The following is a 144179-nucleotide window of genomic DNA, read 5'->3' on the forward strand; positions in this document are numbered from 1 at the left end:
TATATTTTTGTTGTTTCAAAGGTAAAAGGATAGTTTAGGGGGTTGGGAGTTTGTTTTAAAAACAACAGTATTGAATGTGAAAGGGTTAGGGGTTAGGTTTTTTCAAGTTATATTCAACTAGCCATCAGACTCGCTTCGCTCGCCATATCCATCTAGCCAGGGGGCTCTGCCCCCTGGACCCCCGACTGGATCGTCCAGGAATGAGATCAGCAGGCTCGCTTCGCTCGCCTGCATTTTTTATTTGAGAATTTTTATCATATGTTAGGAGAATCCAGTCGGGGGTCCAGACTAAACGTCTGGCTAAACAGATATGGCGAGCGAAGCAAGCCTGATGGCTAGTAATATGATATTCCCAGGATTGAAGTAGCAGTGCCCAATCAATTTTTCCGTGATAAATGCATTTAAATCTTCAACTTGATGTCAACCTAAAAAAGTCAACTCAACTTAATGCCAACCTGACAAAATTATCTATTCAGTTGCCAGTTAAAAACTGTTTCAAAGAGGTACTCTATCTAGATTATAGTTCTATAGTAGCATATGATATGGAAATTTCAATTATAATTAAGAGATTGGGAAAAGAAGAATATACATGCTAAAAGACGAACTTTAAACCCTTAAAAACAACCCTTAGAGTTGAAATATTGCCAAAAAATTTCTCAGTGCGCCTCTAAAGGGCCAACTGATCATACCTACCAAATTTGAACGTTTTTGGTTTGGTAGATTTTTAGTTCTGTGAGTGAGTGAGTGAGTCAGTCAGTCAGTCAGTGAGTGAGTGCCATTTCGTTTTTTCACATGTATATATATATATATATATATATATGTATATATATAGATAATGTTTCATGAGGCTAGGTTAGGTTTTTGCTTTCAAATTGCCATATGCTAGAAGGGGCTAGGGTCCAGGTAGAGTTATGTTTTTTGTTGTTTCAAAGGTGAAAGGATAGGTTAGGGGGTTGGGAGTTTGTTTTGAAATCCAAAGTATTGAATGTGAAAGGGTTAGGGGTTGGGTTTTTTTAAAGTTATATTTAATAATGTTTCATGAGGATAGGTTGGGTTTTTGCTTTAAAATTGCAATATGCTACAAAGGGCTCGGGTACAGGTAGAATTATGATTTTGGATATTTCAAAGGTGAAAAGATAGGTTAGGGGGTTAGGATTTTTCTTTGAAATTTCAATATGCTGGAAGGGATTACGGGTTTTATCAAGATTTATGTTTATTAATGTTTTAAATATGAAAGAGGAGGTTAGGGGGTTAGGTTTTGGCTTTGAAATGACAATATTCTGACTTAGTTGTAGTGTTTTTTGACATTAGTTGTATAACAACCGTTATATTTCATTAATTATATTATTGAAAAGTACTCTCTCTTTTATTCAATTAAATGATGATAATATGTTGAATATTAAATCGAATTTAATGATAAATCATCATTGGATAATAATATCCTCATCGAAATGGAATGACGGCTCCAGTTACTGTGCTCGGTAACCATCATCACAAAGAACGTTACATTCAAAGATCTGACTGAATGGAACGGGAAAAACCGTTACTAACGCATGCGGGATACGGTGCTGTCTGAGACCGAGAGTGGTTTGTGGTTCCCTGACTGGCAAAGGCAATGCTATTGTTCTGCTTGCTAGGGCAAATAAAACAAAATGCTAGTTTTTTAAACGAAATACGATTGCATCCATCGTCAGTTTGTAACATCCTCTCGCGCAACGTTGCACGCAAGGTCAACGTCACTTTGTTACTTCTCTCTTTTATTATGAATGTAGTCTGCATTCAATTCAACTTTCGTCTTCGTACTCACGAACAACCGGCTAAAGTGATGTGAACATTTTGTTTACTATAACCTCATTTCATAATAAATTATACAGTTAGCTCAACATAATCAGTAATAATTCATCTTTTATAATAGTTTACTGATATAATATAAATATCTTGACTGTTTTTTATCGTAATTAGTGCGGTGCTTCTTTTGTTATTTAGTTTCAAATCTTTCTTCCACAAACAATTTGATTTATCAGAATAACAGCAATGAATAATCTTATGATGAGTAAGTACAGTAGTATAAACTTCTTTGAATCTTTATCAATTTTTTAGATTTAAATGTATTTAAGATGTTTCTGTATTTAGATATGTATTTAGATCCTGAGATTGTATTTAGTACCTGAGATCTGTAAAAATGAGGGTGATGTGAGCAATTTGTTTACTACAACCTCATTTCATATTCATAATTTTATTATACAGTTAGCTCAACATCATCAGTAATAATTCATCTTCTATACTAGTTTATAGTTTCTATTATGATATAATAGAAATATCACATAAGCACCAGGCTTGTGCCAGGGTGATGAGAGATGAGGCACAAGAATTCCTAGACAGATCATATTGCCTTTTATATTTCAACCCTTATAAAAGGTATTGTATTTTTTCCAGCTTTGACAAAAATTTCTCTCCCTCCTGTTGAACCCCGGTTGAGAATGCTATTGAAGCCACCCAAAAGAACGACCAAGTTATGGATGATTTTTCTTTTATTTCCCGGTTGCTTACTTGTAGAAACTACTGTTTAAAAATAACAATATAAGATTATTTTTAAGATAGCTTAGATCCATTCTAATATGACATTAAATTCATTTAATAATAACTTGCGAAATAAAAGTGAAAGGAATGGAAAGCAATACGTTTTTCATATTATCTCTAATTCCTGATTCCGGCTATATTATCCTCTCGGGTACCATAGGGGAAAATCTATTGTAATAGGTAATAGTACAGCCACAGAGAAGTTCAATAATTTCAATTTCTCAGCTTCATATTGTCTTCAGTGCGGTATATGGCTTGATTATACTCATAAACAAGGCCGGTTTTATTTCTCAGAAATTTTATAGGTAGCTGTAGTAAAGTTGTATAGCTATAGTTTTCACTTTGGTAAGATAGCCTATAAACATTAAGCTATGGTTCATCTTCCCATTTTGATTTAAAAAGTAAAAACTGCACGATATCATTTTTTTTTTAGAGGAGAGGGAAGGTGATGTACTCCTGAACTCCAGACTTGTGCATTGGTACGGTAATGAGATGTATTATGATTAAGAAAGATCAGTGAATTAGGTTCACTGTTAGGTTGGTTCCAAACCAACTGTTTAGGTTGATACCAAACCCAATTTTCAGATTTTCCGCGCGACAACGGTGCCATTCGCTCCCCAAATTTAATATAAAATCAAAATTTATTACATCATCCACTTATGAACGAAAATAATACCTTATAGGCTAGGTCTATTTCGCTTAAGATAATTCATTGCAAGTACACTGGGCAATAAATTTCCACATTTCTCCATCGAATTCAACTTATGATACATGATTTTGAACCGCCTTGACGAGCCGAGAAGAATGAGCTGTAGTAGGTGGAGATCCGATCATTTAGTCAAAAGTTATCACATGAAATTTTGATCCTTGAGGTTTCCTAACTAGGAAATACTGAAATAATGTATCTAACGGGTGATTCGCATAGAACATGATCTTATGAACTTATATCATGCGAAATCTCAATGTGAGTACAATAAAATTAATGATGATTGTTGAAGCTAACCCAGGTCAAGATGGATGGATGTGGTTGACCAGGATGCGGCAATTGGATGTTTTCGAAAATACAAGGAGCATTGTTATCAAATGAACCTGGAAATCTATATGAGATAGACTTCCTAGTCTTAGGTTGTAGAGCACAAAATTACGCACAGAGGGATTTTGAATATCATACATTTAAATGGTGACAATCGGAAGATATTGTTCATTAAAATTCATCAAAATTTTACTCTTTTTTCGAAAAATTGTAACTCAGTACTCATTGAAGATAGGGAGCTCGAATGATTTCTTTTTATTCAAAATCTTATGATTTAAAAAAACACGAAAGTAATTTTCTGTCCGATGACTGGATTTGACGGTAATAGCTAAAAACTGGAAAATTAACTGAAAGTATAAGATTTTTGAGCCACACTGTATTTAGTACAATGAAATTATGCATGAAAAAAATAGTTTTTGGACTTCTCTTATGTATCCAAAAAATAGGCTATATTAAAAATCAGAACCAAAATAATATTGCAAGCCCTTTTTCATGTACTAAGTCTATATTCCACTAATAACAGTACCGGACATATTATTGTTCAACAAATTATATTATAGTACTAGCTTCGCTACGGGAATTTAAAGATACGATTATTTTTGTGAAACATTTATAATCTAAATTCTACCAAAATTGTTATAATCGTTTTTGAGATTAGGCCACAACTTGACATGAAAATTATTGAGTCAAATCATTTGAATAATTAATTGATGTGTTGGAACTGCTCTGTAGATTAGTAGTCCAATTGCAGAGAATTTTGTAGAATATTGGGCGCTTAAGAGTCGACCTCGAATTTATTCATTGTGATGTGCTACCAATTTATCCTAATAGGTTGGATAGCATTCACCTATAACCTAAGGAAAGTCATCGGTTCCTAATAAGCTAATATCTTAATATATCATGAATGGATCTAATGCTTATGAATAAGAGATTCAGTTCAGAGCAAATCAACTTATAATTTTCATAATACTTGTGCAATTTACAACAAAATTTACTGAACAAAACCATATGACACTTAAACATAGAATCTTACAATCTAAAATACTTATCTATGCATATTTGAATTCATTTGTTTGGCTACAGACTTCAAAATTATATGATACATTCAACACACATTGAGAAAATGATAAAATTATTCAGATCTCAAATAAAACATTTTAAACTTCACTTAAACAGAAAATTTTCAACAGGACAAAAACGATTCTATTTCAGCCAGCAGCCATTTTTTCTGAGGCAAACAATGACTTGCTTTCTCAAAGGACACACCTTAAAAACGTCATCAATGCCAACCTCCAAAATTATAAATTTGCAACTATTACAATTTATTATTCTCAATAAAACTTTATTTTTAAAGTTATTTGAAATTTAATTAACCTTTATATTGTTTAGAATTATCTGTTTATTCAGAAATATAACTTTGTTACAGTGATTCAGTGGAATGTTCAACACTAGTATATATGATAAATTCCCTATGAAAAGTTTAGTCCGTATATCAATTACACCAATATTTGCTATCAAGTTTTATTAATATTTTGAATATCAAATTGAAGATTCAATTCTAATTGAGAAAAAATGTATTATCGAGAAAAAATGTAATATTACAATTGGCAATTAATATTTCCCGTTGACAGTTATCAAATTAGCAGTGATCATGTTATTTCTGCTTTTGCTTGATGCAATTGAAGATTAAATTCCAAATTGAGTTAATTCGAAATTTTATGACTCCATGGATCTCTTGCTTATTCCAAATTAAGTTAATTTGGAATTTTATGACTCCATGGATCTCTTGTTTATTCTGAAAATTTTGGCATAGCATGACGCTCAATTTTCATTTCACTTATTCAAAAGTGTGGAAGCAGCCAATCCACTGATTCTGTCTTTCATGGAAGTCCATTCATACAAAAAAGTCTATTCATAATAGTTAGTATAACATTTATTGTGGCTGATTCCTCATGTCCTAAACTCTATTATCATAAATATTAAAGTGGGATGAATTTGCATAAATCTGAATAGAGTTTATTCAATCACTTTGATTATTGACTACCATTATATGCTTTCTATCTTTGATCTCAGCTTGAAACCAAAAGCTTAGGGATGAAAATTTGGATGTAAACTAACATATGACTCAATTTAATTTCTATCTAAAATATCAGGGCACTGAGCTTCGCTTGTTGTTTATTTATCAATAAACAGAACACAATTATTTAAAATGATTGGGGAAGGACTAACAGGCACAGCCCAAAACTGTTTCTTACCCGAATTTTGATTTATACACTATAGTCCAAAAAGTAGGTTATGTTCCATACACTTGAATTCAGATCCAATTTTAATCCAATCATTTGAAAACAGAAAAGTTCTGATTTAGATTGTTTACAAACCAAATTGAATAACTAAAAACACTCACTAATCACTTAAAACTGTAAAATAATGATTTACTTTGAAAATTATGATATACTCTACTTTAGAATGATATACCATGTCATGTCAACAAATCAGATTATTTTGATCAAGTCGATTAAAATTTCTAGATTCAACAGCTGGACATAATTCTATCTCTCTCCTACACAGGCACTCGCATCTTCTGTTATCGACAGACAATGAAATTATCATCTGTTTTTCCAAGAATGAATAATTATTATCCTTTTCATGTCCTTCAGCGAGTTTCCCAGGGATGAGACCTTGTGCAATGTATCATAAACCTACTATATTCCAAATTTCGTGAAAATCGTTAGAGCTGTTTTCGAGATCCATTGGACATACATAACCATATAAGCATATACAGAAATTGCTCGCTTAATATAATAGGATTGACAACTTCAGTATTGTGATCTATCAATATCAATAGGTTTTGTCTTGTGTCATTTAATGACATCATGAAAGGAAATAGGAGCAGCTGATGGAATATTATGTTTTTTTTTCGATTTAGTTTTTAGCTGATATTGAAACATGAAAATATCAGGCCCAGTAGCACAAAAGCCTGTTCAATTTCAATCGGGATTGAATTTCATGAGAATTAATCAGAGCAGGGTTTTTTTCAATAGGAGGCTTCTCTCATTGGTTCTAGTGGTATTTAGTCCAGATAATGAATTAACAGACAGTGCAACTGGCTCTCTCAAGGCCATGGCTGCATACAAACATAGAGCAACAGAGGAAGCAATAGGCCTACAACAGAAGCTGAAGAAATGTGTCGCATTTCTATTACCTCACAATAAACATCACATTCAACTACCATATGTTTGGAGAGATCGATTTTAAATTTCTTTTTCTATAATCCGGTCACTTTCTAAATCTATTCTTCCAGATGTTTCATGAATACTGTAATGTTTTAAATTAATTAGGTCGCCAAATTTGTTGACTCAACTACAGCTATTGTAATATTTTTCATTTGCACACACTCTCTTACGTTTTCAACAGATTATGGAAACTTTTTTCTGATCAGCTGCTACTTGAGGGACCAAAAATCCTCTCTCAAGGAACTTCAGCGAATTTTCCCAGAGTTGAGACCTGTTCCAAAATAATGTTTTTTGTCGCAAACCCACTATATTCCTGATTTAATAAGAATCGTTAGAGCCGTTTCGAGATCCATCTGACATACATATATATCCACAAACACACATATACAAACAGAAATTGCTTTCTTAGTATAAATGACTTTAATGATTATGATTTCATTCAATGAGAGCTTATTTCACATAATAATAACATCTGGCATCAAAAGCAAAAATGTCAAACATGATTGGAATTGAAATACCGGGTGATTACAAATGAAATAGACAACTTCAATAGCTGGTACAAAATTAAACTGGTGTATTTCAACATAGTAAGTGATATAGGTTTGTAGGGAATTTCTTAAAGTTTATGTTGGTAGAATTGTTTCTGGCTATTGTTGGCTGCTCCGTGTTACAACAGTCAGTTTAGTTTAGCAATATGGCCGCTACTCAAGTGGAGAAAGCTTATTGTGTTCTTGAATTAGCCTAAACAAACTCTGTTACTGTTGTGCAGCGTCATTTCAGAACAAAATACGGTAAACCACCACCAACAAGGCAATCAATTTATGACTGGTATGAACGTTTTGAAAGCAGTGGATGTGTGTTAAGAAGAAGAGTACTGGAAGACCTTCTGTTACAGAAGGAAAATTGATAGTGTTCGTGATGTTTTTGTACGAAGTCCAGGAAAATCGACTATATCAGCGAGTTTAGAATTGCATATTTCTCAACCTACTGTGTGGAAAATTCTGCGGAAACGTTTGAAAATGACACCTTATAAATTGCAGTTAGTACAAAGTTTAAATGACAATGATAAAGTTGTACGTAAAAATTTTTGTCAAGAGATGCAACATTGTTTTGAAAATGACGACACATTGTTTAATCGCCTAATTTTCAGTGATGAATGCACTTTTCACATTAGTGGAAAAGTTAACAGACATAATGTACGAGTATGGGGAACAGAAAACCCAAGAGAGACTGTACAGCATATACGCGATTCTCCTAAAGTGAACGTGTTTTTTTGCTTTATCTTGTGAAAAGGTTTACGGGCGTTTCTTCTTCCAAGAACCATCAGTAACCGGAAGAATTTATCTGGACATGTTAACCGAATGGTTAATGCCTCAACTCCATGAAGATAGTTGTAACTTCATTTTTGTACAAGATGGAGCTCCGCCTCACTGGTACTCAGACGTCAGAGGGTATCTGGATGAACATCTTCCTAGACGATGGATCGGCCGTGCAAGTGAGGAAAACGTTGTGTTTCAGCCGTGGCCACCTCGTAGTCCGGACCTAACGCCCTGCGACTTTTTCTTGTGGGGCTATGTAAAAGACAGAGTTTTCGTACCACCGCTTCCTGTTGATATCGATTATCTTAAACAAAGAATCACAAATGCTCTTGCTACAGTTAACCGTGAGATGCTTAGTCGTGTGTGGTCAGAATTTGACTACCGTGTTGATATCTGTCGTGTTGCAAATGGTGCACACATTGAACATCTGTAAATTTTCAATAAAAACTTCAAGAATTCTTCTATGTAATCATGTAAGTAATGATCTAGACTTTTAAATAATATTGAATGAAAAAGACTAAGAAATTGTCAAAAAACCACTGATTTATTGATAATTAGAAAGACCGGTTTCGGTTATTACACCATTGTCAATCTCTGATAAACTAAAACTAAATACAAGAGCAGCAGAATTTATACTAGTAGGCGAGTACTGCTATTGGTCGAGGGCATGAACGCCTGCCATTGGCCTAGCTAGACAGTCTCCTCCCCCTCAACGGTGTGACAAAATGGCGGCTTAAGCAACAGAATCGCCATGATAATAAAAATTACTTTATAGTACAAAATAAGAACCAACAACATCAAGATCTCAACAACACAAAAAGTTTTAAATAATAAATTCTCTACAAGCTATTCAAACTGTCTATTTCATTTGTAATCACCCGGTAGTAGCGATCATCAACATTATTATCTTCATCTGATCTAAAGTAACCAAATTATAGTAAGATTCACATCAATGTGTCAGCATTGTTTGAATGGGGAGCATTGATGCTATTAATGAGGAATGCTGACAGTCAACGAACTATTATGCATATTCTCTTATATTTCTAGAACAAACAATCAATGTTTGGGAATAATTGATTCATGGGTAAAGCGCCTTACTTCTGTGGAAGATATCTTTACATTGGGAAAAGCAACAACAGCTATTTGGCCGTACTAATAAATAACCCCTTTCTTTCGCCCAAGTAATATCTTGGCCGAATTTCCTCATTCTTTGCAAATAGATTCCACAACAGACACTTTTGAAGTTTCAAAAATACCCTCCATATATCATACTGAATTATTAAAATTTAATCGAAACTGTTTAAGCAGTTTTCGTGATGTCGGATATACAAACAAAATTAGTCTTGATAGAATAGGATGAATTGATTGAAGCAACTCCAGTCATAAAAGTTTGTTTTATGAAATATAAAAATTATCTATACTCCAAGGTATAGCTCCAATTGAAGCAGTAGTGCCCAATCAATTTGTTCTCGATAAATCCATTTTAATTAGTTCTTCAACTTGGTGCCAACCTAATGAAGTCATCTCAACTTAATGCTAACCTGACAAAATTATTAATTTAGTTGCCAGTAGTCAACAATTGTTTTGAAGAGGTACTCTCTCTAGATTATAGTTCTATAGTAATTATAATTGGGAGAGAAGATTAATTATAAGAGATTGGGAGAAGAAGAATATACATGCTAAGAGACGAACTTTACACCCTTAAAAATCACCCTTAGAGTTGAAATATCGCCAAAAGATTTCTTAGTGAGCACCTAGGACGTATGAGGAAGCTATATTCCAAGTTTTGTTGCAGTTCATCCTGTAGTTTTCCAGAAATCGTGATCAGTGAGATAAGAATTTTATAAGTATAGATAACGTTAGTAATAATTCGCCCTTCACTTTCCACAAGTCTGTTATATTATATTATTCTTATTCTTAAGTATCAAATTTTGAGAGTTTCATCATAGACTTCATAAAGTAACTATATTGAATAGTTAATCTAATAATAGTGTAAACTCGAATATCTAAATATTGCTCAGTAACTATTTTGTTTAAAATTCTTAATAAATTACATTCTTGAATCGAATTATAATGCATTGAAAAAAATTAGAGAAATGAGCTATTTTAGATATTTTAATTCGTCAAGCTAGGTTTACACTATGTAGCAGAGCTACATGTAGCTCAGCTACATAGCTCTGCTACAAGTTCAAAAAGTGACACTGGAGATCTGCTATAATATAGCCCGACTATATAGCAGAAAATGAGCTATCCAAAATTTTTGGTAAACATCAAAGAGAATCTGAGCTATATGTAGCTCTGCTACATGTCAATTTTTGTTTATAGCAGAGCTAGATGTAGCTGCTCTGTCCTTGAAGGAAGGCTGCCGCAGCTGTTTACTGCTGATTGCAGTTGTTTAGTGCCTAGTCTGGGAAGAAGAAAAATAAGATATTAGACAATTTTGTCTCTATTCCAGTCAAATTCACTCTCCATCATTGCACAATAATATATAAAACAAAAATAAATGCTCGCAATGCACAGTAACCTACTAGCACTCTGACAACAAATGAGTACAGTATACCTGGTGTAAACCCAGCAGCCACTAAACAGCTGCGGCAGCCTTCCTTCAAGGACAAAGCAGCTACATCTAGCTCTACTATAAACAAGAATTTACATGTAGGCCTATGGTTAGGTCCACGTTATAATGACAGTATTTGATCAACTTTGGTTTTGCTATCCTTGTCTATTATTCGACAAAGCCGGTGGTACTATCCTTTTCTAGGTCCACAACGATGCCAATTATGTTTTTTACAGTGTAGAAATATAATTATTTAATGCAGAGAATCGGCATCGCTATTCTTCTATATTTATTCACTGCCATTATAACGTGGACCTCACTATAGCAGAGCTTACATCTAGCAGAGCTATATAGCTCTCCAGCTACATATACATACGTAGAGTAAACGTAGCTTTACAACTCGCATTTGTCACGTTCCAATTCAGAGTCACGAATCTCACTTTAACCCATTCAACTTATTATATTTATATTTTAATAATAGAAATAGCCTACTCCATTATATCTGAACTACTATTTTATGTTGTAGGCTTCTTAGGTCTACATATTTTCATAGGTTTTTATTCTGCTATTTGATATTATCTGTTATCCCAGGCAATATTTTTGTACAGGAAACAGTTTTCGGCTATCATGCCTGTTGCTTCGAAAGTTGTATTGCTTTTTTCAAAAATTAAAATAAATAGATGAACCTATCATTGATCAATTTTCGTATTTGTAAAAAGTTGAAGAGAGAGTGATCCAAACAATTTAGTATGAGATGTTTATTTCGACTATGAAACAACTGTACAAATACACTTACAACAATGTTTTATATACTAGCATTGTGTATGTCATAAATAATAATATTATAGGGAACTACTCCATTACGAACTGTGAAGATCTTTTTTTAGTTTTATTGACTTCTAGCCATTATCAACTGTTTTTTTTTCGAGTGAATATGCATCAAATATCCATAATTCCATTGCTTGTCTGTTATGATTTTATATCAAACTGAAAATTGAAACTCCATCCAATTTATTTAATTGACAGTCACCGAATTGGAAGGGGGCGTTGAATTGCAATTTTGGTTGGGCTACAAAGTTATAATGAATTAAATGAGGGGAACTAATGTAATTAAACTACTGTGGCTGATATGAGTTTCACTATTCTTTTCAAAATCTCTCCGCAAAATTAGACCTAGACTCGCGAGACAATCAAATCAAGGCCGACAAAAATGCTATTTTATTAACATCTCAAAAAAGGCTGTTTTCAAGGTTCCTACTCTGATCATTTTCATCTCATATCCTCTGTATGTTTTAATTATTGAGATTTTCTTTTTAGGTATTTTACTGTTGTAACTGATATAGTTGAGCCTAGTAGTAAATGATCTATACTTGTTCCTGATACTGATGAATATAGTTACTCGTAAATTAAGTGCAGATATTGTAGCCTATTATTATGCTTGACAAAAAGGAATTTCAAAGAAACTTTCAAATTAGTATTAGGTAGTTCATTTCTACTAACATTCTGTCGATTCGACCATTTTTTACTTATTTAAACTGAGGTACTGTACAAGAAGGTATATTATTATTAAAGAAACCTTCAAGTGTCACTATCCTCAACTAGACAAAAATCCAATGTCATTAGTCATTACTGTATTCTGTTTTTAGCCATTCACAGTCACGGATCTCTCTCAATATCATCATTAGTCTACCTCATTAAAACTCATTTATTCTTCTCAATTGATGTAATTACAGTAATATATTTTCACATAACAATGTGTTGTTTTAAAAAGGTCCAAATAACTTTAATTGAAATATCTAGATAGTTCTCATTTTCTCAAACCAATAAAAAGGTGAATTTATTGCATAATAGAGTTCTGACTTTATTGTTAAATACCTATTTATGAATACGCGCTAATGTCAGTAACAGACCTTCAATATGGAAGTACAATGCAGAATTGAAACAATAAACACAATGGGCCATATGAATAAAGTTGAGCATTTGCTTATACTTCTAAAATATGGAGCATATGCTTCATTCTCTATGAATAAGCGTGAACAAAACCTTTTGTTGATCATTTGCTCAAAATTAAAATAAAACCTCATGCTCAAAATACATTAGAATTGATTTTTTTATTGAATCTTACTCATTTTTGAAAAATCATAACTCATTACTCATCGGAGATAGAGAGTTTCGAATGATATAATTCTATTCAGAATTTTATAATCTAAAAGAAAGGCGAGAACAAATATTTCTGTCCGATCGCTGGATTTGGCGAAAATATCTGAAAACTGGAAAATTAACAAAAAATATGAGGTTTTTGGGTCACCCTGCACAAGGAAATTTTGCATGAATAATTTGGTTCTGGACTTCTCTCATGTATCCAAATGATACATAAAAAAATTAGAACAATATAAATTGCAAGCACACCCCCTTTTTTATGTCTATATTGACTGGACTACTGGTATAGTTTCCTCTTACACGAATTAATTGAGCAATTTTACTATGAGCAAAAGGTGAAAAGCTGCTCCAGACTAGACTCACCTTTTTTTTAAGCATTTGCTTCAAAAGTTGAGCAAATTGTTTATTCACACAATTTTGAACATGAGGTTTTATTTTAATTTTGAGCAAATGATCAACAAAAGGTTTTGTTCACGCTTATTCATAGAGAATGAAGCATATGCTCCATATTTTAGAAGTATAAGCAAATGCTCAACTTTATTCATATGGCCCATTGTGTTTATTGTTTCAATTCTGCATTGTACTTCCATATTGAAGGTCTGTTACTGACATTAGCGCGTATTCATAAATAGGTATTTAACAATAAAGTCAGAACTCTATTATGCAATAAATTCACCTTTTTATTGGTTTGAGAAAATGAGAACTATCTAGATATTTCAATTAAAGTTATTTGGACCTTTTTAAAACAACACATTGTTATGTGAAAATATATTACTGTAATTACATCAATTGAGAAGAATAAATGAGTTTTAATGAGGTAGACTAATGATGATATTGAGAGAGATCCGTGACTGTGAATGGCTAAAAACAGAATACAGTAATGACTAATGACATTGGATTTTTGTCTAGTTGAGGATAGTGACACTTGAAGGTTTCTTTAATAATAAATTGTTATACCCAATTGTCATGCTCAAAATTGTGTGAATAAACAATTTGCTCAACTTTTGAAGCAAATGCTTAAAAAAAATGTGAGTCTAGTCTGGAGCAGCTTTTCACCTTTTGCTCATAGTAAAATTGCTCAATTAATTCGTGTAAGAGGAAACTATACCAGTAGTCCAGTCAATATAGACATAAAAAAGGGGGTGTGCTTGCAATTTATATTGTTCTAATTTTTTTATGTATCATTTGGATACATGAGAGAAGTCCAGAACCAAATTATTCATGCAAAATTTCCTTGTGCAGGGTGACCCAAAAACCTCATAATTTTTGTTAATTTTCCAGTTTTCAGATATTTTCGCCAAATCCAGCGATCGGACAGAAATATTTGTTCTTGCCTTTCTTTTAGATTATAAAATTCTGAATAGAATTATATCATTCGAAACTCTCTATCTCCGATGAGTAATGAGTTATGATTTTTCAAAAATGAGTAAGATTCAATAAAAAAATCAATTCTAATGTATTTTACTTTTTGTGTAGTTGAGAAGTTGATATTGTGGTAATTATTCATATTGAATGAAAAAGACTAAGAAATTGTCAAAAACCACAGATTTATTGATACTTAGAAAGACCGGTTTCGGTTATTACACCATTGTCAATCTCTGATAAACTAAAACTAAATACAAGAGCAGCAGAATTTATACTAGTAGGCGAGTACTGCTATTGGTCAAGGGCATGAACGCCTGCCATTGGCCCAGCTAGACAGTCTCCTCCCACTCAACGGTGTGACAAAATGGTGGCCTAAGCAACAGAATTGCCACAACAAGTGTGAAAGATAATAAAACAAATAGGTAAATGGAAAAACTATTGACTAATGCATGCTTACAATTTTATGATAAAACTAAATTTGTAGTGTTGTATTGGTTGAAATGAATCTGGTAATTTAAACTATACTGGGAATTTTCCTTAGTTACTCTTGTTATTTCTAAAGCCTCTAGAATATTCAAAGATCTGCCTTTGTTATTAACATGCAGAAACTCAACATTCTCCTTATCTGTGAACTTGTGATTATTTGTTATCAAATGTTTTGCAAAGTTAGATTCCCCATTTTGTTTATTCCAATCTCTGATGTGTTCTTTAATTATACTTTTAAAACTTTTACCAGTTTGACCCACATAACAAGCATTACAATCACCACATTTAAGTTTGTACACCCCACTTTCATCCCAAATATCAATTTTGTATTTACTCCAGCTAAATAGACTATTTAAAATCGGTTTGGTCATGAAATCCATTTCTCTTCAATTTCCTACCTATCTTATCAGATACAAGGCCTAAATATGGGATTGTTATCCAAGTCTTCTCCTCACAGTTTGAGCCTACAAAGCTAGACTTGATTAAAATTTGTCTATTAATTTTACTCAATAATCTGTCCACCATACTTTCTTCATACCCATTTGTGACAGCTATCTGTTTAATTTTAGTGATCTCAATATCAAAATCATGATGCATGGCGAAATTGGTTCTGGACTTCTCTTATGTATCCAAATAAAATATTAAAAAATCAAAAGTACAATATAAATTGCAAACACCAATGTATATTATAGTGACTGGACTACAGATACGATCACAACCAATAGTTGAGAACTATAAAACTCTTTTTAGATTCAACCATGATAATATCACCATTATTCATACAAAAGAATAAATACAAAAGATACCTATCCGATATAAAGATAGACATCACAGAATAGGAAATAGGCATTTAAGAAGATGAGAGTGTAGTGGAGACGATTATAAGAAGGCTATTGAGATTACAAGATGATTGACCGAGTGAAGTGAGGTCTAAGATTCAAGTCGACGGTTTTGCATTTTTCTTTATGTTTATATGTTTTTGGGTCGCCGCCAACCTGTCTCCCCTACAACTAGTCTCCTCGCTATTTTGATCACAGGCGTCAGTAAATCCCTGGCAAAATGATTGATTGATTACCGAATTTGAACGTATTATGTCAATTTGATTTAAAAATAAATTTTTTTTAATTTAGTCACCAGAACAACTGTTTCGAAGAGGTACTCTCTCTAGATTATAGTTCTATATTAACATATGGTATGGACATTTTTCAATTATAATTTTAAGATATTGGAATAAGAAGAATATACATGCTAAAAGACGAACTTTAAACCCTTAAAAACCACCCTTAGATTTAAAATATCGCCAAAAGATTTCTTAGTGCGCCTCTAAAGAGCCAACTGAACATACTTACCAAATTTGAACGTTTTTGGTCCGATAGATTTTTAGTTCTGCGAGTGAGTGAGTGAGTGCCATCTCGCTTTTATAGATACACAAAAGTCGGCATTTGCTGAACACTTGATAGATTCAGGCCATAATTATACAGATATAAATTCCAAAATGAAAATACTATATTATGGTAATAAAAGTGGAAAACTGAATGTTTAAAGAAGAATTTCATATTTATAAAGCGGCAAAATTAAACAGATATAATAATAAACTTAATCCAATTAGACACCAATAACCCCATTTTTGGTAGAATCATGCGAATTTAAATCCACAATATTATTTATATTTCTAGTTCATAAAATCATATGAATAAACTAACATATGATCAAAATAAGAATTTTCCAGTAGTATTATTCATTTACTTCATATCACTTAAAAATGGCATCAATGTCCGAAACATGTTGTGTTTAAATAATTCATAAAGGGTACTGAGATTTTTATTTTTCTTTCTATTCTCCTTATGACAGTTTTCCTCATATAATATTTTATTCTAATTCAAATTACTAGGATATTATTGAATTGATTTGTATAAGAAGTATTCATCCAGTTAGGTGTATACTCATTGACAAAAATATACAAGAATATACAAAACTAGCCGTCAGGCTCGCTTCGCTCGCCATATCCGTCTAGCCAGGGGGCTCCGCCCCCTGGACCCCCGACTGGATCGTCCAAGAATGAGATCAGCAGGCTCGCTTCGCTCGCCTGCATTTTTCATTTGAACATTTTTATCATATGTTAGGACGATTCAGTCGGGGGTCCAGACTAAACGTCTGGCTAAACGTATATGGCGAGCGAAGCGAGCCTGACTGCTAGTAATATAATATTCCCAGGATTGAAGTAGCAGTGCCCAATCAATTTTTCCGCGATAAATGCATTTAAATCTTCAACTTGGTGCCAACCTAACAAAGTCAACTCAACTTAATGCCAACCTGACAAAATTATTAATTTAGTTGCCAGTTAACAACTGTTTCGAAGAGGTACTCTATCTAGATTATAGTTCTATAGTAACATATGATATGGAAATTTCAATTTTAATTAAGAGATTGGGAGAAGAAGAATATACATGCTAAAAGACGAACTTTAAACCCTTAAAAACAACCCTTAGAGTTAAAATATTGCCAAAAGATTTCTTAGTGCGCCTCTAAAGGGCCAACTGAACATACCTACCAAATTTGAACGTTTTTGGTCCGGTAGATTTTTAGTTATGCGAGTGAGTGAGTGAGTGAGTCAGTCAGTCAGTCAGTCAGTGAGTACAATTTCGCTTTTATATATATAGTTAAATATTAATCATTCAAGAACTGTATCATATAAGATATATGTAATTGAATACAGGTATGAAGAAACTCGTCAAAAATAAAATCCCACCTCAGAAAAGCTAAAATATCATTGAATAATCAATTTTTTTAAAGGGAACTCAAAAATCAGTTGAATGTACAGGTCGGAAGGCTAGAAGTTATTTAACTATGATTATAAAATAACATCAATTTGGAGAAGTTTTTATAACTTTGTTAGTTTTGAACAGATTGATTTGATACTTCATGGGTGTGTTAATAGTATGAAACTATGAAGAGAATCGTTCATCATTTTTTTGTAGAATTTTCCTACGTCCCCTTCTCCCTGCTAAACCGAAAATCCATTATGGTAGTTATGATGCTATATGCGAGAGCATTCAAAAGTCGCGCTTTTGAGTATACAAATAGTGTTGTTCCGCGGGCGATTTTATCCAATCCTGTTCCTTGCCGCGAAGCACAGAGGAAGCTCAGAATAGTGTCAATCACATTAGTCAAAATCATGGATCCCCTCTACAACTAGTGAATAATCACTTTAGTAGTGATTTTTGAGCAGTGTTATCGCCTGATGAGTAATCGCAAGACAATACAGTTGACCTGTGCAGACGTCACAAAACAAGAGTTTATTGTTAGAGAAAACCTGATTTCTGTAACACCCTTCAAAATTTCCAAAAGACGACCCTCCCTTTCTTGGATCCGTCCCTTTGTCTTGGAAATGTTTCTTCAAGGATGCCGATTCTATTATCATGATATTGATAAATTCCTAAAACTTTTTATTGTTTCAATGAACATGAGAGCCTAGTAAATACGATCTATACAATCTTCAAACATTTAAGTCAATCTTAGGGCTGGTGTGAAGTTGGTTGACAGTAATAATTCTAACTCTCAAGTCTAAAACCTAGAAATCTGAACAAACGTCACATTTGCCAAAATAAGCCTAAACTAACGCTAAACTAATTATGTATATTACAGTATTTTCAACAATTTTTAGCAAAAATTGTCGGCTGGTGTGAAGTTGGCTGGGAGTAATTGTAACTACAAAATCTATTATCTAGAAGCCTCAACAATCGTCAAAACAAGCCTAAATTTGCCAAAACAAACCTGAACCAACAATTATTAGCAATTTTATTTGATCGGCTGTTATCATTTCGGCCTACTTCACAGACGTACTATACAGTACTACTTGTTTTTACACTTTGATGGCGAATGTTACACAATCTTCACCATGAAGCTCAATTCCTCATTGATTTTGAATACTTTATATTAAACAGAGATTAATTTCCAAAAACAGGAGTACCGCATGCAGCTTCACCGAACCGAGAGGTGTGGAGGTTGGCTATTATAGCCCTCAGGTGGATGGTGTTCAGGGCAGGGTATCCTTCCCCGCAAATCTATATATCAATTTATATATGTATATATATATATATATAGTATATATATACTATATATAATATTATATATTATATATATATATATATTATATATATATATATAGAAAAGTTTCTGAAGGACAGATCTTTAAACAATGAGCATTGCCTTATATTTTATATAATACTATCTTTAATAGAGTTATATTTTTTTATTCATTATCACAATTGTTGGCGGTTCAATCAGAATTTCTTGACAGAATTTCATTTACATTTAAGCAAAGTTAGTAGTAACATTTTAGCAAAGAGTGTAGTTGATTCATGTAGTTAACCCTATCTTTCGAGTAATAAATTTACAAAAAAATCAATGTTGTACAGTTGACTTGAGTAAGTAGATAAATATATATTAGAAAATATTCATCAATAATTTCTTTTGATGCTGTAAACTGCTTCTGACTGTAGTGATAAAAAATTCAGGAGAAAAATCTTATTCAAAAATACTCCTTGGTCGAAGGAACTTTTCATCATCCTCATTACAGGAGATATTTATTTATGCCTAACTGTACAAATGCGATATAAGCAATCACTACACATTCCAGGATCTAATCAGAAGAATTAAAAATCATCATGAAAAGGCATTAATATGGTAGTACACCACGTTTCTGGAAACCAAACTGGTGACTGGAGTTTATAGGCAACACAAAAATAAAAATACTCCATTGTTCTATTGTCTCGGCTGCTTGGCTGAGCCTGGCTGGAGGGATACGCGCCACCTTAGTCCTCCGACACACCCAGAACCTGACAGGAGTGGACAGCGACTATCTCATCCATCGACACCGTACGCCAGCGACAGGGAAAGACTGTTTTGAAAGAGTCTCGAATTGGCGTGTGCGTTAGGCGCCAAAACCGGACACTTTTACATCCGTACAGAAACGACAAAGTCAGACACATCAAATCTCTGACACTTCAAAAACAAGACAGTCAGGTTATACTTCTTGGACGGACTGTACTACGCAGAGCTGACTGGTTTTCAAACAATGGTATTGTTCTGATGAATCCCCACATGTAGGCTATTCTTAACAAGACCATTGACAATTTATTTCTGAAACCTATCACTCTTTTCTATCCCTCTTCGTAGTAATATCAGTCGATGACTTATCTTGTAACTGTATAATTCCTATTTATCAGTCCTATATATATTTTATAAGTCCTATATATCATTCCTATTTTGTGCAGTTGTCTCTCTTTTCTGCAGTTATTTGGAGCTTAAATAATAGAACTATTAGTAAATTTCTTGACACAAAACAAAAATAACTTCACTTAATAGGTCAATTGTCAAGATTAGTGAGTACACTGAAACTTCTCTATAATTCGTAGTTTTGTCATCAAAGACACTGTAATTAGTATTCCCATAAAGATAAATACACTAATATGCCATAGTAACTGATAACTCCAGTAATGAGTTCATCGAAAATTATGCTACAGTAACTAATAACTCCAGTGATGAGGAGACCGAAAATCACATCAACTGATGAAGTGAATTGGAAAAAAGGGTGTTGTGATTTATCATTAGTAAGCTGGAATATTAATTGCATGCAATTACCACAATTTACCCATTTATTCATAACAGCTAATGCTGATTGTTAATTATTTACCCATACGGAGTGAACTTTAAAGTTCTATGGATTCACATATAATAATATAACTAGAGACACCCTTGGTTGAAGAACTCGCTCTTGAACAGTTGTATTGATCTCTGAAATCTTTGACAAGTATGTCAAATTAATATTTAACAATATTTTCTAATATTCATTCATAGAGGCTATATTATGAATTAATTATGGGCAAAGATGGGATCAGTATCAATGATATAATTTTCTCGTATTTTGTTTTATCAGCCTCGATATTGCAGAGCTTGATATATAATTCGTCACCCTCCAAAATTCGTATTAAATGCTTGGTCCCGTAAGCTACAAATTATATAGGTTCTACTGTGTTGAATGTAGTCTAGGCCTACTGGAGGGTTAATTACTCGAACATTGAGAATTTTGAATATAATAAAATTATTCAGTATTGTTTTTCATTTTGAATGTCATTTTCAATACTGGAAGATATACAGTTATCATTTCCCAAAATAGCGGGAAAATGTTATTTTTTCATGATAATATTTTGATGATTGATTTTTCTACGTTTCAACGACGGGATTTGCTTTTGTCTGTATATGTATGTTGGCATGTTTGTAAATTAGCTTTTGATGATTACAGCTTGGCAATGCTCTCGGTTTTATTTATAACAGGTAATATTGTCATCGTCAATACACGCCAATCAGTCATTGGATGTTTTTCCGATGTCCGAAGGGCTAATTGAAGTGACATATTGACAATGAGATCTGTTTATAAATGCTGTACGAGGTCTACTGTTCACAGAACTACTAGCTACAAGTATTCAACTGCAGAAGTCGGAAATAGACATTTCATTTTACTCATGGAAGACACCCACCATTATCTATCTACTTCACGTCTATGAAGATAACAATATCAAGGAAACAGAGTTGAAAGTACAAAGACATAGAGATGGAAATTTAGAAGTGAATGAATTGCTATAATTCAATTACTCAGGTATATTAAAACTGACTACTTTAGCATTTACCTGATTAATATTACTGCAATCATTATGTTTTAAATTCAAATTTGCGTTGCGTTGCTGTCACTCGGCTGCTCTCTGCACCATTTTCTCGAATCATGCAATAACTTCAAAAAAATGACGTCAACAAACTTGGTGACTCAACACATCTGTCTCGTTTTCAACTGACAATGGCAAACTCTTTCGATCAGCTGTTTTCAACTGACGATGAAAAACTCTCTTGATCAACTGTTTTTAACTGACGACTGAAAACTCTCTCAGTCAGCTGCTACTCGGTTGATGAATATTATTACCGTACCTAATCATTTTTAAGTTCCCTCAGTGAGTTATCCTAAACATGAGTCCTAATCCAAATGATGATTCTCGTATCACAAACTCTATATTTCAAACTTAATCAAAATCGTTAGAGCCGTCTGATTTCCATCAGACATACAAACAAACTAACAAACAGAAATTGAATACGATGATAAATACGTCTATAGTAACATCCATATGGGAACGTCTGTTATAGTAGACTGCACAAAACTAATCCGATGTTAGTTGGAAGAGCTGAGTACCTCCTCACCCCTTACCATAAACTTTGCCAATTCTTCAGGTGTACTGTATTATGAAAATATCAATATCAATTTTTACTTATAATCAGCTGCCTAGGGGGCCTAGGCCCCCCTCAAGGATCAGATGAATAATGAAAATGCGGGTCTATCTACACGAATCCTCAGAGTCTCATAATGATTTAATACTTTTCTTTATCAGCAGTAGTATAATTCCTTCTACAGTATCAACAATGTAGCAAAATTGCCTTGAAAGTATGGGTAGAGAGTAATAAATAATATATTTTTCTCTGTGGTATAATTTGAATACAGAATGGGTACACTTATTGATCAGAGCACAATAAGTGAGTTATTGAATAAATTTCAATGTGAGAATTAACAAGTTGCAAGATGTCACAGTGAAAGCAAAAGAAAGGGCAAAATCAGACAATCAAAAATGTATGTAAAGGGTTGTTGAGAATTAAGGAAACAGCTTGATGTATCTTCAGCTTTCTAACTGGAAGTTATTTTCCAATTAGAATATGATCCACAATGAAATTGTTGAAATTGTCATTGTAAAAGAAAAATTTATCTTTTTCCATGATTTTTAAGAAATCTGTTTCAGTGTATTCCTAATCTAGGGCCTCTCTGTAGACCCATATTTCTAATAAATATTCCATGATTGAATTAAATAACTAATAATGTATATGTTTGTATTGATACTTCAACCACATTTGTATAAAATTGGAAAAAATGAAGCATATAATAACATCTTCCAATGTAACATTTATGGGGAAAAACCCAGGTCCCTCTATCCTTTGGGGGTATATTCCTCCCCCCCCAATACCCCTTGGTTTTTACCCCCCCCTTTAGCAGTTTGGTGAAATGGCACCACTGAAGTTGAATGAAATCAACTTGGTAATTGTATGGCAAGATCACGATACATATGAGCTCTACTTAGAAATGGATTGTGAAACAAGATAATTGTACTGGAATGTTATAAACTGTGACATTTTCATGATTATATAAAAGCAATTTAGCCATTCATTTCAATCATTGAGAGAAAAACCAATAAGATGCTCATATCAACTTCTCAAATCTTAATACATTAACAATACACTACCGGTAATTCACGTGTAAATAATACTGATGTGGTCGATTTCAATGAACATTAAATGGAATGTTTGTTTTCTTCTAAATGTCTATACTTGAGCATTCTGTTAATTTCGAACAGAGATCACTTTTACGGAGTTTTCTCAGATGATGCAGCAATCACTGAGGAATATCCAACACATAACTCAATAATCCAGGAGAGAGTCATCTAAAATTCAAAACTATTAGTGCAATATTGCTAAATTATTAGTGTTTTTCAATAAATTATTAATCCTATAAATGTATCTTAATTAAATGATAAGTTATGGAGTTCCAAATATTATAATATTTTTCGCATTCCCATTTTTCTTTTTTTTATATTTGAATCGCTTCATTTGGGTCACTCGTTGTTTAGTCGAATATAGTATTTAATAGTATTATTCAGGTATATCTATCACATAAATCTCTCTCAGCAGCTACTATATAAACGCTTAAAATAGGTTGCTAGGGAACGATAATGATAAGAATATGTGATGAATAATCTATCCTGTTCTAGGCGAGCAATATTTCTGTATCACAGATATCCAAAAACTTCAACACTAAAATGTGAATATCTTTGAAACGGTTTGATATATTTATGAGCGATTTCCACCATTCATTGTCTCTTGAAATTCTTTATTATTCGAATCTTGTATTAAAACCTTCCCATAGAAAATTTTTGATTCAATGTGGCGGAACGAAGATGGCAGACCAAAATTATTTTGAAGCTACCTCTAGAATTTTTTTCAATTTGAATAGAATCCCAGTGGAGCCCACTGTTATATTATCTTTGGAAAAGGAACATTAAGCTGTTTTCCTATTAATATTACGCTGTAGGCCTACGTGAATCCATAGGACTTCATAGGTTTCTCCGTATGGTTAAATGATTCAGAATCAGAATTCAAATTTTGTTAAATCAATAATACCAACGACATAGCAACTGCCATCACAATTTGTATCATTAATATTACGCGTATGCTACTGAAGGATAATAGTCAGGCAGACACACAGGAGCAAGTTATTTTGTCTCATGCAGTACTTTCAATGTTACTTTTATATCCTGAAAAAGGACGAAGAAGTGAGTAAAATATTTTGTTGTTCAACGAACTTGACCTGTAAAAAGGTTCGAAGAGTGCGTGTTCAAAATTTGAAGCTGATCGATCAACTCTTTCTAAAGTTATTGTAGTGCATTCAAACAAACAAGCAAACCCACAGACTGGCAACAACTTTGAACTTGAGTAAAAAGTAAGAACTTGCTAACGCTCGTTCAACAAATATTATTGAGAGAACAACGGGCGGTATTATCAAGTTGGGAGCACATAACTTGAAGGAGTAAAATTATTTCAGTGTAGGGGATTGTGTATTTCACAAGAGAGTGTGGTTCTGAGGGATATAGGCCTATAGTGAGAAAGTGAAGAAGTGAGGATTTAATTGAATTGCAGTTTTAGTTTTTTTTGCACGGCCGGCCCTCTCTCACATTCAACCATTAACCCTCCAGTACGATGCTACATCAACTATATTATACAATCCTACTCGGTGGAATGGGGGAATTCACAATATTACAAGCAAGAGTTGATAGTAATGAATATTATTGACACAAAGAAATTTACAAATCTAGGCATGGGAAAGTCAAATTCAAGATAGGTTGTAGATAATTATGTCTGAAGCATTGTATGAAATAATAACAAAACCCTGAGGGGTTTTGAAGAAAGGAGAGCATTAGCACACAACCGGGTAAGAGAGAGAGTTAGAGAGAGAGAGAGAGAGAGAGAGAGAGAGAGAATGAGAGAGAATGAGAGAGAATGAGAGAGGAAGCAATAGAACTAAATAAGGTTGAGATAAGAGACAATGTCACGCAGGAGTATTGTCCACACTTCTACAGTCACACTAAGTTCTAAAAAGAATATTTCAAAGAAAGTACAGTCTTCGCCAAAATTGAAACCAGTTTACTTCCAAGCTATTCTGTCAGCTTAACTCACATAAGCGTCAAAAGCTGATAGCGACAACCAGAGACTGTTTTCCAGGTAGAGAAATTAGTCACGGACTCGCCCCGCCAAAACAAGACACTTCTTTTTCAGCACAAGAACGACAAAAGTTGCCACCGCCAAAACAAGACTGATTTTCAGTGCCAGGATGGATGTGTCTGACTTTGACGGTGGTGTATCCTGACATCGTCCCGGCTGGAGGGATCAAATAACCGACTGGATTGATCTTTCGTCTGTCCACTAGGCGGAACTACGCCGACCATTGCTGGGTGGAAGACGTTACTGCGGCCGCTCGCATTCCCACTAACGCTGCTATTATTTGCTGTCTCAGCGCCTAGTCCGAGTCAGACAAGCATCCAGCCTGCACTGCAGAGCTAGCTTGAGAGAGCCAGTTGCACTGTCTGTTTACACTATACTTACTCTCTTTACACTGTACTTATTTCCTAATCAGGAATACCATGAGAAACAATCAGAGAAGCCTTCTATTAAAAAACCCCCCGCTCTGATTGATTGTCATGGAATTTAATCATGATTGAAATTGAACAGGCTTTTGTGCTATTGGGCTTGCTATTTTCATGTTTCAAAATCAGCTAAAAACTAAATAGAAAAAATATATAATACTCCTTCAGCTGCTCCTATTTCCTTTCAAGATGTCATTACATGACACAAGACAAACTTATTGATATTGATAGATCACAAGTGAATACTAAAGTTGTCAATTTAGATAGAAATTAAATTGAGTTACATATTAATTTACATCCAAATTTTCATCTCTAAGCTTTTGGTTTCAAGCGAAGATCAAAGAAAGAAATCATAATATAATGGTAGTCAATAATCAAAGTGATTGAATAGGCTAAACTCTATTCAGATTTATGCAAATTCACATTAAAATAATCCCACTTTAGTATTTATGATAGTAGGCTAAAGTTTAGAACATGAGAAATCAGCCACAATAAATGATACTCCAACTATTATGAATGGACTCTTATATATATGAATGGATTTCCATGGAAGAAAGATTCAGTGGATTGGCTGCTTTCACACTTTTTAATTAGTGAAACGAAAAGTAAGTGATAGGCTTGCCAAAAATTCCAAAATAAGCATGAGATCCATGGATACCAGAGTCAACAAATTCAAGTCAACTTAATTTGGAATTCAATTACATCAAACAAAAGCAAAAATAGCCTGATCACTGCTACAGTAATTTGATAACTGTCAACGAGAAATATTAATTGCCAATGAATAAAGTCAAGGTCAACTCTTGAGCCCTGCCCAATATTCTACAAAATTCGCTGCAATTAGTCTACTATTCTACAGAGCACTTCCAACACATCAATTAATTATTCAAATGATTGGACTTGATAATTTTCATGCCAAGTTGTAGCCTAATCTCAAATATGATTTTAACAATTTTTGTAGAATATTTAGATTATTATTCCACAAAAATAATCTTATCTACGGGAATTAGTAGATAAGATTATTTTTGTGGAATATTAATTTATAATCTAAATATTCTACAAAAATTGTTAAAATCATATTTGAGATTAGGCTACAACTTGGCATGAAAATTATCAAGTCCAATCATTTGAATAATTAATTGATGTGTTGGAAGTGCTCTGTAGAATAGTAGACTAATTGCAGCGAATTTTGTAGAATATTGGGCAGGGCTCAAGAGTTGACCTTGACTTTATTCATTGGCATTAATATTTCTCGTTGACAGTTATCAAATTACTGTAGCAGTGATCAGGCTATTTTTGCTTTTGTTTGATGTAATTGAATTCCAAATTAAGTTGACTTGAATTTGTTGACTCTGGTATCCATGGATCTCATGCTATTTTGGAATTTTGGCAAGCCTATCACTTACTTTTCGTTTCACTAATTAAAAAGTGTGAAAGCAGCCAATCCACTGAATCTTTCTTCCATGGAAATCCTTCATATATATAAGAGTCCATTCATAATAGTTGGAGTATCATTTATTGTGGCTGATTTCTCATGTTCTAAACTTTAGCCTACTATCATAAATACTAAAGTGGGATTATTTTAATGTGAATTTGCATAAATCTGAATAGAGTTTAGCCTATTCAATCACTTTGATTATTGACTACCATTATATTATGATTTCTTTCTTTGATCTTCGCTTGAAACCAAAAGCTTAGAGATGAAAATTTGGATGTAAATTAATATGTAACTCAATTTAATTTCTATCTAATTGACAACTTTAGTATTCACTTGTGATCTATCAATATCAATAAGTTTGTCTTGTGTCATGTAATGACATCTTGAAAGGAAATAGGAGCAGCTGAAGGAGTATTATATATTTTTTCTATTTAGTTTTTAGCTGATTTTGAAACATGAAAATAGCAAGCCCAATAGCACAAAAGCCTGTTCAATTTCAATCATGATTAAATTCCATGACAATCAATCAGAGCGGGGGGTTTTTTAATAGAAGGCTTCTCTGATTGTTTCTCATGGTATTCCTGATTAGGAAATAAGTACAGTGTAAAGAGAGTAAGTATAGTGTAAACAGACAGTGCAACTGGCTCTCTCAAGCTAGCTCCGCAGTGCAGGCTGGATGCTTGTCTGACTCGGACTAGGCGCTGAGACAGCAAATAATAGCAGCGTTAGTGGGAATGCGAGCGGCCGCAGTAACGTCTTCCACCCAGCAATGGTCGGCGTAGTTCCGCCTAGTGGACAGACGAAAGATCAATCCAGTCGGTTATTTGATCCCTCCAGCCAGGCTCAGCCAAGCAGCCGAGACAATAGAACAATGGAGTATTTTTATTTTTGTGTTGCCTATAAACTCCAGTCACCAGTTTGGTTTCCAGAAACGTGGTGTACTACCATATTAATGCCTTTTCATGATGATTTTTAATTCTTCTGATTAGATCCTGGAATGTGTAGTGATTGCTTATATCGCATTTGTACAGTTAGGCATAAATAAATATCTCCTGTAATGAGGATGATGAAAAGTTCCTTCGACCAAGGAGTATTTTTGAATAAGATTTTTCTCCTGAATTTTTATCACTACAGTCAGAAGCAGTTTACAGCATCAAAAGAAATTATTATGAATATTTTCTAATATATATTTATCTACTTACTCAAGTCAACTGTACAACATTGATTTTTTTGTAAATTTATTACTCAAAAGATAGGGTTAACTACATGAATCAACTACACTTATTGCTAAAATGTTACTACTAACTTTGCTAAAATGTAAATGAAATTCTGTCAAGAAATTCTGATTGAACCGCCAACAATTGTGATAAAGTGAGAAACAACCTATAAACATTATAAAAATATATTGCATGTAATAAATGTAAATAGATTGTGTAATAAGATTGCATGTAATAAGATTTTGTAAATTTTTACTGTTCAGTTTATGTATTGGATATGGCCTGAGGACATATAAAATATCAGATATGTGATATAGGTAATAATTTAATAGATTGGCACGAACTATTTGAACCTTTAAATGGTGTAGTAGCAAATTATTTAAATTTATGTAAATTTGCAAGTTGGAAATGAAAATTGTAAAAAGAAAAGTAGAACCTGCCCACTTGCCTGCCAGACACTACCAGGGAATGTCACCAAAATTTGTAGAGCACAATACTCTTTATTGTACCTTTTAAAGACTTAAAGTTTAAACCTAATTATTAATTTTCTATAAGACTTTGTGATGCTGTATTAAAGCGAAAGTCATTCAAATATTTATTTAATCCCTTGGAGGAGACAACTTCAGCCACCAACAATCCAGGACTGCCAGGAATTTCGGATCGCCGCCAGCAACTTATAAAAATTCAGCACGTGAGTGATACATAGTCGAAATAAAATTAGGGCACCCTCAGTGCTTTGAGTGAAATAAAAATTAAAGCTAGCTCGTCGGAAAGGTTTTCAATATTAAGAAATTAATACAAAAAACTTGCGCACGTCTTAAGAGGGTATAAGAAATACTTTATTGAATAGGAATGAGTCAATTTATATATCCAAAAGTACACCAATTGAAAGAATATTAAATTCTAAGCTTGTAATACTAACGTTCACCCAATCATTGATTTTATAATTTGTAATAATATAATGTAGCTCTGGTTCACTGGATAAATTGATTTATCTAATTCCATCAGGTGCCGAATCTTACACCCTGAAATATATATATTTATTATTAAGAAATTTAGTGGACATTATAGAAATTAATACATTTATAATTATTGATTTGTCAATTTATCATTCTCTGATTTATGAAATAATATATAAAGTGAGATTACCTAAATCGACAAGCAACAGCTAGTCGATATCAAAGCTGATATATGCATTATCAATGAATTGAAAAGCACATGGTAAAGTTTCGTGCTATTGAGCTGAAGAATAGTGTACTGATCTGTGATATTTTATCTTGATATATTTATTCTTGTTTTTATTGTATATTTTGTTGCTCTATATATTTTCTATATTGATCTGACTTTAAAATTATTCGTTCAATATATGTATCAATTTTTTTTATGGTGTACCATTCATTTTACTCCCCAATACCATAGAGTACAAATCTCATATATATATATTTGTTAATTATCAGTATTAAATTATTGCAAGATCTCCTGAATGAGCATATTAAGATTTTAGCAAAATTGTATCCCAGAAAACCATGACCAGATTTTATAGAATTCAATTCTCATGCTCTACCGATTGCAGCCAAGCAGAGGCAAAGCATTATTCATTAAAAACATAATGTCATAACTACCAAAGATGCTGCATCAAATTCTCTGAGTTTGTTGGGAATATTCCTGAAAAGCATATGAACTATGTAATAAATGTTTGTGGATGAATATGTTTTGTTAATTCTAGGTGTTATTATTCCTGAAATTGTTGCTGTTCGGGTGGGATATGTGTGGGTATTTCTAATGAAAATATCAGTATGGTGCTTATACATATAAATTAGTGCATTTTTCACAAATAATTGCCTGATATCCAAAACATTGAAGTCTATATACAGGTCATGTGAGTTTGATCTACTGTCTCTCTTCAATGCTACTCTCAAAACAGCTTTCTGTGCTACTTTTAAAGGTTCCAAATTTGTTTTATAGCATCCACTCCATGAGATTATACCACCCTGTATCAGTGACTGAACATATGCAAAATATATGTTCCTGAGTTCCTTCTGATTTAATATGTTATTGAGCTTGTAGAACAAGAATATAGCCTTACGAACTCTGTTTCTGATGTATGCAATATGTGCTGACCAATTGAGGTTGTCGTTGAACATTACGCCCAAGTACTTGTAGCACCTCACATGTTCTATTGACAGACAACCACAAGTGGAGCTTTACAAATCATTGCAAGAGTGTTACATTAAACTTTGAGTTGTGTCTTCAACAGTGTTTCTCAATGAAATTTCTATGTATTTAGTTTTTATCACATTCAGAGTTAATGTATTATGATCAAGCCATTTTTTCAACTTTGCAAGGTCACTCACAGCAGTTTCATACTTCTCTTTTCTCGTATCACCAGAAACCAGCAGGGCTGTATCATCGGCAAACAGGTACAGGCTTCTGGTTACATATTTTAGTTTAGGTAATTGTTGATGTAAATTAGGAATAAAAGCGGCCCCAGAATGCTTCCTTGTACCACACCATATTGGATGCTCTTCAAGTCGCTCTCTACTCCATTTATTTGCACCATCTGCTGCCTATTGGTCAAATATGATTCCAACCATTTATACACTTCATCTTGTATTCCTATAAGATTAAGTTTTTTTAAAAGCCTGGGCCTATCCACCGTATTGAAGGCCTTTGCTAGGTCTAGAAACACAAGTAGATTTTTCTTATTTTGATTTAGTGACACGTTCAGTTCCTGGTTCAACTGGAATAATGCCTCAGATATAGATCTGTTGGTCCTGAATCCAAACTGTCGCTCAGAGAGAATGCCATTCTGTTCCACATATAAGGTAAGTTGGTGCTTGATAATTTTCTCTAATATTTTGGAAAAAACACTCAACATTGAAATAGGATGGAAGTTATTATGGTCCGACTTGATACCTCCCTTGTAGAGTGGAAATACCTTTGCCACTTTGAAAACGTCTGGGAAAATACCAGTGCTTATACTTAAATTATAAATATGCTTTAAAGGAGACAGAAACAGGTCGATATTTTCTTTCAAAAAACGAGCAGATATGCCATCATAGCCCGGGGCTGACATACCTCGAAATTGTTGAATATTTGACAAGATAACCTCATCTGAAATGGTTTGAAAATTCAAAAGTTCTCTATCAATTCTATAGTCCCTATCATCTGCTATTGGAGGTCCACCAATCTTGATTTGGTTGGCTAGTCTCTGGCCAATTGAAGAAAAATAGTTGTTGAAATCATTAGCAACCGTTTTATGAACATCAGTATCAACTTGAATATTAACAAACTGCTCTATTGGGAATTGTTCTTTTTTTTATTCTTACCTGAATAAAATAAGCTTTACCTTATACTCTTACCCAATGCTCCTGAACTCTAGAGCAAATTCTCACGGTTTTAAAGATTTTTCATCAGCTGATTCGCCTTTGTGGTCTTACTTTGTTTTTATACTGAAAGGTTAGAAGGTGCTACTCACGTAAGTGCTAAATATGCAAGTATAGACACCGCTTGTGTTTGGTTTTCTGCTCTGTTCTCTATCCATGAATTGAGTTTTGGTTAGTTGAGTTCTGAATTTTGAAATAATAGCGTGAAAAAATGTCATCTCTATAACTAGTAGTTCTGTGAACAGTAGACCTCGCGCAGTTATAAACCACAGTCTCCTCTGCTACTGTCCATCAGAGTAAATTCTGTCCTGTCCTGTCGGCGAGGTATCGGTGTATAAACGACTTATGGCTGTTTGGGTTGTTGTATCGACAATGCCAATAATTTGATCTAAACAGCTATAAAAGTAAAACACTTCATTCAATACCCTATTCAATCTGTATAACATGTGTTGCATAAAATAGTTCATGCATTTAGGTCGAATATTGATCTAAAATAGAAAAACAGAATAATAAAATTGAAAATAGCTCAACAACTGACTTGAAAATGAAGTAAAAAATTTCTTCCCATTCTATAGAAAGGTCTCATTATTATGCTATTTTCCAAAAAGAAACTTTTGAAAGTGCTTTCAAAATATCATGTGAAAAGCTCTTTCAAAGTAGGAATGGAAATTGAACTAATCACATGATCATGACACAAGCATCACAATGATCAAATTGGGAAGGAAGATCAACTTCGAGGAATTGCAGGCCAGCATACTTTGCATGAAAGTTCGAATGAGTATGGTTTACTATATACTGGCTCAACTTGCAGCAGAGCAAAACCTCTCAATAGTTAGCACCAGATTTCCTCACAAAAGCATCCATAAGGGGACTTGGAAGGTGCCTGGCTCTGACACTACTACTCAAATTGATCATGTTCTGACATCACAAAGACATGCCACCTCAATAATTGATGTCAGATCTGCAAGAGGACCTAACTGTCAGTCAGACCATTTCATGGTAGTGACAAAGGTGTTAGAGAGATTATCTATGGTCAAAAACATCAGAGGAGAAAAGAAACAAAAGTGGAATGTGGAGGCTTTAAAAAATGCACAGACCAGGACTGCTTATTAAACTTATGAAAGTGAAATTAGTGAGAAATTGGATAACTGGGAGCAGGAAGGTAATGGAGAAGAGGAAAATCTGGATGGTGTTTGGACAAGACTAAAGGACATTATAGTAGAGGCTGCTGCTGGCACTATCGGGAGAAATAAGAGAGAAAGAAATGCTGACTGGTACGATGAAGAATGTAAGCTGGCAATTGAGGAAAGGAATAGACTGAGGCTGGCTGTAATGCAAAGAGTGACAAGAGGCAATGTGGAAATCTACAAGGCAAGCAGATGGAAAGCAAAAAATCTTATTATAAAGAGAAAACGAGAATACCTCAAAAGGCAGTTAGCAGACATTTAAAACTTACATACTCAGAATGAAACAAGGAAATTTTATCAATCAGTCAAAGTAATGGGTAGAGGCTTCCAACCAAGGACCAACATGTGCAGAAATAAGAATGATGAAGTGATTTCTGAAGAATCAAAAGTGTTGGAGAGATGGGCAGAACATTTTTAAGATGTATTGAATGGAAATGACGAAGGAGAACAAAATGCATGGACACCATGTTTTCACACTGCTGATATTGAATTTGTAAACCCCACTAGAGAAGAAGTCATAGAAGCAGTGCAAAAGCAGAAGAATTGTTAGTCGCCAGGGGAAGACTCTATTACTGCTGAGATGTTAAAAAATGCAGGAGATAAGGTGATTGACAAAATATACAAGCTGATTCTGATGATATGGAGAAAAGAAGAGATGCCTAAAGAATGGAATATGGGTCTTATCTGTCCAATTTATAAAAAAGGAGAGAAACTGATTTGTAGCAACTATTGAGGGATTACTTTGTTGAATGTTGCCTACAAGATATTATCCTCCATCCTTCTGAAAAGAATGAGCTCATTATCAGAAAGAATCATTGGCGAGTATCAGTGTGGGTTTCGACCAGGAAGGGGAACAACTGACCAAATTTTTGCTATATGCCAACTAATGGAAAAATGCATAGAATACAATGTTGATTTGCACATCCTTTTCATCGATTTCAAACAGGCATTTGACTCTGTGAAAATTAAAAACCTACTAGAAGCCCTGGAAAGTTTTGGTTTCCCTAGAAAACTAATAAGACTGGTGACCATGATCCTGTCAAATAATTATGCCAAGGTACCTTTTGGAAGAAAAACGAGCAGAGCATTCCAAATAGAGCAAGGGGTTGGACAGGGTGATGCATTGTCAGCACTACTTTTCAACTTAGCTCTGCACAAAGTAGTCCAAGAACTAGAACTCACAGGGAACATCCTGTTTAAATCCAAGCAAGGTTTAGCCTATGCTGATGATATTGCTTTGGTGGCTCGAAATTCAGCAGCTCCGAAGGAAGTTTTTTTGACTCTGGAAAAAGAAGGACACACTATAGGTCTTGAAGTTAATACTAGAAAGACCAAGTATATGAAGATGACCTCATCGCTGGCAAGACGAGCAGCACAAGATTTTGATGTTGGGGGATTCAAATTTGAAAGTGTGGAGAGTTTTTCTTACCTTGGAACTGAACTGAATGTAAGCAATAGCCTGAGTCAGGAAATTAAAAAGATAATTGATCAGGGTAACAGAGCTTACTTTGCAAATAGAAGTTTAATGAAGTCTAGACTAATATCAAGATGCACGAAAGTGAAATTATATCAAATACTTATAAGACCAGTAGTGACATACAGCTGTGAAACTTGGGTTCTCAACTCCCAAAATATGAACGCATTGAGGATTTTCGAAAGAAAAGTAATGAGAAGAATGCATGGCCCCATATGCGAAAATGGAGAGTGGAGAATCAGAAGCAATGCGGATATAAGTAACATTCTGCATGGAAATGACATGATACAATTCATAAAGTCTAGAAGAATCAGCTGGCTGGGACATGTGCAAAGAATGGAGAATGATAGGATGCAGAGGCAGATGCTTGTTGGAAGAATGGAAGGAATGAGGAAAAGAGTTCGCCCGAGAACACGTTGGCTGCAGGATGTGGAAAAAGATCTAGCGTGCCTAGGAGTGAGGAACTGGAGGAGACTGGCTAATCAGAGAGATGAATGGAGGCGAATTGTTGAAGAGGCCAAGGTCCATGCAGGGCTGTAGCGCTTCGTAAGTAAAGTAATTACATAAGCATGACAGATGGAAGACTCATCAGAAATAATGTAAATAAAAGCTACCAAGGATGTGGTGGAATGTGGAGTCTTTAAAACTACTATAAGAGAAGCTGTATATGAGGAAGACGAACCTATGCTCAATAGTATCAAAAAGCAACAGGTGTGTTTCTCATGTTCGTATTTGAGAACTGAATATTTAAACAGCTTGTAATGATAGGTGAGTGGTTAAGAGAAGAGAAGAGAATGTGGAATGTATGAGCATTAACAAAAGATCTCCAAGAAAGAGCATCAATTAATATTAATAATAAGGACATAAAAATCGAAGATGCCCAAGGTAAAATAAAAATCAGCATGGGATGAGTCTGAAGAACTATTACAGTAAATTAGATTCTCTAAAAATGCATTGCAAATTTTCTATCACAGATTCGATCAGAAAGGATGAGAAGCTATTAGGGTGATTGAAGGGCCAGACATCCTAAATATCGCTTTCAATGCACATTTTAAAAAATTGAATGTTATTCAAAAGGGTATTCTCAAGGCAGCCTTGGGAGTGCCCAGACGATACCCTAGTCACCAACTCTTTCTGGAATTTGGAGTTATGACAGTCAGACAGCTATATATTAGAAATCTAATTAAATATATTAGCAATCATACAGATATCTTTACACTGTATCAAACTAATTATATTTTCAGATCTGCAAACAGATATATTGTTCCTCGAACTGACTTAACTTTATGCAGAAGACAATTCAACTACATAGTAAATAAACTAATAAATATTATTCCAGAACATTTTATAAAAATAAAACCCTCTAAAGCACTTAAAACAAAAATTGAGAACTGGATCAAGACCGAAAATGTTGTAGTCAAACTATTTCAACTCTAGGCATTCATCAATTCTTTATTATCATGTTTTATTCAAATTATTTCCCCCTTTACTATCTGAAAGTTTTCTATCAACCTAAATTCAATTTATATAATGCTATCCTGCACTGATTCAAATTAATTATTTCCCCCTTTACTATTGAAAGTTGTCTCTCAAACTGAACCCAATTTATATAATGTTATCCTGCACTAATTTCAAACTCTTGATAATTATATCAAAATGAATATTTGTTCAACTAATTATATTTTGTTTACGCTTATGTTTATGCCATGAACTACTCCACTATCATGTTTTTTCTTTTTCTTTTTTGAAAGTGTATGCTAATTTTTTGTTTGAAGTGTTTGCTAATTTTTTTTTGTTTCTACAGTTACTTTCCCTCTAGTTTTCTCAAATTGGAGTGCTTACTGAATGCTCGTTGCTAGCGCACAAACTTTGTTTTGCTTGCAACGCCAATATTATATATTTTATTATTATTTAGTTTCAATAAAAGCTTTTGTATTTTTGTTAGTAAATTTCTAATGTATGAAACTGAATTTTGTTTTCCATGTTTTGTGAATTATTTATATGAATTTGGCAATAAATTTGATTTGATCTATTGATGCACTTTTTAATTAATTAAATTGATCCGATGTGCACAAAAAGTATCACCTTATGCTTTTTTCCAGAGTTTCACAAGAGTTACAAGTGTAGCTTTAATCATCTACGGTGAATATTTAAGCACCATGTATGATAACTATTCATTCTACTTTATCTTTGTTATTCCAGTTGGAGTTTTAGTATTTATTAATTGCCTATTATTGTTGTTGGGAAATGAATGATGTCGAGTGACTTGACTGGCTCAGGTTTGGTGTCGCATTTATCAGGAGTTTTCAGGTCGCATTTGATCAATTTCAGGCCCTCTCACATCACTTAAGGGCTGTTTTTAGGCAGCCGTGCCTATCCAAAACACGGTGGTGAGGGGTGACCCAAGAAAAAAATCTTGGGCGGCCAGGGACTTTTGGTTCACGAAGCCTGCATCGAAACCAGTCGGCTACTAACAATCCCGTATTATGTTATCCTGTATATAAAATAAATTAAATCTAAACGGGAAGATGCTGCAATAACATTATGTTGGATTGTGAGATAACCGACTCTTACATATTGTAAAACTAGAGAGATTTCGACTCCTAGTTTTATACTGACTTACTTGACTTGGTTCTTTTGGCTCCTTGAGGAGCATAGGACATCCGAAAATGTTCTCCACTCATCTCTATTGGCTGCGAGCCTCTTAACCTCTGCTCAAGTCTTTCCCTGTTGCCTGCACTCTGCCTCGACCGTTCTTCTCCATGTCATCCGTTACAGATGACAGTTACCGTAGAGAGTTAGTGGGAAGGATATTTTGAATATTATTCTTTCCGAAGAATGGACATTGATATGTCCAAAGCTCCGCCAATTTATGTAGATGCATAACAATATTATCTATAGTTATTACAAAATGCTTTTTCATATAATATACAGTTCAATAATTATTTTCTTAGTCTATATTATGTAAATTCATCTAAGTTTATAATTTTGCTGTATTGTAAGCTATTGTATATAAGTGTATAAGCCAGTATCTATTGTAATCTATATAAATAAAGTACTCAATCAATCCGTGGGCGTCCTTGACTGCGTGATCCCTGGGGGCTCCAGCTCAATGCAGCCTTCTCAATCGCACCGTCTTCTTTTCTCAATGTGTGCCCAATCCATCTCCATTTTCTCCTTTTCAGTTCCTCTTAGATTGGACATTGATTTGCTAACTGCCAGAGATTCTAATTGGTGATTACCTCTGGCCAGTAGATGAACATGATGCGACGTAAAGATCGATTTATGAAGGTCTGCAGCTGCCCTACAATTCGCCCAGTGATCTTCCATGTTTTACATCCGTATAAAAGCACTGATTTCACGTTCGTATTGAAAATCCGAATTTTTGTTGCCCTAGATATATTTCTGTTTTTCCATACCTTGTTCAATTGGATGAAGGCACCATTCGCTTTTCTAATCCGGCTTCCAACATCTTCATCAGTGCCCCCAGTCTTGGTCACTGCACTCCCTAATACACAAAGGAGTCTACAGTCTGGATGCGAGTGCCACTCACTTCAAACTGCCTATCTGTTGCTGCATTTGATCTCATTTCCGTTGTCTTTTTCTTATTAATACAGAGACCTGCTTCTGCCGATTCTTTTTCTAGCCTAAGCAGTTTCTCTCCCATGTCTCTGGAACGCTAGGCTAATAGGCAAATATCGTCAGCAAAGTCCAGGTCTTCCAGCCTCTGTCTGGAACCCCACTTCATTTCTCATGACCCGATCCAATACCAGCAGGAACAATGTTGGTGACAGCATTGACGGACACCTGATTTTATTAGGAATGGCTAATGGCTAAAGGGTGATTTTTCCTTCATGCAGTACCTAGCATTCATAGCCCTCATACATTTTCTCCAGTATTCTAATTATTTCAACTGGTATTCCATACTCTCTTAAAGTTTTTGATTCAGTCAATAGGTGTGTGCTGTGGAAAACTTTAAGTTTTACACTAGGTTACAATTTTTATTTGATCAAAAAGCATTCTTATTTTTAGAAAAATATGTATTGTTTGTATCTTTCAAGTTATGTAATTTCATCATTCTACTATACTAAACTTTCTATAAATTTATTGTATTGATTGATGTGCGGTAACCTACTGTTATTCTGAATAAACATTTTATTTTGCGGCTCTACTCTTATCGACTTCCGATTTTTGTTATACTTATCGATCACATTCACATACGCCCAACTGCAGTCATAATAGTTTGCAGGAAATGATACTAATATAAACTAGAATAAAGTGGTTGGATAAAATCATTACTACGGTATACAGTTGCTTCTTCAAATTTCTGTATCACTAACCTCTCCTACCTTATCATTCCAAATTATTTTGTTATTTAATTTTGTGATAAACTGAAAATAATACATTTTCAACAAATAAGAAAATTATGATAAGATTCTCTCCATGTTTATTGTAATGACAATTGATTACACACATAGTCTGAAATAATGTTTTTCTGTTCCAGATTGAACAACTACATTTTTCAAAATGTGTGCCAAACGTCATGGACAAGTTACCATCGATTTCGAGAATTTGTCTTACAGTGTACCTGAGACAAATAAAAAATGTAAGTAGCGTACAAATATACATCTACAGTCAATGCTGCTCTTATTTATCTCTTTAGCAATTTTTGTTAAGCTTGGGCCACTTAAATTTAATTTAGTTTATACTTTAATTCTAATTTGAATGGATCACGCATTTCCTTTTGAGCTTTCGTTATCCAATCTTTCTCAATAGGCTGCAATTCCATATTATTGAACCTTCAACCTTTGAACCTTCTTATTGGTTTTACTAGCATTGATTATACTTTCAAGGAGGAGTCGTTATTCGCGATGCGCTGTTAAAGTGGAAGCAATCAAGTGTTTTTGTTCGGATGTGAAATTTTAGCAGTGCAATTTTAGACAGTAAATTAATTTTGATATTTAATTTATTTCAAGATAAATACAATGGAGTACAATACAATGAGAAATTCGAGTAAGTTGTTCATTTAATAATAACTGAGATAAGTTGAACCAGTCTTGTGAAAATCTGCGAATAGATTCGCCGTTTATAGTCGTTCAAAACAAGTTCCAATCCTTTTTTATCTCAGGCTACTGTAGACTTCCTAGAGGCTTTGTTACATCCATTGAGTCATTGTCAGAAGTATTCTTCTATTATTTGTCTTAACTCTCGTGCCTACAAATGAAACTGAGCGCTAGACTAGAACCGCTTATCATATCATCATTACCTCTTACTCTTGACTTCTCAGCTTCAATAATAATTCATTGTGTATATAAAGTTATTCTTCCTTGGAAACCTGTAGCAGAAATGACTTATTTCCATAATCATTTTCCCGCAACTTTTAGGTTTTAAAAATCACGTTTTTCTGAATGAAAAACAAAAATTATTTTCAAAGCTGATTATTTCTATTACGTTACCTACATGATAAGGTTTATTTCCCTATTAAAGTGGATTTCTACAAATAATTAATTTGAATAGTTGAATTTTAATCGGTCAATATCTGTAATTGCATAAAAATTGTTTATGGCGTAGTTGAAAATTCATAAAAAAGTTTTTTACGATAATATAAGGACTTGGAGAGGGTACAGAAGAGATTTTTGAGACACTTGTTCTATAAGAGATTTAGTGTCCCGTGTCCTATTGGTTTTCCTAGCAGAGAGCTATACAGAATCTTCAATATTGATCCTCTCGGTGTTAAACGTTCTGTGATTGATCTGATGTTCTTGCACAAGCTGTTGAATGGTTCAGTTGATACACCCGAGCTGTTGGCCCAGATCAATATCTATGTATCTCTAATAGCACGGAGATCTACATTCTCATTCAGAGTAAATTATAGCAGATCATTGAGTGGTTTTTTGCTCCAATGAATCGGCTGCCCAGGCTGTTCAATACGGTTGCGGACAGAATTTCACCTTTCTGGGAGTCGGTTTCGTCGTGAAGTTAGAGAGGCCCTACTGGATGGAAGGGAGTATGGGAGAGTTGAACTGTCGTTGATCCATAGAGTCTGGGAGAATTAATCTTATTTCCAAGTATTATTTCATTCCACTCATTTTTCATCTTAGTATTTCTTAATACTTAAGATCGTATAATCACTTGATGTGATTGCATTTTATATTATTGTATTATATTTATAATCATCATCATAAATGCTTCTACATTTAATTTTCTTATTTCCAATTGATTTGTTTAGTTGTACTTCAAATTTTCTTTGTTTTTCCAACGATTAATGTAATGGAAGCAAAATGGATCATTGATCTGTAGCTTCCACATATTCTTGTTTTCAATAAATAAATAAATAATGTGTACTTGACTAGAGAATAAATTACTATCCACGATACTATTATCAATATTATCAAAACACCATTAGATTAGAAAAGGGAAATACTGTAATGAAAACATACTCTGATTTCATGTAATTCTCTATTTTGTAGATGCTGTGAAATAATTCAAATCAGTAAGATGAGGTGTTTTGGACTAGATATAATTTTTTTATTGTTCTCTAAAGCCGTGTCCACACTGAACAAATGTTCGACATACATGTTCGGCAAACATGTTTGTTGAGGAGCTCAGGGACAAACATTTTAATAAGTTTGGACAATCATTGTTTGTAAAACAAAAAATTACTGTTTTTCCAAACATTTTCATAGTTGACAGCTGTAAAACACAAAACCTGTTCTTCCCACTTACAAATATTTTGTTTGGTGACGCGTCCACACTGGCCACGGGCAAACATTGTTTGTCAATCATAATAAAATTTGCCCAAACTTTAAAAAAAAGTTTGTCGAACATTTGTTCAGTGTGGACACGGCTTAATGTTGATTTGAATAATAAATAAATTTAACATTTTAAAAATTATTTCAGAGCTCAAAGTGATGGAATAGACTCATTTTGTTGATTTAGTAGGTAGTACTATTTTTTGTAACGGGGTCTGATAATTTTAGGCGACATGCAAATGGCACATTTTCACATTCATCGATCTCTTGCTAATTCACCCTCACCACTGTATAATAATTGTCTCTGCTATTCGAATTATTCAGTCCTTTTACCTCGGCTCATTTCCTTCTAGAATTACAATTGTTTTTACTTTTCGCTGCTGAGGCTACAGGCTACATAAAAGTATTTTTTAGCTCATTTCGTTAAAAGCTATAAGAGATTATGATTATAAATTATTATTATCAATAGAATCATTGTCTTCTTGTATTCCTATTTGCTTCTCACAATATTATTGAATCGTACTGTTGTTGTTTTTTACTAACAACGATATTTTTGAAAAATCCTATTAAGTAATTTCATTTTAATATTTATATTTCCTGTTGTGCCTTTTTGCATTCAGCCGAAGTTCCTTGAACATAAAAACTGAATGCAGCTTTAATATTATATCGTCATAATGATTTATGTTTTATGATTATTCTATTGTCTTTATCTTATCATACAATTTAACCATACAATTAAATAATGAGGAAATCTAACCACTTGTGGTTGGATGAATTCATGAACATGAATTGATTGATTGAACATAGATTCATTGATGATGTGGATTTAATTGTGGTCAAAATTGTTTGTTCAATGCGTTCATTCTTGGTTCTATTTTTGATAATTTATTGCGTCTTGCTTACTAACTGATTATTTATTCCTTACAATAGACACATTTTAGTGTAGAATTTTAAGATAAATGATAAAAAAGTATATAAATATGAACATTGATTTATACTAGTTATTTTTTCGATCATATCTGTCAAATTGTAGAAAGATACATTATTCATTCATATCCAATTCTTTTTTAGAAATCCTTATCTACCTTATGTATTCATACTAATTAAATAGTTATTCATTCTGTGATTTGAAAAGTTTTTTAACTCAGTTAAGTTTTAAATGTTAATTTCATTTATGTACTTCTATTTCATAAATATATTCACTAGAATAAGTAATTTTCAATTTGAAAATACTGAGTGATTTATATGCTATATCTATTTATTTATCCACACAATGTCATAAGTTCATACACCTTGCAATATAGTACAGTATACATTTATGTTCATAATCTTCATGATATGTGTAAATCAAAGCCAGAGGCAATACTCTTGAACTTAATATGAGAGATGACCTTGCGCAAATTAATCCAGGATCAAAGAGGTCAGTAGGTAGGACTAAGGACCGCTACTTACTAGCTAGATAGACATTTTGAGCTTTATTATTAATGAGCCACTATGATTACAGTATGTTCGTTCAGTTTGAGGTCGTCCTGTTCCAATCTGGCCATGTAAACTACGGTATTAGCTGCACTCTCTTGTTTTGATATAAATCAAAATACAACTATGGATCAAAGATTCTTGTTTTTCACTTGATTTGTCCAATTCTATGTAATAGTTGTAGTAGCTGAGCTCACTATAATTATTTTCAACTAATTTCATTCATTTTTGACCGTATTTCTGTCGTGTTAATTGTTTGACATTAATTTTGTCATGAATCAAAATTATATATCCTAAAATAATGATAAAAATAAAATAACTGTCCAACATTGATGAATCAAATATACATTACTAAACTTTTTTCACAAAGCTCGTCTAAATTTTTCATCAAAATTGAACAATTTGTCAGTAATCTAACTCAATTTAAATTTTCCACTTTTACAACAACCAATCCCCAGTATTTGATTGCTATGTAAATTCTGCACACGTCTCATTAAACTTTATTGAAGACAGAGTCCGAAAGTTAATAATCCATATTGTTGTTTAGCTATTTTAAAGCAGACAGATGATCTCTATTTTTCAAACATTTTCTGGATTAAGTAATTCAATTTTATAGTTTATCACATAATTTGAAAATTCCTAGCTTTGTAGGTTAACATAATATTTACTCCAATGTTACTGATTAAATTTGACCTTAATAGTAACTAATCGTTGGCCTGTTTTCAGTACTCCTTGTTGTTTTTTAAAGAAATGACAAGCAACAGTCAAGTTGATTTATCACATTATTTGAAAATTCCCGGATTATAGTAATTCTCATCATCAACGATAGTTGTTTTTGTCTTCATGAAGCTTCTATAAAATGTTCTACTACTTGATTATACTCTATTAAAAGAGAGAATTAATAGTGATTTCTTTGTTGATGGGAATTACCTACTGTTGTGAAGCGAAACATGTAAGCCCACGCTTTTGATTATTGGGTACTTGAATCACTGAAATTGCACTCTCAATTGACGTCTCGCATAACCTTCATTCAAGTGATTCAGCCTTCATGCTCATCGCTAAGTAAAATGTTGAAGACATTTTTTGTGTTGATGAAGTAGAAAAGATGAGCATGTCATTTTTTATATCAACATCATCACCATCATCGTTATCATTCATTTTCATGCTCATCTTCATCTTCAAAACAAATCATATTGAGTCACAGTGATGAAATTCGCACTTCGATGTAAAACCCTTTTCAGTTGACCCTGTCAAGACCCTTGTTGATGAGTGATGGTTTGGTTAAAATTGTTCTTCCTTCTATTTAGGCTCAAGTTCACGTTAACTACCTTATTCCGATTATACTGGTTTTTTGTCCGCACCTGATAAGCTAGAATAAAGGGGAGACATCAACATTGTAAGTTGCGAATAAATCAAAGCCATAAAAAACTTTGGTTTTTAATAGTTTCAGACTGTAAGAACTTAAATACCATTTAAAAAATCTCATTTCAACAACCCCAGAAGATTGATTTGAAGCCATAAAAGTTGAAAAAATAAATATGCCTGTCGTTTTAAACAATTCAAATAATAACGATAGTTTTTCCCTTTAGAAAGGCATAATTAGGGTTATGTGAACAAAATAATTATCATTAAATGTAAATCCAAATTTAAATTATGTCAACCACCTCGAAGAATTCTGCTACTGAAAATATTGAACAGCAGGGTGAACAGCTAGAAGGAAATTCGATGAAAGCTACTATCCAAAAATTATTTGTTAGCCCGGGACTTGAACCCGGTACCTCTGCATCAATGTGCAATTTTTCATTAATTTCCATATTATCCAAACAAAACTTTTTTATAAGTGGGCTACTGTAAATAATCTCTGTAAAGTTCAAGCCTGATCGTAAAGATCTTTTTTAGAATTAGTATACAATAATACAGTATACTGTTATAATAATAAAATTTAAATAAAAGAGTATAAATTGAGAATTCGTGAATTAATATTCAATATCAACATTATTAAGCATCAACTAGTTGATAGTAAAACATTGTACAATTAATTATGTAACTAGAATGTATCTGGTTGATACATGAGAAATTATGGATATTCATGATGATTATTCATTAAAAATATTCAAACTCAGTTCAAGTATCTTAGAATAAAAATGCATAATGTTTCATTTTCATGATTAGAATATTTTTTGCGTTTATATGATCGATTATTTGAAAAATGAAGAAAAATATTCGAAAGACTAAAACTATGGAAAAATATAGCCTAATTACAATTTTTACATTCTGGAACGCCGTAATTTTAGTGAATCTTTTCAAAATCACTAAGCTACTTTATAAGTGAAGTATTCAAAAAGGTTGTGTATTTATTTTATCAGCCTGCATTGTATAGTAAATGTACATCAATGGAACTACAGTTGATCTAAAACTCGACATTCAACATTCAGTTGCTTGATTCTGTTTTTGACGTTTCAGTGACGTGCCCAATAGAATATTCAAGATCATCTCTCTGATAGACTCGGAATCGATCTTCATAACTCTCACTCGTCATAACAGACTGTTCAACTGCCTACAAAAGAATAGTTTATTGTGCTCATGCAAATAGTCGGTTTGACGTATACGCCCTGGGGGACATGTCAACTTATCAAAATCAATTCATTCGTCCTCTTCAACACCATTCATTTTCCACCTCAAGGTGAGGTGAGAGTTTCCATTCCGTTGAGAGTCTAGATATCTGGAGTCTAGAGATGAGGATAATACACGTTGAAGCTTTTGAATGTTACTCTATAGTCCATAGGGGCACATCCGTTTAGTATAATCTGTTGCATTCGGTACGAATGGATGTAATTCTGAGTCGATAGACTGAACTTAAAAAAACATTTGTAACAAAAGGTAGACTAAAAAGATACATTTATTGAAGATTTATTCCCAAAAATATATCTCTTAGGTACTATTTATACAACTCCACCACTCTGCCCCTAACTTTTTCTCATATTTTTTCAAATTCAAATTAGGCTACTTGATTCTAGAGAATTTACATTGAAAATGAGTGGATTTAATTACATATGGTTGCTTTGTTCATCAATTGTATGCTCAACCAATTGAAACTGAATCTCCAAGCTTTCACATTATTCATATATTCACCAATACATTTACAAATAATAATTTATATAATAGATATGACATAGATAGTTATCATTCCAAAAACAATTTCTTCTATCAACGTGATTTTCAAGTGGCATTTTTCAATCAATTAGTTCAGCTGGAAAAGAGACAGAAAATCTATAATACTGAAAATAGCTATTTATGTATTAATAGCGTAATGCGCGACTTTATCGCTCGTGCAAAACAGTTATCACATGACGTGAAGCGGAGCGTGACAATTTTGCAAGAGCGATAAAGAAGCATTACGCGCGAATTACATACAAAATTTTTTCTACAACTGCCCAAACCTGTTAAATTACTTTTATCGGCGGAGTTACAATTACCGACTTTTTAGGTTAAGATATGACTTTTTGGCGAGCTGCTTACCATCAGCTGATTAGCGAGCATAAAGGAACTCTTCTGCGCATGCGCGAATGATTAGTGAGCGTAAAGAAAATCTACTGTGCAGAATGGTTGGCGAGCGAAAAAGTAGATTCTCCTCAGAAATAAGCTGCTTTAAGAGGAGAATTGAGTACTATGTAAATTCTTTTTTCCTACAGATACCTTGAAAAGTGACCATTCCTGCACTGATTGCAGGCCGCAAAGAATCACTTTTCCATTCTAGTGTGCAAAGTATTACTTTGTGTACACCAGATTTGCAGCATGACAATGCAAAATAGTTAGTAGGTTATATGGAGCACCAGTGCAGGAAAATCGAAATTAAGTTGGTAACAATGTCTGTGGTTAGATAAGAATCATCAATGGCTGTATGGCTACATATTTATGATAAAATCCCAATCTAGAAATCCAAAACAATAATAATGTTTATCTAAATCATAATTAAATAATAACTTCTCATCATTTAATAATAAATAATGTTTCTTTTCTATTGTCAGTAATAATTATTTCAACTCAAAGCAATGAGAAATGTAGCAAACACACATTATGAAATTCGAATTTTGAGGTTAAATAATTACTGTTCAAAATCCATGTAAATAAAATTAATAAAATAACATTGGAATATACTACAATAAAATATTTTCTGTTGTCTATGTTATTTTATAAATATTTTTTAGTTCACTAATAGTATTTTTCGGTAATCTGAGTTAACCATAAGTCTAAATATCTGAATCCTGTTTTTAGCTGGATGAAACGAAGTTAGGTACAATTCTTTCCACTAGGTTGCACGCTTGTTGGTTCAGCCATTTTGCAGCCATCCCAATCAGCCATCAACATTGTTGTTGACTGTGTATTCTGAATGCAAATTCGTTCTATCTGTATTCTTTTCTGTTTTCTGTATAATTATAAAAATGAGAACTTTTGCTGAGAATTTCCAACCTCAATAACAATTATTCAAGTAATTTTGACAAACTAAATATTTAAAATAAATTATTAAAATTGTTTGAATTATTAATTGATGAATTGATAATAAATTCACTTCTATTCTTATTATTTAAAATAATATAATTTATAAAAATATTAAATATTGAAATGGAAATTAATTATAGAATAATTAAAAACCAATTTAATAATTCAGATGAATAAATAAATTGATATTATTATGAATACTAATGCTGAATATAAAATATTGAAATATATTCAATTATACATTTTGAATTTTATTTATCATTCATTATTTTAAATTATATATTTTTTTATTCAAAATTGATTGGTTGATAAATTATTTAGAAATTGAAAATTATTTACATTTGCAAATTAATTGGTTTATTTCAATTATTTATTGAAATAAATTATTGATTGAAATAAATTTTCAATGGAATCATTATAATTAAATTATTATTATTTTATTTTAAATATATTAAGGTTTTTATTAATAACAAAATTACACAGAAAAACATTTGATGGATTTCAGGGAATTTTACCCATAATTAATCACTTTCCATATTCAATGGTAACTGTAGGAAAAATTTAATGTGAAATACATGCGCAAAGTTCGTTTGCTGCACTCAAGAAACCTTTATTCCGCACTCGCCTACGGCTCGTGCGTAAACGTTTCTTTCGGTGCAGCAAACTGTCACTTTGTCAATAGTAGGCATAGTTCCCTGAGTTTTTTAAATACATGTCCAGGAGAATTGCTGCTAATTTAAGCTTGTTCTATTTCAACAGTCTGGTCATTTGTTAGTAAGTGGAACATGGATGACCTGTGCACATATTTGGGACGCCTCCTTCGATTGCAATCCCTCCCTCTCAAGCTCTCATTACCCACTCTGAGTCTGAGTTTGAGCCTCATTTGGGATGTGGGTCTCACCAACTCAAAACTCATTGTAATTGTAGTTTGTTTGGAGACATAATTTAAAAAGTAATGTTTTTTAGAATGGTAGGTGAATCTATCTCCGTATAAAAACAATATGGAAATGAAACTTTTTAAAAGACGCTGAGTGATGCATTCACATAACCGACTAAATTAGAAATGTTGTCCTGAAGTGTTGAAAGAGAGATAGATTGAGTACTTTATTTATGTAGATTACAATATACTGGCTTATACACTTACATACAATAGCTTACAATACAGCAAAATTATAGATGAATTTACATAATATAGACTAAGAAAATAATTATTGAACTGTATATGATATGAAAAAGTAATTTGTAATATAATAACTATAGATATTATATTGTTATGCATCTACATAAATTGGCGGAGCTTTGGACATATCAAGAGAGAGAGAGAGAGAGAGGAGAGAGAGAGAGAGAGAGAGAGAGAGAGAGAGAGAGAGAGAGGGGGGGGGATGAGTGAACGGATGTAAATACGTGAGAGAGAAACTGAAGGGAATGAAAGTACAGTATAATATAGTGCAGAATTTTGTTAACACCATGTATTGGAAGAGAAGAGCCATTAGACTGCTTTGTTGATAGTTGGCTAAGAATTCAGGAATAAGGACTTGGTTTTCACATTCCACATTCTGTATGAGATGAAGAAGACAATCATTATTTGTTTTTTTAGAATATTATTTTGTATTCTATTAACATTAGCATATCTTTCGATAAAATTAATTTTATTGGTATCTGTAGCTCACTTTCTATTATGTAAGCTAATGTATTGTAATTCAGGGAATCCTGTAATAATACATAAACAAGTTAACCTATTTATTTTCTCAACAAATTACTCTTTGTCCAATGCTTGTTAATGTTTATTAACGACGAATTGCGTGTATGGATAACGTCATTTGTTTATAAAATGCTATTTAATAATGAGTCTAATGTTTCATAGTCACTTTTTATACCATTTTATGATGTTAAATGTTTTTCTTGTGCGTTTTTATCAATATTATCAATATTGTTATTCAACTCAATAATACAAATACTATTAATGGAAATTCCTGAATTTAATCTAATAAAAAAAAATATTTAATTGACCTTTTTATTCAGATTATTTCCTTAAGAGGCGTTTACATTAGTCAAGTTTCATTGAATTCAAGCTTCCTTGACGTTTGTGTAAAATGAATGTATTTTGCAAATTTCGAGTCAAGTTTACAAGAACAGACACTTGAAATCACTATATCAAACTTTTCAAGTTTTGTTGATACTTAGATGTTTGCCTTTTATATTCAACTTAATTTATGAAGCTACAATCTAACCTACAAATGGGAAAATGAGATAAAAACAGTTCTCAGTCAATGTAAAATTCATAAAAGTAATTAAATAAAAAAATATGATGCAGACAAACAGGAAAATTTTGAGATCAATCTGATTTTCTAATCCACAATTATATGGGTTATTAGGTTCGGAACACCTAAAACTGTAGGTCCATTCATTTCGTATTATCACCCGCCTCATTACCCACGCACAAGCCTAGAGCTCATGTGGGCATCACCCTCAGCAAAATAAAAATATACTTTCGAGGTTATGTAAACTTTAATTCAAGTAAACTTGACTTCAATTTTTCTAAATTGTCCATTCAACTCTGTTAAAAAAACTTGATTCACTTTATTCACAGATTCTCTATCTCACTATACTACAACATATTATATATTCACAGATTTTCTCTCATATTATAAGAAAGTAAATCATGAAATAATTATGATCAATCGAAATTTATATTTCAATTGTAATAAAATTAATCTTAATTAAGAACCAAAATGCTTTCAGATGGGTTTTTCCTTCAATAGCTAAAAATTGAGAGTTTCAATGAAATTCAATACAGTACATATTTTTCAAAAAGTAAATATTTATTTTAACAGATTTTTCTTAAAATAGTGAATTAGAATCATTGTCAGGTACGAAGCGTACGATATAATACTGTTGAGAAATAGACTATCTGCCATTCCAATTGAACCCACTTCAGATAAATGGAATTAATTAATAAATTCAAACAGAGCGAAAGTTCTGTCTTTGTAAGATTTATTGTAATAGAATTTTAAGTAGTTTACTAAGGGTCTACTTCACATATGGTAAAATCTAAATCACATTTGATAGTTCCATTCCAATTAGTTGTAAAGTAGGAGTAGCCAAGGAAAATGAATCAATGTTTGCTCTTGAGGGGAAACATCAAATCAGACAAATGCAACTAAATAATGTTTTATATGTTCCAGAACTTTCTAAAAATTTGTTATCTGTAAGTGCTATCACTGAGAACGATGGTAAGGTCTTATTTAGTGGAAATAGGGTTGAGGTGTTGAAAGACAATGAAGTCATTATGGAAGGCATAAAAAATTCGAAGGTTTGTTTGAAGTTGACTTGAAAATGATAATTCAAATTTAGTCCATCATGTAATGACTAGCACTATTTCACCCAAGTCTAATGAGTCTAATGAAGTAGAATTATGGCATAGGAAGCTAGGCCACCTTGGTGTAGATAACATGAAAAAGCTCATAAATCTTAGTGAGGGAATGAATATTAAAACTAAAATTGATGACTTTTCCAAAAACCCATGTGAAATATGCTTGTCTGCTCGCCAAACAAGGCAACCTTTTAAAACAGTCAGGGAAAGGGCAACAAGATATTTTCCTTAATAGATATTTTAAGATTATTTTCCTTAATGGTGATATCAAAGAAGACGTTTATATGTCATTACCAGAGGGAGTAGAAGGATTTAGGAATAAGGTTTGTAAACTTAAGAAGTCAATTTATGGTCTGAAGAAATCTCCAAAAGATTGGAATTCTAAATTTGATTCTGTAATGAAAAGAACAATTTTACTAGGTCTAAAAATGATTATTGCTTGTATTCTAAAATTGTGGAGGGTAAAAAGGTATTTCTATATTGTATGTAGATGACAATCATTATTTGTTTTTTTAGAATATTATTTTGTATTCTATTAACATTAGCATATCTTTCGATAAAATTAATTTTATTGGTATCTGTAGCTCACTTTCTATTATGTAAGCTAATGTATTGTAATTCAGGGAATCCTGTAATAATACATAAACAAGTTAACCTATTTATTTTCTCAACAAATTACTCTTTGTCCAATGCTTGTTAATGTTTATTAACGACGAATTGCGTGTATGGATAACGTCATTTGTTTATAAAATGCTATTTAATAATGAGTCTAATGTTTCATAGTCACTTTTTATACCATTTTATGATGTTAAATGTTTTTCTTGTGCGTTTTTATCAATATTATCAATATTGTTATTCAACTCAATAATACAAAAATACTATTAATGGAAATTCCTGAATTTAATCTAATAAAAAAAAATATTTAATTGACCTTTTTATTCAGATTATTTCCTTAAGAGGCGTTTACATTAGTCAAGTTTCATTGAATTCAAGTTTCCTTGACGTTTGTGTAAAATGAATGTATTTTGCAAATTTCGAGTCAAGTTTACAAGAACAGACACTTGAAATCACTATATCAAACTTTTCAAGTTTTGTTGATACTTAGATGTTTGCCTTTTGTATTCAACTTAATTTATGAAGCTACAATCTAACCTACAAATGGGAAAATGAGATAAAAACAGTTCTCAGTCAATGTAAAATTCATAAAAGTAATTAAATAAAAAAATATGATGCAGACAAACAGGAAAATTTTGAGATCAATCTGATTTTCTAATCCACAATTATATGGGTTATTAGGTTCGGAACACCTAAAACTGTAGGTCCATTCATTTCGTATTATCACCCGCCTCATTACCCACGCACAAGCCTAGAGCTCATGTGGGCATCACCCTCAGCAAAATAAAATATACTTTCGAGGTTATGTAAACTTTAATTCAAGTAAACTTGACTTCAATTTTTCTAAATTGTCCATTCAACTCTGTTAAAAAAACTTGATTCACTTTATTCACAGATTCTCTATCTCACTATACTACAACATATTATATATTCACAGATTTTCTCTCATATTATAAGAAAGTAAATCATGAAATAATTATGATCAATCGAAATTTATATTTCAATTGTAATAAAATTAATCTTAATTAAGAACCAAAATGCTTTCAGATGGGTTTTTCCTTCAATAGCTAAAAATTGAGAGTTTCAATGAAATTCAATACAGTACATATTTTTCAAAAAGTAAATATTTATTTTAACAGATTTTTCTTAAAATAGTGAATTAGAATCATTGTCAGGTACGAAGCGTACGATATAATACTGTTGAGAAATAGACTATCTGCAATTCCAATTGAACCCACTTCAGATAAATGGAATTAATAAATTCAAACAGAGCGAAAGTTCTGTCTTTGTAAGATTTATTGTAATAGAATTTTAAGTAGTTTACTAAGGGTTTTAGCCTTTAGAAAATCGTTTTGTCGCATAATTAAAAATAAAACAGCCTTATTATCAGAAGAAATTTAAATAGAAATTAAAAGATAAGTCAATTAGTAATTTATTAAGGAAAGATTGAAATACTTGAAATTTTTTGCATTCAGGATTTAATTGAGAAAAACTCGTCCACGATAATAATATTAGACTCTAACTTCTCAAGTCAAAACGAATCATTAATAATAAAAATATCTATTACATCAATATAATCTAATATTTGATATTACATATATTAATTTATTATTAAACATGTAATGATAATAATAATAATAGTAATATTGCTACTAAAGAGAAGGAAAAACGTACCAGGAACTATTGGTGGAGCTGCGCAGGCTGAACAGAGGCTATTTAGTACGATTGATTGTTCATATAATTGGTGCTCTTGGAGGGGTGCTCCCATCACTGATTTCAAATTCAAAATCAGTTCCTGCTTGTAAAAAGACTGCCAGTTCACTATTAGGGCAGATGCCGAAAGCGGTCATTTTGGGCTCCCTCCGTCTACTCAGGACAAATGATTTGTGGATGACGGACATGGCTTAACTGCTTAGGCTACCACATGGCTGTGTGGAGTAGTTGTTACTATTCGTAGGTTACTCTATTGCCAGTCATATTCGTTAAACATAATATAATCAACAATGAATTTGCATTTCATTCATAGAAAATAGTATATTTAATTATAGATTAATAGGAATAAAAAATCAATGCTTCCCAGGTGGTGTTAGGAACCCTCCTAAAGATGTAGGTCAACAGATGTGTTTGATTACCCACGCACAAGGTTTAGATGCTCATGAGCATCATCCTCAGCAACAAAACAATTATAGATACTACCTCTACCCAAACTTCTTTATTTCGAAATAAATTTACTTTCTTTTCTCAATACGAAAACTGTATAATATTGAATCAATAATTACAATTTTGCCAAAATTTACAGTAGGCCTACCCTTGGCAATCGTGATGCATCAAATTGAAGTGTTTTTCATGATTTAGTAAACAACGAGAGTGCAGCTTCGTCTGTTCATGATTTCAAACCAAAAAAACGAAACTCGAATAAAACTGCTTTGTGATCATTTTATTTTGAATTCAATTTATTTGATTTTTGTAGATCCTGACCGTGTTCTTCTACACAACGTTAGTGGACACTTCCGTCCGAAGCATTTAGTGGCCTTAATTGGTCCATCAGGAGCTGGTAAAACTACCCTTCTAAATGTAATATCTGGTTCAAAGTAAGTACTTCCTATCATTGAGACATTCTCATTCTAGTCAAGTTCGAATAGTTTTGAAAAGAAAATATTATGTGTGATTGTAGAGTCATTGATACATTTAGAAAACACACTCCATAGTTCAATACCTTGGAAATTATTTATTGATTATCGGATGTTTTTTTATTTCCTACGTTTTGATGAATTTATTTACATGATAACATCAAAATTATATCTGCCATCAATAGTCATTCAAGTTAGTTGAATCGTTGTATAGTATCAGCAAACCGGTTCATTTTTATCTAACAATCATATGGGGTGAGAAATTTAAAAGCCTCAAGTAAAATAAAGACTTCGTGTAACGTTTATTGAATTTCTAAAAAAAGTCTCAAACTATTCTAGTTTTTTCTCAAATCACTCAGAAAATCGATAATCCAGCTAAAATATTCTAGTTTTCATATCTAAAGAATGGGAAGTTGGGCTCTTATTTTTCACGCGTCGTGAATATCTAGTATCGAATCTGCATATGAGAAGGTCGTCCCTTCTAGGGACATATAATATGTCATCCCTATAGGTCATCCCTATATGAAGTCTTATGACGGTTCAATGTTTTCCCACTAAATACGATAGTATAATGCAATAAGATTAATATTTTCATTTCATGCTCACTTGAATAGGAGTGAGATATTCATGCTCACTCATAGCAGTAAATCATTATACATTATGAACCATTCTCATTCTTATTAAGAACATTTTAAATAAATCATAAACTTGTTTTTTCCAGGGCAGTAGACAATTCGCGAGTGTCTGGGAAGATACTCGTAAATGGAAAAGATAGAAATTTGCAAAAGTTTAAGAAACAATCCTGTTATATTACACAGGAATGGTCTCTACTGAACCAGCTGACTGTAGAAGAGACTTTGGAAATTGCCGCTAGATTCAAGCTGCCAAGCAATATCAGTGAAATTGATCGGAAAAGTTCGGTAAGTCTAATCTGAGAGGCTGGACACACAATCACCTAAACTATATTTGATACTCTTTCTCATTCGCAGAGCAAGTTTAACTAAGGCTATGTTCATGCCATCATGCAACAGATACATTGGATACATTAAAAATTAACTATTGAAAAACGATTTTCTCTCTCTTCAATTTGTACTCTGATAAATACAAATTTCAAAAACTGGGTCCAATGCATTTTAAAGTTCAACATTTGATAAAATTTACTCCTGATGGAGTAATATTTTAGAACTTTCACATGATGAAGTCAATGTTGTTGGATAATCTCTCACAATAGAAGAAAATAAGATTTTTTCACAAAAACATTATTATTACATCAATCTTAGTTTGTTTGGATTCAACAGGATTGAAACTTGAAAAGTCAGTTTTCATAACAATAATTTTGCAACACTTATCAGCTTATGATTATCTATTTTATCTACTGTTTCCAGCGGAAATTGATTGTTTCACAAATGAAATGGTGGAGTAATAAAATAGAGAATATCGAGATTGAAAAATGGAGTCTGTTTTATAAAAATTTAGAGGTTTTATAGTCATATAATAATCATCTTTTTGTGTATTAAAAGAAATGAAAATTTATTCCAGTAAGCCCCCAATCATTTGGTATTTCTTGAATATCGTCCGTTCATTTCAATTATCAAATAATTCTGGTACCTTTATTCACTTATATGAATCATTTTCTGATCGAGAAACATTTTTTACAGATCAATGAAGTTGTTGAAATTTTGAGACTGAATGGATCTAGGAACACTCTGGTAAAAAATCTTTCAAATGGTCAGAAGAAACGAATTTCAATTGGTGTTGAACTTATGAATAATCCACCTGTTTTGTTCGTGGATGAGCCAACAAGGTAAAGCAGTTTGTACACTTGTCATTCATCATTGAACAAAAGTTACTAATATTGAATGTAATGCATATTTTCCTTTAACTTTGTACTTTTAAATAATAGAAATTGATGAGAGATTTCTTTATAAGGCGCTAATGGAACGTCAAATAACACTAAATGGAAATAAGAGCTCAAAGCAATGAGAGCTAGAAAAACTGAATGATTTTCCATTTTTAGAATAAATAATAAAAAACTGGATAATGGAGGATTGCAGCCGTAATGTCAAGCCCGTCCACTCTGTTCCCTGCTTGTATGGGTGACCCGAGCAAAACTGGTTCCGATTTCTGAATATTCATTTTTTTGTTACATGCAAACAAAATTATCATTCTCATCACTGTAGAATTCATAATTTGTTATTAGGTTTTTGGAAATATTATGTTTGTATATATATAATTATAATATTCAATTGTATTTTTCTCGTTGTTGATAAATTAAAAAAAAAATTAGAATCGATAGACATAGATTATTCTCGAGAAATCAATAAAAGTAAATATTTGAAATGTTTGTTTCGCTGAAACAAAATAAATGAAATAAAAAATTTGAAATGAAATAACGCTCCTAATAGTGGCATATGGCAAAAAACGTACCCTATTTCTAATTTGCTGTTACGAGACTGCTGGGTTAAAGATCCGACTGCTAAGTCAATATAATTCTTTAGCACCTCAAAGATAAACAGATATTTAAATGGAAGAGGTTTCGAAAACATTAGTGGCAAATGAGATTCTATTCTTGTTGTTGAATCGGTAAAATTATAACTAATACTTTCTCAAGTGGCTCTAAAAGCCATTGTAAATAGAGCCCGTTTTTAAGATAATAAACTCTCAGAAACTAATATCACTCCAAGGCTTTGAAAAATCTGTAGATTGCTTTAAGATGCATCTCAAATGCGTGCAAAATATCACGTTTGGAAGAAGCTTTCAGTAAAACTTTTGCATAAAACTACATCCACACACAGAGACAAGGAATTAAATAGTGAATGTGTTATTAGATTGTATCCATATATTGAGATCAAGTAGGCTACTTGTAGCTGTCACAACCACTTAATTATTGAAAATTCTGGAAGCTAGTTTCAGTTTTCACATTCAATTTGAATATGAAATAGAATGTATAAAATAGATAAATTTGAAATTGTAATAGAACGCTAGCTGTGAAAACTTTCATTCAAACTAGAATTTTTTTTAGAATCATTACAATAAAGTGAATAAATGTGGCATCACTGACAGAAGATAGAATTGAACGCTAGCAGTGAGCTCTATTGAATGTAAATTTCCATTCAAACTAGTAAAAATTGTAAATAACTAGTAACAATCTATCAAATCCCTTTATTTTGCCTGTAAGTTTAAAAAGACACCTCAATCTCTATTCAAATTCATGGATGTATTGAAAACGTAATAAAAAGTCAAATGCTACTCATGATCAATATTTATTTCATTTATTTACACAAGCACAAAAACAAATCAATGATAGGAAGAGAATCAACAGGAACAATCCAAAACTCTGGAAGACTTCGAAAAAATTGAAAACGACAATATCACAGATACCACCAAAAGACTAATTAATAACATGGGCTCGAAAGGACAGTGAAAAAGTGGAGGAATTCGCAGAATATTCAACTAGAACTTTCCAACACAATTGAATTGCAAACGGAGAGATTATTGAGTCAATTGAAAATACAGACGAATCTGATATTCAGCATGTCAGTGTAAATGAAGTATCGAGAGAAATCCTTGCCAATCTCAGTACAAGAAAAGCACCTGGTTTTGATCTTATCACTGGGTTTGTTATGAAGAAATTACCAAGAAAAGCTCTCTTATTTATTTAATTCAGATTGAAGCATGTCCCTGATACATGGAAAGTGGCTGAGATAATAATGTTACAAGAACCAGGAAAACCACCTCATGAACTCAAATCCTACAGACCAATATCATTGCTCCCTTTTAATTCAAAGCTGTTTGAAAAACTTTTTCTCAAACGACTACTACCAATAATAGAAGAAAGAGAAGAAGGAAGAGACCTTATACCAGCACATCAGTTTGGATTCAGAAGGAAACACTCTACAATTGAAAAAGTTCACAGAATAACGAATATAATAGGAAAGTCATTAGAAGAGAAAAATATTTGTTCTGCTTTTCTTCTTGATGTAGCCCAGGCCTTCGATAAAGTTTGGCATGAATGACTATTGAAAAAACTTAACACATTTCTACTAAAAAATATGTAGTGTTGCTTTCTTGCAAATAGAACATTTGGAGTTAAGCAGAATGATGAGTATTCTAGATAGAGATGTGCCTGTGAAAGTAACATTAATTATACAAAAATTTTAAAATAAAGTATTAAGGAATATGGTGAACGCTCCTTGGTACATCAGAAACAGTGACTTGCAGAGAGATCTACGCATTCCATTTGTGTCCAGTGAGATAAGTCGATTTGCCATGCGGCATGAGTCGAGACTCCATCATCATGTCACCATCTCCATCATCATGCCAAACCTGAGGCAAGCCAACTTCTACAGAATGAAGATCTTACCGGGAGGCTGAAGAGAAGGAAGCCTGTTGAACTAGTTTAAAATCAATTTGTGGATAGTGTATGCAGACTATATCATTTTTACTGCTCTCATAATTTCAGAACTACTTGGGCTCGGGTCATTAATGGATGAACTAAAGTTTTATAGTTTTTCAGAGTGTAAGATTCGTATTGAAATGAAAATTAATGGTTAGTCTCTGAGACTAGGTTTAATGACAATCAACATTAAAAAAAATTATTTACACAAGCACAAAAACAAATCAATGATAGGAAGAGAATTAACAAGATCAATCCAAAACTCTTTCCCTAATTTAGATATTTGAAAGTTAATTTTTAGTGTATATAGTTTATGAACCAATTCTTAATTTTAGTTTCTCAAAGAGTGTGTTCAATTTTTAATGTATTTTGAATACAATTTTGCAGTGGGTTAGACAGTTCATCAGCTCTGCAAGTGGTTAATCACCTTCAGAGTCTGGCATTGGACGGCCGAACTGTGATAGTAGTGATACATCAGCCGAGCTCCAAAGTGTTCCAGCTGTTCCATGATGTCTACCTGCTGTCTGATGGTGAATGCCTGTACAATGGTCCCTCCGAGCACTTGGTTGCTGCCCTCTCGTCAGCTGGCTTCAATTGTCCACAGTATTACAGCAAGTCTGATTTCGGTGAGACAATTACCATAACATTATTTTCATTCCATCTGACATCATATTTTCTCAGCGCATTGATAAAAATTTTATACATTACATTGATTGAATCAAACTTTTAGATCCTCAGCTTTTATATATTATATTTGGGTTTTGTTACGTAAGGTGATTTTTTTATCATGAGTGATGCCCACCCACATGAGCTCCAGACTTGTGCACGAGTAATGAGATGGATGATGATGAGAGATGAGTAAAGCCACAACTTTAGGTGGATCTATTATTCCTTTAGACTCGGGTTTTCTAAAAGATCAAGTGAAACCGCCCTTGATGGGGGTTGAAGATATCTTATTATTACTTCAAGAGAGTCATGAGAACCGGATAGACAACATTGTATTACCTAAAGAATTTCTCATTCATTATGCCAATTACTTGAAATTTAAAGAACGAAATATGCAGTACATTGTATTAAAATATTATTCCTACAAAAACTACCTGTCAATAAGATTCTGCTAACTATAAATTTTACTATACAACAAGATCATCTCTAATTAGGGTCTCGGTCGGGTGAAAATGTTTCATCATGAGCTAGAAATTTTGGCACTCACCCTGTCACGTTATTTTTGATGGAATAACGCTTTGCCTCCTGCTTGGCGTCAATCGGTAGAGCATGAGAATTAATAACTATAAAATCTGGTCGTGGTTTTTCTAGGCTATAATTTCACCAAGATCCTAATATGCTCATTCAGGAGCTCTCACAATAATTTAATACTGATAATTTATAAAAATATATAAATATAATTTATATCCTATGGTATTGGGGAATAAAAAGAATGGTACACCATGAAAAATTTGATACATATATTAAACAAATAATCTCAAAGTTAGGTCAATATAGAAAATATATAGAGCAACAAATATACAATGAAACAAGAAACGAAATCAAATAAAATATCACAGATCAGTACTATTTTCTAGTTCTATAGCACGAAACTTTACCATGTGCTTTTCACTTCATTGATCATATGCATTTATCTGCATGTAGCTTTGACATCAACTTGCTGTTGCTTGTCGATTTGGACAATCCTACTTTATATATTAACTTCCAAAATCAGAGCATGATAAATTGACAAATCAACAATTAAATATAAAGGTGATGATTTCTTGATCCATTCCGAGCTGCTTTGTATAAACACACTTTTTCTATGTATTTTAACACGACATGCAGTCGATTTAAAGTCGATTTAAAATCGACTGCATGTCGTGTTAAAATACATAGAAAAAGTGTAATTAAATATATATTAATTTCTACAGTTTCCAATAAATATATCTATATCTATCTCAGGGTGCAAGATTCGGCACCTGATGGAAATAGATAAATCGATTTATCCAATGAACCAGAGCTACATTATATTATTGCAAATTATATTATAAAAATCAATGATCATGTGAACATTAGTATTATTAGCTTAGAACTTAGTATTCTTTCAATTGGTGAATCCTTTGATATATAAATTGACTCGTTCCTATTCAATAAAATATTTCTTATACCATTTTTAAGACTTGCACAAGTATTTTTATTAATCTCTTAATTTTTAAAACCTTTCCGACGAGCTAGCTTTTAATTCTTATTTCACTCGAAGCACTGAGGGCGCCCTATTCTTATTTCAACTATTTGCATACCATTTAGTTACAATAAATTTCTGCCAAGGTGTCTGGCTAGATTCTACGTTATGCGACTCAATCGATCATTATGTCGCCGATCAATACATATTTTACACCTGACCTCAAATTTTCAATACTTTATATAATATTATATAAGTAGCAAATTATTTCCATTTCTATTCGGCCGTTATAAATTTAGCCATGATACCTGATATTATCTAATCTTTAAAAACGTTATCGCATTTGGCGATATTAGCCTATTATTCCACTTAGACCTATAAATTTCTTTCAAGTAGGGATTTTTATTTACCCATCAGAATTTGATACGTTACAACCCACAGCTATCACTCCCACTGGTAATCCCAATACACAGGATACTCACGTATCTCATGATGCCGGAAAACTAACTTATTTTTTCAATATGGTTTTTGATCCGCTTGGTATATCGGTTGTTTAACGACTGGAAGTTTCCCGTCCGGAAAACTTGCGACGTGAGTGTGGTGGAAGGCCTAAGGCCCTGCTGCTAGTGGAGCAGTGAGTCGGTTGTCACTTGATTGGGCAAGCGGGTCTGCAGCCAGGTGTGCAGTATTCCTCTGTGAAAATATCTACAGGCTACCGCACATCCGCCGTGTCCTTGCCTCGTGGAGCCAGCCCCTCATCCGTCACAACTAGCAAATATCCCTCAATTTTCTGCTTCTCACAGTCGTGCACACATTACTTAGCACAATCTTATTGTCGCTGCAATAATACTAATTACTCACTAAATTATATTTTCTCACTATAGTCCAACTACGGAAATTGCTATTTTAATATCAGAGTCTTTTCTCGTCAGCTTTCAGAAGCCGAAGCGAGTAGACGTGTTTTGTGAAATTCATGTAATTATTCTAAAAGTATACCATCAAACTGTTGTGTCAGTTAAAACGGCATTGCCGAATTGTGAGTGAGTGTGTGTGCGCGTGCGCGCGCGCGTTGTCAGCAACTATGACTGTAACCGAGTTCGGATATTGCTGCTTCGGTGAGTGCTGAATTGGTAATTCTATTGTGAGAACTGAACTATCGTAACTATGAGCGGTGACGATAATACGACTATTATTACTATAACTGAAGATAATAAACCTGTCTCCTACAAGGTTCGAACTGATAAAATTCAATCAGAATACGAAAAACTCAAATTTAAAGCTTGGAACGAAGCTAATACAAAATTCCAGCAATCAGAAAAAATAAGTTCTGAACTTAAAATTCAACTTGAACAGCTTCAAACTAGATTATCAGCGTTAGAGACTAAATCTAAGAATGAAGAAAAAATACGGACAATTATCATACCGATGAAGAAGAATTATCTACTGAAACAGAATGGATTCGTCAAAAGCAAAGAAAGAGGAAGAGAGAACAATCTGACTCACCTCCAACACGATCATCCAATAAGCAGAAAGTGAGTTCACGTAGAGAAACTGAACTAAACGAGAATGCTGAGCCAAAAAAAACTCCTAGTCTCAAACAAGTTAAGAGACCTCCTCCAATTATACTCTACAACATCCAAGACTATCAAGTAGTGTATAAGATTTTGAATGAAAAAATAAAAGACTCTTATAAGATCACACAATTGAATAATGGTAGCTTAAAACTCAACGTTGAATCTGAGGATAATTATAGACTAGCTACATCATTGCTGAATGACAAAAAAATGAATTGGTCTTCGTTTGAAAACAAGCAAACGAGACCCATTAGAGTAATTGTGAAGAAGTTGCACAGCACTTGCAATCCACAGGAAATAAAAGAGGAACTTCAGGAAAAAGGATTTAAAATTTTGGACGTGGTAAACATTCTTAAATGGAAAACAAAAGAACCACTCCCAATATTCATGTTGACTTTTGAAAACACAGAGAGCATAAATAGAATTTATGAAATATGTGTAATTATGGGTATGAAGGTTGAAGTAGTCCCCCTGAAAAAATCAAAATTTCTACCGCAATGTGAAAATTGTCAAACCTGGGGACACACTAAAAAATACTGCCAGAAGGAGCCTAGGTGCGTGAAATGCACTGGTCCCCACATCACTATCAACTGTACTAAGAGGAAAGAAGTTAAGTCTAAATGCTACAATTGTGGGATGGAGCACCCTGCCAATTATAGAGGATGTGTTGTAGCACACGAGTTGCAGGCACTTCGAAATAAGAAAAAAGCAATAAAATCTATTTCGACAGTCAACATAAGAGACAATCCTATTGTGCCACGGAGAGCTGTAATAAATGACAGTAGAGCTAAGGAGAACCAGAGTTATGCTGATAAGCTGAAAGATAAAGTACCTATCAACAGTAATGAAAAGTCAAGTCTTCAAGATTACAACTTGAGTAAAGATTTGGAACTGAGCATTACAACTCAACTTTAATTAATTCTTGAGAAACTAGTTGTGCAAGAAGGCCTCAATAAATAAATTTAAAGTAGGTTAGAAAAACTGGAAAATATTTCAGTTCCAGAAGTCATTCACAAGAAGCATGGAAAATAGATTCAAAATTATGACTTGGAATGCTAATGGATTACTACAGCACAAAGATGATCTATTAGCAATTCTAATTGAGCATAAAATAGATGCCTGTCTCATTTCCGAAACTCATTTCACTAAAGAATCCTACTTTAAAATTAGAGGGTACAAAACCTACCATGCCATACATCCCAACAACAGCGCTAGAGGCGGAAGTGCGGTTATTGTAAGAGAAGAGCTAAACTATCACGAATTCAAGAAGATAGAATTGTAGGAGTTCCAGTCGATTTCAATCAAAGTCAAACTTATCGGTAGACCATCTGGTACGATCACAATTGGAGCCGTCTACTGTCCACCACGATTTAATTTGAAGAAGATAGAATATATTGATTTACTAAGTAACTTCACAGGGAAATTTATCATCGGAGGAGACTTCAATTCAAAGAATACACAATGGGGGTCCCGACTGACCACAACTAAAGGAAAGGAGCTATTACTGGCTGATAATGAATACCACTGCGATGTTCACTCAACAAGGAAACCAACTTACTGGCCAAGAGACAAAACAAAAATTCCAGACCTGATAGATTTTTTCATCACAAAAAATATTTCACCAAACTGTGTTGAAGTTGAAGAAGAATTTGATCTCAACTCTGACCATTCGCCAATAGTTTTGACAATGCACAGTGCAGCTGTTAAAAAAGAAATGCCATCTAGACTCATCAACAGGTACACAGATTTAGAAACTTTTAAAAATATGATAGACTCTAAAATAGACTTGAACACATCTCTGCAAACTATAGATGAACTAGAAAGTGAAGTCCAGGAGTCTGTAATCAATATCCAACAATGTGCCTGGGAAAATACACCACTACTTCAAAGCAGGATTTTCAAAGGTAATTGCTATCCTGTAGCGGTAAGAGAGTTGATAGAAAAAAGAAGAAGAACAAGAAGATCATGGCAATCAACAAGAAATCCAAGAATTAAAACAGAACTTAATAGAATTACTAATGAATTGAGAAATATGATACAGGATGTAAAACAACATGATATCAATAAATACTTAGAAGAGTTAACCAATGAGTCTACTACAAATTTTTCATTATGGAGATCAACCAGGAAACTGAAGAGACCTCTTGAACAAGTTACACCGATAAGGAAGAATCAAGATTGCTGGGCAAGGAGCAATAAAGAGAAAGCCGTTTAGTTTGCTGATCATTTGGAAAAGGTTTTCTCACCTCATGAGGAAACAATTATAGATGAGAACCCTCATCATCTTGGAGCAGGAGTTATCACTCCAACATCGCCAAGGGAGGTAGAATATGAGATTAAAAATTTGAGCAGAAAGAAAACGCCAGGTTTCGACTTAATAACTGGAGAGATTCTACAGGAGCTCCCAAGAAAAGCAATTGTGAAGCTATGCCATCTCTTCAACGCTTCATTCCGATTGAAATATGTGCCAAGTTCCTGGAAGGTAGCCGATGTCATCATGATACCAAAACCTGGAAAGCCACCACATGATGTAACCTCGTATAGGCCAATTTCCTACTACTGCCTGTAATATCAAAATTATTTAAGAAACTTCTACTGAAAAGATTAAAGCCTTATCTGGACGATAATGAATTAATACCAACCCATCAATTCGGATTTCGAGATAAACATAGTGCAATAGATCAGGTGCACAGAATAACAAATATTATTGAAAATACATTGGAGGAAAAGAAAGTTTGCTCTGCAATTTTCCTTGATGTAGAACAGGCTTCCGACAAAGTATGGCATTCAGGATTGTGCTACAAAATGAACCAGTTCTTACCAACAGAATACAGTCTGATACTGAAATCATATCTTCAAGACCGTTATTTCAGGATAAAACAAGATGATGCTTTTTCATCTCTCAGAGAAATCAGGCCTGGAGTTCCTCAAGGAAGTGTGCTGGGTCCCCTCTTGTACCTCCTATACACATATGATATACCTCAAACCGAAAACGTCACAGTAGTAACATTTGCTGATGACACAGCAGTTTTATCAGTTGGTGAAGTTTCTACAGAGAAATTGCAGGTGGCAGTCAACAGAATCAATGTTTGGACAAAACACTGGCTTATAAAATTGAATGAAGCAAAATCAGTTCAAGTCAACTTTACAAACAGAAGAGTTCAATATATCCCCTTAACACTCAATGGGAATATTGTACCCTACTCTAACACTGCAAAGTATCTAGGCATGACGCTGGATGCCAAGCTTAGGTGGAAGGAGCATGTGAAGAAGAAAAGAGAACAACTTGGCATAAAATTCAAGAAAATGTACTGGCTACTTGGGAGGACATCAAAGTTGTCAAATTATAACAAATTGTTCTCTACAAGCATATTCTCAAGCCGGTGTGGACCTACGGAATTCAACTCTGGGGCTGCACCCGACCATCCAATATCGACATCATCCAGCGCTTCCAGAATAAAGTACTCAGAAGTTGTGTAGACGCTCCTTGGTACATCAGGAACTGTGATCTCCACCGCGACCTGGGAGTGGCGACAGTCATCAGTGAAATCCAAAGATTTGCAGAAAAACATGAGAAGTGCGACTTGATCAACATGTGAACGTGGAAGCAATCCAGCTGCTGAACGTGCATCGAGTAAGAAGACTACAACGCAGAAAGCCACACGAATTAGTTTAGTGCTAAAGTGTTCAATTGGAAGTGCAAAGGCAGAATACTGTATCCTTTTATGCTAAAAATAATCTTTATTTAATCCTTGACCAATATAGAAGGCTTAACCAATGGGTTTTACCTTCACAAACGATATTCTTATCAATCTAAGTCAAAATAGAATAGCTTATTAATCTTTAACTAGGTGCTATAAAAATCAAGAAAAAAAGAGTATTTTCTCCTGAAAAATCTTAAATCTAAAACACACGAAAAATCAATCAATAAAAAAGCACTTAAATCCTACCCATGTCACACCACAAAAGGGTGGCTATCCCTTCCGATTGCTTCTCACTTGTCACAATAACACTTTGCTGTACTGCACTGGTTGAGCGGTGTCGACCAAAGGGATGGAGTTGCTTGCTGGTGGAATCGCAGTTGGGGGCGCTGAGTTGGGCGGCTTGACTGCTACAGGTACAGTTGCCGGTTCCGGGCGTGCTGGACAGAGCACTCGCCTCCATCGTGGTAGTGAAGTTGGCGTGCGACCACACACCAGGAAGTAGCACCTCTCGTACAAGCAGTAGGCTCCCAACAGCCCCAGAAAAAGGATGTCAGTCCTCCACAGATGAACTTCATGGTGTTGTCCTCGGCCGACGTCGGTTGCAGATTCTCCGTCTGTTGCACAACATACATGAGATTGGAGATAGCTATCTCGTTCACGCCGATCGATCCAGGGGGGAGTTGGCCTCCTTGTTGTCGCTCTCATATGCTCGTTGTCGTCTCCTTGTAATTCTGGTGTTCGCCGAAGAGTAGAGAGCTGAGACACGATGGATGGATAATAGTGTCTGTGGCTGATCGGGTACAGAGTGATTGGCCCCGGCTCAAATCTCTGTAGCATCTCGGAAGAGAAGGTAGCGTAGCGGTCTCGATCCTCGAAGATTAGTAGCAAGTGATGACTCAGCTCATAACGCACTGTCGAATGGCTGCTTTAGTCTCGCACTGGTAGTGTAGGGATTGGTCTGAAACACTTTTTTCCTTCACCTAAAAGTCTGGTGTAACAGTCAGTAAAGTTCTATCACAATAGTCTCAGATATCACACAGATACGGGAAGTGCCAGTCCCAAATAATTGTTCGTTTCTAGCTCTCTGGGGGAAAGGATAATTGACCGAGCCCTTCACTGGTCTCCTATCATTAACTAATATATACCTAATCACTTATCCAATTTGATATAAACTCAATCCTAGAATAATTACCATTTCAAAACAAAATCTATATAAGTACAATAGCCTAATTCATTTCCAACGTCCTAGTATAGGTAAGTCCTATAGTCAACCTTTATGTAATAGCAATATCATTGTCAACTCCAACTAATATTAAAGTTCTATAAAAATCACTCTCAAGTGCTTCTGAACCTAATTTACATTAAGAGCACATAATTATCTATTACCTATCATCTATAATAAAAATTCCATTCAATCAAGTAAATAACATCAAAATAGTTTCCTTCCTATAATACCAAACAATAGTATCAGAGTATCCTTGTCTTCATAATTCATTCATAATACTTTACAATAACAATAGTCTAATTTTGTACACGTCTGCTTTTTAACATCTGTTCCATTATACAGTTAATAATTTTCCTCATCTTCATCATAACAATAAAACGTAAACAGTAGATCATTCATCTCCCTCACTGGGCCAACTTTGTTTACAAAAAAGGTTACTACTGTTTGTATTATTTTCTTATTTCTATTCTTCTTTTTCTTCGTCAATATGTTGTCGTAGGTCCTTCCACACAACTTACTGTACATCTATAATCCATTGTCACTAATCCTATAGGTTCGTCGCAGATGATTTTCTGATGACGAAGGATTGCATTGTCTCACTGCGAGTAACAAAGATTTTACTTCTCTCTCTATCTCTTTTGAAGGCTGATCTTTCGTCCTTGTCGAAAATCTTCTTTTTCAATAATCATAATTCTATTCTATTACATGTCTCGCCAATACCTAAAGGTTATATTTCATCACTCTCATCCAACTCATTTATAAAATAACACATAATTATTACACAATTATTCCACTAATATTTCTCTTATCAATACTCAATTACTCAGGTTTACTCTTCCTTCTCATTTTCTCTCCTGTTCCATAATCCAGCTTGCTGAATTCTTAAAATAAAGCAGTTTAGAGTCTCGCTGCAGACAATTTCCACTCGTGGTTTATCAATTCAAATCAATAGTTCATTTCTGAGATCTATTTTATTAAGATGATGAGCAGTTTAAAGCCTTACTCGGGGCATCTGCTTGTTTACTAATTATTATGACTCCTCAATAATAAGAACAGTCTACTCGATCCAACTGTCCAATTGTCAAGTTGACAGAACAAAATTAGTTTAAACTTCTAACGCAAATTTCTTCGACCATCGAAAGCATTACTCCTAGCTTGACTTCTAGTGAAATAAGGTGATCGTTCCACTATTCTACTTCTACCTGGAGGGTAGAGTGGGTCTTCTCGCTCATCCAACACGGGGCTAGGGAGATTTTCTTCTTCTTCATCCTCCTCATTTTCTTCATCAACATTTTCTACCACCTCTTCTCGTTCAATCTCTTCGGCTTCAACAATTTCGTCATCCTCATCCTCGGGTGCACGATAATCGATGAACTCCTCATTCCTCCTATGATCGAGATCCTCATCATCCCCAGCTTTGTCTTCATCTGACAACGGTTCATTTTCTTGTTCACAAAATTGCACTTTTCGAGATTTACTTTCAAATTAGCATTCTCGAATATTGCTAACACGTGAGCTAAACGTTCTGCATGTTGATTGATTGTTTGGCTGTGAACTATTACATCGTGTAAATAAACAAAGCACTCTGTTCCTAAAGTTTCGGCCAGGAGAGAGTCCATCAATTTTTGGAAATTGGTATGAGGGGCACCCGTCAATCCAAAAGCCATTCTCTTATACTCAAAATGCCCACCGATTGTTGTGAAAGCAGTCTTTTCTTGGTCCTCTTCTGCTATTTTGATTTGGTGGTACCCACTTTGCAAATCCAAAGTTGAGAAATATTTTTTCTATTGCCTAGTCCTTCAAGTGTCTCATTTATAAGCGGCAATGGATATGCATTTGCTTTAGTAACTGTATTTAAAAGCCTGAAATCTGAACAGAAACGATATTTGAGACTTCCATCGGTTGTTTTCTTTCTGACAAGTACAATGATCGGTGCACTCCAAGGACCGTTTGACGGTACGATTATACCTTTATTCAGCATTTCGGCTATATGCTCTTCCACTACTGGGCGCATGTGGTAAGGTACTCTATAGGGTCTTTTCGCAATCGGTCGTTCTTTAAATGTGGGAATATGATGTTCAACGGGTACATTACATCCCTCTAATCCTGGCTCTTTAAATGTTGTGATATAGCGCTTTAATAGTTTACTTATTAACGCAGCTTCTTCAGTCTTTGTAAGTGATAAAATCTCATCAATTTGTTTTTCTAATTTTGAATTATTTTCATCCATTGATACAGATGCTATCCGTAAAGAGGGTTCAGTAATCCTCACAGGCTATGCAATACCCATAAATTTATTTTTTAATAGCTGTACTGGATACGGATTAAGGTTTATAACTTTAACAAATGAGATTGAATTGTTGACATGCTCAACACTACGAGCAACCCTTATTCCAGGCAGTGGATCTAATGAGGGTTCAATGAATATAAGCCCTGCCTTCAATACATCTCTCAGAGTAACATCGACTAAGATTTCAGAATGAGCAGGGATAAAAGTGCTTCGTGCGGTATACACTGTAGCCGGTCTTACTTGATCATTTGAACAATGATTCTTTGTTGACATTCCGCGATCTTTGAACTCAGACCTCCTCCTGTCATGGAGTGGATGTGTGGGGTCGGACGGGGCATAACAGCTTATAGTCTTCCTACTTTCATTTTCACTAACACAATCACAAAAATATGACGTTTCCATACTATTGTATGACTCATTTTGAACTTCACCTACTTTTTCACCTCCAAATGTTATTGAATTATTACCTACATCGATAACTGCGTACAATTTGGATAACAAATCCCAACCAAGCAAACCATCCTCTTTAATCTCAACATTGGCAATGAGAAATCTATGTTTAACCTTGAACTTTAAGACATTTATTTGTAAAACTTGTGCTCCTATCACAGCTAAATTCATGCCTTTCACACCCTTAGCAACAGCTTTCTCCTCTATTAGTTTTACACCTGAAATAGCCTCTTTCAAAATAGATATCTCCGCGCCTGTGTCAACTAAAATGTTTTGTATTGACCTTCAATCTCGATGGTAACGTGACTTCCTCTACCGCGAGTTGATACTCTTGGAACTATATTGCTTTGCCCCTCTCCATGATTAGGCTGAGTAGTTGGGCGGGGTCGATGTCAAACGAGGCAAACGACAGAAGAGTCCTGCGACAGTCGAGACCAGCGACGGTAGAGACCGGCGACATTCGAGGCCAGCGACGGTAGAGGACTCCTGAAGAAAAGGCTTCAAATGTCGCCTGCGTTAGGCGACAGTTGAGGCCACTCTAATTTTTGTACAGCCCCGACAGTCGAGACCTGCGACGGTAGAGGACTCCTGAAAAAGAGGCCTCGAATGTCGCCTGCGTTAGGCGACAGTTGAGGCCTCTCTAATTTTCGTACACTCCCGACAGTCGAGACCTGCGACCTTAGAGGACTCCTGAAAAAGAGGCCTCAACTGTCGCCTGCGCTAGGCTCTCCAGAATGGTAGACAGCACCAAAAGAATTATCATTTAATTTGTATTGATTTACCAGCAATTGAATAATATATTATATCCCATTATTCCTTCCACATTATGAATAAGTATTGCAACTTTACAACTGAAAATATACCTTAGCTGCTTCTTCATAAAAAAACGAAATTTTCAAACTCGTGAATATCTTTTTGATACTTGGATGTCAAATTCTCAGTACATTATAGATGTTGAATATTATTCTACAAATCCATATCCTGTTACAAATCAATAACTTTTATTAATTTCACACATTCACATTTTACGATTTTTTGATCCATACATTGAGCTTTCCTCGTAAAAACTAAATTGATTAATTATTTCATTAATGATGTAGCTTATGGAATGAATCACACATGATCACTTTCATATGACGATAACATCATACGTCAAAATAGAATAAACATAGCTACAATCCCATATCCTACACTCGGCCATTCTGACAAATTGGCTTGCCCTCAAGCCATAAAATAAATGAATATGAAAAGGATTACAAACATAAACAAAACATGGAAAATAAAACAAACATAAACTAAACACACAAGATGAAACGAACGTGAACAAAACATAACACTGCATTACATGCAACACTGCTTGATTAGACTGACTTTCTTTGGCTGTTTGGGTACTTAGAATTGCTTTTCATTAATTTCCTTCTCTTTATTGAGTATGTATCAATTCATACATATTCTTCATTCTATAATTATCCTTATCAATTTCACTTTTCCCAATACTAGCCAATATTTCTTTTTAATTTCTTTCTAAATTCATACCTTGACTTTCTTCCATTTCCACATCTTTCCTCATTTTTTGTACATTCTCATTCCGTTCTCCAAGTTCATCCTTAATTTCATAATTCGATTCAATTCCATTTTCCTCTCCACTATTCCATCTAACTTCCCTTTCCACCTCATCATCACCCTCTTCCTTCCTCTTTTCACCATTTCCAATGTGCAGATGACTGTGGGCTACAGATTTTAAACTTACATACTTTCAAGTTCTTGATCAACAATTTTCAATAATTCTCCACTACAAGGATTTGATGAGTTATCATTACAAGGAATCAGATCAAATGCTTGTAAATTTTTAGATTGATTTTGGTATTCAAATCTAGGTTTTGAAAAATGTTCCAACTTACCATGGTTAGAAATCAACTCCGCGTACAGACTAACTTTTTGATGGTGATTATAGTTACCACAAACTCTGTTTCGAATTCTATGATACCAAAAGAGATTCTATGAAGAATTCTACGAGTTCTATGAAGATGAAGATGCAAAAATCAACAATGAAGATGATGCATGATAATTATTATTATAAGAGTTAAGTGTATGGAAGCGGAATAGGTTGGACCCACATAGGCATATTAGGCCTGTTCGTGGGTCAATGAGTTCAGAACTGTATAATATGTTTTATTGTTGGAACGGTATTGATAGTATTTTTGGATAGATTCAACTACGCTTAACCATTAAAACACTTCTCAGTCTTCCCAGTTCTTTAAGTCTATAATAATAATTATGGATTGTCAGTTGGCAGAATTCATTTGTATTGGTATTGTGCAGTCTTCAAGTTCACCATGTCTGCTCATATTTCGAGAAGAGAAACGTTACCTGAGCGTCGTGACATTAGCTCAGATAATATAAATCCTTGACCAACCCCCACCTCCCCTTGCCTAGAATCTGCCTCTGGTTGCACACAACATTATTATCGCACAAATCGATTGAGTCTCTTTAGGAAAAGGGGATTATTCATAAGTGGAGATTGTACAAGAAGCGTGCGATGGTAATGAAAGTTCATTCGAAAAACGACCGGTAGATGTGCAAGATCTTGCCGAGAAGAAAGGCCCATTAGAAAAGGTAACTAACCCGAAGTCATTAAATAATAGTATTTAACAATACTAGTGTTTTACAATTGACATAAATTGTATGTATATTTCAAGTTAAAACCAAAGCTATTAATAACTTTCTGAAAATCAAAATTTCGTAATAATTCCACGAAATCGGAAATATATATCTAAAAATTATATTAGAAATGCTTTCTCATTTTTCACCTTAAAATTAATTGAATTCCATACTTTCTCACCAATTTCCGATAGATTTGAAGCCATTTTTCTGGGGCGGGGAGGGGGTCGCGAATAGGGGGTCAAGTTTTTTTATTGACGTTGTCCAATACTGCAGAATCGTTCCAAGAATCTTTCAGTTACTTTGGAATTATTTCCCTAAACGGTCTTCTTCCATTAGAAGTAACTGACGATGACTATATAACCATGGTTATATTGTTAGGCTACTTTAAACTGAACTATGATGATAACTTATTGGAAACTGAATTAATGTGTTTTTCTTCGAAGTCAAACACCATCAAGTGTAAACTGTCAAGTATCAAGTGCAACTTTGGTCTCTCACTTGTAATTTATTTATGTGGTAATACAATGCACAACGGTTAACATCACCAGATTGTTAGTTTCTCTCAGGTATTGACATTTTGAAGTAGGATTTTTGATGAACGAACTAAGTATGAATGTGAACACAAACGAAAATAATGTCAACCTATTGACATATTAAATGTTTGGGAATTCTTTAAAACACATAAGCTTTGTATATTTTGGAGCACGTATTTCCCAAAATGTGTTGCATTGAATACAGTACTATTCAACACCGTTACAGCTTATTCCACCTCATCAATTCTATTCATGGACATTAACATGTGACTCTCTGTTATGTTTTTCCATTCCGTACGCCTTTTTGTTGTCATTTAGCAGATAACAGTTTTCTAAAGAAGCAGAACTCTGAATCTGGATGTGCGCTGAGCATCATCATTGTCCACCTGCCTTATAATAAAATTCCTTGAAACGTAATATGAATTGGCTATTTCTTGAAAAGTACAGGTCAAGTCCCAAAACATGAGTCGAATATTGCACCATCAAATTTCTTTATCATTCATTCATTCATTCAACTATCCATGTTTGGTTTAGTTCTCAGTTTCTATTCAATACAGTATCAGCTTATCTTTCTAAAAGCTCTATTCCACCATCCTCCGGCTCATAGAAGGAATTAGCTCTTTCATGTCCTTTTCAAAAATAGAGAATTATGCCAATTTTCAATTGCATTCCTCCTTCATTAAAATCTTTCTAAGGATGTTCCCATCCTTAGTTAAATACATTGAATAATTCGTTTTTTCATTCTCATTGTGAATAAGAGCATAAACCAGAAAGTACAAGTATTATTGCAATTTCCATGAATGAATGAATATATTTTCATTAAATCAAACCTAATCTATTCTATTTATGATCGTGATCTGGTACTCTGTTAATATCATTCCCTCTCACATACACTGTAAATATTCTATATCCTTTGGCCGAAGTTCCTACAGGAGAAAAAATGATGATCATTTGAGAAACAAGAACAGTATTCAGTATTCATTGTACTGCATCAATGAAATAAGACAAAAAAGACGAAATCAGACGGATAGTAGATTGGTTAGAAGTAGTCAGGAGGTGATAATAATACTGTAGAAACTGGTAAGCTCCTCCGGGCTGAAGAACTTTTAGGATATTGACAAGAGATAAGATTCGTTTAGCTCTTCGAAGGTGCATTGCAAACATTGGTTCACTCAAAACGATATTGTCCTTTTAATGTGAATATTGCATACTTTAACTCTCTAGTTGCAGGACTTCTTAGGCCCATGTTTTGGGCTATGAATACAGCGACCACATAATACCAATACAATTTGTACAATGTTGTTTCTGTATGAATAAGCCTTTGTCCTATTCAATAGGAAATCTAATTATAAATCACAAGATATTTTGAGGTCCATTGTAGATTCTGATGTTACAGAACAGTTGGCAATAAATAAGAGATTAAAAATAGTAAGCAAGAGTAGCATTAAAGGAAGCTATAGAAACACTGAATAAGAAACTGATGATATGAACTCAAAAATCAATTATACGAACCTATGAACTGTGTAGTGGATGTCTATATTGACTAATATATGTTATGCTATAAAAACTTACCAGGTATTTCGGGAATGAAAGGGTATGATTAATTCAAGTCTTTAGTCAGCATGTAAAGGTGTACCTGTTGATATCAATTTATTGTTATAAATTAAAGTCGTAGCTCAATAATTATGAAGAATTGTCTGCTATAATGAGTGAATCAGCATAGCAGGAAATATGGTGAGACCCACCTACTCATATAGGAAGATGGTCTTTAACTCCAAATTAAACAAACCCATTGCCCCAGTTGCACAAAAGCCTGTTGAATTCTAATCATGATTAAATGCCAAAAGAACCAATCAGGTCAGTCTTTTTTGAAAAGAAGGCGCCTCTTTTCATAGCATTCAATCATGGTTAAAGTTTGACAGGCTTCTGTGCAACCGACCCTATACAGAGCTGGATGGCTACCTGCTGGCTGTTGTTTCTCCATCTCTTTCTATTCAATACCATTTCCTATCTTCTTCCTTGTCTCTCAGTTCAATGGCTACTACTTCCTCGAAACAATGGCTTTTGTATAATTCATGAGAGAAGAATTGAAATAAATTCAGAATTATCTAACTTTTTACTTGATAATTTTATCAAAAAAGCTAAAGGAATAAGACGTTCAGAAAATTAATCTGAGTTGAATGGAAGAGAATGGTTAGAAAATAAGGGAAATGCAAGTTAATTTATTTTAAAAATATCAAGCGCACAAAAAGGTTAAAACAAATCATTTTTTAGGCCTCAAATACTTTCTAACCCTAAAAATGTCCAACCCAAAACTTTTATCACTCCAATTAAACATTGTGTGATGCAAGGGGGCACAGCCCAACCCCAAATTAAAAAAAAATTCAACCAAAAATAATATATACCAGAGAAACATTTTTAGGGGTGCCGTGGGCGAAGCCCCCTGCTGAGCGCAAAGTGCGAGTTATAAATACTAGGCACAGGAATAATCTTAGAACTGAATTTCTACAAATTGCAAGATCTCAACAAAGGTGGTTTCACACAGGTACAAAATTAGTATATGCCTTATTATATATAGTAATTGTTAGAGATCTTTCGGGTATAGTTTTCAAAAACACTGTAAAAAATATTTTTAAGGAAGAATGTTTATGTAAAGTTGTTGATTTTTCAAATCAACTTCCTAGATTATATAAAAAGGTAAATTTCTTCATTACTCTAAGCATCATACTACTGTATATAACCTTTTTCTATTCTCTTAAGCTTATTAATTTTGTAACTTTTAAATTCTTTATAACTTTAAATTCGTGTAACTTTGAAAGTTCAGCATGTAAAATAAAGATACCAGCATCTTTCCATCCTCCAATTGAGTTTCGTCAACAAAGGTGGTCAAGTCATATACATTCTAGTACTTGGATGATGGTCCCTAAACATATTTTTAAGTAATGGGAATCCATTATTTGGTTTTCAACAAATCAGAAGTTATAATCATTACAAAATGTATTTTGTCTGGAATCGCAGTTGGATGTGTCCTCAACTGTCGCCTGCTGCAAGCAAGTCTCTAATTTTTGTACAGGCCCGACAGTCGAGACCAGCGACATTAGAGGCCAGCGACTGTAGAGGACTCCTGAAAAAGAGGCCTCAAATGTCGCCTGCGTTAGGCGACAGTTGAGGCCTCTCCAATTTTTGTACAGCCCCGACAGTCGAGATCTACGACGGGAGAGGACTCCTGAAAAAGAGGCCTCAAATGTCGCCTGCGTTAGGCGACAGTTGAGGCCTCTCCAATTTTTGTACAGCCCCGACAGTCGAGATCTACGACGGGAGAGGACTCCTGAAAAAGAGGCCTCAAATGTCGCCTGCGTTAGGCGACAGTAGAGGACTCTTCAATTTTCGTACACTCCCGACAGTCGAGGCCTACGACCGTAGAAAAGGACTGTAAAACAGTCCTCTACTGTCGCAGGCCTCGAATGTCGTCGGTCTCGACTGTCGCGCCCCCGTTGGGCGACTCCCAGCCAATCTTAGTTTTCCGAGTGCTGTGGTTTCTGGGCACTTGTTTCCATTTTTCACAGTAGCAGCGCGTTTAGCGCAATTATACGCTGTATGAGACGATTCTCCACAAACAAAACAGTATCTCACAAATTTATTGTAGAATGTATGCGGTTGTGACTCAGAAAAATTTCTCTGCTGATTTGGGGAATGGTCTGTTCCCGTGTTGGTACATTCCCTAGCAAAGTGATCCATCCTACCACATGCAAAGCAAGGTCCCTTCTTATCAGACTGTCTGAACTGTGTATTTGGATTGCTCTTAAAATATCCGTATGATTTCACTTTCTGATCCTTCTTAAATGAAAGAGCGATCACATTGTCTTGATTTGCTGCGGTCGCTTGTTCAACTCGTTCGGCTACGACTACCGCCTCTTCCAAGGCTTTTGGGGGATGAACTTGTAGGGTTATGGATGCGGAACCAAATAATCCTCGAATGAAAGCTGTCAAAACCGTTCTATCTAGTTGGAGGCGAGCGTATTTAGCTTCTGCAGGATGATCGCTGGGGATTGGTATTGCTTTCAAGCCTAATTCTCGACCGCGATCCGCATACGCGCGTATTGGCTCATTCCGGTGTTGTTCAAACGCGAATAAATGGCTTTCAGGTTCTCGTAATTCTTTGAATCTTTCTAGAAGAACTTTTTCATACTCGACAAAAGTTGCTCCCTCGGATAATAATTCGGGATGAGTGTTCAAACAGACAGACGCGGCCCCTAATGTTTTTAAATTACTTATGAGCTTTTTATCGTTATCAGACCAATTACCAGACTGTGCTACAAATTTTAAATTTTGAATAAATTCCTCTACTTTTTGTTCACCTTCTTCACCTGAAAATGTTCTTATAAGTGATTGTAAACCTAATTACTTACTATTTCTGATCTATCTATATTTTGAACAGCTGGATCAGGTAGTAAATTCAAATGTTCTATTATTTTCTCGTTTCTAGCCGTGAACTTTGTCCCATGACTCAGATCTGGTTCGATAGGCATTTTTGCAGTCTATCCCACCGCACACCACCAGTTTTGTAACCGCCCTTGATGGGGGTTGAAGATATCTTATTATTACTTCAAGAGAGTCATGGGAACCGGATAGACAACAACATTGTATTACCTAAAGAATTTCTCATTTATTATGCCAATTACTTGAAATTTAATAACGAAATATGCAGTGCATATTGAAAGAAAAAGACTAAGAAATTGTCAAAAAACCACAGATTTATTGATACTTAGAAACAACGGTTTCGGTTATTACACCATTGTCAATCTCTGATAAACTGATTATCAAAAACAAATATAAACTAATATTGACAATGGTGTAATAACCGAAACCGGTCTTTCTAAGTATCAATAAATCTGTGGTTTTTTGATAATTTCTTAGTCTTTTTCATTCAATATGAATAATTACCACAATCTCAACTACACAAAAAGTATGCAGTACATTTTATTAAAATATTATTCCTACAAAAACTACCTGCCAATAATTCAATTCAATTCAATTCAATTTATTTCCACATGAAATTACAAATTTGTACAATATAGTTAAGTTACAATAAAACAATAAATATAAAGATAAATTACTTTACTATTTTATTTAAAATTGTAACATTATTGAAAAGTGGAATCCCCCAAGAAGACTATACATCTGTGAATGGGGGAGAGTTCCTATGAGCAAGCTAATAACAAAAAGTAAATTAAGTTTGAAATAGTTATAAGCAAAATAATATACATTCATAATACTAAGTTAACCTAACATATATGCTAGTATGATAGAGTGCAATCTACAGACTATTGCACTTCCCTACCACTGTTTTTGTAACCATTTGTGAAGAGTGCTTAAATGGAAAGAAAGAGCTAAAAAAAAGAGCAAGAGGACTCAAGACTGTGACAATTTATTTATTAAATTGTAGAGATTTAAGAAGCATAGGAATGAAGTAAGCCCTCGGTTCCAGCCCAACCTATGCCAATCAACCATTTAAACAGCTTCCTTTTATACACCACATCGCTGCAGCTCTCAGCCTCCCTGATATCATTGGGCAAATTTCTATAGACGATTTGTGCTAGATAGTGAGGAGACGTAAGTTCTATTCCGTGATATAATTGAGGTGTTGAATATCCATGGTTATTTCTGTGTCGAGTTTGATAGTTATGTTGAATATTGCTGAGTAGTTCTATTTTGTGTTTCCTGATATATGTGAGAAGTGTTTTAATATACAGTTGTCTTAAATTGAGCACAGGGAAGTCCGAGAACAACAGCGACGTGGGATATCTGGGTTCTTTTTTAAGAATTTTTTTTATAATGGTGCGCTGGGTAACCGAGAGAGGCTCCAGGCTAGCAGATGACACCCCTCCCCAGACAATGATACCATACTGTAACACTGACTGTGCATAAGCATGGTATACTCTTTTACTTAATCTGGTATCAAGTACTTGGCTCAACTGAGATAGACCATACAGCATCCGTCGTAGCCTTTGCTTGACACACTGCATATGTGGTGCCCAACTCAGCTGATGGTCAAAAATGACCCCCAGATATTTATATTGATCCACTCTGTCAATTACCCCGCAAGCACATGATAAAGATCCAACATCCCCACATGAGTGCATTTTCACCTGTCTCAGCCCTGGGTCTGGTTGGTTTCTTGTAACAACTGGCAAGTACTTGGTTTTGCCAAGATTCACAGTGAGGTTATTATGGTCAAACCAGTTTTTTATTTTGGAAAGATCTTTAGTGGCATTTTCATAAACTTCTTCCCATTCCCTACCTGTAGAAATAACCACTGTATCGTCAGCAAATAGGAATATCCTGCTTGTAGTATTGAGCCGGGAAATATTATTAATATATATCAAGAACAGTACTGGACCCAGCGTACTACCTTGAATGACGCCATAGTCTACACCATTCCTATCACTGTCTTCACCATCAATCTGAACAAATTGTTGGCGTTCACAAAAATAACTTTTGAACCACTGAAGAGAAGTGTCCCTAACTCCAATAGCTTCAAGTTTATTAAGAAGCTTGCCTCTATCTACTGAATCAAACGCCTTAGCCAGGTCCAGGAATGTCATGATAACTTTATTTTTAATTCTAACTGACTCTATTATGTATTTGTTTACCTGAAATAATGCATCATTGGTGTTTTTATCTTTTTGGAAGCCGTATTGGTTATGTGCTAGAATGTTATTTTCTTTCAAATATTCCATTAACTGTATTTTAATGCATTTTTCAATGATCTTTGACAGAGTAGATCACAGAGAAATGGGTCTATAGTTTGTAGGTTCGTTTTTGGGTCCTGATTTGTGGATTGGAATGATCTTCGCTATTTCTAGGTATTCTGGGAACTGTCCTGTCTGAATGCTAAGATTCACTATGTGGTGTATTGGGTTTATTAGTGTATGAAGGCTGTCTTTAATTATCCGTGTTGGAATAAAGTCATACCCGGGAGCACTCCTGCCTTTGAGGCTATTAATTACATTTGATAATTCCTCTTTTGTCACCTCTTTCAATTTGAAGACAGCATCAACCACGTACTCTTGATCTCTGATCTCTGGTTGCCCTACTGGATTCAAGGAGCTAGTGAGTATGGACCCAACTGATGTGAAATGCTGATTAAAAGTATTCCCAACGTCCTTAATGTTAGGTTTTGAAGTAGGATCTCCTCTTTGGGCAAATGCGTCGATTGGGAATGAATGGGGTCCTTTGGCTTTTCCAGAGATTTCTTCTACTACATGCCAGAATTTGTGTGGGTTATTTGAAACTTCATCGATTTTATTTTTGTAGTAATTATGTTTTGCTTGTTTTATAGTCGAATGTAGCATGTTTCTAAAACGAGTAAATTCAGTTTTCAAGGAAATACAATAAGGTTGTCTATTAAGTTTTTTTCTCAATTTATCGCGATGGCGTATGGAATTAATAAGTCCTCTAGTAATCCATGGTTTTATTTTAGTATGTTTAGCTGATATTTTAGTTTTTGTTATCATTTGTTGAATAATATTCTGTGTAGTTCGTATAAATGAATTAGTTGCAAGATTGATATTATTTTCGTTTGTGACATGGTTCCAATTCTGCAAAGACAAAGTGTTTTTTACGCTATTCCAATCTATTTTCATGTAATAATTATCTCTATTGGGCGGTTTTTTGTTAGGTGTGAATAATTTCATGCACACGGCGTAGTGGTAGGTAATTGAGGTTTGTACTATAGTTGAGAGTTGTACTATAGTTGTATAGTAATAAGATTCTGCTAACTATAAATTTTACTATACATCTCTAATTAGGGTCTCGAGCGGGTGAAAATGTTTTATCATGAGCTAGAAATTTTGGCACTCATCCACAGCTATCACTCCCACTGGTAATCTCAAAACACAGGACACTCACGTATCTCATGATGCCGAAAAACTAACTTGGCTTTTTGCAATATAATTTTTGATCCGCTCGGTATCTCGGTTGTTCAACTACTGTTCCCCCTCTCGACGTGAGTGTGGTGGAAGGCCTAAGAGCCTGCTGCTAGTGGAGCAGTGAGTCGGTTGTCACTTGATCCCAAGCGGGTCTGCAGCCAGGTGTGCAGTATTCCTCTGTGAAAATATCTACAGGCTACTGCACATCCGCCGTGTCCTTGCCTCGTGGAGCCAGCCCCCTCATTCCTAACAACTAGCAAATATCCCTCAATTTGCTCGCCTGCTCTCAGAGTCGTGCAGACATAAGTTAGCACAATCTTATTGTCGCTGCAATAATACTAATTACTCACTAAATTATATTTTCTCACTATAGTCCAACTACGGAAATTGCTATTTTAATATCAGAGTCTTTTCTCCTGAAAAATCTTAAATCTAAAACACACGAAAAATCAATCAATGAAATAAGCACTTAAATCCTACCCATGTCACACAAGTTTGAATGAAGTATGAAATAAAATGATATTGAACCAAGAAAATTATAAATTTGACATTATTGACTGAAACGAAACAAGTAGTGGTAGTATGAATATACTGTTTTTTTATTCTGCCTAAATCTTATTTGAAATGAAATTTCTCAAAGATTGAATGTTTTTCAATAAATATACCTAATTATTATCATTTATCATATGTCTTCTGTAGAGAGGTCCGAATCCTGTTCCATCTAATAATGAATATTATAAAATAATTACTCCACGTAGTAGTAAATATTATCAAAGAATTGAAATTATTCAACCATTAATGCAAGATGGTTGAAGTAGAGAGAAAAATGTTTAGAAGTTTGATTTCATGACATAAACTACTTTTTGAAGTACAACCTGTTATAAAAAGGTAAATAAAAAAAAATCGAATAGGTAATATTGTCATTAATGGTCGACAGTTAACTTGGATATTGATGAACCGTGAGTTTTTCGTTGAAGAAATTTCATATACCAACTATATCTTGTTCTTAACTTGACATATTATTTTATGTGCAGATATATTGCTTTTTCATGCATTGCAGAATTTTCTAGAATTCATCTAGAATTTTTCTAGAATAAATATCCTAAACGTTTATGGACATCTAGCTGTGTAGTGGAAGAAACTTATTCCTTGTTTTGTGTTATGTCACATGAGACATACTGGTAATTCATTATCACGTTTATATTGTTTGTTATTATCACTGATAATTGTATTTTATAGCGATCGAAGTCGCCAGCGCAGAGGTAGAAGGAGATGTAAGATTATTAAAGATGGAAACAAAGAAACGCTATGAAATGAAAGAAGGAAAATTTTATGAGAATGAAATACCTGCAAAGCGAATTTCAGAAGCGAAGAATGCAAATGAGCACAGTAAGTTGTATCTTGGCTTTTTACTAGAGCAATTGGCTTTTATCATTTTAAACTGACATCAATTCTCCTCTACTGATTTATAATAATATTGTAAAACTTTCAAGCACATTGCTATTTTTTAATTTATTGTTATATGTGTGAATTCGAAAGTATGAACTCATTAATTATCATGGGTTTTTTAGAACCGTAACGTTCGTTAAATGTAGAAATTATCTTTTGCAATAGTTGTAAATACTATGCAATTTTAATCATCAATGCAATACGTCCATCAATATGTAATGGAATATGTGCATAATTCTATTAGTTTTTATAAAGGAATTGAAGAAAATAATGTAGTGTTTTTACACAGCTGAAACGAATGTTTCATTACTTATATAGTAATTCATTTGGAATTGCCTCTTTCAAATTATACACATCCCACATTTGGAAAGAGATACTTCCTCTTGATGAACCAAATGATCTGTTCAATCCATCAAAATTACTGATTACTGAGTATTGATATTTTTGCAGCAACAATGATGATCGGTGAAGATGACGATGATGATTCCTATAATAACTCTTTGAGAGGTTATCCAGTTTCAAAACTTCAACAGTTCTGGATACTCTTCAAACGATGCACTCTTTGTACGAATAGAGATATGGTAAGTTACTGAAATTTACATTTCTACACTTCCAAAAATACTGAAAAATCTGGGAAAACGAACTGAATTGATACTGTGTTTCATTGTGTAATGTTCTTCCTCATTGATTCTTTTTAATCAAATAATTATTAGTAATCAGCTGCCAATTTTGCGATGAGTTTTTGTGCTTAATAATGTATTCATGCTTCATGTTTCAGTATTTATCTCGAACTCGATTAATTACGCACATTTTGGTTGGCATCATGCTCGGCTGTCTCTTCTACAACTTTGGAAATGACGCCGATAAAGTAATAGGAAACTATTCCTTCTATTTCTTCGCCGTATTATTCATCTACTTCAGCAGTACTATGCCGGCCATAATGACATGTGAGTTACTACTATTTAATTGACTCAGTAAAGACAAAGTAATCTTTGCTCCACGAAAATGTCACTAATATTGCCAATAATATATATCATCCCCCTCTAATATACCAATACACTTGAACGATTCTTTACTAGGCCTATGCATGTTTTCAACAACTACAAAAAACCTACACTGTACAATATTGTATGCAATTCATTATCCACCACTTCCCTGAATATTGTATTAGTTGGCTTTGTAAGAAAATTTTTGTCAGAAAGTTTTACATATTTTTCTAGTAATATTTATTCTATGATTTATTGTTGTTGCAGTTCCGGTTGAAGCCAACGTATTCCTTAGAGAGCATTCAAACAATTGGTACTCTCTTACCGTCTATTTCTTTGCAAAAGTATTAGCGGATCTACCCTTACAGGTAAAAACATATCCTAGGTATATATTTAGAAATTCTGATAAGACTTGAACTTAGGTTAAACTTGAAGTATCTTATACTTTTTTTAAAAGGTCCAATTCAATTTGACGTAAACTTAGGTTTAACTTGAAGTATACATTTTCTAAAGGGTCCAATTCAATTTGTCGTATAAACTTACTAAATTAAATAAGATTTTTTGTCTCCAAAGAATTTCTCGGCAGTTAAGTGTGTTTTCTCATTAATAAAGACAATAGGTACAATAAATTGTTTGTAAGCACGTTTGTCAAATAGCAGTTTTAACATGTATTACTTATTAAATGTTGTTTAGTACGGTATTAGATTGCTATGCAAATCTCTGATTCTTGTCAATAGCCTGCGTAGCCACAGAATACATACAGAATGGAAAGTATCAATCCAAACCATGCATTTTACATGACGCCAAGACTTGAGTGTATCAAGACCACGTCACGTGACTGCGCCATCTTGTTAGAAATTAAAATTACCGCTATCCGGGTCTTTTGAACGGGTCGCGGCAGTGAACGAGACCGATTGACCCGGATCAGTAAATTTATCCGAATTCCCATCTCTACTATTACAATGCTGAACTCTCTTTCAATATGGCGGATTTTGGCGTCAGGATACTAGCCGACTTTCCGCTCTGTATTGTATTCTGTGGCGTAGCCACTACGCTCGAATTTCAATTTCAGACTATGGAGTTCATTCCCATTTTGGCTGGCTTTTAAGTTGTATCACACAAGTTATAGACTGAATCTCAAGAAAAACTATTTTTAAATAGAAATATCAATGTTTGTGGGTGTTTTGTTTAGGGGTAAGCTTTAGTTACCTCAATTCTCAGAAATCGTCCACTGTATAGACTTTTGACAGGATTCTGATAAACCATCCATACCTAATCATAACTAGGATTATTTCTATATACACATTCAATAAATAAAAAAATTCATTTCAATCTACCATTCAAATTTCATCTACTCATTTAAATTTATAATTGTCACTGTGAAGAGAAGCTTTGACAATATTATCGTTCATTATTTTGTCAACAGATAATCTGTCCGACTTTATTTTTGGTGATTGGTTACTCCATGACAGGCCAGCCAATGGAATTACAGAGATTCTCCATGATTTGGTTTGTGATGGTTCTACTGTCCATCCTTGGCCAGTCGTTCGGCAATGCGGCTGGTGCTCTGCTCAATGTCGAGGTAATTCAACTCACTTTTACAATTTCGCTCTAAATCACCATCAACATTGAACTTTGATTCTTTGATTCCAGTACACTTTAAGCTTGTTCATTCATTTTCCCTCTTGAATTTCACTCAGGCCTATATCTACTCATGGTATTCTAAGCAAACCTTTTACACTATTCAATCATTTAAACAAGATGCCTTTATTAAAATTATTTATTATTCACTTGATTCTAGGAAAAAATTCAATGCGGAGGAACAATCCTCTGAATTCTCATTTAATTTCACTGAATTGCCTTATAGTGTACCATATAATAAGCATAAGTAGGTTTATGAGTGAGCATCTGTGCTTCTACTAAATCATATTTTAATTATGATTTGTGATTGTGAATAAAAGAAAATAAATGAATAAATAATTAATGTGGTCTTCAGAACACAATCTTGAAAAAATGTGTCATTTTGGAAAAGTTCAAAACTATTCAAGTCATTATACTATTTTATTATGATGCAATTTCACAACAAGACCATATTATGCAATTACATTATTCTACGATGAATAGTGGAGATCCATGTGCCTGTTACTCTCATTGTATTGCCTAGTCCACATGTTGGCCTAGTAAGCTGGCCCAGCCTGGAAATTCCAAGTCCAAATCTAGGCCAGCGTTGACAAACCACCCATGCCACACACACGCGCGCGGGTCATCATTGGGCCAACATATAGATGCGGCATAAGGGTGGCCACTTTAAGTTCCCAACTTCTCTAAATACCATTTATTAGTTTCAAGATCGCTTCCCGGCGGTTTGGAACCCACCTGAAGCTGTAGGTCCGCTCATCTCTCATCATCCGTTTCATTACTTACGAATCAGCCTAGAGCTTATGTGAGCATCATTAGGAAAAATGCATAAAATCTGAACGAATCAGATACATGACATTTTTATCATTTAAATGAAAAAAAAATTATTATAGTAATTAAACAAATGAATTATGCTATTATATATCTAGTCATACTAGTTTTAAAGCCTGGCCACTTAGATTTTATAACAACTTACTCACAGTTATGAGTTCCAAAAAACATTTCTTATGACAGCTGCAATAAATAAAGGCCACTTTACCGTTCTATTAGGAGTGGCCGTAGTCGAGTGGATCAGATGGTGGCTTTGATTCAGAGGACCGGGTTCAAATCCCGGCCCGGGCAAGATATTATCTCGGGCCACTCCCGTGTTTCTGTTGGTCACTTTACGCCGTCGGTTCCGGCTGCCTAAAAAGCAGTCGTCAGGTCATGTCAGAGGCCCTGAAATTGATCAGTTGCGACCTGAAAACTCTGACACCAGACCTGAGCCAGCCAGGTCACTCGATATTATTATTTTTACCGTTCTATTGCACGCAAATTTCCTAAGCATATACTCACTAGTCACTCGGTGCCATGTGATGGAACGGGTAGGCTGTAAGAGGTGATGTGGAGGCCAACTATTAAACTTACCATTAGATATTCAAGGCTTACCTGAGAAGGAATACAAACAGAAAATTGAAAAGTTCCCATTGAATAAATGTTTCTATAGTTTAGAAAATTATTTTAGCATTTAGACAGTATGGAATGATGTGATCATTTTCATGTTTAGTATTAAGGTGTGTGATTTTTCTGTAGTTTGACAGTGTCTATATGTTATTATAATGTGTATTGGGTAATATAAGTGGAATTTGAATTGACAATAAATAATGAAAATAAGAGTGTAGTGTGGTTGTGATGCATGTTGCAGCTGGGCATCTTCATTGTGCCGTCGATTGCGATGCCTCTGACGCTGCTGTCGGGTTTCTTCCTGCAGCCGAAGGACCTGTCGGCGACGGTGAAGACGCTTAGTTGCGGCAGCTACTTCAAGTACGCATTCGAAGCGATCGCCGTGTCGGCCTTCGGCTACGACCGTGGTCGGCTGCCCTGCTCGCAGCCCTACTGCCACTACCGCAGCCCGGCCAAGTTCCTCGCCGACATCGGCATCGATGACTATCACTACCTGCAACGCGTCACCGTCGTCCTCGTTTGGGTCCTAGTCACGCAAATGGCGCTCTACTGCACGCTCACCATCAAGGTCTACCAGGTCAAGATCAACACTGCTCTGCGCAGGCTCATGAGATGAGCTTCAACTGCACTCTAGTGGTTTTGCATTTCAAATGTTTCTCATTTTATGATTATAGGGTTTTTGTCTGCAGTCATCAGACACAGAATAGGACTGTATAACTGTTATCTCACTATTGTACTGAGATTCACGTTATAAAGTCAGTGAGAATGATAGGGAGGCACTGTTGCCAATTTCCATTTTTCGCCGCCTTCTATGTAGTAGAAAGCAGTAATACAATCACAGTATTTTACTTTACTGTATAGAGTATTGTACTATATTCTAATACTGTATTATACAGTATACTATACAGAGTGAATCATAATTATTGTAACTCTCCAATAAGTTGAAGACTGTTTTAGATATAATACTGTAATATTCGGGATAAGTTATTGGTTGAATAACCTTTGACGTACAACTGAATTTCAACCCCTCAAGGGGGTGACTTAGGGGTTGTAACTTGAATATTTCAAACATAAACACCCATTGTGTGGTACATCATTTTAAAGGCCTTTTTAAAAGCAAGAGAGATTGCAGCGTGAATGTTGATGTTGTGGAACTTTTCCATAATTGAAGAGACTTGAAATGTTGTCAAAAATCCACTTTTACACAGTTTAAATCCACAGTTACAACTGTAACTTACAGCTTATGTTGTGTGAGCTCACACGAAAGCATGCTCCTGTAAAATATTAATTTTTATTTAAATAAAGTGGATTTTTGACAACATTTCAAGTCTCTTCAATTAAGAAAGATTGCATTAATAAAAATGTTCTATGATATCTGTATCCAAAATGACGGCTGATTGAAGTTTTACTCTTTACAGGAATGAGGGGTTGTAACTCGAATATTTTAAATATAAACACCCATTGTGTAGTACATAATTTTAAATGCCTTTTCAAAACAAGAAAGTTGACATGAATAAAAATCTGGTGTGGCACACTCGCACAACTTTCCTTGCCGTTATAAAAATTGATCACCTGACACTAGTGTTCACGCGTATCTCAAGTCTACTATTCAAAGATCTAAGCCATCTGGAGACAGGACAATAACGCTAGAGACACACGAGGTCTGCTATCTCTTCATAGTGAGTGCAAGTAAAAATTAAAACTAAATCAGCCGCCATTTTGGATACAAGCAACATAGAAAATGTTTATTGATATCATCTTTCTCGTTAAAAAAAACCTTTAAAATGATGTACCACACAAAGGGTGATTACATTTAAAATATTCGAGTTACAACCCCTAAGTCACCTGTTCAGTAAACTTTTTTCCTATCGACTTTGGTTTTTGAGATATATCGATTTTTCGAGATATATCGATTTTTCGATATTTTCAGAATATGCCTACTTCCAGTCATTAAATACTCAATAACTCGAAAACTACTGATCGAATTTTAAGTTCAAGGATATTGTGGGAAAGATAAAAACATTTCAAACAAGATAAATTTATTTTTATTTGTTGTTAGATATTTTGTAGTTTTTTTATTAGGGCTAAAACTTGAAAAATGCTATTCTTCAAATTCAAAGTCAAATTTCGAACCGTTTTTACTCAATTTTTCTTCGGGTAATTATAGTGGTTTCAATATTTCAAAAATGTCTCTATTTCATAAGCTATCCAAATGAGTGTAAATTCGAAAAGGTTAGTTTCATGATAAAGTGTTCAAAACTGCTAATATCTGGAATGAACACCTTCAAAATGAGGAAATTCTCAAACAGCATGCATCAAGTGGTGATCCTAAAGAGGTAATATCACCTGATTTATTCCTGACAATAATCATAAGTTTTAATCAACATTTCAAGAATAGTTCAAAGAATATTGAAGAACAATAACTTCCGACCATTTCATGATACCCAGTTTAAGAGTTGAATGAACCTGATACTGTTTCAAGGATGCAGTTTTGCCGTTGGATCTTAGTACAAGATTGTGTTTCAAACATTTCATTGACAGCTCACAGATAAAAGTACGTTCACAAGAACTGGTGCTGTAAATTTCCACAATATACATACATGGACCTTTCATTTTCCCTGCAAGAATGAATGGTGAAGTTTATATGGACTTTCTGGTCAATGAGCTTCATGAATTGATGGAAGACGTGCCTCTCAATTTGAGGCAGAATATGTGGCTCCAGTTGGATGGCTGCCTCCCTCATTCCCTCATTATGATAGAAACGTCCGTGAGTCGCTTGATAACAATTATGCTGGGCGGTGGATTGGCCGAGGTGGACCCGTAAGTTGGCCACCACGCTCACCTGATCTTACTCCAATAGACTCCTTCTTTTGGGGGGTTGTGAAAAGTAAAGTTTGAAGAGAACCTGTAGAGACCAGGGAGGAACTGATTCTCAGAATTCGATTGACGTTTAAAGTAATGAAGACACGGCCCAACGAAGTGAGACGGGCAACTCGATGCTTGATGAAACGTAGCAGAAGTTGCATAAACAGAAATGGAGGCTATTTTAAATTCCTGTAAGCAGTGAGCATGATATTTAACTTGATTACCATCTGAATAATTGGCATCAGTTTTTTTTTTTAATTCTTCCATTCATCTACTTTGAATTATTATTCTATAAATAAATTTTGTTGGATCTTGTAAAATTGTATGATTAATATTTTATAAATGATTCAGGCTATGTGCTACAGAAAATAATGCAATAATCAGGTGCTTTCACCCTTTTAGGATCACCACTTGATGCATGCTGTTTGTGAATTTCCTCATTTTGAAGGTGTTCATTCCAGATATTAGCAGTTTTGAACACTTTATCATGGAACTTACCTTTTCGAATTTACACTCATTCGAAAGCTTATGAAATGGAGAAGTTTTTGAAATATTGAAACCACTATAATTACTCGAAGAAAAATTGAGAAAAAGCGGTTCGAAATTTGACTTTGAATTTGAAGAATAGCATTTTTCAATTTTTAGCCCTAATAAAAAAACTACAAAATATCTAAGAACAGATTAAATTACATCAATCTTGTTTGAAATGTTTTTCTCTTTCCAACAATACCCTTGAAATTGAAATTCGACCATTAGTTTTAGAGTTATTGAGTATTTAATGACCGGAAGAAGGCATATTCTGAAAATATCGAAAAATCGGTATATCTCGAACACTAAGGTCGATAGGAAAAAAGTTTTCTATAGTTTGTGTAAAATAAGTTGAGACTTGGCCCTCCATCCCAAGAAATTACAGGGTTGCCAAATCGTGCAAAATTGCAACTTTCTCAAATTTCCAATTCTACGTCAGAATTGGATGTAGAATATACTAGTAGTGCTAGAAAAGTTTCAGGGTTGAAGGATCAAAAGGAAATTCAACTTTTATGATAAAATTGGACCATCGCGAAAATTTGTTTTTCTTTTGAATATCACTTCTCTCAGAATCATGGGGCGTCGTAATGCGTAATAATTTTATATCAAATTAACGGGGAGAATGTCTCCTTTCTATTGGTGTCTGGATCATTTTTATCCGACCCATAGTTATTTTTAATTTATGTTTATGTTCGTCAATGTCGAGACATTTCGAGCAGAAAACATGAAATTTTCGACATGCTAGAAACTTTTTTGTTTCAAAAGATAAGTAGGTGGTGAAAGCGAGAAAAAATAATTTCAAATATTCCTGAGGAACTTTCTCGCTTTCACCACCGACTTATGTTTTGAAACAAGTTTCCAGCATGTCGAAAATTCCATGTTTTCTGCTTGAAATGTCTCGAAATTGACGAACATAATCAATTATTAATTAAAAAATTACTATAGGTCGGATATAAATTATCTAGACACCAATAGAAAGACGATATCCTCCCCGTTAATTTGATCTAAAATTATTACGCATCACGACGCCCCATGGTTCTGAGAGAAGTGATATTCAAAAGAAAAACAAATTTACGCGATGTTTCCAATTTTATCATAAAAGTTGAATTTCCTTTTGATTCTTCAAACCTGGATCTTTTCTAGCACTACTAGGATATCGGGGATGATATTCTACATCCAATTCTGAAGTTGAATTGGAAATTTGAGAAAGCTGCAATTTTACACGAATTGGCAACCATGTTTTTTTTCGGATGGAGGGCCAAGTCTCAACTTATTTTAAACAAACTATAAACATCTTTTGTCAGAAATGTTGTGAAGATTCTATGGTCAACGACCGTTACAACCTTGGTGGAACACTCTGTATAGTATTACAGGTCAACTGTAAAAGATTAAGGCTGTGCAAAGGATAAAAATAAACTTTCTACTGGTGATATTTTTTAAAGTTTTTCGATTTGTATACTATCAAGCTATTAAAATGAAAAAGTTTTGTCAGGAAAACATTTTTTTCCGATCATTATTTTTTGAGATATGAGCGCCTAAAGTTTAAATTTTTGGGACAGAACATTCCAAATTCTGTAAGAGATAAATCCATGAGATTCAGAGGATAGATTATGGTATTGTTGATCTAGTAAAACAAAATTTTTCTAAAAATATCAATTTTTGAGAAAGTTATTCAATTTACCAAAAATGACCGAAAATAACTCAACTAAAAGTTATTTTTCCAATAAATAAAATAATATTTTTTCAAAATAACTTTTAGTTGAGTTATTTTTGGTAAATTGAATAACTTTTCCGAAAATTGATATTTTCACAGAATTTTTGTTTTACTAGATCAGCAATACCATGAATCCTCTAAATCTCATGGATTTATCTCTTACAGAATTTGGAATGTTCTGTCCCAAAAATTCAAACTTATCGCTCATATCTCAAAAGGTAATGATCGGAAAAAATGTTTTCCTGAGAAAACTTTTTCATCTTGATAGCTTGATAGTATACAAATCGAAAAACTTGGAAAAATATCACGAGTAGAAAGTTTATTTTTAGCCTTTGCACAGCCTTAATAGTAGAGAGTTGTGATTCAAGTTATCCCGGTAAATCTAATCTGTTCATAATTGTTGATTCTTGTCAATAATGAACAATTCTAACTCAATTATATTATTTGTCAAGAATATATTTTTTCATGGCTTATTAATAAATTTGTATAATGGAGATGAAATATTCTGGTAATTCATCATACTTCTGCATATGCTACAAACAATTTGGCAACCGTGCGGCGTTGGAAAAGAATAGAGCTATCTAGCTTTGATTAGGATAGCAAACCAATGTCAATCAGATGCTGACTCTATAACCTGAATATTTCACTAGTAACTCTCTGATGAAGGTTTTAACCTTAGAGAACAAGAACACTTTAAATCCGGGATACGAACATGTGTTCAATAATGTTGCAATAACAGTGTTGATCCCTCCATAACTCACATACTGTAATTACGAGTAGTTGAACGGATATTGAACAGATTGTTATGTACTATGTGACGAGATCCATTCATAGATTTAGATGATAATATAATAGTGCTAGAAGTCTAGTTACAAAAAAAGATCCAGTAAATCTACATCCAATGTGTAGGAATCGTTTGGTGTTGTGGGAAGCCACAGTTGTATTGTGTATAGTGGTGTTATGGGTTTGGTTGGTGGGCCACTTTCAAACTTACACAATTTTAATGCTTTTCTTGTTAGTAGATTGCTGACAATGATTCCTTCTTGAGTCTGAGACTTGTGAATTAGTAATTTGGTAATATGAGTTATCTTAGGTAGAATCTTTGTCATTTGCAATTATTTTACTCGTTTACACTGGATGAATTCAGTAACGATCTAGAGATTCAGACTATTGAACTATCTATAACGTAATAGATTTAGACTATTGAAATAGTGTAAATCGACAATTAAAATAGTTTGAGTTCAGTAAATGTATCCCCTTTTTAATCTGTGCAAGTCCCTGTTTGATATTCACACATTTGAATGTTGTTTTGTTCTAACTGTAAGAGCTTCTAATTTAACCTGAAAAAATTAATGCCAAAAATAGATCTAGGTTTCATTGCCAAGTACCCCTTATCTAAATAAATTATTATTAAAGACCAGACAATATATTTTTCAGTTTATCCAATCATTCTACTTAGATTCGAATACATTAATTCGTATTTTTCGGATTAACCAATCATTAGCTACTTAATTATTCATTAATATATACAATCATATATTAATGTATATATTATACATTAATATATTTTTCAGATTAACCAATCATTCTACTTAGATTTGAATACTTTTTTGAAATTTGTATTTCTGTTGAACTTAAACCATATTTTTCCTGTAACGTTGAAGTAAAGTCGTGGTTTTGAAAGTGGCTTAGGGTAGGGTGGTGTCTTCTGTGAGACATTTCAACGGGTAGCTTACCTCTTCGAGTAGCTCAATTTTTTAGGTAGCTTAGGTCTTTTCCAAATCAAAAATGTTATTCATTCTTGACTATGCCTTTAAGGCCTTTTACGCAGCTAAGAGAATGTGGGTGATTTTAAACACTCTAGGATTTAGGTACCAAAGATATTTCAATTCTATGAAGGAAATTTTGGACACTATTCACCGTCTGGAATCTTTGTAGTCGTAATTCAAATATTGCAGGTACAATTTATTTAAGATCCTCGATCTCTTTACATGAAACTCATATTAATTGATTCAATATTCTAAGTGATTACAGTAGAAATAAGTTCCATTTAACATCACTTTTTACAAAAATATTTTGTCAAACTTCCAGTATTTTACTACTCCATTCCATATTCAATTATTTGGTATATTCGTATTTAAAATGATTGATTTTAAAGTTCAAATTTAATCTCATTTGATTTTTAATCATCAATATTTATTGAAATTTTTAAACTTTTTCAATAATTGCCTATTTCCAGGTACCTTCATATACCTAAATTTAAATTCAAGTTCGAAAGTTCAAATTCTGGTCTTAATATTGGTTCAGGCTCTGGGAAAACACCATAATTCATGTGCCTTAATGCATCTCATCTATTCCTTGCTTTAATTTAGAACTTTATTGTTGTATGGTCTTGTCCTTGTAAATCTAAGCTCATTCTTCTAGTCTTATCCAACATTTTTGAAAATAGACGTCCTCCATGGACCTATTTTTAACTCCATATTGAATCCAGAACCACTTCAGTATTATAAATCTGGCTCACCAACGTCATTGTTATGGCCCAATACATCATGTTTGTCCTTCCAAAGTGTTGTTTCTTAACTCATTATCGAAAATCAAGTATTTTTCTATTATTGTTTGTTATGTCTTCACCTACGTCAATCGTCATGATATTAAGTAATATTTTATAGTCTAATATTTCATTGCTGTGATAGATGCTATTCTAGTGCTTACTTAACTTATTCCATATCTTTATTTGGAAATGACCATGGCATCAAACATCATAAGAAATTAATTTCGAATCTATAACGAGAAGAAAAATTCTCAAGAAATACATACATGTAACATTTTTGTTTTCTTGTCTATTGCTTGATTACTGTAAACTGAAGCTATTTCCCAAATACCCTCTAGCTCACTACCATACCTTTATGATTTAAAATGTTTTTATTTACTTCAATATTTTATAGTAGCAATATATGATTATAAAATAGTTCAGTTTATGTAGTATAATAATATATTCGGAATAACATTGAAAAATGTAGAGGTAATTTTTTCAGTTATAATAATTATTAAACGAAAATTCAAATAATGGATTTATTATTTATTTCCATCTGCATATTTTTCATTGTGTGGAGTGGCATACTCAATGAATAACTTTATAAGTTTACTCAGAAAGTATTCTAGTGTTCAGTATATACGATAAATTTATATATATATATATATATATATATATATATATATATATATATAATATATATATATATATACATCTATGCTGTAATAATTTAAAGTCATTTCTATTAGAAATTATTATATTTACATTTTTTAAATTATATTTTTAGAGTTTTCCTATTGTGCCGTATATAATAGTTGCATGTGTTCAACTATTATTTAAATAATAGGTTATTTAAAGTTTTCAATTCAATAAGTTTATGGTCCGGTTGCACAAAAGCCGTAAGTCAGTAAAATTTTAATTGTGGTTAATTCCACGAGAACCAATCAGAGAAGCCGTCTTCTCCAAAAAGCCTTCTCTGGTTGGTTCTCGTAAAATTAATCACGGTTAAAATTTAACCTTGTATTTCTAAATATAATTATTATTTGGTATGATGGTATAATGTTTTTGCTGTATTTTTATTGGTTTTCGCACAATTTTTGCGATGTTGTGTTGTTTTCCACTTTACAGCCTATTTGCTTTTTTTATTGTTGTTTTGTACGATTAATTTATGACAATAAAAGTAATCTGATAATAATGAATTTGATTACTCTCTGAAAACAACTCCAAAATTTAAAACTCCAAATTTATAATAAGTATAGCCTGAACTCTCTCATATTTATTTATTCATTTACTCTTCATTTATTCATCTATTTATTCATTTAGTACGGTACGTACATATATTATAAGATTGCTACAGGCTGGCGCCTGCATTCATGAAAACAATCAAAATGTTAGAACATCTCAATTGAAAATCTAATCCCCCCACATTTAAACTGCTATTACAACGAAAAAAACATTTTGCTTAAACTTTTAAACCATCCTCATCCCTTTAACACAAGTAAAGAGCAAAAAATTTGATGAGAACCTGCTATTCTAACAATTTTACATTTTTAAGAGCGAATATCTCGAAAACTGTTGGAATAAATATCACAAACCTCCACTGAACAATAATTTTGTAGAGAACTTATCAAGCTTTATTTTAGAATAGTTAGTTGAATGCATTTTTCCTCAAGATATATGGTAAGCGTGTATGCAAAAAATTGCAACTTTTAAACCACACTCATCCCTTTAGTACAAGGGGTAGTGATGGGGATGTTTGATATGTTCACGTCATAACTGGTCCCAACAAACCTGCCGTCAAAAATTGTGTTTGAAACATTCCCTCCAAATTCTTTTATTAATTGGTTTACGGTGTTGGAAAACTGAAGATTTCACACTCAACGACACTGAAGAATCTGCAACAGATCGTAAAGAAATGTGTAAACTTGTAAAATTATACATCAAATTGAAGAGAATTTGATGCTCTATAAGTTTATAACTAGCATGGATTTTTTTCCCTACATTTTCAAAAAGTTAAGAGCAAACAATTTGAGACAAACGTGATTTTTTTCAAAATGTCACACCTTTAAGAGCGGATATCTCGAAAACTTTAGAAGATATGGAGAAAGCTGTGGAATCAATATTGTATACATTTTTGTTAGCTTTAATTTTGTATAGGATAGTCTTTTCGTTTTAGTTATTTAAGCTATTTATAGTTTTTTGAGTTATATGCAAGAAATAAAAAAATGGTACCGTACCTTTGATTCACTCGCACCTCATTATCACAGGGGGAATAGGGTTGAGGAATTTAGATATCTCTACCTTCTTATATTAGTTGTTACTTTCTTTAACAGAAATGCAGGTCAAAAATGGGTTTCCAAACTTTTCCTTCTATACCCTTTTTTTACCATTTATTCATTGCCTGGACTATACATATTAAGGCGAATCAGCATGGAAAAAATTGTGATTCTAGCCCTGTAGATAGCAGCACTGTTGGGGTCAAATTACTTTATGTGATTACTCACTTATTTTTAGTCCAATATGGAAGACCAAAACTGTTTTGCAATCAGCTTATAGGTTTGAAACTCGCTACCATATGCTTAATTTTTTTTCCAATTTGAATAAGTTTTTACAATTGATAATTTTTATATTAAGAAAAAAATTAGGTAATGAAGGTTGTCATTTTAAAGGCAAATTTTGTTCAAGAATTTCAAAATTAATTTCAAACAAATCGGTTGAACGGTTCTGACGGAAGCGCGTTTTTAATTGCAATGCATTGTTCAATTGGATTGTATTGTTCACGCGGTCAGAACAGTAGTCAGGACAGGTCAGTTCACTGCCTAAGGCCCAATTTCACCAAAGTTTCTGAAACCGCCGGTTTCGAAACTGTGGTTCCTGGCTGAACAGAAGTTTTGAATGCTGATGGATTTCACCAGCACAAACTGACCAAAGATTCCGAAACCGTCGTTTTGGGGTATTGTGAAGGCAGTGAACCCACTTGACGTCATTTTTATAACCTAAAAACTTTGTTGTGCTCTCGTAGATTGTTGTTCTAACATTCAATACGAATAAGAATCTTCATTATTAAAGACATTGTTAACAATGCATTTACATACGTCAATAATAGGTACTAGATAATACATAATAGTACTAGTCTGCAAATATTTGGTCTAGTCAATCACATAAAATTCTTGTATGCTATATAACATTTAGGCTTTCAGTAGTTTTCAATTTTCTTCTGAAGAATGCAAGAGACAATGATTTGATTCCTAGTAGTAAAGAATTGTCAAGTATACACAAGTGATGTATACTTAAAGACAGATGTATACACAAGATTTTTTTGCCAAGTAGTGATCCTGAGCTTTTGAGCTCTGATATTATTCCTATTTCTGAATAGGTGATTGAATATCTATTGTAAGTGGACATAATATTAGAGTTTTTTCTAGGTTCAATGAGAGATTTCATTATTCACATGAATCATTAAGGAGTACAGAGCTATCATCTAGAAAATTTTGTACTCCTGTTTTGGATTTACAACTAACTTTGAGATTAAAATCATCAGCAAAAAGTAATCCTGAGTACCTTCTATGTTACAAATTATGTCATTAAAATATAGGCTATTAATGAGTATTGTTCTAAGTATGTAGCGTTGAGTGACCCTATACCGATCCTTCCTGCCCTTAGAGAACTGACAATCTCTGTAAACAATCTGGTTGCGGTCTTTTAAATATGACATACGGTAACGAGATCGATTCATTCAGAATTGCAGCCATAATAAGAAAGTTTGCTACCAAGTATGTTATGCCAGTATCGTAAGACATACCAGCATATGACCTAAAGCTAACAGAAAGATCCTTATCCAAATAATAAACAACACTATTTACTAGTCTTGTAACTTCATTACATGGCCTGAAGCCAAATTGTTTTTCAGTAAACATACCAAAGCTTTCAAAATGACTTGATATCTGGTCTTGCATTATGGCCTTGAATACTTTGGATATCACAGGTACAATAATTGATGGTCAGAAGTTTTTTTTATCGCCTTTTTTATGTACAAGTAATACCTTAATGTTTTTCAATACACTTGAAAAATGCCCTTGCAAACCAACAGTCATACATATACGTATAAGTTGCCTTTTTCTTGTTTCTATAGTTTTTCCGGTGTTGTAAATTAGCTATAGGTATTATTTGTAATAGAAAATTTATTCGTTTTTATCTGTTAATTAGTTTTAATTGGGCCATTTATATATATTAGGTAGTTTAATAAGAAACTCATGGAGAAAACGTTGAGTGGGAAAACGATTGGGAAGCCTCTGCATATATATATGAACAGTTCTGATTGATCTAATAGAAAAACATTTTAATATTATTGAATGTAAGAAGACTTATTACTTTAAATAAATTATTGAAACTGTTGGATTGGTTAAAAATAGGAAGCGAATTCAACAATTTTAATAAACTACTGCCTAATGAATTAACTAACAAACTTATAACTAAATCCAACAATATCAAAATAATCAACTGACTATTAAACAACATTTGAAATGTCAATACATGAGTGTGTGTGACCTAACATTCAGCTCTTTACGATTACAGTAGGCTACACGAAAACGCGAAAGTAGTGCGATATAAAACTGTTATAGGTTATAATCGCCCGTTTTCGAAGGCTAACCGACCAAACTTGGCCGGTAAGTTTGAACTGGAGTTTTCGGAGTCACGTGACCCTAAACGAGTGTGGTGAAATTCGATTCTGTGGTTTACGGCCAAACAGCAGATTTCATTTTGTTAAACTGTTGGTTTGGTGTTTGGTGAAATCGGGCCTAAGCCTAACACACTGATTGAGCGCCTTCTCACTCATTCTCTCTCTCTCTCTCTCTCTCCGAATCATTTTTGAAGCCTAGTATTTCATCAAATTTTGTTGCATTGCCTGGATATAATCTTTTCCGGAATGATAGATTAAATAAAGCTTGTGGGGGTGTAGCATTTATGTGAAAGAAGGTATCAAAACAAAAGTTTTAATCACATCTAAACAAGAGTATTGTTCCAGACCAGAGTTTATGCTACTTGAATTATCCTTATCTAGTACTGATAAATTACTCGTTGGTATCTGTTATCGCCCACCAAAAATAGGTCATTCACAGATTTCGAAAGTGCCTTGCTTTCTCTATGCCTTGTTATAACCGTATACTAGTTATGGGGGTATGAACACCGACTTGAACATGACAAATCGTAACTTTGACTACTCTCAACTGACTACAATTTTCCAATGCCTAAACAGGACTATTCTACCTCTCGATCCAACTCATCATACTAATGAATCAGACACACTCATTGACCTTCTCATTGTTAGTGATCCCAATGAGGTTGTTCAAGCAGGCCAAATCTCAGTCCCAGCTATTTCTAGACATGATTTGATCTACTGTGTACTTTCCCATAAGATACCCAAGCCAGAACAGAAAATTATCACTTATAGAGACTTCAAAAACTTTGATGAAGCCGCCTTCCTGACTGATGTGGCTCAGACTCCATGGCATCAAATTGAAGCATTACCCTCAGTTGATGACATGGTCAAGACTTTCGAGAATTGGACTTTGACTTTGTATGACAAACATGCACCTTATGTGACAAGGAGGATTAATAGAAAACGACGAGTACCGTGGATGACTGAAGACATACTTAAGATGATGGGACGTAGAGACAAGCACATAGAAAATTTAAAAAGACATTTGACTTGGACAGTTTGATAGAGTATAGGAGCCTTAGAAATAGGGTTAAACAGGAATTACGGAATTCAAAGATTAGGTACTTGAATTCGTTTATGACAAACAATAGACAAGACTCTGAATCACTTTGGCAGGAATAAAAGAATTCGGGCTTGGCAAACAGAAATCGAATCCACAAAATAGACTTACCATTGAACAATATAAATGACCATTCGTTTCACACTCTAACTAACGCGATGAAGTTGTCATTGCTAATCATATCGATGATCTTGGAGAGCAGGTTACAAACTTAGATTTACCAATTACTGATCAATTTCATTTCCATCCAATCTCAGAAGAAGACACTTTCAGAGCAATTCAACGTATTCATAGTAATGCTACGGGTGTAGACAAAATTCCTATTAAATTTATCAAGAAGATGTTATTTGCTGTTTTACCAACCATTACATACATTTTCAACAAGTCACTTGAAGAAGGCATTTTCCCTGAAAACTGGAAGTTTGCTCTGGTTCGCCCTCTAAATAAAGTTCCATCACCCAATAAAGTTGAGGATTTTAGACCAATCAGTATTTTACCTGCATTGTCCAAAGTGCTAGAAAGACTCATTCATGCTCAAGTTGTAAAATTTCTAGACAACAATAGTAAGCTTCATAACTTTCAATCAGGCTTTAGAAAATTCCATTCAACTGAGACAGCTCTGCTTCGTGTCACTGATGATATAATGTTAGCTATGGACCAAAGAAAATGCACCATCCTCACCCTATTTGATTTTTCTAAAGCATTCGATACTGTTGATCATACAGTCCTTCTGAATAAGTTGGCTATTCTTGGTTTCAGTCACAACTCGTTAGTTGGTTTAAATCCTATCTATTAGGTAGGAAACAATGTGTATCTGCGGTGACAAAAAGTCAACTTGGAAAAACGTTATGCATGGAGTACCACAAGGTTCAATTTTAGGCCCTCTCCTCTTCACTTTGTATGCTAATGACCTTTCTTCCATTATCAAATTCTCCAGTTTCCATACTTATGCAGACGACCTTCAAATCTATTTAAGCTGTCCCATAACAAAAATTAATGAAACAGTTGGAATAATGAATCAGGATATCAATTCGATAGTGGAATGGACAAAGAAAAATGGCCTTAAGCTTAATCCCATCAAAACACAACCCATTTAATTGGATATTTCGTCTTATAAACAATATTGACCTTGAATCGATTCACAAAATTAGTGTAGACGGTAATGACATTCCTTACTGTAGCTCAGTTAAAAATTAGGCATTATTATGAATAATACTCTTGACTGGTCAGAACAAGTGAACAAAACTTGTAAAAAGGTATTCTCAGCCATGCATGCATTGAAGAAAATGCACGATATCCTCCCTAGAAACATTAAATTATTATTGGTTCAATCTCTCATCTTCCCACATTTAATGTATTGTAATTCTGTTCTTAACGATATGCAAGTCACTCTGAATGATAAACTACAGCGTTGCCAAAATTATTGTCTACGTTTCGTCTACTCTCTCCAACGCCATGATCATATCACCCCAGCCCACATGCTAGTTCAACATTAAAGCTTCCCGATCAGAGGCTTTTTCGAATAGTCAAGCTTGTTAGAGATATCTTGATATACGGTAATCCGAACTATTTTAAAGATGATTTCAAATTTGTCTCTGAAGGTAGGAGGATAGATGCTTCACATACTAGAACGGAGAAAGTACTTTAAGGATACCAATCATCGAACTACTATTTTCACAAAATCCTTCTTAGTCAGTGCCTGTCGTGCATGGAATGCACTTCCTGTTTCTATCAGGTCCATCGAGAGCCGAGCGAGCTTCATCCTAACTTTAAAAAAACATCTTTTGGAACAAATGACCGGCCCTAGAACGATCACATGACATCCATCCCCCACCCATCCCACAAATACAAACCTTAAACCATGTTATAGAACGAATTGTATATATATATATATATATATATAATATAAACTCATGTTATTTCAATTATCCACTGCATAATGCTGTATATTACTGAAAGTTGATAACCCTGATCTACTTTCAGCCTACTTCATTTTATTAATCAATTATTTGATCTTATCTACCTATATAATTATTTTACTCTATCAATTTTCTGTTTTTTTTCTCTTTAATATTCATATTGATTAAAACTTTTACAATATTTCCATTAATAAATAAATCCTTAGTTAAATAACGAAATTAAAGTTTTGGTAGAGAGTTAGTGGGGAGGATATTTTTAATATTCTTTCCGAAGAATGGACATTGATATGTCCAAAGCTCCGCCAATTTATGTAGATGCATAACAATATGATTATTATCTATAGTTATTATATTACAAACTGCTTTTTCATATCATATACAGTTCAATAATTATTTTCTTAGTCTATATTATGTAAATTCATCTATAATTTTGCTGTATTGTAAGCTATTGTATATAAGAGTGTATAAGCCAGTATATATTGTAATCTACATAAATAAAGTACTCAATCAATCAATCTCTATCTGACTAGTTCCAGAGCTTTCTTTCTTTGGAGCTGTAGTCAGTGACCATATCGTGGTTATTGTTGTGGGAGTGAGTGATTGACAAAGTTTTCAATTCAGTAGCAGCTCGACTGTCGAGCCGGTCGGTTGTTTTTCGGTTGCTGTCCTGCTGTTATCGCTTCAGATAAGAACACTAGTCATTGTCACTGTCAATAAAGTGAGTTATACGATTTCGATGAATAAATTCTTCAATAATAATGCAAAAATGTGCTTGTTCAAGTTGCAATAATATTGTGGGTGAGGGAAAAGTTTCGCTTCGTTGTGCTGATTGTAAATCAATATATCACTACAGTTGTGCTAATATAAGTGAAACTAATTTTAAAAAATTATCGAAAGAAAATAAAGCAAAGTGGAAGTGTTCAGTCTGCAAAGCTGGTGGTAAACAGTGCACTAAAAAGATGGATGAGCAAATATTAGCAGAAATCAAAAACATAAGGGAAGAAATAAGAAGCAGTATGGGCCTGGAGGTGCAATCTCTTAGAGAAGAACTAAATAAGATGAATACTAACATGGTGGAATTCGGGAAATCGGTAGATATGTTCTCGGCTAAGATTGATGATTATACGCGTACAATTGAAACTTTTAAAAAGGAACATGTGGAATTGAAAAAAACTAATGCCATTCTTCAGATGAATTTAAGTGAAGTGCAATCTAGATTATGCGAATTGGAACAATATACGCGTAGGAACAATATTGAAATACATGGTGTGCCTTTAACAAAGAATGAAAATATATACGAAATTATAGACTCAACCGCTAGGGCATTAAAAATTGAATATCGGAAGGAAGACATCAATGCCGCACATCGCCTTGCTTTGGGTAAACATGGGATACCTCCTATAATTATATCTTTTCATAGTAGGGTGACCAAGGACAATTGGATAAGCTGCTTTAAAGAGCATCGCGAAGAAATAAAAAAGTCTAAGAATGATCCAAAAGCCAACTTCCGTTCAACTAGTATAAATAATAATCTTACTGATGTCCCAGTGTTCATAAACGAGAATTTATCCCCACATAATAAGAAACTACTGTACGAGACCAAACAGTTTATAAAGAAGAACAATTTCAAGTTTGCATGGACGAGAGGTGGAAAAATCTACATTAGAAGGGATGAAAACACCAGAGCGATAAGAATCCTGAATGTGAATCACCTACAAGAGTTCTCCAACAATGAAGTAAACCTGAATGTGAATCACCTACAAGAGTTTTCCAACAATGAGGTAAACCAGGAAATATAAACTTATTCAGATAATACTCATAGTTTAATTTTCTATAAATATGAACAGTTTTAACGAATTGTGTGAGGCTTTAGGAGAGGATGTGTATGCGACAGGAGTAATAGACGATTATATGAATTACAATCTACACTGTACTAATGGATTAAGTTCTATAAACTACCTGAATCTTCTGCACATGAATATTCGAAGTATTTATAAAAATTTTGATGAGTTTACTGTATGTCTCAATAACTTTAAATTGTCATTCGACATTATAATTCTTACGGAAACTTGGTATTCTGGTAATAAACCTATTGATTCCTATATGGATGAATATAAACTATTTAATAGGCAAACAAAATTGAACAAATGTGATAGTCTTTGCATGTTTGTAAAAAATAAATATAATGTAAATGTGGTGGAGTGTGAATTGGAGGAAGCTAATGCGCTGAGTGTAGTGATCGAATTAGATAAGGGTTTGATTATACAAATCATTGCAATATATAGGTCCCCTAATAGTAACACTGAGGTCTTTAACAATAGCTTAAATAATTATTTGAATACGCTTCCTAATGATAAAGATATTGTAGTTATTGGAGACATAAATATTGACTTGTTGAGCATGGATAATGAAGTACTCGAGTATATAAGTGTAATGAATTGTAATGGATTTAGTTCACTAATTAACAAGCCAACTAGAATATCCGATAATAAACACTCTTGTATTGATCATATATTTCTCAGAAGCAAACCAAGTTTAATCGAACCGAAAGCCGCTAATATCTTTAAAACAAACATCACTGATCACTTTGCGACCACACTTCACTTAAAAGTTGATGGTATAACATCCTCAAAATCCCCGTCACAGTCATTAGCTAAACTTACTAAAATTAATATGAGTAAACTTAAAGAATATCTGAATCAAGAAGAATGGAAAGCTCTGTATGATGATAATGCCATATACACAAATATTGATCCAATGGTTGAAAAATTTACTAATACACTTACACATTATATACACCTTTCTACAACCGAGATAAAATTGAGACATAAGAAGAAACCGCTTAAACCATGGATTACACAGGGGCTGATTGAATCTATTAATAAACGAGATAAAATTGCTAGGCAATTGAAAAAGGAACCATTTAACACCGTTTTGAAAAATCAATTTAAGACTCATAGGAATCTCTTAAATAATTTGATATATAAAACAAAGTATGATTATTACAAAAATAGAATCAATGAGTGCGGAAATAATACTAAGAAACTATGGTCCCATATTAATGAACTTCTGAATAAGAAAGAAACTCAGATGATGACATACAATTAAAAGCTCACGAATTGAATGAATATTTTGTAAATGTTGGAAAAACTCATGCAGATAAAATACCTAAATATGACAACAACCAGTCCTCATTTCAATTTGAATACAAGAAAGACAACTCAAGATTGAATGACTCATTTTCATTAAGACCTGTAAATGAAACTGAAGTAAAAAACGCAATACTTAGTCTAAAGAATAACACCAGTCCGGGTATTGACGGTATCAAAAGTAAAACTCTAAAGGAAATAGCCGACTTTGTCTCTGAACCACTCACTTTTATTGTAAATAGATGTTTTAAGGAGGGTATTTTTCCATCTTTATTTAAAATAGCCAAGATAAAACCTCTCTTTAAGTCAGGTGATAAGAAGCTACCGGAAAACTATAGACCAATTAGTATGGTGAGTTCATTAACTAAAATAATGGAGAAGCTAATAAAAAGACAAATTGTGGAATTCTTAGAGTCACATAAGATAATTGAAGATCATCAATTTGGATTTCAAAATAATAAGAGTACTAACGATGCTTTAATTCAGTTCTCGAACGCTGTGGCAGATCATTTAAATAAAGGAAGAAAACTCTTGCTATCTTTATTGATTTGGCCAAGGCCTATGATACAGTATCTCATGAGCGCCTATTATGTAAACTAGAAAGGGTTGGAATCAGAGGAACTACATTAAAATTATTTGATAGTTACCTTTCACGTAGGGCACAGATTCTAACTATTAATGACTCAGTTAGTGAAGTTATCAATGACTCTCCTACTGGCTACAGCCTACCTCAAGGTACAGTCTTATCACCAATCCTATTTTTGCTGTATGTAAATGAATTGTTGAAATTGGATCTGAGCGGGGGCGAGGTGTTTTCTTTTGCAGATGATACTGTTCTCTTGTTTTGCGGTGAAACATGGCACCAAGTGTATGGAGCCGCCTCAAGAGGCATCTCCTTACTAAAGAAATGGCTGGATATGAACTCACTAAGTTTGAATATTAAAAAAACAAAATATATTGCATTTTCAAGAAATATAACTGGCCAGGAAGATACGGCATGTAAACTGAAATTGCATATTAATTGTAATGAATTGATGTTAATACTGGTTGTTGTGATTGCCCCGAAATTGAAAGAACGAGTCACTTGAAATATTTGGGTGTTATAATTGAGCAGGGATTTAAATGGAAGAAACACATAGATTACCTTTGTGATAGATTGAGGTTTGTATCTTATAAATTTTACAAACTAAGATCGATCCTTCGGCTACCAATGCTGAGAATGGTGTACTTCGCTCTGGTGCAATCATTGCTACAATATGCGTTCGATACGCATGTAGCTCCTTTATTTAGAGTGCAAAAAATGATAATAAAAACAATATTGAATAAACCAACCATTTATCCCTCAATGAGTGCTTTCAAGGATATTAGAGTCATGACAGTAAGACAAATGTATGTTTTGAGCGTGATTAAATATTTTTGTAGATACAATTTTAATTTTATGCAATTAAATAATGAAAATCATAGGACTAGGTATAATTTGTACAAATTCGCATCATATGTTTCAAACCTAACACTTATTCGTAAGCAATTAATTTATATAGCTCCAAAACTAATAAATTCTATTCCACCCTCATGATATCAAATTACTGGTATGTCTTAAATCATATATGCTTTAAATATATATCACAAGTAAGAGTACTTTAGTAAGTATATGTTCCTAATATACAGAAGAATATATGTATTACAATCAAAAAATTTGAAATAAAATATCAATCTGTACATTTTCATTTAATAACAATCCATAATATCTATCAATCATAGCATTCCAGTATTATATATCTACCTATACATATTTTATAAACGTGCAATAACAGTTCAACTACGAAAATACCTAATGAATTTTACATAAAATTTATCCAATACTACATTTCTTACATACTAATAAAATACCATTTATAGTAATCAACAATAATAACATTCTTATTTAATACATTTTTATATGATAATCCATTACACATACAATAATCTCTTTCAACTATCTAATTTTTAGAGCTCAATCTATCCCCATCAAACTTACTTCATTCAGCTCAATGCATTCCCCACTTAACCGTCTAAAATGAGCATCGAATACTTTTAATATTTTCAATGATATCCTCTGTTTCCTGACTATAATTATCGGACATTATTCAAGTGCTTATTATCATAGATCTGATTTCGATTGCTTTCATTGTATACACATACAAACGGTTGATTTTCTGCTCCATAAAGTTCGAAGTAATACCATGAGTTTGTCATCGTCAGTAACCACATTTGTAGTGATTTTTTCTAAATAGTGTCTTCTTATTCCACCATACATCGGGCACCTCCAAAGAAAATGCTCCACAAATTCCTTCTCTTTCATATTACAAATAGGGCATTCTAATGAGCTGTTAATCCATATTCCCAGGTCTCTATTATTATAGAAATAGAAAGAGTCAGAACAGTAGCACACAGTCAGTTCACTGCCTAATGCACTGATTGTGAGCCTTTTTACTCGTTCTCTCTCATATTCTCTCACTCTCTCTTGGTTATGTCGAGTGAGTAAACGTGTGTCAGCTCAGCTCCGTCTTCTAATAGATATTTCGTAGGGTTATACAGTTCAATTCACTAGATATTATACATCAAGTTATTCAGTTTCTCGAGCTAAATTCAATAGTGTAATTATATTTTTGATTAACTCACACTCTTTTTATTTATCTTGAAAAACATTCCTAATTCTTCAGTTCACCTTCTCGCCTAGCCTATAAAAGTGTAAATCCACCTAACGGTACACGATGGTTCGACCAAACAGAGGCACGCCGAAGAATGAGGTCAATGCTCCTAAGCCAGCTATTTATGGAGCATTGTCCGAAGAGACCCTCCGCATTATTCGACAGCAAATCGAAGAGTCTGTCCATAGTGCTGTATCAATGGCTGTGAAGTCTATTTTCGAGGAACTTCAGGCATTGAAGGAGGAGAACAAACAGCTGCATGATAAAATTCGTGAGCTGGAGGTGTCTTGTCACCTGAAGGTCGACGACCTCGAGCAATATGGGCGCCGACATTCCATACATATTTTTGGGATCCCGGAGAGCGACAAAGAAGACACAGACCTGCTGGCGCTCGATGTCTTCAACAAGAAGCTGAATGTGCCCGTGACTCTGGCGGATGTCAACCGCTTGCATCGCGTTGGAAGGCGTCAACCACCTCAACAAGGGCAAGCTAAACCCAAGGACCGACCCATCATAGTTCGACTCTGCAGCTACCAGACCAGGAAGATGATCTTCGACGCTAAGAGGAAGCTGAAGGGTTCCGGCGTCACCATTCGCGAGGATCTGACTGTGGAGCGTCTCAAGATCCTCAATGCTGCGGCCGACCGGCATGGGCACAGGAATGTCTGGTCATCTGACGGGAGGATTAAGATCTCTATCGGCGAGGGAGGATCCAAGAAGGTCCACACAGTCGAGAGGATGATCGACCTTCAAAAAATAAAGGTAAATTAAATCATTTCAGGTTTGATGACTAAGGTGCCCTTCACTACAATAATAGGAAATTCGTATTAATAGATTTCACAGTAGATATACCTTGGCATTTTTCATGAGCTGGCTTTCTGTTCTATAAATGAATCTTTCCACTGCTATTTATGATTATATATAAGGCAATTATTTCAAACTGAAGAGATCCACATTTGTTAATACTGATTAATAATTTATCTTGATATTATTCCCAAAACTACGTTCAATGCATCAACTACTTTACTCCAGAGGGTACTAAGAAAATCATTATCTCTATTCTTACTAATAATTACATCTCTTACCAAAAGTATTTCCATAATTAATAATTATTTTCGAAATGCTGAATTACAAATAAAATGGATGATTAACATACGTTATAGATATAGATGTAATCTATAGGTATAGATAGTAATCTCTTCTATATTAGGTGTACATAATGATATCTTCTACTATTGCCACAGCTCGAACAATAAAAGCTAATGTGTGAAGAGTTATTGATGGAACAGAGAGGTGGGTAGTCTGTTCATATGCTTATAAAGGGGCTGTGTTTCATTTAACGTTATCTTAGACATTCATCACTAAAATATTACAGTACTCAATTCACTACTTTTATTGTTATTGCAACTCCCAATAGTTAATTATACTTCTAATACTATATAATATTTTTTAAACTTCACTGTTCAATCCTATTTAAAACTCATCTGAAATAATCTAGCTCTTTCTCAAGCGTCTCCTCTACTTCTTATTTTTCTTTCTCATTTCTTGATTTTTGCAATGATGATTATTATTCTTTTCTATTCTTCTTCGTCTTCTTCTTCTCCTTCTCTTTCTTTTTCTTTTCTTCTTCTTCTTCTTTCCTTGATCAATTCAAGATCACAATACGATGTTCTATTTCTTATTCTATAGTTCAGTTTCATAATTTCTTCTCAATTGTGCACATTCCTTCTTTCTCTTCTCTTCTTCCCCATTATTATCATTATTTTCCTGTGATTTTTCCACTAGCTATCCAGCATGTTCAAATGTTTATTTCTCTTTCTATCTCTATTATTTCTCTTTCTACCTTTTCTCTTTCTACTAATTACTTTCCACTAATATCCATATTTTGATATTCGGTTCTTTCTCACATTAAATCATACTATTCCTCTTCCATTTTATGCAAATATTATTCATTATCAGTTGTATTATGTATCTTTTCTCAATTGATAACTTTCTTCAAAGATCTTCCGTTTTTCTGCTGGCTTTTTCTTCTCTTTTGCAGTTTTTAATGGATCCCTTTTCACTCTATCTCCACCTTGAACACGATCTTCCACTACTGGATTCCATCTCTCTCTATCTCAAATTGGACTCGATTTTCCACCACTGGATTTCATCTCTCTCTGTCACCACTTGGACTCGATCTTTCCACTACTGGATTCCTACTCGCACAATCTTCACTTCGACTTGATCTTCCACTACTGGATACCTTCTCGCTCTACCTCCACTCGGACTCGATTCTTCCACTACTGGATACCTACTCACTCTATCTCAAACTTGGTCTAGATCTCCCACTACCAGTTCTTCCTCAATCTTCATCTTATTCACCATTAGGTGAATTATTCATCACCGTAACTCCACAGATCACAACATCTACATCTTATTGATGTGTTTAGTGAATTTTTTGAACTAGTGTTTTTAAATACTGAAGGGAGCCGAACTGTCAAGGCATACAGGATGCACTCGAATCAAGAGACGTTTTCATTTAGGTTAAGTTTTATCAGTTTCATCCCCATTTTCCCCATCATGTGTCATTCTGAGGTCGGTTCACGATTGGTCTGCTGCTTCCATGATGCCTCTCACTGACACGTCAGCTCGCTCGCCCTCAAGTAGGTATGATTATTTCAATAATAGTAATAATGATGCAGGTATGTTTCTAGCAAATAAGCTCCACTCTTCCAAAAAACTTTTCAAGGCTGCTCACCTTAACGTCCAATCCCTCAGCTGCCACATTGATGAACTCAGAGCAATCTTCCGTTTTCAGGACTTCAATATAATTGGAATTTCATTTTTGAAGCCTAGTATTTCATCAAATTTTGTTGCATTACCTGGATATAATCTTTTCCGGAATGATAGATTAAATAAAGCTTGTGGGGGTGTAGCAATTTATGTGAAAGATGGTATCAAAACAAAAGTTTTAATCACATCTAAACAAGAGTATTGTTCCAGACCAGAGTTTATGCTACTTGAATTATCCCTATCTAGTACTGATAAATTACTCGTTGGTATCTGTTATCGCCCACCAAAAATAGGTCATTTTACAGATTTTGAAAATGCCTTGCTTTCTCTTATGCCTTGTTATAGCCGTATACTAGTTATGGGGGATATGATCACCGACTTGAACATGACAAACTTTGACTACTTTCAACTGACTACTATTTTCCAATGCCTAAACATGACTATTTTACCTCTCGATCCAACTCATCATACTAATGTATCTGACACACTCATTGACCTTCTCATTGTTAGTGATCCTAACAAGGTTGTTCAAGCAGGCCAAATCCCAGTTCCAGCTATTTCTGGACATGATTTGATCCACTGTGTACTTTCCCATAAGATACCTAAGCCAGAACAGAAAATTATCACTTATAGAGACTTCAAAAACTTTGATGAAGCCGCCTTCCTGACTGATGTGGCTCAGACTTCATGGCATCAAATTGAAGCATTACCCTCAGTTGATGACATGGTCAAGACTTTCGAGAATTGGACTTATGTGACAAGGAGGATTAATAGAAAACGACGAGTACCGTGGATGACTGAAGACATACTTAAGATGATGGGACGTAGAGACAAAGCACATAGAAAATTTAAAAAGACATTTGACTTGGACAGTTTGATAGAGTATAGGAGCCTTAGAAATAGAGTTAAACAGGAATTACGGAACTCAAAGATTAGGTACTTGAATTCGTTTATGACAAACAATAGACAAGACTCTGAATCACTTTGGCAGGGAATAAAAGAATTCGGGCTTGGCAAACAGAAATCGAATCCACAATTAATAGACTTACCATTGAACAATATAAATGACCATTTCGTTTCACACTCTAACTAACGCGATGAAGTTGTCATTGCTAATCATATCGATGATCTTGGAGAGCAGGTTACAAACTTAGATTTACCAATTACTGATCAATTTCATTTCCATCCAATCTCAGAAGAAGACACTTTCAGAGCAATTCAACGTATTAATAGTAATGCTACGGGTGTAGACAAAATTCCTATTAAATTTATCAAGAAGATGTTATTTGCTGTTTTACCAACCATTACATACATTTTCAACAAGTCACTTGAAGAAGGCATTTTCCCTGAAAACTGGAAGTTTGCTCTGGTTCGCCCTCTAAATAAAGTTCCATCACCCAATAAAGTTGAGGATTTTAGACCAATCAGTATTTTACCTGCATTGTCCAAAGTGCTGGAAAGACTCATTCATGCTCAAGTTGTAAAATTTCTAGACAACAATAGTAAGCTTCATAACTTTCAATCAGGCTTTAGAAAATTCCATTCAACTGAGACAGCTCTGCTTCGTGTCACTGATGATATAAGGTTAGCTATGGACCAAAGAAAATGCACCATCCTCACCCTATTTGATTTTTCTAAAGCATTCGATACTGTTGATCATACAGTCCTTCTGAATAAGTTGGCTATTCTTGGTTTCAGTCACAACTCGTTAGTTTGGTTTAAATCCTATCTATTAGGTAGGAAACAATGTGTATCTGTCGGTGACAAAAAGTCTACTTGGAAAAACGTTATGCATGGAGTACCACAAGGTTCAATTTTAGGCCCTCTCCTCTTCACTTTGTATGCTAATGACCTTTCTTCCATTATCAAATTCTCCAGTTTCCATACTTATGCAGACGACCTTCAAATCTATTTAAGCTGTCCCATAACAAAAATTAATGAAGCAGTTGGAATAATGAATCAGGATATCAATTCGATAGTGGAATGGACAAAGAAAAATGGCCTCAAGCTTAATCCCATCAAAACACAACCCATTATAATTGGATATTCTCGTCTTATAAACAATATTGACCTTGAATCGATTCACAAAATTAGTGTAGACGGTAATGACATTCCTTACTGTAGCTCAGTTAAAAATTTAGGCATCAATATGAATAATACTCTTGACTGGTCAGAACAAGTGAACAAAACTTGTAAAAAGATATTCTCAGCCATGCATGCATTAAAGAAAATGCACAATATTCTCCCTAGAAACATTAAATTATTATTGGTTCAATCTCTCATCTTCCCACATTTAATGTATTGTAATTCTGTTCTTAACGATATGCAAGTCACTCTGAATGATAAACTACAGCGGTGCCAAAATTATTGTCTACGTTTCGTCTACTCTCTCCAACGCCATGATCATATAACCCCAGCCCACATTGCTAGTTCAACATTAAAGCTTCCCGATCAAAGGCTTTTTCGAATAGTCAAGCTTGTTAGAGATATCTTGAAATACGGTAATCCAAACTATTTTAAAGATGATTTCAGATTTGTCTCTGAAGGTAGGAGGATAGATGCTTCACATACTAGAACTGGAGAAAGTACTTTAAGGATACCCAATCATCAAACTACTATTTTCACAAAATCCTTCTTAGTCAGTGCCTGTCGTGCATGGAATGCACTTCCTGTTTCTATCATGTCCATCGAGAGCCGAGCGAGCTTCATCCTGACTTTAAAAAAACATCTTTTGGAACAAAATGACTGAAACTGTCTGGCCCTAGAACGATCACATGACAACCATCCCCCACCCATCCCACAAATACAAACCTTTAAACCTGTTATAGAATGAATTGTATATATATTATATAAACTCATGTTATTTTAATTATCCACTGCTACTGCTGTATATTACTTAAAGTTGATTACCCTGATCTACTTTCAGCCTACTTCATTTTATTAATCAATAATTTGATCTTATCTACCTATATAATTATTTTACTTTATCAATTTTCTGTTTTTTTCTCTTAAGTATTTATATTAATTAAAACTTTTACAATATTTCCATTAATAAATAAATCCTTAGTTTAATTAATTAAATTAACGTTTTGGTAGAGAGTTAGTGGGGAGGATATTTTTAATATTCTTTCCGAAGAATGGACATTGATATGTCCAAAGCTCCGCCAATTTATGTAGATGCATAACAATATAATATCTATAGTTTTTAATCTATTTATTCTTCTTATTTTTTTTCTGGCCGTTATCAGTTCTCCAATCTTATGTCATTGCAAAGTTGTTTTTTGTTACTGAATATTTATTAAATGCCCACCAACTACTTATCAATTTATTGTTGTCTGTAAGGATTTTATTATCAGTATTATTTTCTGAAATTCCTTTCAAAGTGGAATAAATATAGATTATTGTATTTCAATTTCTCTTTCAGGTATATATGGATTTATGGCTTACTAAAATGAATTATTTTGATAATATTAATCTATTTATCAATATCTATTATTTAATCGAGGACCCATTTATAGTTAGGCTATGTCTGAGTATTTCATAGTAATGTTGTCGGTCTTTCATATATTTTTATTCATCCATGTATGTACAGTATATATTTTTTAATTGATTGTAAACTTATCATTAGGATATTGGAAATACTGTATAATATGGGCTTATCCTATTCTACTCTCATAGTTTTCTTGATACCCACTAATTATCATGAATTATTCTCAGTCTACTTAGGAGTCAAATATGACTTACCCCCTGGAGTATTTACTTTTTTTTGTACTTCACGATGATTTTCATTAGTTATGTATGCTTGAGTGTGTGTTGTGTGTGTATGTTTAGCTCGCTATGCCTGTTGTGTTTGCCTTCTGCTCGCTGCTGGCGCGGTCCCGTCGCGACGTGTCGCAGTGGTCCCTGACAGCGCCTCCCCAGGCCGGCGTGCTCCATCATCTCAGGCGGCTTGTGATCTCTCTCAAGCTCTCTCACATTGCTCTGGCTTGCTGAAGGTAGCTCACGTAAATGCCCAGTCGCTTTTATGTCACATTGATGAATTCAGATCAATTTTTGATTCCCAGTTGATTGATGTGATTCTTGTATCTGAAACTTGGCTGAAGCCACACGTAAGTGATAAGAGTGTGGAATTGAATGGCTACGCGCTGTTCAGGAATGACCGTTTGCATAAGGGAGGTGGTGGAGTAGCGGTTTATGTGGGAACTCATCTACCTGTTTCTGTTTTACATGTGTCTGATAACTCAGTAGCGAATGTATCTGAATTCATGTTTTTGGATGTATCTGTGAGTGGTGTGCATGTGCTTGTATGTGTTTGTTATAAAGCTCCTGATATTAGATCACTTGCTGAATTTGAGGTATCTATGTTGAATTTGATGACTCACTATAGACATGTCATTGTCATGGGTGACTTCAATACAAATCTACTCGATTTAGCTTCTGTAAATAGTACAAATTTTATTTCAATGTTCAATAGCTGTAATATAACATTATTACCAATGCAGGCGACACACCATACAGCAACTGCAGAAACTTGGTTAGATGTGGTTGCTGTCACTGATGTGAATCTAGTTGTGAAACACGGTCAACTCCCGGCTCCTGGGCTCTCCAAACATGACCTTGTGTTCTGTGCCTACAGACTGCACCCGCCGAAACCAAAGCAGGAGTTCATCACATATAGAAACTATAGGTGCCTGGATATAAGTGCTTTTATGTTTGATGCTGCCTCTATTCCTTGGCATGAAGTCTTTCTCACAGATAATGTCGAGGAGATGGTCAACAGGTTGAACAGTTTTCTACTTCTCTTGTATGACAGGCATGCTCCTATGGTTACGAAAAGAGTAAATAAAAAGCCTGCACCCTGGTTCAGCCAGGAAATTCGTAGATTACAGAAGATGAGAGACGCTGTTCTCCGTAGAGCCAAACGCTCAAAATCTGTGGTGGATTGGGCGGAGTATAAGCGGCTTCGAAACAAAACCCAGCAGGAGATTAGAAATGCCAAGGTCAGGTTCTATTACCACTCTCTTTCTGGCAACCAGCCTACTAGAACGGTATGGTCGAAATTGGAAAACTTGGGTATTGGAAAATCACATGTTCATCATAATATACCTTTCAATTTAGATGATATCAATGATAACTTTACTGATAATCCTGTTGACCTGTCCGGTGCTCATGACCACTTGAACAGGCTAAGAGCGGCGCCTCATGTAGCTCCTGCTCAGCAGCTCTCCTTTTCTCCTGTGACTGAAGCTGATGTAATGAGGATAATAATGGGAATGACAAGCAATGCAGTTGGAGTTGATTGCATACCTATCAAATTCATCAAAGATACTCTTCCCTTCACCTTGCCTATTCTTACAATAATTTTCAATAAATCTTTGGAATCGTCCTTTTTCCCCTCAATTTGGAAATCAGCATAAGTCTCACCTCTGCCCAAATGCTCTTCAGTTAAATCATTATCAGATTTGAGGCCTATCAGTATTCTCCCAGCTCTGTCTAAATGTCTCGAGAAACTTTTTCATCAGCAGTTTTCTGTTTTTCTAGAACGTTTCCATCTTCTGTCTACCTTTCAGTCTGGGTTCCGCACACGTCACAGTACGACTACTGCTCTGCTCAAAGTTACTGAGGATATCAGGTCAGCTATGGATAGTAGTCAGGGTACTATTCTGACACTATTCGATTTTTCAAAGGCGTTCGACTGTGTTCATCATCCACTCCTTCTGAAATTAAGAAATCTTGGTTTTGGAGAGGGTTGTGTAAGATGGATCGAGTCTTACTTGTCGAATCGCCAACAGTGTGTCAGGGCCAATAATGAGGTCTCTTCATGGAGAAATGTAACCCGAGGAATCCCCCAAGGCTCTTCTTGGGCCTCTTCTATTCTCTCTCTACATCGATGACATCGCAAAATGCATAAAACACTGCAAATTTCATCTGTATGCTGATGATCTTCAGATCTATAAACATTTTTCTGCAGGTGAGTCTGATGCATGTGTCGAGCAGATGAATTCTGATATTGATGCTATTAGTGGCTGGGCATATAATCATGCATTGAGATTGAATGAAGGTAAGACACAGAGTATCATTGTGACTCATAACCGATTCAGAGCTCAGAATGTTCCAAGGTTGAGGTTGAATGGCATTGAGTTGGAGTATTCCGAGAGTGTTAAAAACCTTGGTCTTGTTATCTCTAAAACACTCTCATGGCTCAATCAGGTTGAGATTGTTTGTAAGAGGGTGTTTGCTTGCATCCATAGCTTGAAACGATTTGCCCTGTTTCTTCCACTCAACATCAAGATCATGCTGGTCAAGACTCTTGTGCTGCCTCACTTCAGCTACTGTGACACTGTCATCAATGACATGACTGTTGAGCTCTCTAACCGACTGCAGCATACACAGAACTATTGTATTCGATTTATTTTCAATGCTAGACGATTTGATCATGTTACACCTTTTTATGTACAACTATCTCTCCTAAAATTGAATGATCTTCGTACTTTGCACATATTGACTCTGCTTCACTCAATAATCAAAACCAAATCTCCATCTTATCTGTCTGAGAGCTTCAGATTCCTGTCTGAGATCGGTGAACGTGCAACAAGGCATGGCAACTTGCTGCTAGCTTTTCCCATTCATAGAACGACGACTTTTGAGAGATCATTTACTGTCACTGGTTGTAGGCTGTGGAATAATCTTCCTGCTTCTGTCCGGGCCATTGATGGGCGTGCTCGCTTTGGGGTGGAGGTCAAGCGGATTTTGTTGGCGGGTCTGTGGGGGTAGCGTGTGGTTGGCGCTTGGAACTGGTCTGGTGGGCTGTGTGAATGTTGTGTGAATGATTATATTAATAATTCCTTTTTTTTACTATTGTTTCTTGAATTATATCATTGATTTTTTAGTCTAAATGCAGATTGACTGTTTTGTTCCAACTATGTTTCTATTTTGTACCTATATTATTTAATGTATTTTTATTTATATATTAAGTTACACTGTATTTTTTTTATTCAATTGCATTTGTTATGTTGAGGTTGAGTGGTAGAGAGGACTTAAAAGTCCTAACTCCGCCTAATAAAGAATTTTTTCATTTTCATTTTCATTTTCATTATATTACAAATTACTTTTTCATATCATATACAGTTCAATAATTATTTTCTTAGTCTATATTAAGTAAATTCATCTATAATTTTGCTGTATTGTAAGCTATTGTATATAAGTGTATAAGCCAGTATATTGTAATCTACATAAATAAAGTACTCAATCAATCAATCAATCAATCTCTTTCTCATTTTCTTTCTATCTAACTAGTCTCAGAACGTTCTTTCTTCGGATCTATAGTCAGTGACCATTATCATGGTTATTGTTGTGGGAGTGATTGACAAAGTTTGCAATTCACAAAATATATTTCTACGCGTAATGGTTCAATCAACAATTTTACGATTATTGTGCAATGACAAAAATAGAACAAATGAATAGCTGTAGTGTGAACTTGAGTGTAGTTTTGAAACATCAAAACAATGAAGGTGAGCCCTCTTCTGTCAACATTGTCCTACTATAGCATTGTCCTTCGTCCTAACTTCTTTCAGTTTCCATTGTCATTGCAAATTCAACCCTCAATAGTTGTCACCACCTACCCATTTCACACCCGCTCATCCTTTGTCTATCACCACCTACACCTCTAATGTCTTTCTTTCCTTCACATGACTGTAGTGAACCTCCCGAGCTGTAAATCTCACTCAGGAAGTATTGTACTAATTTTGAAATCCGCGATTTGTATAATAATATTACTCATCATGTGTTTGTGAATGTATAGAACTTTATGAATACTTTATATATTATGGAATAAGTCAGAATCAAAATTCAAGACAGACAGCTGAAATCACGTGTTGACACATAAACGACAGACATTCTGTATGATTACTCGCCAAACACAGACACCCATCAACTGGTTTGGTGATGTCACCACACATTTTTTCTTACACAATAATTCCAATGTTACCCTGATTCAATACCCGCTATTACTTAGTAATAGCTTTCTATTTAGTAGGTATTGGTTATATCCTCAATAAATGTCGTCAAATCATGTTATAGCTTTCGTTCAATAACTGCAAATATACAGGTTAATCAAGTTGGAAATCGTATAAATTCGATTTGTATACAATGATGGAATAGTTTATGATAAGAGAAGTTGTACATACTGCTGATATTTTCAAATATTTTTTGTATATAATTTCAATAGAATAGTGAAATAAGAGCGATATTGTCAGTTCCACATGATTTATTTGAGCCATATTGGTTTAGTTTATTCGTTCAAGAAAAAATTATGTGGAACTGACAACATTGCTTTCATTTCACCTTGATATGGAGAAATCCCACAATATCTCTGTTCATACAGTAAAGTTGAAAAAATATTATTATCTTGATTTAATTTTAATTCTAACTATGTTAAGTTTGTTCATATACCTTTAGGTGTTTGAGGTATGTGGTCAACGTTTTTAATCCATGTTCTTAATTTTTATAGTTATTACAACTGTTTATTCTATAAGAACCAAGAAGGACAAACAAAAAACCAATAGATGTGATAATTTTCAATGAGACTTTATTTAAAAATGAGAAAATGGGATTGATGGCTCCCTGATTGCCATACTTCAACAAGTTCGAGGATCCAGTATCTCTGGCAACATGGCATGATGGTAGAAATAAATTAATTTTTTCTCCATCTTCTCGGTCCAAAACCTGTCATCCCTCTCGATCTTTTCAATATGGATATCTTTTTTTGTCCATACCACAAAATAACAGATTTTTTTCTCAGCTACATGTAGTTGCCCTTGCACCTGAAAAATCAAGAAACAGCCCAACTTAGAAAATTCCACACATTGTTAGGTAAATGTGAACGTATGAAACTATTGATCATCCTATGGTATCATGAGGGGCTACTAATTTTTTTAATGAATCAGCCAGTACCTTATTGTATCTTGTTATTTAGGCTTGCTCAACATTTTTCGAAAAATACTGTCACTTTCAAATGTCAATTCAATGAATTAAACCAGAGAGAAACAATAGCATAATTTACGCTATTATTTCTCTATGATTAAACGTAGACAAACTAGGATAATAGTTATTCATCCTTGGTAAAACAGCTGATAATTTAGCCCTCTGTCAATAACTGAAGATGGGAGTGCCTGTGTAGGAGTGAGACAGAATTATGTTCAGCTGTTGAACTATTGCAATCAATCAGTTTATCCCATGAGAAGTATTATCTTGCAATATTGATTAACAAAATATCGGGGCACCAAGCTTCGCTTGTTATTTATTTATTTATTGATAAACAGAACTCAATTCTTCAAAATGATTGGGGAAGGACTAACAGGCTGTAATATTACTTTTTTTCTCGATTAAAATCGAATCTTCAATTCGAGATCTATAAAACTTGATAGTAGATATCAGAGTAATCGATATGCGGACAACTTTTTAACTGAGAATTTATCATAAATAATTGTGTTGCACATTCCATGGTATCACCGAAACTGAGTTAACAGAACTAACAGATAAATAGATCATTATAAATATAGAGGATATATATAAATTTAAAATAACAGTTTTGAAATAAAGTTTTATTGAGAACAAATGTAAAATGTAAATTCTAAACTTGTAATTTATAATTTTTGGAATTTAATATTGGTGACGTGTTCATGATGTCGACACTGGTTTTGAGGTGGGGCTTTACTCTGTACTTGTTAGAGCTTCTCTCTAAAAAATGATGGCTGGCTATGTGTTCTAATTTTGTGTTCTCTGAATATTTTTCTGTTTAATTGAATTTTTAATGTTTTAAATTGAGTTTTGAACAGTTTTATGGTGTTCTAATTTTGTATAAAATTGTTTTGTGTGTCTACAAGCCTTTAGCCATTGTTTTTCAACTATATAAATGGATAAGTATTTAGCTTGTAATGATGTTAGATGCTTAAGTGTGTAAGGTATTGTTTTGTGGATTTGTGTTGTATATTGCCAAAATTCTTCTGAAGATTATAAGTTGGTTTGCTCTGAAAACTTGATTTCTCATTCATAAGCAATAGATCCATTCATAGTTTATCAAGAATCTAACATTTTGGAGCCGATAACTTCCTTTAGGTTAATAGGTGTGAAATGCTATCCAACCTATTTAGGAGAAATTGGTAGCATGCCAAATGGTACGCCCTGGTGTGGGACTCAAACTACAAAATATATCCCTGGTTATAAAAAATTATTGGTAGGATAGATATCTTGATGGATTATGAATGGGAGATGCTGCTGAGTGGGAAATCGGTTCGAGAAAGTTCAGGTTCTAATGAGTAAATATTTTTTACGCAGTAGCAAGATGGAGAACAATAAAAATAATGAAGTTTTATTCAGTGAAAACATTCAAAACTTGGATGAAGAATCTCAAAGTAGTGTGAAGTAAAAATCACAAAGAAATAGGTCATCTACAGCAGAAAACTAATGATCTTGAAATATCAATGTTAGATGTAGAAAAATCAATGCAAAACAAAATCATTCAAGTTTCTGATAGGGTCAATGAGGTTAATGAAAGAGTAAATAAAAATAAGATCATAGTTGAGCAACAAAATGTGACAAAAAATGCTATCAATGTAGAAAATAATGAAAGTATTAAGCATGTTGAAAAAGAGGTTGTAGAATTAAACGAAAAAGTAGACAAGGAAATCAAGGTATTATCCTCTTTGAAATTAGATTGTCAAGAAAATACAGCTGCTATAACTGAGGTTAGGAAAAACATAAATAAAATTAACATGTCAACAAAACCGATGTGTAATCATACTGGTAACAATAGTAATTTCGATAGGTTTGAATTCCAAATGCAAATTGACAAAAAGAATCCAATGCATTTCTTAGTAAACTTGACCGAGTATCTTGAGAGAAATGAAATCACAAACTGGATCAAAATTAAGGGTATTTTGGAAAACAATTTCAATTCAAATTTTGTTCATCGTGATTGGTGGATTTTCATCCGTTTTGATGTAAATAGCTTTGAAGAATTAAAAGAGAAATTCATTGCTAGAATGTGGTCAGACGACATTCAGTCATCTGCTAGAAATGATTTGAGATTTGGAAAATATAAGCCAAACTTATCTAAGAATCTTACTGAGTATTATATTTCTCGTTTCAACATTGCTAAGAATCTAATTCCAGCCTTAGATAAAGATACTATTTTCAAGTTTTTGAAAGGTCATTTTGATGAAACCATATCTACAGCTGCTATTATTCGTAACATTAAGACTAGTGATGAGTTCATTTGTTTGTTGAATGAGTTTGACAATACTGACACTTACAAAGTAAACAGACAAACGCCCCGTGATCATAACAATGCTCAAGCTGGAGGTCAAAATAAAACAATAAGTTTTCATCAGAGTGAACATAGGGATGATAGAAATAGGTCTGAGAATTCAAATGGTGTAATGTTTCATGATAATAATAAGCAGTATCAAGGAGGTAGGAATTATTTCCAAAATCGAAGGTACCAAAATGGACCAAACAATAATGGTCATAGAGATCAAAATTTTCAGAATAATTTCAGAGATAATAGAAATCATCAACTTGTGAATTCAAATCAATCAAATTCAAATCGACCAGCTAACAACTACCAGTTAGATTTCAGCTTCCCACCGCCAGGTTATATGCCTGCTCAAACTTCAAATCAGATGAATGCAAATCGTCCAAGACAGAATGTTCCTTTAAACTAATAATGGGACGACGAAACGACAGCCCTGTTCTCCCAGTTAAGGAAAGGTCAAATTTTGATATAGCCGTAGACATGAATAAAATAAATTTTGAATCTGAAACTTCAAACAGGTTAGAAATAAGAAAGCCAGAATTAATCAGTCAAATTCATGTGCAAGAAAATAGTTGTAAGAATTTAAGTAATGAAGTAATACCTAGTTATCAAGAAAGACATATTAAAGCATCAAGTGTTAATATGGTACATACTCCAGAAATTCAGGTAGATGAAGCTATGAATAAATCTGAAACTGTTTGTCAAGAAGAACCATACATGGTAGGTTGTATTTTTAATGAACTATTGGAGGAACAAGAGAACACTCCACCTACTGGATATGATTTAGCAGAAATAGAAGTACAAATTTTCAATAAGAAATATCAAATGATTATTGACACTGGCTCTGAGGTAAATGTAATTAATGAGAAACTTGTTGATGAAATGAAGAAAAACAATCTCAAGTTGAACTTAGTACCAGCTCCTAATGTAAGTATAGTTGTAGCTACTGGTATGAAACATGAGAAGGTAAATAAACAGATTATGTTAGAGGTATTTTTTGATAAGTTAGAGTTGCCAATAGTTTTTCTTATAGTTCAAGATTTGAATGTAGATATTTTGGTGGGTTGTGATTTCTTAAAAGATGCTGGAGAAGTTATTGATTTTAATCAAAATATGATAACATTGAAAGATTGTTGTTTTCCATTTATAAAAAAGGATACCTTGAAGTACAATAGACTTTTTCATGTTAACATAGTAAGAGACCAAGAAACGTTTGATACTTTATGGAATCAGCAGATTGATAATTTAAGATTACAGCTAAGCGATGAATCTCCTGAATTGGTAAACAAATTAATTGAAGTATTTGAAAATAACAAAGATATTTTCTCTGATAGTCCTGGATCTGCAAAAGATTATTTATGTCAACTTAAAATGAAAGATGATGTGAAATTAGATAAGAAGAGTTATCCGATTCCATATCAGTATAGAGATCAAGTTAAGAAAGAATTAAAGAAAATGTTAGATCAGAAAATCATTGAACCAGGTAGCTCTGAATATACAAGCCCTATGGTAGTAGTGAAAAAGCCAAATAATGAAATTCGATTATGTTTAGATGGAAGAGAAATAAATAAGTACATAATAAGGGATTTTACAGAAACTGAACCAATAGATAACTTAATCATTCGATTCAATAAGTGCAACTACATTAGCAGCTTTGATCTCACTCAAGGTTTCAATCAGGTAAAATTAACTGAAGATAGTAAAAAATATGTAGCTTTCAATGTTTTTGGTCAGACTTATCAATATACACATCTACCATTTGGTTTGAATATTAGTGCTTCTGAATTTATTAAGTGCTTGTACAAAATGCTAGGTGAAGTGGTTTGTGAGTTTACTATTGCTTATATTGATGATCTTGCCATTTCTAGTATATCTCTTCAACAACATATCAGTCGAATTGAATTATTATTCAATGAGTTAAGGGAAAGTAATTTGAAGTTGAAACTGAATAAATCGAAATTTATTGCAGATAAGATAAAGTATTTGGGTTTTATTATAAGTAAAAATGGTATTGAAGCAGATGACTCTAAGCTAAATGCTATTCAGAAATTTCCCATTCCTCAAAATTTGAAACAATTGCAGTCATTCATAGGTCTCTGTAATTTTTACAGAAAGTTTCAGAAAAATTATTCATACCTGACAAATCGTTTTAAGCATCTTCTATACAAGAAAAATAAATTCATTTGGACTGAAAAAGATAATGATACCTTTCAAGAAATTAAAGATAGGTTCATCGACTGTGTGATCTTGAAACATCCTGATTATAACAAAAATTTCATTTTGGCCACTGATGCCAGTGATGTAGGAATTGCAGCTGAGTTTTTCAGGAAGGTGAAGATAAGGAACACTGTGTCATTGCATATGCTAGCAGAAGCTTAACAAAATCTGAATTAAATTACACAATATGTGAGAAAGAATGTTTAGCTGTATTATTTGGCTTAATGAAACTTCAAAATTATTTTGGTAATCAAAAAATAGTTGTCCGTACAGATCATAAAGCCTTGACCTTTTTAAAAAAATGTAAGATAGGACATGGTCGTTTGGGAAGATGGATTCTTGCATTACAGAATTTTAATATTGAGTGGGAATTTGTAGCAGGAAAGGATAACATTGTGCCAGATATCATTTCTAGAACTGATTATGAAGGTAATTTAGAAAATCGAAATTCAAATGAATTCAAGGTATTAAATATCATTAAGAGTGATAACAAGTTAATTGAAATAGTAAAGAAAATCAAAGAATTTCAAAAAGATGATGTTTGGTTAAAAAATGTAAGAGAAAAGTTAGAGACAGGTAATTAAAATATCAACAAATTTTTTAAAGTAAATGATGATCTTTTGTTCACTAGAAAATCTGGAAAGAATAGTTTTTGGAAAGTTTGTGTGCCTTCAGCACTGTATGAAGAATTGATAGTTGAATTTCATGAAAGATTAGGTCATGTAGGTATATCAAAAACATGCAAATTTATTGAAGAAACTTTTTACATAAAAGATTGTTACAGACTTGTTACCAAAACTATAAGATACTGTAAGTATTGTCAACTTGTAAAGACATCAAATGAAAAGAAATTATTAGAAATGCATACCATAATTTCTGAGAAAAAACATCACAAAGTGTTCATTGATGTTTATGGAGAATTACCAGGTGGCAAATACAAATGGATGTGCATTATTCATGATGGCTTTACTAAGTTTACAAAGTTGTATCCTATAGTTAAGGCTAACGCTCATAATTTAGTAAAAGTTGTTGAAAAATATGTAAATGAATTTGGTAAATTTGAATATATAATCAGTGATAATGGTACTTGTTTTCAAAGCAGATTGTGGAAAGAATCTATGGAAAGATTAGGTATAAAATATTACTACAATTCAGTTTATCATCCCCAGGCAAATCTTAGTGAAAGACCATTGAAAGAGGTAAATCGCATATTGAGAACCTACGTTCCTGTAAATAAGCATAATATTTGGTACAAGTATATTGATAAGGTTGAATTTGTCATCAACAACAATTTTCATGAATCAACTGGTCACATACCCATGGAGCTTATGATGAATCATAAATTGGCACATCTTGTTTTTAAGTATATCAAATATCCTGTAGAAAATAAGTTTGAACTTGAAGAAGAAAGTATCAGAAACAAACGAATACTGTACAGAATAAAGAATAGAGGTGTCATCAGAAGATTCAAACAGAATATGCATAATAAACCCAAGTATAAATTCAAGGTTGATGATCTGGTTGTAATTCGAAATTACATTTTGTCGAGCAAGCTGAAGAAGTTTTCTGCCAAGCTGTGTCCTAAATATCGTGGACCTTACATAGTAAGAGATGATCTCAATAAAGGGTGTTTCAAACTTGAAGAGATAAGTACAGGTAAAATTATGAGAGTCAATCAATATATGATGAAGAAATACCATCAGAAAGCACACAATGATTAGGAATCCTGTGTTATGCCGGGATTCAGAATAGCATAATCGCTACGCAGTGTATGGTAAGAGTCCATAATTGTGTCTTTTTTCTTTCCTGTAGCCTATTTTTCTGGGCCCTTAATCGTTTCAAATTTCGATTCTTTCCTGTCTTTGTGTAATGTTCAGTAAATTTCTTCTATGATGCATATCTTAACCAATCTTGTCCATAGTCATTTAAATTTGTATTTTTTTTCTGAAATAATTTTGGAAGTTAAAATAGTAGCTTATTTTCCTAATCTTTAAATTGTTGATAAAACTTAACTTTTCTAAAATCTATCCATTGTAGTGTAAATAATTGTTTGCTTGCGGTATATTTTTTCATCATGTATTACATATTTTAATTATGTCTATTTTTTGTCAGGTATCATATTTGGTAACTAGGTTTTTCAGAGCAAATAATGTCCCATTTTCTCATCTTTCATTGCATATCGTGCCATAAGCCATATGTAATTAGGTTATAGTTTTCTTCTGGGCTTTTAACCCATTTTGCATTTTATTTTTTTTTTGCTGTCCAATACTTTGGATTTTTGGTAGACAAGTAGGTGTGATTCTTTTAGAGGTGTGGGCGTGAACCACATATGGCTGGACTCGATTATCTGACCTACTTGTTTGCGATATAAAAACCTTAAGACTGCAACATCAAATGTTTGTAAAAACTTTTGCATACTTTTGTTTTTGTGGTCCGATACTAGAGTCTGCTATCACATTGCCTTACAGACATCTAGGAACTCTCCACCCAGTCACAATAGTCAAAATATTTTTTCCTTCACCAGTTGTTTTTGTGGGAGTGATAGCTCACAGTTATAACAAATTAGAGTCATACTTGGAATCTACAAAATTCCATAGTAGTATATTTTATTAAATATACTTCCTTATGAAAGTTTAGTACTGACATGTAGGATAGGCTCTAATTAATCTTTCTCTTCCTTGTATTATTTAGGAAATTTATTTACTCAATTTTTCTTTTTCTCTTATTTGTATTTTTTAGGGAACTTATTTACCCATTATCCATCTTGATCGTCTTTGTATTGTAATCTTGAAATGTTTGTACTTATTATACAGTCTTCAAATTCTGAATTATTTAAAAAATAAATGGTTCAATTTAGAACATGCTGAAATTTAATCTTATGTATAAATTCTTTTGTTATGATAATAAAACTTCAAAATTTGAAAGTATTAATGAATTGTGTCGCCATATATATGAGATGTTCAATATAAATGAAAGTTAACTTGAATAATGTTTTCATTAAATAAAAACGTCTTGTCATCTTATTAATTGAAATGAGTTAAAGATTAAAATTTCTCTAAAGTTTTTGTAATTGATGTCTTTTTCTAAATTTTAAAAATTGTTTGTTCTATAAATTTTGATATGATTGATTATCGTTTGAAATGGATGCTGGAGTGTATGTAGAATTTCTAGTGGGGTTTGTTGATTAGAATTTTGATGGTATGTGATTGTTTTTTTTTTGAGATGGAAACCCATTATTGCCTAGAGAAGGAATAACAGAGGTTATGACTTAGAGAGGCAGTAATGAGATAATATTTTTTGTGTTGATTACTTATGCTGATTGCCATAGATGCAAAATAATGATTAATAATGTTGATTGCCATAGATGCAGATGATTACTTATGAATATTGATTGCCTTTGAAGCAAAATATTATTGATGTTTTGAATGATTTCTTGTTTAATGATTGATAGTAAAGTTTTGTCATGAAATGTAGTTTGTGTTTAGAACATTGAAAAGTCGAAATAAACTATAGTATCCAACAAACGATGATTAGTAATATTGAATAATTTGCTTTTCATAAAATATTTGAACAGTGAATAAATCGAAATGAAATTATTTTTTTATTAAAATTTTGTAATTGATGTCTCCATTGAGTTTGAGGAAATTTCACAATTTATGTATTGCTGACTGTATAATAAGATGTTAACAAATTTCATTTTTATATTGATTATATACTTGTAAATAATTTTCATGTGTATTTGATTGTATTGGTAGCCTAATCAAAATTTTCTTTTTAGTTTATAAGCATTTTAAGATAACAGGTACAGCGTGGACATTAACATCGAAATAATTATCACGTGAATCTCGAAATCAACAACAAGTGAACGCCATGAAGAGTGTTAAGAACATTTGGGTGATTTTCGAACTAGTGTGACTCATTAATTGACTATCAACGCCAATATCTACGCTGATATCTATACAAATGCCAATATCTACGCTGATATCTACACCAATGCCTACGCCAATATCGATGCTGATGCCTATGCCAATATCAACGCCAATATCTGCTCTGATGTCTACACCAATGCCAACGCCAATATCTAGTTGATGTCTACGCCGATGCCAATGCCAATATCTACATTGATGTCTACACCGATACCTGCACCGGTGCCAATGCCTGCGCCAATGTTGATGCCAATACCTACGACAATGCCAACGTCAATGCCGACACCAATGTATATGCCAATGACAATGCCAATGCCTATTGCTGACCATGTAACTCAAACTTCAACACTACCACATTACCTGGAGGTAATTGCCATCCATGTTCACATTCACAACTTTGAATTCAGAATAACAGTCACAGTATCATGAAATAATTGATTCAAAAAATCCTCTCCTAAATTATTCCTGTATGCAGAACTCTAAACCTTGAAAGCTGAAAATATCAAAAAACCAAACCTTACCTAAATTAATCCTCACCTAAGTTAATCCTGTATGCAGCGTCTATCTCTTTTCCAAAAAACAAATTACATTGTCATTTCAAGCCTGAAATGTACATTGTATAATTATATGATACAAAATTTACGTGACTCTGTATCGAGTTTGGTATGCAACCGTCTACTACAAGCATGAGGCAATGCTAACTGAGATGTCACCTGTATCGAGTTTGGTATGCAGCCGTCTACTACAAGCATGAGGCAATGCTAACTGAGATGTCACCTGTATCAAGTTTGGTATGCATCAGTCGACTACAAGTATCAGCCCAACACTACGTGCATCCAGATCACCCCAACACTACGTGCATCCAGATCAGCCAAACACTATGAGTATTCGGATCAGCCCAACACTGATGTCATCACACTGGAGTCACACTTAACTGAAATTCATACTGAGTGCCTTAATGGACTGTTTTCCAAAATTTGCATCAATAAAATCAACCGCGTCAATAGTGAAAGAAATGAACATTTTTTGATTTATTGAAATTTTATGTGAAAATTAAATGTAACAATTCATCACCAATTCATTTAAAAAAAAAATTGTTTTTGTTCCACATACTAAATTTTCATGCAATAAAAAATTGAATTTTTCTATCTATTAAATTTATGTGCAATTTCAAAAAACTATTCTTTATATATATTAAACTTTCTGTTGAGATATTTTCCTTAAATTATAAAGCTGAATCAAAAGTAATTTTGATATTCTATACTTTGAAATATTGTTTGGAAACGTATAACAAATGCTATTGATGAATTTTTATAATAATTTTCAATATTATAGGATGACATGTAATGTTTTTATAGAAAAATTGTTACTGTTCTCGAATTTAATTTCAACAATTTCCATTTGTTTCAATGTAATTTTTTCTTTAAATTTTCAAACAGTAAAATTTTTTATGTCAAGAGGGGGGTATTTGTAATATTACATTTTTTCTCAATTAAAATCGAATCTTCAATTCGAGATCTATAAAACTTGATAGTAAATATCAGAGTAATCGATATGCAGACAACTTTTTAACTGAGAATTTATCGTAAATAATTGTGTTGCACATTCCATGGTATCACCGAAACTGAGTTAACAGAATTAACAGATAAATAGATCATTATAAATATAGAGGATATATATAAATTTAGAATAACAGTTTCGAAATAAAGTTTTATTGAGAACAAATGTAAAATGTAAATTCTAAACTTGTAATTTATAATTTTTTGGAATTTAATATTGGTGATGTGTTCACGACGTCAACACTGGTTTTGAGGTGGGGCTTTACTCTGTACTTGTTAGAGCTTCTCTCTAAAAAATGATGGCTGGCTATGTGTTCTAATTTTGTGTTCTCTGAATATTTTTCTGTTTAATTGAATTTTTAATGTTTTAAATTGAGTTTTGAACAGTTTTATGGTGTTCTAATTTTGTATAAAATTGTTTTATGTGTCTACAAGCCTTTAGCCATTGTTTTTCAACTATATAAATGGATAAGTATTTAGCTTGTAATGATGATAGATGCTTAAGTGTGTAAGGTATTGTTTTGTGGATTTGTGTTGTATATTGCCAAAATTCTTCTGAAGATTATAAGTTGGTTTGCTCTGAAAACTTGATTTCTCATTCATAAGCAATAGATCCATTCATAGTTTATCAAGAATCTAACATTTTGGAGCCGATAACTTCCTTTAGGTTAATAGGTGTGAAATGCTATCCAACCTATTTAGGAGAAATTGGTAGCATGCCAAGGCATAGCCCAAAACGGTTTCTTCCCCAAATTTTGATTTATACACTATAATATTCCAAAAAGTAGGTTATGATCCATACACTTGAATTCAGTTCAAATTTTCAGTTCAAATATTTGAAAACATAAACGTTCTAACTTAGATTATTCACAAAACAAATTGAATAACAAAATAACACTCACTTATCACATATGAATATGATAAACTATGCGTTTATGCTTATATGCTTTTGTACTCCAGAGCGAAGCTCGGTGCCCCGATATTGATCCCTAAGAGGCAAGTTTTTAAGTTTTTTCTGTCATAAATAAAATTATTTTTCTCATCTCACGTTTATTTCATGACGGTTTTGAAAGTTTCCATTATTGTGGGTTAGATATATCAAAAATCACCTATGAATTTACCTGGTAATAATAATTGTGGTTTTTCTTGAGACGGACGTTTCCACAATGTAGTTTTTCCAAGCAGAATGATTTCACTTTGATCACGGCTTTGCTGATAGTGAGGTTTTCAGCAGACTTTGGACATTTCACCAGATTATTTCACCACTCAATCAGATTATCACCTCCGACCAGTCCGTCAGGTGAAGCCGCCAAGAAGTCATGTTCTTTGGCAACAAACAAACCGCAGGGCTGAACTTAAATTTCTTCCATTTCTTGAAACGCATTTATGGAAGCTGGTTCGTGGAGCTGTCCATACAACAAACTTCATTGTCCATTCTAATGCTTTTGAAGTTGAAGACACCAGTGTCATATAACCATTATCACTTTTTCACACTTGTATCTATGGTAGTCCAAAGATCTCAATTCTTGCACAAGATGTTTGCCGTCCACAATAAATCGGCCAGAAATAATATTAAAATCGTCTTTGGGTGGTCTTCCATCCGGCTCAACTATTAGATCTGGATACTCATCATATCTGTAATTAAATGGGGGTGATTAATTATCGAAACATGTTGAAAAATGATTGAGATTTTTTATTTTATTGGTGCACGCACATAGCAGCAGGCAGACGGGGAGAATATCAACGTCGGCATGCCAAAGTAAGCAGACATAATAATGTTTCTCTGCCTATGTCTGCTTTTGTGTGCGTAAAGAGAACTAGGAGAGCATAGAGACTCTTTGACAAATTCTAGATCTATAGTAATTAGGCCAATATAATTTTACAAAAAATGTCAACTTGGAATTAGACTTAGTTTTAGTATTTGAATGAACCCCTCTCTCTGAAGTTTATAGTGATGAAGAGTAGGTTTATATATCACAGTATGTCGATAATCTTCCTCAGAAATGATAATTGTATGCCTGTGAATATCTTGTATCGATGTATTCTTTCTCCCTTACCAATTGAGCTGAAGATAGTAATTCTATATGATTTATATATATATATATATATATATATATATATATATATATATAAATTATGTAAACTAAACAATTGATGTGCTGACTACTATTTTTGTCAGTACCGCTTAGTGTCGCTCTCAGCGCACTCATTTTAGTTAGTCTACTCCAGCCACTTGATGTGTTAACATGTATTTTTTGCAAATAAAATTTCTTTTTAAAAACAGAGTTTTGAAGAACGTGAACGTGTTTGGCGCCTGAACAGGGACCCTGAAGAGTTTTTCGTGAAAATTGTGCTGTTCATTCAACTGCCAGTTTATATTGATCAATTATCAATCACAAGTGATCGTGGAAAATTTGAAAGTCGGGGTCGCAACTGATATGAACCATCATCAAGACCGTCAAGTGGAAGAGTGACTCATGAACACCAACAACCAACAACCACCATCCTGGGGAAGAAAGGCAAGAAGGATAGCAGACCAGACCATAAACTTCTTATCGATTACCGGCCAAGATTAAGATCGTACCTGGCTCTGGCTGCAGCTGTATCCAACTCCACTGTTCAAGGTAACACGTCTTCCACATCTACAATCAGTGACAGTAATAGTGAAGATAACAGTGAAAGCACAATGGATAACCCCCTTATTTCAAGACCAATTGCGAAACATCACCTACACATAATACCTGAATATACAGGAAACCCAATAGAACTACTTAGCTTTCTTGTAGTTGTCGAAAAATTGAAAAATGACTATTGTAATAATCGTATCGTGGAAGCAGCAGACAATCATTGGATTCTCCTTCACTATTGTAAAAACAAACTACATGGACCTGCTAAAGATGTAATCCTCAACAGTACAGTAGATGACCTCTCAAATTTGATTGATGTTTTGAAAAACAACTTTGCCGATAATAGGACAGTAGAACAATTAACTATGGAAATGTTTGCTTTGAAATCACACCAAAAAGAACACCCTATTCAATTCATAAATAGACTGCAACAAAAAAAAAAACCGTGATTATCTCAAGACACAAACTCGATGGACTAACTGGTCCAATTCTTGAAACTATCTCATCTCAGTTGGATAAACAAATTGTAATGATTTTAGTCGAAGGAATCAACCATCAGCTTGGAGCTCACCTACAAACGCTAGGAATCAAAGACCTCAGTGATGCAAGACAGGCTATTATCAATAAGAGTAGTGCTTATTTGAAACATTTAGGATTTACTACTGATGTAACACAAATGAATCAAACTTTCAGTAAATCTGAAGGAAAACAAAACTCGTCAAATTCCAATCAAAATTCGCATCCGAAAAATTTCCATCAGTTTCAAAACCAAAACAATTCAAATCAAAGAAACTTTTCTCAATCTCAAAATCGTGATTTCAATTTCAATCAGAGAATTTTTTCTCAAAATCATTTCAATCAGAGAAATTTTTCTCAACCTCAAAATCATTTCAATCAGAGAAATTTCTCTCAGCCTCAAAATAATTTCAACAGAACAATCCTTTCAAAATAGATTTCGTAATGGACAAAGTTTCCAAAATCACAACTTCAATCGTAATCCAAATGCAAACTTCAATAATAACAACCAAAATTTGAATCAAAAATCAAACGATGTGAGCATGAGAACAGTTTCCTACTTTCAAAAGTTTCCAGTTCACAATATTGAATCTTCTGAAAATGAGTTTTCCGAATTTGAAAGCATGAATGCTAGAATGAGTTCTATGGAAAATGCTGTAAGTGACCTTTGCGAGAAAATGAATCATTTTTTAGAAGTAGGCTCGAACAACAATCCAAAAACGTAGTATTAGATTTGAATACGATCTCTCTTGATTTGCCTCATATTCATTACAATGATTCACGAATTTTGATCGATACAGCTAGTAAATATAAATTTCATTAAACCTCAAATGGTTTCTCCTCAGACAAAAATAATTGATTGTGATTATAAAATTCGTACACCCGCTGGTGAATCTAATGGAAAAGGTTGTGTAAATATTAATGTTAAGAATATGCTTGGTGTTGATAAAGATGAAAAATTTTATGTGTATGATTTTAGCGATAATTATGATGTTCTTATTGGAAAGCAAACATTGCAAGGGTTGAAAGCAAAAATTGATTTGGAGACCAATTGTCTCATAACGAAAGATTGCACGATACCACTGTTAGGAATGAATCATATTGAAATCAACAAAGGTTGGAATGAATTGAAAATTAAAACTAATGTTTGCAGTTTTGCACTCCATCAGATAAGCTATGTGTTGTTAGTATTAAGGAATTGCAGTTGTATAATACTGTAACTGATATTGATAGGAATGGTTTTATTGAGATTGAATATTTTTCTGATTGTGACAGAACGTTGAGTATCGAAACAGTTTCTGTAGAAGAATGTGAATTGTACATGGGTGAGATGATCGATAATCCCCTCTCCATTGATGAAATCACTTCTTTATTGAGAACTGAGCATATGAACTTAGAAGAGAAAGAATGCATTATTAGTACTCTTATGAAATATCCCGAAATAATAAAATTCGAAAGTGATATATTAACTGCTAGTAGCTTGCTCAAGCATAAAATAGTGACTACAGATGAAGAACCTGTTTATTCAAAAAACTACCGCTATCCTATCTCATTTAGGCAGGATATTAGTAATGAAATAAACAAGTTACTCGAACAAAAGATAATAAGACCGTCTAATTCTCCGTACAACTCTCCCTTATGGGTTGTGCCGAAGAAACCTGATGCTTCAGGAAAACGCAAAGTTCGTCTTGTAGTAGATTATCGGAAATTGAACAACAAAACTAAAGATGATAGATTTCCTCTCCCGAATATTGAAGACTTGTTCTCAAAAATCGGTCGAGCAACGTACTTTTCGGCTATTGACCTTGTTTCAGGATTCCATCAAATTGAAATGGAACCCGAATCAATACCAAAAACAGCTTTTAGTACTGAAAATGGTCATTATGAGTTTCTCAGAATGCCATTTGGGTTGAAAAATTGTCCACCTCAATTTCAAAGGACAATGAACTTGATATTTTGTGATTTACCAAATGTTCTTGTATATCTTGATGATATTATTATTTTTAGTGATAGCTTACAAGAGCACATGAAACACCTGAACGTTGTATTCAAACGATTGAAAACTCATCAATACTAAAAATACAATTGGACAAGACCGAATTCTTTAAGAAAGAACTTCTATTTCTAGGTCACATAGTTTCGGAAAAAGGCATTCAGCCTAACCCTGAAAAAGTAAAAGCAATAAAAGATTCTCCCGTTCCACAAACTACTAAACAAGTAAAACAATTTTTAGGTTTGGCAGGATACTACAGAAAAATGATAAAAGGATTCGCTAAAATAGCTCAACCTTTAACTAACGCATTGAGAAAAACATCCACTATAAACCCAAAAGATCCTAAATTCATTGAAGCTGTCAATTTTCTGAAAGAAGCAATTACTAACACACCAATATTACAGTTACCTAAATTGAATGATCCATATATTTTGACAACAGACGCATCCAATGTAAGCTTAGGGGCGGTCCTTAGTCAAATGACTGACAATAAAGATCTCCCAATTTCATTCGCTTCTATAACACTCAATCCCGCTGAACAAAATTTTTTCTACTATTGAAAAAGAAATGTTGGCAATAACTTGGGCAGTGAAACATTTCTGGCCATATTTGTATGGAAGAAAATTCACCCTAAGAACAGATCACAAGCCACTCCAATGGCTTCATTCTCTAAAAGAACCAAATGCTAAATTAATGAGATGGAAATTGTTAATGGAAGAGTATGATTACACCGTAGAATTCATAAAAGGTCGCTCAAATTGTGTTGCTGATTGTCTCTCACGGCCTTTCAATGTAAATATGATGGAAAGTAGTGATGAATTTACAGGTTTTGACGATTCAGAATTATTCCCAGGCTTTCCCGCGGAAAATAATGCGAACAATGCCAACGACAATGCCAATAACAATGATGAGTACGATGACATTGATATCAATGATCTGCTAAGATTCCATAACAATGAAGCTCCTCCGTCGGTGAGTGAAAGTGTATTGAATGATCTTGATGAACAAATAGGTAACAATTCGATAGTTAATGCAAATATTGATAATATTAATGAAAATGATGTGGAAACTGGCAACGAAAACCTTGTAAATAATACTAATAATGATAATGACAATGACTCACTAATGACACAACATTCTCAAGAAAGTTCAGATGATAGAATAGGTATAATGGACGAAAATAGTAGGTATCATAAACACTGAAGCAAACCAAATAGTTATTTCACGAGGTAAAGGAAACCCCCAATTCAAAAAGATCATTAATAAAAACAAAAAGCTTTGGAAACTGACCAATTGTCAAAAATTCTCTTCTATTTCTTTCTGTACTTCAGGAGGAATTATACATGATAACTGTATTTTGTCTGTAGTAAATAATAAGGATTTGGATAGTTGTGTAAGAATACAAATAATTAATGATAGACCATTTATGAATTATTTCGAAAATTGTAATTGTATTTTAGGATATAAGTTTGATCAAATTAATATCAATAATGGCACTATAAATACTCCTTCATCTTTCCTTATCAATCTGGATATCAATGATAAAATGACAGATGTAAAATTACCGTTTACTTCAGTTACCACATACGCACAAAAATTAAGTCATGTACCAAATAAAATTCATACTAAACTTATCGATTTGAAAGATGTTAGTGAACTTGATGATATTGAACCTAGAGATTTTGATTTTATAAATTTTGAAGTTTCTTTCGTCCTTAAGACACGCCACATTGTAATTTTTGTTTTAAGTAAATTCATACTTCTTGTAATTTTGATAATCGTTTATTACAAATTTAAGAAGCCAACCAGTGTACTAAATTACCGAATTGATACACAAGTACCAATATCATCAACCCCTACCATAAGCTATATTGTACCACCTAGAAATTAGATCTAAGTTAGTAAACTTTAATTTGTAACCTCATTTCAATTTTTGTAATTTTTGAGTGTCCCAAATTTATTTTTCGGGATGAAAAAAACTTAAGGAGGGAGGAATTATGTAAACTTAAACAATTGATGTGCTGACTACTATTTTTGTCAGTACCGCTTAGTGTCGCTCTCAGCGCGCTCATTTTAGTTAGTCTACTCCAGCCACTTGATGTGTTAACATGTATTTTTGACGTGACAACGTCTTATAAATTGGTTTGCCGGGTGACACTTCAAGAAACTGCGTTATGTTCCCACGTTATGCGCTCACAATGAGAGCGAGTGAGAGCGTTCGTTTCGGTTCACGGTCGTCTGGAAAGAGCACGAATAGGAGCAGTGGCGAGCAACCAGCAGCGACCCGAAGCATTCACCTGGAGAGAGAGTGAAACGGAGCTGTCAACCTGCGCAGGCGCCGCAAGCAATCTCCTGCGACTGTGCCACTAGATGCGCCACAAATATGAAATTCAGTGCGAGAATCTTTGTATAAATTGATGTTTTAAATATAATTATTTGTATAAATAAATGTTTTAAATTGTTACTATTACTTCATCCTTCTTCCTACTATACGAATGAATATTCACATTAAAATTATTTTACCACTCTAAGTCGTTGTCACGTAAAACTTTCGTCCGTATACCGACTTTACAGGCAACCAGACTTCAATTTTTTGCAAATAAAATTTCTTTTTAAAAACTGAGTTTTAATGAACGTGAACGTGTTTTATATATATATACTCTGTATAACACTATACTCCATATTGACACACATATATAACTGTATACTGTATTATATAGCCATTGACACAGCAGATAAAACAACACGACAAGCAATACTCCAAATCCAAACAAAACCTAACTTGCACTCTCTCTGACAATCGCTTTCTCTCTCTTCCAACCCCTAAGTTTGGAGAAGCTATACAGCTGTGAGAGAGAAACGCGTTTGGCTAATAATAGTTTCATGCTTTCTCCCCTATCCCTGTCACACTCTTTCTCACTTAAGCCCATTGTAATATTTTCTGTTGTAGAACGGTGTGCAGAAAGTCTCTTCAGGTTTGGAATGTCTATTGTGTCTATTCTTTGTAATTGAAAGAAAAAAATCTTACTATCCCTCTCTGACTCTTGCTAATATGTTAGTTTTTCTTGGAGCTTGATAGAATCGCCAACCTGAGGCGCCTATTGCATGAATGAACTAGTAATGTTAGTCTTATTAACTAGTGTGGAATTTATTTATACTGTACTAAAATTTCAAATATTAGTCAGGTGATCGAGTCATTATTGCTATTTTCATATTGTAGGCTATATTTGTTTTTTTTAGCTTCGAAATACTAGCTTGAAAAAATATTTATCTCACTAAAAGTATCAAATATTAACTATGAAAAATTATTCTCGTTCTTGTTTAGCATCTACAAACGCCTTCAACACAACCTAGCTGAATCATTCAACTTCTAATAAAATTGATCTTATTGTGAATCTTCTCTTGCAAGACAATACTAGTCCAAAATCATATTTCTCAATGAGTAATTTTGTGGGTTGATCCAGGCAGGGCTGCATCCTTTCACCATTGATATTCAATCTTTATTCAGAGGAAATCTTCAGGGAGGCCCTTGAGAATACTGAAATGGGAGTATTGTTAAATGGAGAAAGCTTGAACAACATCCGATATGCAGATGATACTGTAATTTTCGCTGACAACATGAACAGCCTGCAGGAGCTTGTGAACAAGATAGGAGGCGTCAGTGAACAATATGGCTTGGAGATAAATGTAAACAAAACAAAGTTCATGGTGATAAGTAAGGGAGCAGTGGGAGGATGTGACTTGATGCTTAACACCAAGCCGATAGAGAGGGTGCAACAGTTCACGTATCTGGGAACCTTGATCAATGAGAAATGGGATCATTCTCAAGAGGTGAAATGCAGAATAGAAAAAGCGAGGGCTGCATTCAATCAGATGGCAAAACTGTTCAAGAGTCACAACCTTAATATGCACATCAAAATCAAACTCCTCCACTGCTACATTTTCTCAATACTCTTCCATGGGATGGAGTCATGGACATTGACCAAGTCAACTGAAAAAAGACTCGAGACTTTTGAGATGTGGCTGTATAGAAGAGTGTTGAGAATTTCATGGATGGACAGAGTGACCAACAAAGCTGTATTGGAGCGAATGAATAAGGATTTGGAAGTGATGAACATCATCAAGAGCAGGAAGCTTGCATATTTCGGCCATATAATGCGTAATGAAGTAAAATACGGACTGCTGAAATCCGTTCTCCAAGGAAAGATCTATGGCAGAAGAGGACCAGGAAGAAGGAGAATATCATGGCTGAAAAACCTGCGTACCTGGTTCTCCAAAACTACAACAGAACTTTTCAGGATGGCTGTAAATAAGATAACCATAGTCAGGCTGATCGCCAATATTCGGAACGAATAGGCACTATCAGAAGAAGAAGAAGAAGATCCAACAAAGCTTTATATAACAGTTGAAAAAAACAATAGAATATAGAAAAAAGTGGACCAGTGACCAAAATACATTCTACTTGTCAGGAAGTATAGAGAACACCATACTCGTATATATGAAATTAGTTGTAAGTTGAGATGATGACATACCTTGTTAGTAAAGTATCACAGACGTTACTCTCCACGTAAGAAACTCCACTATTTCGCATTGAGGTGGTATCAATCTCATGGTTCAAAGCTGGTTATAGACCAATTGAGGGGATTGGTGGCACAATTGTAGCAAAATCAGAGGTGCCATCAAGGACGCTGTTTTTTAGATTTGACTCTAAGGTGGAAGAAGATATTGATGGCCCAGATTTTTCTTCTCCTTTAGATTTCCTTTACAAAAAAAGAAAAGTTTATAGGTCTGATGTATTAATTCTCATTGAATTAAATTTTAGTTATAAAATTAAATTTTGAATATAGTTTGGGAAATAATTGAATCATAGTTAAAGAAATGCCTGGGAACGTTATGTTTGTATAGGAAATAATATTATATAACTTTGAATGTGAATGTCTATTCCAAGTAGGCTATCATTATTCAAATATGTGTTTTTTATATTATAATGTATGTGTTGGCTTATTCGTTTTTTCAATTGTTATTTTTATTTATCAAAAAATAACCGGTGGTTTGGTAGATACAAGGATATGGACCATAAAAAACTTCACTTCTTTTTATAGAGGGAAATAATAGGTAATTTACTATACTCGCTGATAACTAAATTCTGTAAACTATTAAGTTACCTTACTTTTGCTGTAATCTCCATTTCATCAAATGCACTGGTACTTTTCTTTTGTGTGGTCTTCTCTTCTTTCCTTTAGGAGTTGATGTTGCACTGCAATTAAATTTAGAAAAAAATTATTCTGGAAACTTGTGATTATGGGATATGAAAAGAAAGTGTATGAAGCAAATGGATAAGTAAATTCATATTTCCAACACAGAGAATGGGCTACTGTGATACTAAATATTGTCTTTGTAAGGGTATAATTGTATTTATGGTGGAGGGTGAATTCCTATAGGGAATATGGAGAAGGATCAGACAACCATGGGACATACAATTTTAATTGAATACATTTGACTATTATTAGCATCTAATTACTTCATTAGAAGTAATGAGCATTGGGATCGGGAACATTTCCAATCACAATTTTCTCTATTTAATTCACGTCATGTATAAGTGATGCTTATAAATTCATCAAAGTTGAATATAAAGTGTTGTGAGTCGCAAACTATTCATTGTAAATTCTTAACCTGTCGTAACATAATGCAAATGAGATTGTGGAAATTCGAATCTTGAAATTACAAAGTTTACCTGGGTTGAAAGTTCTCAGTGGATACAGAAATGGAATCTGCTGAAACACTGTCAGCCTGGGAAGATGAAGGCGCTTCGAGCGATAAGGTTTGTTCTTCAATCCTGAAATGTTCAAAAATCACTTTGCAAACCTTTTTTCATATATAGTCTACATAATTTGCAATTTCTCTACACTCTTCTCACTGGTACTTCATTTCCACAGGAATCACAATGATCAGGAGATAAAAAGAGCTTACATTGAGCTATTTTTCTCCTAAATTTAGATAAGATTACAGAATTAATAATAGGTTTAGTCTATAAATTCAATTCAGGTCACATCGTTAACAGTATGTTCTGAACAAAAATATTGTACAAAACCGATTCTTGAAATATCTAGTCGCATTTGTATCACCTCACTATAAACATTACTATATTAACAAACATAAAAACATACATAACGAAATACCTCTCTTGAGATAATACGAACTGAGAATATAATTATATTTACATAATAACAATATTAATTATTCAAAGCATGATTTGCTTCATATTATAGTAGGCCTAAAGTACGTGACATTTAAATTTATCTAATTATATGAAATGAAATCAACTAACCTTCTACGTCTGTTGGCATGAAATTCTGGTGGTAGCCGCCTTTTCATTTCCCTGGCTGAAAGAACAGTAGAGGGGTTTCAAGAGTTTAGACAGACTTTTTTGCTCGAAATATCCTCCCCCCTCTCCCCCCTCGCCACCCTCTCCCCCCTATACTGACAGATTAAAGTGAATTGAGAAATTCCCTATCACTCTACATCTATACTGTCATATTAAAGTGAATTGAGAAATTCCCTCTCTCACATCTAATGCTATACTGTCAGATTAAAGTGAATCCAGAGAGAGAGAGGTCAATGATCTAAGTTCTTTTACATTTTTTATCTGCAATATCATACAAGCATTACCAAAGTTCATTGGAATTTTTAACAACAGATAATGCTGAATCATTTGTACAATCATAATATAGATGGCCGCTGTCTAGTATATTGAGCAATTCAAATATTTTAGATAAAATTGGAAAGTGTACATTTTCTGTTTTTGTTAACAGTAAATCAGCATCTTTACATCCTGTTGAAAATTTAATATTCTTAGCAATTGAATCAAATTCGTTAAATGAAATTCCCATCAAGAGACGAGTTAATTTTTTGAATTTTGAAAAACCATAACACTGCATGTTAACGGCTTCCCAGATGTTTGACATGTGTCTCTGTTCTATAAATTAACAATGTGCATGTGTTGTACCTACAACTTGAAGACAGTCGTGTCTCGACTGTATAAAAAAGATCACACCACACACGTTGCTGTTGACAGGTCTAGCTCTGACCGAGTACTGAACTAAAAAGTGAGTGGGAATATTGGAATGAAAAATCATTTGAACACAGAAAAAGTTTATTTACACATTTCACCAGCACCACAACTATTCATAATTTCATCTTCAATTTCAATTAACTTATCTATACACAAATTATGAGGACGATAATAACATAGATAGTCTCTTATGTCATTTAAATTAACCATGCTTAGAAAAATGTCTTTTAATTGTTTCGCCAAACTATCATTTTCACGAGTTGATTTCCTAATTGCACTTTCACACTCATCATACCAATCAATACAGTTTTTTAACCTCACTTCCAAATTGTTGTCAGCAGTCAACCACTTTCTCGGATCCATGATAAGCGAATGAACAAAACTAAGTGTAGGCTGGCACTATTATAAAGTAATAAGGTGGTCTTTCTCCATTAATTGCAGACAGACAACATGTACATGCTTTATGCAGTCTCAATGCATGCATGCAATAAACACACTGAATCTCTTTTCCGTTGTAGAAGAATCCATAACGAGCAAAGTTTCTTTTCTGCGAATTTGTGTACATCGCGGCCATTTTCATACTTTGCATTCGATTGTTTTCACACATGAAATTATTTGTTTGATACATATTTTTAAACAACAAAGAATCATAATGTTGGGCAGAGAACAAAGCACAACGTCCATCTGGTCTATTTTTATGAATGTTACACACACCATAACACCATGAACTAGTGAAAAAGCTGAAATCGGGTTTTGCAAAATCCTCTGGTATACATTGAACGTTAGTATGTAATCTTCTTAAAAACTTTGCTTTCTCAGTTCCTTTTGTGGAAATTTTCTCATAATCTACAAGGTAGTCACATATTAATGAGTCAGTGTATTCTAAATCTCCATCCTCCCATTTTATTTTATGATAGTGACGTTCTAACCATGTTACATCGTTATACAATTTTGCACTCAATTCTGTCTTTGCAAATGGTGATTTGAAATGGAATACAATATAATTATTAAACTGATCAATTATGGCAAGTTCTTTCACAATAATTTGATTACAATCTTGTTTAAACCAGTGAAGATCAACTGTAGCAATTTTCGTACTCGCTTGCTTGTCCATTTCTTTCTCTTTGGCAGGCTCATCAAATCCTCCATCTTTCTCCCTCTCCTCCTCCTCCCGTTTCTGCTCCTCCTCCACCTGCAGTGGCTTCTGGATCGGTGTACCGCACCTTGGTTCATAATAGAAATTATCGGAATCAAGATCACACTGGATACCAATAGACTGAGTTAGCGCTTTGTCCAAAATATCAGAACACAAAGAATAGGACATTTTAGATGTTACCTGTTCAAAGGTGAAACTGATAATGAACCAAATTTGTCAGAGTTCACACCTTATATAATATTGCAGCCGGTGTGCTCTATCAATAAAATTACTGAACTTCTTTCACCATGCTTGTCAGAGGTGTGTACTCCATCACACGATCACTAATTAAAACGCAATAGGCAGAAGTATTTGCAGGTACTGCACTATTAAATTCCATTTCAATACGAACATCTGTCGATGATTTCAAATGGGTCGCTTGGTGCGAACAGTCCACAACAATCAGCAGTGTTGATTCACAAAACGTTTTAAAGTCAATTTCTGTTCCGAGTTTGCTATTGATTGAATGATTATAATACGAGGGCGCGAAATCCAAAAACATCCAGTATAATACCTCCTTTTTACCTAGCAGATTTTCATATGGATAATACTTGCTGTTCAAATATACTTTAACATTGTAAATACTGCAGCTATCGAAATTAGATATTGATTTTTTAATTTTATTCTTACGATCAGTTTGAAATGCAATTATAACATATTTTGGACTATCAAAACTCGATGTGGTGCGAACTGCCCAAGAATGGTTAAGTGAATTTTGAAAATTTGGTAATTCACAAATTTCCCAATGCCGGAAACCTAATTTCAGTGGAGTGTCAGCATTGAGCAGTCTCAAAAATTTCAGTCTTACGTGATCTTCTAAAGTTATGTAGGGCATTCTCCATTGCAGTTTTGTAATTTTCACACCAACGCTTGTTCCATTTGCGGACTCAAAACAATTTAGGTCTGTCGGTGACCTCAATAAGACAAGTTCCCGTTTCAAATTTAAAATTATTCTTTGAAAATCTTCAAAACATGGGAGGATTAATTTCAGCGGTACACAGAAAGTGAATTTATTATCTGTTAGCTCATATCCTGCTCTGTCAAAACCAGCCAAGTGATATGTGTTTTTATCGAGCGTATTCTTCACTAGTATAGCTTTAATTGTGGATGTTAATCCAATCAATCTTGATTTAGAAATTTGCTGACCTGCTAATTCATATCATATTTCGTCAAAAAGGTTGCTGATTACGTTATTGCTTAATTTATAGTCTGCCACTCTCACGTTCGTCTCTCTAATGACATTGTGTGTACACGTCTTATTTGAACTTGGATTGAAAACAAGATAACCCATTACGTTTACTTTTGTTTTCCATGTATGTGCAACCTAATTGTAATTGTATCTCCACGGAAATTAATAAACGATCCATCCTGGTCTGTTACCTTTACATTAATAGTTTGAAATCGATGCGTATTCAAAGGTACATAAATAATCGGCGATGGTACTACGTTTATTAAATAGCCGCTAGGAACCTTTGGTAAAAATTCATAGATTATATGTTTTTGTTTTCCGTCAGAGTAACTACCACATGCTAAATTACACTCGAGTACAATACTACCAATGTTAACCAAATGCTGAGAATAATGCCATTTATTTGGTTCCAAAACAACATTATCAAAACCAAGTATCTTACCAATCGAATCAGTACGTGTTAAATCAATGGGTTTATCAGAATGAATTTCAATCTTCATATAGGTAAGAAATCACCTTACTTTACTTTCGGCGATGCAATTTCAGCGACCACCACTCCTCCCCCTATCATGTGACCTTGGTTCCACCCATCACTGC

General features: G+C 33.7%; 2 protein-coding genes across 2 annotated transcripts; one reads left to right on the forward strand and one right to left on the reverse strand.

Moving 5' to 3' along the window:
• The first annotated feature begins 1624 nt into the window (after positions 1-1624).
• Positions 1625-87199, forward strand: LOC111055612 (ATP-binding cassette sub-family G member 4). The gene is made up of 12 exons (XM_039428197.1): positions 1625-2053; positions 38727-38828; positions 53409-53529; positions 54290-54488; positions 55227-55372; positions 58352-58590; positions 81745-81894; positions 82405-82535; positions 82733-82901; positions 83208-83308; positions 84367-84522; positions 86263-87199. Exons 2-12 carry the CDS (start codon positions 38750-38752, stop codon positions 86635-86637), a joined length of 1866 nt encoding a protein of 621 aa, XP_039284131.1. The 5' UTR covers positions 1625-2053; positions 38727-38749; the 3' UTR covers positions 86638-87199.
• Positions 87200-130290: 43091 nt separating this feature from the next.
• Positions 130291-140523, reverse strand: LOC120351326. Its single transcript, XM_039428198.1, has 5 exons — positions 140455-140523; positions 139861-139962; positions 139297-139383; positions 138659-138886; positions 130291-130625 (listed from the first exon to the last, which is right to left on the reverse strand). The coding sequence occupies exons 1-4, from the start codon at positions 140499-140501 to the stop codon at positions 138751-138753; spliced, it is 372 nt and encodes a 123-aa protein (XP_039284132.1). The 5' UTR covers positions 140502-140523; the 3' UTR covers positions 130291-130625; positions 138659-138750.
• Between the last annotated feature and the right edge of the window lie 3656 nt (positions 140524-144179).

Source organism: Nilaparvata lugens, chromosome 5, assembly GCF_014356525.2.
Source record: "Nilaparvata lugens isolate BPH chromosome 5, ASM1435652v1, whole genome shotgun sequence".
Lineage (NCBI taxonomy): Eukaryota > Metazoa > Arthropoda > Insecta > Hemiptera > Delphacidae > Nilaparvata > Nilaparvata lugens.

Excerpts from the sequence above, each read along its gene's own strand:
- LOC111055612 (XM_039428197.1), top strand. The coding sequence starts at position 38,750 with ATGTGTGCCAAACGTCATGGACAAGTTACCATCGATTTCGAGAATTTG. Across the intron at positions 81,895-82,404 it reads GAAGAATGCAAATGAGCACA|CAACAATGATGATCGGTGAA; the intron begins GTAAGTTGTATC and ends ATATTTTTGCAG. Across the intron at positions 83,309-84,366 it reads TAGCGGATCTACCCTTACAG|ATAATCTGTCCGACTTTATT; the intron begins GTAAAAACATAT and ends TTTTGTCAACAG.
- LOC120351326 (XM_039428198.1), bottom strand. The coding sequence starts at position 140,501 with ATGAAAAGGCGGCTACCACCAGAATTTCATGCCAACAGACGTAGAAG. Across the intron at positions 139,963-140,454 it reads CATGCCAACAGACGTAGAAG|GATTGAAGAACAAACCTTAT; the intron begins GTTAGTTGATTT and ends TGAACATTTCAG. Across the intron at positions 138,887-139,296 it reads AAATGGAGATTACAGCAAAA|GAAATCTAAAGGAGAAGAAA; the intron begins GTAAGGTAACTT and ends TTTTTTGTAAAG.